Source organism: Polyodon spathula, chromosome 3, assembly GCF_017654505.1.
Source record: "Polyodon spathula isolate WHYD16114869_AA chromosome 3, ASM1765450v1, whole genome shotgun sequence".
In the NCBI taxonomy this organism is placed as follows: Eukaryota; Metazoa; Chordata; class Actinopteri; order Acipenseriformes; family Polyodontidae; genus Polyodon; species Polyodon spathula.
In genome coordinates, this window is record NC_054536.1 from 40815946 (window position 1) to 40947503 (window position 131558).

Genomic DNA, 131558 nt, shown 5'->3' on the forward strand with positions numbered 1-131558 from the left:
AATGCAAAATAATACATTAAATATAAGTCTAAGATGTTAAAATAGTATGTTAAAAAAGCATTGTGGATGCATATAGCATATAGAATCATAAGCTACAGTGAAAGGTCAGAAGCAGCAGAGACACAACCGAATGCGTATGTCATACAGAATCATGAGAATAAGATGCAGTGAAAAATCAGAAGTAACAGAGACACAACAGCTAATAACAGATATCAAGCTTAAAGAACATGGAAAGGAAGCGAGAACAACTGGGTCTTTGGTGTTGATTTAAAGCAACCGACAGTGGGAGCATCACGCAGTAAAGCTGGGAGAGAGTTCCAGAGAGTCGGAGCCATGAAGCTAAATAAGCGTTCTCCGAGTGTGATGCACTTTTGCTTTGGGATAACAATCAGGCCAGAGTTGGAGGTCCTTAGCTTGCGGGCAGGGACATAGTGGGTCAGCGGGTTGAAGAGGTACTTAGGACTTGTGTGATGAAGGGCATTGTAGGAGAGCTGGAGAACATGTAGCCAGTGCAGCTGGGCAAGACCGGGGGTGATGTGTTCATGTATTTTACATCTGGTAAGGATCCTGGCAACGACATTCTGAGCTAGCTGCAGTTGGTTGATGGTGATTGCTGGAAGACCACCATAGAGAGAGTTGCAGTAGTCAAGTGGAGACATGATATTATCTCTGCTTCTGGAAGAGAAATTTAGGGACGGACGAGATGTTTCGAAGGAAGACGTGACCACAGAGGAGATATTTGCATCAAAGGAGCGGTTGCTGCCCAGAAGTACACCAAGGCTTCGTACCATGGGAAAAGTTCTTGAATGCAAGCCGAGAGCCGGACCATGGCAGAGGGACATCCAGGGTCGAGTTTTAAGTAGAGCTGGGTGTCATCAGCATAGGAGTGAAACATGACTATGTTGGAGGATGAGGTGACCCAAGAGAAGCATGTAGATGTTCAAGAGAAGAGGCCCAAGAACAGACCCTTGAGGGTTTGCAACACCACTGCATCCAGCATAGAAAACAGACTGCATGTGTCTAGATAGGTAGGAGGACATCCAGAAGAGACAGGTTCCATGGATCCCAGCATAGCTCTGAAGGCAGTCTAGAAAAATGTTATGCTTTGTGGTGTCAAAAGCAGATGTTAGGTCAAGGAAGACAAGCACAGAAGGAGCATGCAAATAAGCTAATTAATATTAAAATACAGGAGCGTACATTTAAATGTTTCTGTCCGAGTTCAAATTTGGCAACTACTGATCTGCGTTTTTTTCAAACTGGTTTTTCACAATTTTTTTAAGGCTGTGTGGAAGAACCTTATCATTTCACCACCAAAAAAAATGTAATTACAAAAAGCACTGAAAAAACAAACAATCATTGTTTTACACAAATAATTAAAAAAACAACATTCCATAAGAAAGCACTGTGTACTATTCTTGTATTATTTGCTTAACATTTTTTGACTGGATATATATTTATTATAAGCCTATTATACTCGCACACATAATATATACGTTTTCCTACAGAACTGTAGCCTCAGCAGATCTGATCTTTATAGTCTACAAACTGAGCTAAAATACCAGCACTTAAGGTTAATGATATAGAAATGATCCATTCAAATGTTTAGTACAGTACATTTTTTAAATATTGGTAGTACATCTACAATAGGCTACCGTACTCACCCACATTTCCCACTACTATTATTCTTATGGTATTAAATTATTGAGCCAAGGTAAGACTATTGATACTGACGTGGCTATAATGCCCTAAACCGCAGGAAGTAACAATAGTCTTTCCAAGGGGTATTTAATTTTCCATTATGGCTGAGTCTGCATGTGACAGGTTGGCTTGTGTTGTGACGCCAGACCAGGAAGAAGTATTCAGAAACACAAGTAGTGTGGGGCAAAACTGCGCTTGTAGTTATTAAATTAAAATACAAAACAAAAAGGCACTAGGGCCAAAATAAACCATCAAAATAAACACAAACACAATGAGTATCTTTCAAAAAATACACCAATAGCATGTTTGTCTTTTCTTCTCCAGGGTCTCTTGTACCCTCCAACTCTGCACCATCCAGACAAAGCATTTCTCCTGGATTTAATAATATGTGGCTGGAGCCCAATTAATCAATAATTAAAAATGACCTAATTAAGGCTCCAGCCACATTCTCGTATGTATTTCTGGCAGGGAGGAATTTAATCCCCTCTGCCAATCCAAAACAAACAATATCAAAAATAATAACAATATCAAAAATAATAGAAACACACATAAAAACACAAATCATAACAGTAAATATTATATATATATATATATATATATATATATATATATATATATATATATATATATATATATATATATATAAAGGGGGCAGGGTACCCTGTCACACTGCAGTACATATTTAATCTATGAATCAGTCAAGAAAATAAGTGAAGCAAGGTTGGATAGTAAATAGGACTTTATATATTTTGTTTAAATATAGCTGATATAGCATAAGTAAATACATAAATAATAACAGATAATGTTTTTGAAGTTCATACCATATGGTTAACAAAGTTGTTCCCCATCTCCGTCTGGTTTGCAACTGCTGCATAATCCAGTTTATATCCCGTCCGCCATACTTATTTACATCGAGTTGAATTTGAATTTCAGAAAGTCAGAAAACAGTGACAGTGATGTTTTAATCACCATTTTAGTGTTTGGATCATCTTTCATTTGTAGGTAAACGGGATGCTGAAGACACCCACCCAAGGCTTCTAAGAAGTTAAAGAGATAAATACCCTAAAGGTCTGCGAGAGCGGGGGCGGAAGATGAGTCAACGTTAAATAACACGGTTAACAACTTAGGTACGGAAATGGATATAAGAATGGAGAGTACTTCACAAAAGATTAGTTCAAGATCTGCAGTTAGAATAGACATGGAACTCCAGATTTGTGTCTGCGGCTGGTGCAGAGTTACAACAGTCAGGGGTTTAAAGATTCATCAAGGGAGAAAGAAATGCTTGAGGATGAAGGCCGAAGGGCCTCGCATTGATCAGTACTTCTTGTGAAGTCAGTCAAGTCAGTCGAATGAAATCCAGTGACAGGAAGCAAACCACAGTTTGTAGGATATCAGCACCCCTGTCATAGACGTGAGGAGGACTTGCGTGGATACAACTAGTGATGAACCTAATGCTCCTTGCGAACCCGGTCAGAAGAACCGGCGTAAGAGAAAAGAACATCAATGAGCATAAACCAGGAGTTAAAATGAGAAAACTGCGTGTAACACATTAAACACAGATCTCTGTTTTACTTTGGAAAGATTAAGTGGAACAGTTGAAAAGAAGCTGGATAAATTTGGGGACATCATCTACGCAGATGGAAGCAAGAGGTTTGGAGTTGAAAAAAGGAAGGAAAAAGTACAAACTTTTCCTGAAAAGTCTAGATGACAGCAGGAGATTGAATGCTTAGAGAAGGAGACAGCTGAGGAAGCAATGGAGAAGAGCAGAACAAAGTCAGAAGGAGGGACTCAATCTGTTACAAAGGGTCATAAAAGATAAGCTTGCAACATTGCGCAGAGCTGAGCGCCTACTGAAATGCTAAAAAAAGAAAGAGCATGTGAGAACTAACTTTTATAAAGATCCATTCAAATTTATAAAGAAGATATTCACCAGTGAGAAAAATGGCACACTAAAAGCATCTAAGTTTGAGCTGGAGAGATATTTGGAGGAAACATACTGATTAAAAAAAGCAGGAGCCTATGTCAATTTCTTCAGACATCCCACCTATCAATCCACCTCAATACCAAATGGAGCACTGTGCACCTAAGTGGAAAGAGCAAGCTGTGAAAAAAGCAAGGGTGTCGTCATCTCTAGGGCCTAATGGAGTTCCATACATAGTGTACAAGAGTGCTTCTGGAGTTCTACAAATCCCGTGGAAATTGATGAAAGTGGCATGGGAAAAACAGGTTGTACCAAGAGCATGGAGTCTTTATACCAAAAGAAAAAGATTCCACAAGCATCAGTCAGTTTCAGTCTATTTCCCTATTAAACATAGAAGGCATGATTTTCTTCAGCATTGTTGCTCAGAGATTGTCAACCTACCTATTAAAGAACTGTTTCATTAACAATTCAGTACAAAAAGCAGGCATTTCAGGTTTCCCAGGATGCTTAGAACACATCAGTGTAATCTGGCAACAAATTAAATCAGCTGAAAAGGAGAGGAAGGAGCTCAATGTGACATTCTTGGATTTGGTTAATGCATATGGTTCAGTACCACATGAACTTCCTTGGGCAGCATTTGATTTTTTCAGCGTACCGATGACAATAACAAATTTAGTGAAAGCCTACTTTGGAGATTTGCAATTAGTTTTTCAACTTCAGAATTCAGCACTACGTGGCAATTCCTAGAAGTTGGAATAATGGCAGGATGTACCATTTCTCCACTGGCTTTTACCATGGCAATGGAAGTAATTATTAGGACATCAAAATGGGTGGTGGGAGGAGAGAGCTTGGCTTCTGGAATGTGACTACCAACAATTCGAGCATACATGGATAACGTGACAACATTGACAACAATAGTAGCCTGAACTAATCAGTTATTGGGCAAATTAACTAATAACATTGAATGGGCACGATTGCAATTCAAGCCCACTAAATCAAGGATCATCTCTATAATTAAGGATAAAGTAGTAGATAAAATGTTCTACATTAATGGTGATGCAATACCAATAGTATCCGAGAAGCCAGTGAAAAGTCTAGGGAGATGGTACGACGGGGAACTAAAGTTTGTGTGGGAGAAGTTAAACAACAAGCAGTGGAAGGGTTGACGAGCATAGACAGCAGCGCTTTACCTGGCAAATTGAAACTCTGGTGCTTTCAGTTTGGTCTTCTGCCAAGACTACCGGGGCCACTGACTGTGTACGAGGTTTCCTTGACAACAGTTGAGAAGCTGGAAGCTTTAATCAGTTCATACGTCAGGAAATGGTTGGGAGTTCCTCGCTGCCTCAGCAGAGTGGGACTTTATGGTAAAGGAATACTGCAGCTACCAGTCTCTGCTCTAACCGAGGAGTTTAAGTGCACCAAGGTCCGACTAAGGGAGGCAGAACCTGTGTTGAAAACTGGAAGAAAGTGGGAGGCAAAGAAAGCTGTAGAAGATGCTAACTCTGCCCTTCAGTGATATTATGGGGCAAGTTCAGCATGGAAGAGGAGGTCTTGGTCTCAGTTCAGCTCCTCCTACATGGCACAAGGCAACCCCAGCTCAGCGGAGGAAGCGGGTAGTCAACGAGGTGCAAAAACAGGAGGAGAGGATGAGGTGTGTAAAGGCCGTTTCCCAGGCCAAGCAGGGAGAATGGATGAGATGGGAGAGTGTGGAACAACGCAAGATTGGCTGGCAAGACCTATGGACAATGGAACAGAGCAGGATCAGTTTCCACATCAGATCAACATATGATGTTCTCCTATTACCACAGAACCTAAACCACTGGGTGAATGAGGATCCCTCATGTCCTTTGTGTTCATCACCTGCAACATTAAGGCACATTTTGAGAGGATGTAAAGTGGGGCTTAGCCAATGACGATTTACTTGGCACCATGAATAGGTGTTGCGATGTTTGGCCTTAGCATTGGAAGACAAGTGTAACCTGACCAATAAGTTGCCACCAGTTCCATCAAAGCATTACACACAAAAGATAATATTCCTCCATCCAGGAGAGCAACCACCAAGAAAAGGTGTTAAAAACAAGCCTCGTCCAGGACAACTGCAAGCTGCTAGAGACTGGAAAATACTGGCAGAAGTTGGTAAACAGCTTATTTTTCCACCTGAGATTGCCACCACTAACCTTCAACCAGACATTGTCTTGTGGTCTGAATCAGCATGCCTTGTTCATATGGTGGCATTAACAGTGCCATGGGAAGATGCTGTGGATGAGTCATATGAGAGAAAGAAACTTTGGTATGCTCAACTAGCTGCTGAAGCGGAACAGCAAGGATGGAGCGCCTGGGTTTACCCAGTGGATGTGGGTTGTCGAGGCTTTATGGCACACTACAACCCGGTTTCTCAGAGATGTCGAGTTCATTGACCAAGAGTTGCGTCGCACAGTGATGAACTTATCTGAAGCAGCAGAAAGGAGCAGAAACTGGCTGCGGTTGAGATGAAAAAATTCTGGCTGGGGATCTCAAGCACAATAGAAAGAAAGGAAAGCTGATGTAAGGGTAAGTAAGCTGGGCTAAGTTGAGTGGGGAACGGAGGGGGGTGATGCTGGGACGCCAGAATCACTGTTGAGCCCTCTTGAGGTGTTGTGGGCTAGTTGCCGAAACACAGAGGACGGAAGCTCTCCACTTGAAGACCCCACTTACCTCAATCCAGACGGCTGTCATGCTAATGCGCTGGAGAGACTGCACTGTGGTTGATCCCTGGAGCCAGCATTGCAGCCGTTGTGTGTGCTCGTGCATTGGGGAGGCAAAATAAGCTGATCCCTCGAGCCAGCATTACACTTCAGCCATCAACACCAGGCAGAAGGATATCTACATCGTCAGATGGAAAGAAACGCAAATGGATGGAGATGCAGATGGATCACATTAATTTACTGTAAAGCTACGCCTTAGTTGGTGCTTATCTTGGCGAGAGCCAAGTTTAAATCAGCATGAAGTTTTAACATCTACTCTCATGTAATGGAAATCATAATTAATTTTCTGTTACCTCTCAGAATTAAGCCATTTTCTCTTGTGAAGAGTGCAGGGGAGAAAGGTATTCCTTTGAAAAGGGACGGGACTGACAGTGATGTAAACCAATCACATGACAGACAGAGACTATTGACCGCTGGTGTAAGGATGTTAGGGCAATAGTTCTTGTTTATTTATATACACTGAACCAAAATATAAACGCAACATATGTTTGTCCCATGTTTCATGAGCTGAAATAAAAGATCTCAGAAATTTTCCATACGCACAAAAAGCATATTTCTCTCAAATTTTGTGCAGAAATTTGTTTATGTTCCTGTTAGTGAGCATTTCTCTTTTGCCAAGATAACACCGTGTAACACATTTTTTATTTTTTGGTTCCTGGGTAGCAAGTGTTATTTCCTAATTGCTTATGCCTCAGAAGTATAGAAAATGGCTATTATTCTGCACAAACTTTGCTTTTGTGACCAGGTGTGGCAAAGTGGCTAGTGGAGGGGAACAGGTATAGCGGTGATGCGATGCAGGAGTGACAGGCAGACAACAGTTTCCAGTGAAAAGGTGCTTTTATTTATAATCCAGGTCTGGTGACCGTTAAATAATAAATCCCCGGCTATACACAACAATGTGTAAAGCACGGGGATAGCAATAATAGGGCACAGTCCTGAACAAAACGAACACACGGTCACCAGTCCTGGGTAAGTGCAGACGTGCTTGTGGTGGGTGAAGACACTGTATTTTGTGACGGTTCCGTGCAGTGGTGATCCGGATTGTGCTGACCCTGGTCGACAGCTCCGGATAGGCGAGTTAACTGTCTAGTGGTGCAAAACGCAGACAATTACAAACAAACACAACACGTAATTCTCTGTAACAACGAGAGCTTCTCTCTCCGAACATTTACCCAAACGAAGGAGAAGATCAGCGTTACCCTGGCCCCTATATGTAATCTCGCATGATATCGAGATAAACGGTTGCAGCTGCCTTATTACTTGCAGCTGCCTCTCGTTTACCTTTCAAATCAATACGGTCTTACAACAGAGTCGCGCTTCCCTCCAGGCTGACCCACTTCCCTGACCCGGAAACGAACTGTCAGGCCAGCCCTTCCAGATACTTCTCCTCCCGTTCTTTAGCGCCCTCACAGGTTGGGAGGAAGATTCATCACCAGAACTCATCTTTCCGTCACATATCCCACCGCTCAGAGTGGAGCCGAAGGAACACTCGGCTAAATCTACCTTCCCCATTACTCCCCCCTCCCGGGAAAAATAATCCGCATTTTGGTGGTCTTTCCCCGCACGGTGTACCATGTGGTACATGAAGGGCTGCAATGCCAGATACCACCGAGTTATCCGGGCATTGCTGTCCTTCATTGTGCTTAACCACTTGAGTGGGGCGTGGTCTGTGACCAGATCGAATGAGTGTCCCAGCAGGTAGTATCGTAAAGAGTGAGTAGCCCATTTAATGGCCAAACACTCTTTTTCGACTACGGAGTAGTTGCGTTCCCGAGGTAACATTTTTTTACTGAGGTATAATATCGGGTGTTCTACTCCAGCTACTTTTTGGGACAAGACTGCACCCAAACCTACATCCGATGCGTCGGTGTGGAGGATGAATCTCTTGGTGAAATCCGGTGTGATAAGAGTGGGGGCCTGGCAAAGTGTACGCTTAATAGTATCAAACGCTCCCTGACACTCAGCTGACCATTTAATTAAATTTGGAGCACTCTTTTTGGTGAGGTCGACTAACGGGTTAACCACTGTGGCGTACTCGGGGATGAAGCGGCGGTAATAACCGGCTAAGCCCAGTAGTGACCTCACCTGAGTCTTGATTTTGGGGATCGCTGCATCAACTTTTTGGTGACTACAGGTCTCACCCTTCCATTCCCCATTAAAAATCCCAAATATTGAGTCTCTGTTTTGGCAAATGCACATTTCCTCAAGTTAGCTGTCAGCCGGGCTGCCCTTAGAGACTGAAGAACGGCTGCAACCCTAGCCAAATGCTCTCGCCAGGTGGAGCTGTATATCACCACGTCATCAATATACGCTGCTGCATATTCATGATGTGGGCGTAAAACCTGGTCCATCAGTCTCTGAAAGGCAGCGGGCGCACCATGTAGCCCAAACGGCATGGTTTTAAAGTGGAACAGCCCTTCTGGTGTTGCAAATGCGGTTTTCTCTCTGGAGCTGTGGGTTAAAGGGATTTGCCAGTATCCCTTCGTCAGGTCCAGAGTGGAAATAAACCTTGCTTTTCCCAGTCTGTCTAAAAGTTCATCGACCCGAGGCATAGGATATGCATCGAACTTAGCAATAGCGTTCACCTTTCTGAAATCCACACAGAAGCGGTTGGTGCCGTCTTTCTTAGCCACTATGACGATCGGACTGCACCACTCGCTCCTGGAAGGCTCAATCACCCCAAGCTCGAGCATATCCCATACCTCTTTGTGAACGCCACTTCGTCGACTTTCCGGGATCCGGTACGGTCTCTCTCGCACTGTGACACCTGGTGGAGAGATAATGTCATATTCAACTAAGTTTGTCCTGCCGGGCACGTCAGAAAAAACATTGCTGAACTCCTCAATAAGCTTACGCAGCTCTCTTTGCTGATCCGGAACCAATTGTTCCCCCATAGAAATCGCTCTTGTGCTCGGGGTCTCTGGACAGGGACCTAAATCATCCTCCATATTGCCTGGGGCTATAAATAAGACCTCCCTTGCCTGCCAGGGCTTTAACAAATTGACATGATAAATTTCACGTTCATTTCGGCGATCGGGCTGTCTAATTTCATAATTTACTTTCCCTATAGCCCGAATCACCTCATACGGCCCCTGCCATTTAGCACACAGTTTCGATTCAGATGAGGGAAGTAGCAGCATTACCTTGTCCCCTGGTCGAAAGGTTCGAATCCGTGCATTTTTGTTGTAATGCTGCTGTTGTCGGTGCTGAGCCGATCTGAGGTTGTCTTGGGCCAAACGACCGACCAAATCCAGCCGATCTCGTAGTAGGAGCACATACTTCACTACATTTTTAGACAAGCCTTTGTGCTCCTCCCACCCCTCTCTCAGCAGGTCGAGAATGCCGCGAGGCTGCCGGCCGTACAGGAGCTCAAAGGGGGAGAACCCCGTTGAACTCTGCGGCACTTCTCTCACCGCAAAAAGGAGGTAGGGAAGAAGCGATGCCCAATGTTTCTGCTCCTGTGTTACAAATCGCCTCAGCATCGACTTTAAGGTCTGATTAAAACGTTCAACCAAACCGTCCGATTGTGGATGATAAACGGACGTCCTGATGGGACGTATTTTTAATATTTTGTACACCTGCTGTAACGTATTGGACAAAAAATTGGTTCCGTGATCAGTCAAAATCTCCTTGGGGATCCCTACTCTAGCCATAATCTGCGCTAACTCGGTGGCTATTGCAGCTGCACTAGTGGACCTCAATGGAACTGCCTCTGGGTATCGCGTTGCATAATCCACCACTACTAATATATGCGTATACCCAGAGTCAGAAGGTAGCAACGGGCCCATTATGTCCATTGCAATGCGCTCGAACGGAGTGGAAATAATCGGCAGTGGGACCAAAGGAGCGGGGCGCACTCGACCTGGCGCTACTCGCTGGCAGTCTGGGCATGTGGCTACATATTTCGACACATCAGTATGAAGACCGAGCCAATAGAATCGAGCCAATATTCGCTCCCTCGTCTTCTCGGCTCCGAGGTGCCCCGCAAAAGGGATATCATGCGCCAGCCTCATGACCTCGGTCCGACAAGACGGGGGAACCAATAATTGTGTTACAGGCTGTCCTGTGCCCGCGGCTAGGTTTACCCTATATAGTAATTGCCCCTTTATACTGAAATGTGGATATACTAGCGGCCCAGCGCCATCAACATCCTTACCTTCAATGGACCGGACCTGCCCCCAAGCGTGCACCAGTGACGGGTCGTTCTTTTGGCCCCACACTAGGTCCGCGCTTGAGTACCACGGGTCCGGTACATTGAGAGGGGCTGGAATAACCTCTGCCCTAGTCGGCCCAGTAACCTCGCTCTCTCGGTCACACTGCGTTCCCACTCCCTTCGACTGGCGTTTGTTACCATTACAGCACTCTCCCACCAGACCCCAGCCTTGTCTCAAAGACGCTCCCTCCCATTTCGCGGTCCGTCTCTCCTTATTTGTTTTTCTAGGACGGAACAGAGGGGAAAACATTTCAGTATGAAAAGGAAACACATCACCAATCCGTTCCTTTTTCCCTTTTTCTGCCACGTTTACGTGTGTGGCTGAGACTGCCATTATTTGCACCAATTCTTTGAATTTTGGCCAGTCTCGGCCCAGAATAACTGGGTGCGGCAACCTTTCCGCCACCCCGACTACAAGGTGACGTTTTATCGGTCCTACCGATAAATATACTTTTAGGGTGGGGTATGCCGCCGTGTCTCCATGGATACAGGAGATGGCCACCTGACCTTGTGGCCGCCACGACATACCGCCCAAGAGAGCTGTCCTGATCAAGGTTTGCTCACACCCTGTGTCCACTAACGCGTGGGTTTTCACATTCCCTAAAACCACGTCAATCAGACAGGGCCCCTCCCAACCGTTTTCCCCCTGCTTACCCGTTCCAGGTGTCCAGTTGCATGCAGCCACGTCACACTCCATAGCAGCGGGGCATGACCTGGCCCTATGTCCTGGCTGGTTACACCTAAAACAGAGTGGAGGGACAGAGGGGGCATAGGTTAAATATCTGTCCCGCTGCTGGTAGGGCAACGGGGCAGGGGCAACACCTCTACCCCAGCTGGGGGCCATCCTCGGTCTCCATGGGGGGGAGGCAAGGGGGCCCAACGGGGTCGGCGGTCTGGGAGGTCTGGGTGCCGGGACCGAGGGTGATGGTGGTGGTGTTGGAGGAGAGGGAGGGAGAGGTTGGTTCCTGAGCAGGGCAGGGGCTGACAGGATCCCGACCCGGGCTGACGTCAAAGAGTCTTCAAAATCTTCTGCCAATTTGACCGCCTCCTCCAGGGTGTCAGGGTTGTGGCGCCGTACCCACGCCTGAGTTTCGGCGCCAACCACATGGCAGAATTGTTCCACCACAATGGCTTCCCCCATTTGTTGAGCGGTCTTCTTCTCTGGGGTCAGCCAATGGACCATGTGGTCGCACAACCGCTGTGCCACCACCCTGGGGCGTGTCTCCGGGGCTCTCCGGTACTCGCGGAACCGCGTCCGGTGGGTCTCCGCGGTGATGTTGAGACGACGGAGGATAGCCTGCTTGACTAGGTCATAGTCAGTGGCGTACTGGTCGCTCAGGGCTTGGTAAGCTGCCTGCGCTTCCCCGACCAGGCAAGGTCCTAGCTGGCTTGCCCAGAACTCCCGAGGCCATCCCACCGCGGTTGCCAGCTGCTCGAACGCCACCAAAAATGCCTCCGGATCATCCTCCGCCGTCATTTTCATGGCCCGTGCCTTCGGGGCCGACATCAATGATGTTCCGGTAGGGGTCGCTCTTGCAGCAACGATCAGCCCTACCCATTCAATGAGCGCCGTATAGCGCTCCTCCCTCCGTCTCTCCTCTGCATCCCGTCTGGTCTCCAGTGCCTGCAGCAGCTCCGCCAGCGCGTTGCGGTCCATAGTCCCGTGTTCTGACACCACGTGTGGCAAAGTGGCTACTGGAGGGGAACAGGTATAGCGGTGATGCAATGCAGGAGTGACAGGCAGACAACAGTTTCCAGTGAAAAGGTGCTTTTATTTATAATCCAGGTCTGGTGACCGTTAAATAATAAATCCCCGGCTATACATAACAATGTGTAAAGCATGGGGATAGCAATAATAGGGCACAGTCCCGAACAAAACGAACACACGGTCACCAGTCCTGGGTGAGTGCAGACGTGCTTGTGGTGGGTGAAGACACTGTATTTTGTGACGGTTCCGTGCAGTGGTGATCCGGATTGTGCTGACCCTGGTCGACAGCTCCGGATAGGTGAGTTAACTGTCTGGTGGTGCAAAACGCAGACAATTACAAACAAACACAACACGTAATTCTCTGTAACAACGAGAGCTCCTCTCTTGCTCCTAAACGCAGACAATTACAAACAAACACAACACGTAATTCTCTGTAACAACGAGAGCTCTCTCCGAACATTTACCCAAACGAAGGAGAAGATCAGCGTTACCCTGGCCCCTATATGTAATCCCGCATGATATCGAGATAAACGGTTGCAGCTGCCTTATTACTTGCAGCTGCCTCTCGTTTACCTTTCAAATCAATACGGTCTTACAACAGAGTCGCGCTTCCCTCCAGGCTGACCCACTTCCCTGACCCGGAAACGAACTGTCAGGCCAGCCCTTCCAGATACTTCTCCTCCTGTTCTTTAGCGCCCTCACAGGTTGGGAGGAAGATTCATCACCAGAACTCATCTTTCATTCACACCAGGACAGTGATAATTTGAAATTTAACTATTTTCCAGAACATTCCAGATTGATTCAGTGCCGAGTAAACTTGGAGTAACTTCTAGAACTTTCTAGAACTTTCCAGTAATATAAATAGTAGTATAAATACAGGGGCCTTAAGCCCACCAGCTCAGTTTAGTTCCAGCTGCCTAAGTGGATACATATCTGCATTTTTCTGAGATGGCATCAAGAGGCTGCAATGGTGGCATTCCTGATGGGTCTCCAAGGCGGTTTTACCAAGTTTCCCTGCTATCTTAGCCTTTGGGACAGCAGGGACACCAAGGCGCACTACCACAGGCGGGACTGGCCACAGCAGACCAAGTTCTCTGTGGGGAGGAACAACGTCAAGTGGGAGCCACTGATGGACCCCCGGAAGGTGCTGATGCCACCACTGCACATCAAATTGGGCCTTATGAAACAATTTGTCAGAGCTCTAGATAAGGAGTCGGCAGCCTTCAAGTACCTTCAAGACTTCTTCCCTAAGCTGTCTGAGGCAAAGGTCAACGCCGGTGTCTTCGTCGGACCACAGATAAAGAAGATCCTGGAGTGCAATGAATTCCCCAAGAAGCTCACTAGTAAGGAGAAAGCAGCTTGGAACAGCTTTGTCGCAGTGGTTCAGGGCTTCCTGGGCAATCACAAGGCCGAAAACTATGTGGAGCTGGTTGAGACTCTGGTGAAGAACTACGGCACAATGGGCTGTAGGATGTCCCTCAAAGTCCATATCCTTGATGCTCATCTTGATAAATTCAAGGAGAACATGGGAGTGTACTCGGAGGAGCAAGGCAAGCGCTTCCACCAGGATATACTGGACTTTGAACGCCGCTACCAAGGACAGTATAACGAGAACATGATGGGAGACTACATTTGGGGGCTGATTCGTGAAAGTGATTTACAGTATAATTGTAAATGTCGGAAAACTACTCACTTCTAAATCTTTTTTAGTCATTTTTGTATTACTTTAGTATAAATACATGTTAATTTGGATTCATATGTTGTTTTTTTCTGACTTTATGTGAACGAAAAGACACAAATCCGCCCGTTTTCTCATTGGAAATAGGTAAATTTCAAAATATCACTGTCCTGGTCACAAAAGCAAAGTTTGTGGGGAATAATAGCCATTTTCTATACTTTTGAGGCATAAGCAATTAGGAAATAACATTTACTACCCAGGAACAAAAATTGTGTTACATAGTGTAATCAATCTACCTGACGTGTGGCATATCAAGAAGCTGATTAAACAGCATGATCATTACACAGGTGCACCTTGTGCTGGGGACCATAAAAGGCCACTCTAAAATGTGCAGTTTTGTCACACAACACAATGCCACAGATGTCTCAAGTTTCGAGGGAGTGTGCAAGTGGCATGCTGACTGCAGGAATGTCCACCAGAGCTGTTGCCAGAGAATTGAATGTTCATTTCTCTACCATAAGCCGCCTCCAACGTCGTTTTAGAGAATTTCGCAGTACGTCCAACCGGCCTCACAACCGCAGACCACATTTAACCACGCCAGCCCAGGACCTCCACATCCGGCTTCTTCACCTGCGGGATCATCTGAGACCAGCCACCCTCACAGCTGATGAAACTGGGGGTTTGCACAACCGAAGAATTTCTGCACAAACTGTCAGAAACCGTCTCAGGGAAGCTCATCTGCATGCTCGTCGTCCTCACCAGTGTCTTGACCTGACTGCAGTTCGGCGTTGTAACCGACTTCAGTGGGCAAATGCTCACATTCGATGGCCACTGGCACGCTGGAGAAGTGTGCTTTTCACGGATGAATCCCAGTTTTAACTGTACCGGGCAGATGGCAGATAGCGTGTATGGCTTGGTGTGGGCGAGCGGTTTGCTGATGTCAACGTTGTGAACTGTGGGGTTATGGTATGGGCAGGCATAAGCTACGGACAATGAACACAATTGCATTTTATCAATCGCAATTTGAATGCACAGAGATACCGTGACAAGAACCTGAGGCCTATCCACCGCCATCACCTCATGTTTCAGCTTGATAATGCACGGCCCCATGTCGCAAGAATCTGTACACAATTCCTGGAAGCTGAAAATGTCCCAGTTTTTCCATGGCCTGAATACTCACCAGACATGTCACCCACTGAGCATGTTTATGATGCTCTGGATCGACGCGTTCCATTTCACACTAATATCCAGCAACTTCGCACAGTCATTGAATAGGAGTGGGACAACATTCCACAGACAACAATCAACAGCCTGATCAACTCTATGCAAAGGAGATATGTTGCGCGGCATGAGACAAATGGTGGTCACACCAGATACTGGCTGGTTTTCTGATCCACGGCCCTACCTTTTTTTTTGGTAAGGTATCTGACCAACAGATGCATATCTGTATTCCCAGTCATGTGAAATCCATAGACGGCTAAAGAATTTATTTCAATTGACTGATTTCCTTATATGAACTGTAACTCAATAAATTCTTTGAAATTGTTGCATGTTGCGTTTATATTTTTGTACAGTATGTATATACAGTATATATATGCTAATACACTCAGGACTTTCTGAAGTTTTGCAGGAAGCTGATGTTATTTTAAGCCCCGTATTTGTCTTTTTGAACAAATTATTGGAACCAACAATTTTTTTCTTTTTCGTGTTCTTGTTCTTTTAAAACAAATCTTGCTCAATGAATGAGGTTTAACAGATTTTACTTCAACTCTGTAGGTAGCTGCTCAAACCTGATGCTGTCGGTAGCCCACAGCAATAGACAGCTTTGCTAATTTTAATACATTTTGGGTTACAAATGTGACTTTTTTTTCCCTGGTAGCTACCCAGAATAGATGCTACAGCTAGAGGTACAATGAATTGCATCTTATTGCTAAGTGACAGAAAAGGTTGGGCTTAAAGCATTCAGCTAAAAGTGTAAAGGATGGAAAAAATAGCTTTCTGTGCTTTGCAAAGAGCTTTGTTATTTATTTGTTTATTTATTGCGAAGGGTAATTTTTTAAATTTGTAGTAGCAACAGTATTTTTTATCAGCTTGCTTGTAAAACAAATGAACTATGAAGAACTTGCTATGAGTCAAATGTCAACAATTTGAAGTTGAATAAATTGTGCCACAAAAAAAAAAAAAAGAATGACATTTGAATGAATGTCTCTAAACCCCTCATACTGTATGCTTATTTTTTCCTATTTGGTCAGAGACGCTTGCCAGGGCTACTTCCTGCAGATCTCAGATAATAGAGAATTGCTTGGCCTTTAGTTATAGTAGAAGGTTGCGTGAGGTTACATCTTAAGCGGGTATACAAGCATAACACAAGCATAAGCAACGGCTATCGGACATGTTTCTGTGGTCAATTTTACAGCTTTTTAGTGTTAGAAGGCATTTTACCCCCCCTTAAAGTCGTACAGTGTTTTAGATGTGTACTTCCTGTAGCATGAGGAATGTGCATGGTATGTGCGTGCTACGGTGGAGAGAGAGTATGGGCTTTCTAAGATAAGTTGAAACCCGGCCAGTGTTACTTTAGAGAGCTCTGATTTTATTCTTTACTATCAGGGTGTCATTAGACAAATGGATTCAGATTTGAGTTATAGTTTATGTAACATTTATATTTATTTTTTTCTTACCCAAAAGATACTGGTGGGAGTATGCAGTACTGCAGGATTATCAGGGTCAATGATTCTGAAGAACGGCAAGTATTTATTTTTTTAATCTCACATGTAAATCTGCTTTGCAGTATGGAAAATTACTTTTAACATTCAACTTTACTGGGGTGTATATTGTTTCTTAACAATGAGGCATTTTATCTGAACTTGCTGAGGAATAGATTTATTTTATCTTACTCTACAATTTTCATCTTATACATAGACTTAAGAAACTTCTTTTTCAGGATTTATTTTCAAAAGAAAGATCACCTTGCTGAGAAGCTTGAATGGATATACCTGATGATGTGTGGAATAACAAATATGAAGAACAAAGACATAAAGAGCATGGTTAGTCATATTAAAATTGAATTGAACAGAGACAATAATAAGAGCAATAAGCCACTTCTGTCAGCTGACCAGCCTTTTAGTAATAAGAGAAATGTTCACTGCATTTAATCCGTTTTTTAACTTGTACTTTAATGTTTTATCAGGTACCCTTATCTGTTGGCTATTTAAAATTAATATTGAAAGAGACGGAGAAGACTGCAGTTTTTCCCAAGATCTCGCAAAGGTATTGGAAGCATGCATTAAAGTTTCTAAACAGAGGTCAATTGTTTTACTGTAAAAGCTTAGTACCTGTTAGTATTCCACAGTGCATTCCTGCAATCTGCAAATCTGTATAAAAGGGTGCTTTGTTATTTTGTAATGATTTTTGTAGTATTGAAGGCATATTTTTTAAATGGCCACAGATGTATAACAAATTCAAGTGGACCATAAGCTAATGCATTGGAATGTATATGAATTACGACAGTTGTTTTAAAGTGTAACCTAATTAGGCTTTAACAATTTTCATTGTATATTATATTGAATTAAGTCTCTTCAAATTATATTGCCTTTTAGCTCTCATCTTCCAGCAAATGTAAAAAGACACCACAGGTTGCAGTCTCTACAAGCAGATGACTTCACTGCAGATCTTTGGGAAACCTTTATTCACGCTGACTCTGTTGTTCCTCCTGAACCAGGTATAAATGGAAATCACTGTAAATACAACAGTAATAAGATAATGCTGTTAAAGCCAATAAGTACCATAATCTAACTCCCAAAGATTAACAAAAATAAATATTAATTTACTGCACTATTTATGACAATCATTCTGTGAAGTATGAGCCCCCGTTAAAGTGTGGAGCATCAAGAAAATATTATTAACAGGACAATTAAAAAAACATAACTGCTTATGTTTCTGTAGGCTCAGAAAGAACATCTTTTTCAACAAAGTTTGCAGGGTAAGACATGTTCAGACTATTTTATTACTGAGGTTTAAAATTGTTTACCTTTTTATATAGGTTTCATAAAAAAACTTAACTGTTGTACAGTAAAATTGTGATTTTTTTTTTCACATAAACCATAAATAAGTAATTCAAGAAGCCTATGTAAAAAATAAATACAAATTTGCCACAATGTATATCAACTTAAAGTTTACAGTTAACCATACGTTTTATATCCTTATAATGTGCATGTCCTGTTTCTTATAACGGTTTTCCCATAGTTCCCAGTAATTCACCTGGCTTGCCTGAGCTTTAAAATGCATAGACTTTGTATACCGCAGTAAAAATAAAAATAAAATAAAAACATTGAAATGAACATCTAATTTTGACAGGTGTCCTAGTACTACATACTGAACTGATTATTCAACTAAGATAGCCCAGATATTCTCAAGGTTTGCACACCACACAGAGGGTTATGCGCATCGCAAATGGCAATTATGCACGAACGTGCAAAATGTGCCATATTGGAAACTTCTTTTTGCGTACCACTATCCATTTTGCACTGTGCACAAATATAATGTATGCATAGCACAATTTGGCAGGAGTGGCCGACAAAATAATGCTTTTAAAAATCAAGCCTTTACTCCGCACACATCACTCCAGCACTCACTCACCCAATCACTGAAATGAAATGCAGGCGCTTTCCGAGGTACTACAACAATGGAAAACCAGCGATCGCACAAGGTTCCATTCACATCTGTATAATGATTACGTTCAGCAGAACGATTGAGATAACAGCATCACTAGTTTAAGATACATGTTTAAAAAATAAACAGGGAAGCCGCAACTGTGATCGTTTTTTCGGACAGAAAAAAAAAAAAAAAAAAAAAAAAACTGATAAATTCCCCAAGCACACTTTCTTGGTGCTGAAAGAATAACTTCCAAAACAGAAGTAAGAGTACAGCATAGTACATACCGAGCCGGCAGATACTAAACAACTACCTGTATAATGCAGGAAAGCTTTAGTTTAATAGACACACACAGCAGTATATCAACCCTAGATCGATCAAGCAACAGTTTGCACCTCCTTACCTTGCATTCACAGAGATTTCAATATCAAAGACACACACACATATATATATATATAGTGACAACGATAGAGGTGGAGTGATCAACAGGAGATATTTTGTTGGTATTGTGCCCTAATATAAAATGGCCAACCAGTTCACACGGGGGTCGACGGGGAAATCTGCCCAGAGACAGGTGTCTTTGGAAAGGTGTGAATGGGTGTTGATTATCTGCAGTTAAACTCCAGCCACCTGTATAAGTAGGGAAGGAATAGCCACAAAGAGGTGGTGTTTTGGAGGAGAAAGTTGTTTTGCTGTATTTTTGTGTGGGGACGACGAGAGTTATTGTGTTGCCTTGGAAGGTTTGGACTACCCTGCCGGCTGTAAGACCCTGTTGTTAGATGAAAACCTGTATTGTGTACCAAACCATCTAATAGTTGCAAAACATGATACCTTTATTTAAGTCTTTATTGCTTTATTTATTCATGCTTTATTTACACATTTTAATTATGTATTTAAATGTACTTGGAAACAGTACATAATTACAAAAGACATCTGTATTTCTTTCAATACATTTAAAATACTTGCTTTACACCCATACTGTTAACGATTCTCAATTCTTTTTCAAATAGTCTGCAAAATAAATCATTTTATACTATACAACCTGTAAGTATGGAATAGATCAGTATGGGCATGATGTTCTTCATGCATATTGCTTTTTTGTCGTTATTTAATTTATAATTTAAGAAAACACATTTCAATGCAGTTATCAACTTTGCCTGAGGTAGCCTGTTTTTCTGGTGGCATAATAACCTATAACGTGCACATTTTAATGAACTTATTGATACTATAGTGATAATTGAGGGTGGAACAGAGGACAGCATGGGGAGGGAGCCGCACTGGAAAAAAAAAAATAAGTATGTTATTTAAAGTGACCTTGCTTATTGACTGCTGATGTTTTTTAATTCCACCGCGTGTTAAGTATGGAAGGGCATGTTTGAAGTTATTGTTGCTTTCGTTGTTGTTGTCGCTATATATATTTTTTGTAGTGAAAATACACACTAAGGCTGTCAGTTAAGCCTCAAAATAGCAATCGATTAATTGGGCACACAAAATATAATTGTTCAAGTAAATATCGCTGATTGTACCATACATTATACGTTATCATCATCATTGCAGTTTAGCAAAAGCTTGTGCACAACAACTGAATGCGAGGGGTAATTACGCCTGGGTAGCGTCAAGAGAAAAAGAAAAACAAAACACAACATTCGCAACAAGCCTAGCAGGTTTAACAAACTACAGGAGTGTTACTAAAATACGGGTTCTGATTACAGAATTTTGGAATGTAAGCTATATAAACTAGACACAAGTTTACGAAAAACCTTATATCACGCATTGCATTTAGTAAATATTGTATCACCTAACCTTCACTATCTGTGAAACACAATGCGGAAATCCCGGCCTAAAACATCATCATAATAATAATAATAATAATAAAAATAATAATTGACTTACTTAGCACAAATTGCATACTCATATGCATAATAGCTGATCCTTACTTCAAAATTGTGTTTAACATCTATGATCATTTATTTATTTATTTATTTATTTATTTTTAGCATTATTGAATATTGTTAAACATTCATTACATAACAGTTCAATTTTTTTTTTTTTTTTGCTGATATAACATATTTTTTTCAATGTGTACCATTCATTTACAAGCTGTTTGCCAGGAATACAAGTCTGTCGTCCTGCTCTGGATACAAGGTGTCGCGTGTTTTTTTGTTTGTTTGTTTGTTTGTTTGTTTTTGCACATTGAATACACAGAGGGGCGTACATACAAATAATTTTCAAAACTGATTCGCTGGTAGGATGGGACCAGCAAATCAGATGCTAGTTAATACGAGCAGGAAAACAAAAGCATGGCCACTGTTTGTCTGGTAGAAATACTGTAAATAGCAAGATAGGGCGTTCGGTGCAGCCCTAGTACACCGATGATTTTATCCTTATTTGTACTATCAAAAATCATTTAATCCCTACTCTGGACCTGTGTAATCACTATTTCATCTCTTTCTCTGTCTCTCCCCTCTCTGCCTACCCCACCTACCCCCACCGTAACCTCTGCTCTCTCTCCCCTATGTCCTTGCCTCCACTGCTTTTTCTCACCTCCCTACAGTCAACTACTTCTCCCAACTCTCTGTAGACTCTGCTACCTCCACCCTCTTCTCCTCCCTCACCTCCTCTGGCACTGCTCTGGCCTGGTTCTCCTCCCACCTCTCCAACCGCACCTACCAGGTAACCTGGCGTGGCTCAATCTCCACATCTCATACTTTCCCAACGATCAGTCTTGGGTCCCCTCCTGTTCTCTCTCTACATCTGCTCCCAGGGCCCCCTCATCCCATCCTATGGTTTCTTATACCATTTCTATGCTGATGATGCTCAGATCTTCCTCTCCTTCCCCCTATTTGATCCCACCATCCTCTCCCATATCTACCGGTCTGTCTGCTTTCTCCTCTTGGAATGCACTCGTATCACCTCCTCCTAAACCTCTCGAAATCTGACCCCCTCCTCTATCTACATTCCTCTGGAATCCACCATACTCTCTCCCTCCTCCTCAGCTGAGAACCTCGGAGCAACCCTGGACCCCTGCCTTTCTTACTGCTAGCACATGCCCACTCTAGCACGCACCTATCAATTCTTCCTGAGCAACATACGAAGAATCCAACCCTTCCTCACCAACTACTCCACGCAACTCCTCGTCAAGGCCCTGGTCCTCTCCTGCCTAGACTACTGCAATTCCTTTCTGGCCGGCCTCCCTGCGACGCCATCCTTCCGCTCCAGCTCATCCAGAACACTGCTGCTCACCTGGTGATCTCTCTGCCTCGCTTCTCCGATGCTACTCCACTGGCTCCCGATCACCGCTTGCATCCAGTTCAAGACTCTTGTACTCGCCTGCCGATGCCTTTACCAGACTACACCCAGCTACCAACAGACCCTCATCTCTCCCTACACCCCTACTCGACCTCTTCACTGCCTGCACTAGAAGACTGGCTGTACCTCCTCTATACTGCCCTACCTCCAGAGCCCGCTCCTTCTCTACCCTCTCCCCACAGTGGTAGAACAACCTTCGGATGTCAGGACTGCCCAGTCCCTGACCACCTTCCAGTGCCTCCTCAAGACACATCTCTTCAGACAACACCTGTAAAACTCAACTCTCCCCTTCTGGTCTATATAGCACTCTTTGAAGTCCTCAGCTAGTGTCACGGCTTTTTCCAGGGTGTCAGGGCTGACCACATGGCAAAACTGTTCCACCACTACCGCCTCCCCAATTTGAAGATTGGTCTTTTTGGTGGGAGTCAGCCAGTGTACCATGTGGTCAAACAACCTCTGCGCGACCACCCTGGAGTGTGGATCCGGGGATCTTTGGTACTCCCTGAACCGTACCCGGTGCGTCTCTGATGTGAGTATTGCCAGTTTCACCAGGTCGGAATCGGGTTTTCATCCTTTGTCATTGCCGGGTATACTGTTTGAGCGTCCCTGATCAGACAGGGTCCCAACTCCTGTGGCCATGACACGGTGGTAGCCAGCCGCTCAAAAGCGATCAGATATGCATCTGGGTCATCCTCTGTCATCGTCTTCAACGCTTGTGGCTTCAGCGCCGTCGTTACAGGTACTGTTACAGGGTGTGGCATTATTGCAAGACCTACCCTTTCAATGAGTACCGTGTACCTCTCCTCTCTCCATCTCTCCTCAGTTGCAGGTCATCAATAAACAGACAGACAATTATAATCCAGGTGCAATGTTGTTTAATGGTTGTATTTCGTAATTCAAATGCCTGATGGCGAACAACAGTAAATAATAACAATGTCAATGAGAAACAATACAGCGGCATGTATTGCTTATCTGTAATCCACTGAAATAGTGGCCCTGAAATAATAACAGTCCCGTTTTTAGTTCACCCACATGTAACACATACACAAACACCAGTCCACAATGCATGCTCCAGTGCTTGTGGTGAAAATACAGTACTTTATTGTAATCAAATTGAAGTGTTGTCCAGGTTTGTGCTGGCCTTTTGCGACAGCTCCTGGATCATGTTTAGCCATCTAAATAATCACTGACATGACAGTAAACAACGAAACAGTCACGATTTTCTCTACACAAACCACAGATCCTTCTAGGTTGTTCTCTAACCAAAACGAAGGAACAGATTATGTCACTTCGTCCCCTATTTATACCGTCACACACGACCCCTTGGTAAACGATTGCAGCCGCTCCAATCTGCAGCTACCATATCATTTCCCTTCCAGGACGATGAGTTAGTGCACCAAAGCTCTGCCCTCTTGCTAAATGACGACTTCCGTTTAATCCTAGGAATGAAGTATCAGGCCAAACAGTCCATGGTACTCTGTTCCCATTACTTAGCGCCCTCACAGGTCGGGAGGGAGATTTTCCACCAAGAATCATTGTCTTTCTGCCACAGACCTGTCAAAATTATGGAGACAGAAGTAGAGAAATCATAAACTCACTTCCCAGCAAACAGCGCAGCATAGATGCATATGTTTGAATTCCGTAGAATCTGTCATGGCCTGTGGCAGTGTGCCCCACTCCTGTGTGTAGACACGAGGATGGCACAATCACTTTGTGTACATAAATTTACAGTGTAATTGTAAATCTCGAAAAACTACTCACTTCTAAATCTTTTGTAGTCATTTTTGTGTTACTTTAGTATAAATACATGTTAATTTGGATTCATATGTTGTTTTTTTCTGACTTTATGTGAACGAAAAGACACAAATTTGCCCGTTTTCTCATTGGAGATAGTGATATTTTTGTACCTGCCCTGGTCACAAAAGCAAAGTTTGTGGGGAATAATAGCCATTTTCTATACTTTTGAGGAAATAACACTTACTACCAAGGAACAAAAAAAAAAAAAAAATTGTTACACAGTGTAATTAATTAGAAATTGAATCCCGGCACAACAGTATGTATAGATGCAGGTTTTATTCACTCGGGGTTGTGTGTAGAGGGCAAAAGAAGGGGAAAGAGTGAGGAGGGTACAGTAAATTAAAAAATAAATAATCAATTGCTACATCTTGCTGAAGGACCAGCACAGGACTGGATCCAGGACAATACTCGGCTGGAGGCCCAGTCTATACCCATAGCCATCCAGCTGATGGACAGGGAGCGATGGGAGGCCTATGAGTGGGAACACACCCCAAACACCCTGGAGGAAGGTGTGGAGTTAGTCCTCTGCTAGCTGGAGGCAGCAATAAAGCATCGGAAGCCCAGGTAGCAGGGTCTCCAGCACATGAGGGAGAAGCCCCACTGTCTCCAGCACCCGGAAAGGGGGGAGCACGAGTGTCCAGCGCCCGGAAGGGGAGAGCATGATCATCCAGCGCCTGGAAGGGGGAAGCAGAGAGTCCAACACCCGGAAGGGGGGAGTTGGTGCGTCCAGCGCCCAGAAGGGGGGAGCATGAGTGTCTAGAAGGGGGGAACTACCTCTATCTCCACAGCCTCCACCACCAGGAGGAGAGCAGCAGGAGCTGCATCTGCCTGCACCGCCAGAGGGAGAGCAGCAGGAGCAAGACTTTAGGGATTTTAAGGGGGGGGGTGGCCATTGAGGCCATGCGTGCTGCACACAAGGGGGGAGGTATGTGGCAGTGTTCCCCACCCCTGTGTGTATTTTGTGTTATATGTTGCGTGTGGTGTGTTAATGTTGGTGTATAGGTATTGGTGCACAGGATATAAATGGGTCTGTGTAACACGAGTGATTTAAAATCTATATTTGTATTTAGACACAAGGATGGCACAATCACTTTACGTGCAGATTAAAAGGGGTATTATTATATGTGCACGGGATTGCACAAACTAGTTCACTTGTGGGGATTCAAGTGAAGAATTAATTAGTAATTGAATCCCAGCACAACAGTATATATATATATATATATATATATATATATATATAAATATATATATATATATATATATATATATATATATTATTCACGTTGACTCATTTGGGGTTGTTTGTTCAGGGCAAAAGAATGGGAGACAGTGAGGAGAGTAAAGTAAACTAGAGTTGCTAGCAACTATGAAGGCTTCCAAGAAAACATGGTTCAATCATCACAAATAATTGCTAATACAGCTCACTACGTTTCCTATAATTAATTAATGGGCTGCTTAAAGTGTATCGTGTACAGAGAGTGTAATGACTTTTTTTTTTATACAGCATGTATGACTTCCTATATGTGTTCCATATAAACCATGACTCTATCTGTGATCCCTGAGGCGCAAGGAGCCAGTTTTTAGTTTGACCTCCTAGAGAGGTCAAAGGTCGCTGGCAATTACATTTTTTTCATAGAGCACATATGACTTCCTATACGTGTTCCATTATAACTTTGACCATATCGGTACGCTCTAAGAGATAAAATTTAAACGTAAATTCCAATATGGCCACCAAACTATGTGACCAATTTGCTTTCGATTTTAGCGGTTCTTACTTTATTATGGGCCGCACAACTGCAGCCCATAATAAGGACCTTGAAAGGACCTTGTCCCGAGCAAACGTGACAATTTTCGTGCCGATCAACATTGCGGTTTCAGACAAAAAGATCTTTGAATATTTTGCGCAAATTCAACATGCATCGTGAAATTTTTTGTTTGCTGTATCCATGTTTTTTAACAAAAAAGCAGGGATTTTACTAAACTTAGAAAGGACCTTGTCTTGAGCAAACGTGACAATTTTGGTGCCGAACAATGTTGTGGTTTCAGTAGAAAACAGAAAGTACTGATTAGAGGAAAAACCTCAGAATGGAGTGTGGTAACCAGCGGTGTACACAGGGATCAGTATTAGGTCCTCTGCTATTCCTAATCTACATTAATGATTTAGATTCTGGTATAGTAAGCAAACTTGTTAAATTTGCAGACGACACAAAAGTAGAGGAGTGGCAAACACTGTTGCAGCAGCAAAGGTCATTCAAAATGATCTAGACAAGATTGGGCAGATCATGGCAAATGACATTTAATAGCAAAAGTGTAAGGTACTGCATGCAGGAAATAAAAATTATCATATGGGAGACATTGAAATTGGAGAAGGAATCTATGAAAAAGGGAGTTTTACTCAAAATGTCTTCATCTAGAAATGTGGGGAAGCTTCTCACAAGATGCTCGGATACGTGTTGAATTTAAATCAAGGGAAGTAATGTGTACAATGCAAGTAAGACCTCATCTTGAATATTGTGTGCAGTTCTGGTCACCTCGCTATGATATTGCTGCTCTAGAAAGAGTGCAAAGAAGAGCGACCAGAATTATTCCAGTTAAAAGGCATGTCATATGCAGACAGGCTAAAATTTTGAATCTGTTCAGTCTTGAACAAAGATTACCCTCTACTACCATACTCAAGCATTCAAAATTCTAAAAGGTATTGACAGTGTAGGACGCAAGGGACTTTTTCAGCCTGAAAAAAGAAACAAGGACCAGGGGTCACAAATGGAGTTTAGAAAAAGGGGCATTCAGAACAGAAAATAGGAGACACTTTTTTACACAGAGAATTGTGAGGGTCTGGAATCAACTCCCCAGTAATGTTGTTGAAGCTGACACCCTGGGATCCTTCAAGAAGCTGCTTGATGAGATTTTGGGATCAATAAGCTACTAACAACCAAACGAGCAAGATGGGCCGAATGGCCTCCTCTCGTTTGTAAACTTTCTTATGTTCTTATGTTCTTATGTTAATATATGTAAAAATAGCACTCGTGAAATTGTTGTTTTGCTCGCTGCATCCATGTTTTTTAACAAAAAAGCAAAACTTAGAAAGGACCTTCTCACGAGCAAACGTGACAAAGTGTGACCTTTGAGTAGCACTGTTCTGTTATGGATCATAAAAGTCGTTTTTTATTTATCAGTATTGCCGCCAAACCATGTGACAAAACACGGCATTTTGAAATTAGACAGTACTTCACATTACCCTCTACTACCATACTCAGTTTCATGTCTCTAGTCTATTGCAGTATGGATTTATGCTTTAATATATGTAAATATAGCACTTGTGAAATTGTTATTTTGCTCGCTGCATCCATGTTTTTTAATGAAAAAGCAGGGATTTTACAAAACTTAGAAAGGACCTTGTCCTAAGTCATTATTAACGAATAATTTCACAGTTGAACAGGTTAATCAATTAAGTCCCATTGTAAAATGGTTTGACCCAAAACAGAACAGGAAATTCACATTAAATGTGAACATCCATGTTGTAGAGAGGTTCTGGGTCGTTTGCAGCCCTGTTACAGCATCAACACAAAATAAATCACAAAAATAAACACCATTTACAAGTGAGGGTTTTTCACCCCATCACAGTTAACTACCTTGGCAATACTGGTGGTGATAAGAAGAAAAAAGTCATTAGTTAATGGGTATTATTTTTAGATGCTCTGCATAGTGGAATGAAGATGTTATGCATGGCATTGTGTCTGAAGGTGAATGTATAATTTACTAGGCATATCTAACGCACACGACTTTACTGGTGTGTAATTGTGCTATATACAATCTCTTTAGATATAAACCTTTAATGGTTGGACCAAAAAAAAGGGGAGTAAAAGAAATGGACACTGAAGGCACTGATTTTCCTCCTTGGTTGCTGCTTCTGTTGGATGAAAAAAGTAAGCTAATTATTTTTCTAGAGTAGCTGTTTTAAAAGTAAACAGAAATATATTTTCAATATAATACAAAGTCACATACCACAAAAAATATCTGCAAACTATGGGATTGCAAACTATCGGCAAGTCCCACAATTATATTACCATATCAAACACATTATCAGTTTGAATTCTCAGGACAGGACACTGACACTCTCTAACCAACACATGCTTCAGGCCTTAACTGATGGGACTAGTCTCGCCTTTCAAGACTGCCTGCAAAGGTGCCAAGTGTTCTGTAGTGTTGTGGTTTTGTGATCTCATTTAATGTCCACATTTTAAGGTACAAGTATTGTAAATGCAAAAAGGGTAATATAAGAACATAAAACATTTCACGTGTCTTGTTTCAGCTTCCCATGACAAATCTCAGCAAAAGTAAGTACATGCAATCTACATAAAGTAAATACATTTGTATTAATTTGGGAATTTCAATTAAATATATTGAAATTTGATGTAAAGTTTCTCAGCATTAGTAATGCAGTCACATTTTTGCACTTTTTACTTGACAAAGAGCAGTTACTTTATTTTATAGTAATTTTTGTGCACATTCAGAATTACTTGAGACATAATAACATTTGCAATAAGAAAATAACATTAGTTAATTAATCTTTCATGAATGCAGGAACCACTTGTGTATTGAGACAAACCTAAATAAACTATTCACAAGGCAATAGAGAATTAAGGAATACCTTTTAATAGTTACTACTGTGAATAATTATCTAGGACACAATGCAGGCCAGTGAAGCAGCAGTAAACTTAATTACTGGTATTTCTTTCCCATGTATTAAACATTTGCTGGGAGTACCGTGCACTGTAATGTATTCTAATGTCAGGGTTTACTAAAACAGTGTTGAGAAGTCTTGGTCAGCATACTTCTCAACACTGTTTTAGTACCAGGAGTTTATGGTTCACAAAGCAGTAACCTAGAGTTTGGTCAGCTTGTGTAAATGCAAAAACATTTTCACTGCATGTAGTTCTTGCAGTCTGTTTTCAGGATATAAGCTTAGTGCAGTTTATGGGTCCTCTTTATATATTTTTTTACATTAAGTGGTTTTCTCTATTAGATCAAAGAACAAAAACGATGTTTTACAAAGAGTGAAGTCAGATTTCTTGAGTGTACAGAAGACCATGAACAACCACATTGAGGCGAGAATCAGTGAAAAAAAAAAGTGAGTAGATTGCTTACAGTACAGTATATTCTTGAATATTTGGGTATTCTTAGGTTAAAAAACTGGTAAATTTTGTTAGTTCTTGGAAGCAGTGTGATGTTGTTTTTCGTATAGAAGTCATAGTTCTTAAGTAGCAGTAAAAAATATATGTAATGTTTGAGAAAAAGGAAGACTGCTATGTACCAAAATGATCACCTTGGTGTTTAGATTTTCCCAACAGACCACTTCACAACAGCATTGTGAAACTAATTTGTATGTGTATATGTGTATATCAAACACTCACCCCCAACCCCCCTTTTTATGTATGTGACCATTCCCCAATTAGCACTCAATTCCCTAATTAGGGAATAGCCACACCTGTGATTGTTGGCAGGGACAAATTTAACCCAATCCCTGCAAACTTACACCTATTGACACCAGCTTCCGCCCTGCCACAGGGAGATTATACAGTGTGTGCATTTTAAAATTCACTAGTCAGTAGGATATAATCAGTTAGTTGTAACAATATTTATTGCAATAAATACATTTTCAGTCAGCCTTTACTTGTATAACTAGCCTGAACTGTAGTTTTACACATTTATCTTACCTTTGTGTGATTTCGACAGCCATAAAAAGGTTCAGGCTTCCAAGGTTCTGTTGCTGTAATATTTCATTGTAATATTTTTTCTACAGTCACAGATACTGCCTGATGTATACTAGTTGCCGGCTCATTTTGAGTACTTCCTGATTTAAAAAATTTCTACCCAATAGTGGGAAACATGAGGCAGACGAGTTCTTTGAATTCTGGGGAATTAGGAATTACTCAAAATAAGAGGAAACAATAATTAACTTGACATTTGGATTTATGCATATATAAGTCTATAAGTCTCTTTTTACAATTTTAAATTAAAAAAAAAAAAAAAGCTTTTAAATGCCCACTCTTAAAATACTTTTGTAGACACTACAGTATTTCATAATTCATGCTGGCATATGGCATGTCCTCAAGTAAACCCAAACAGGCTATAAAGAGTTTAAGATGAGAATAAACATAAAAAAGCAGTTTCAAAAGGATTGTAAGTACTGTATACTGTTTTTATGGACAGCTAAACATACAGGGGTTACAAGGTTAAAATAAAATAATTAAAAAAAAAAAAAACAGTAGGAGCATTCTTTGGCTGTCTGTATTAACCTAAATTACTTTTCATTATTTAATATTGCTTTTAGAAACCGTGATACAAGGTTAAAAGCCCTGCTCAATGCTATGACGACTCAGAAAAAGCAGGCAAGCTTGCCTTCATTCCTTCTTTATCTTAAGAGTCAAGTGAAAGAACCGCAGTCATGCAACATATTTTGGTAAGTTTATTTCAATATCCTCAGACCACACAATTTCTTATATTAATGTTATTTAGGAAAGGAAGATTTACAAATTATTTACATTTTTTTTTATTTGCCAGTTATATTAAATTGATTAAAAATAAAAACTAGGTTCATGTAACATTAAGTTTGCGAATCAAATAAATCAATAAAATAAAGCCACACAGCAAAATATGATTTTTGCGTTGCTAATCATGAGTATAATAATAATAATAATAATAATAATAATAATAATAATAATAATAATAATAACAACAACATATATTATACATTTTAGTCATAGGGAGTCAATAGCAGCGAACTTGGGAATTCAGTATGGAGCTGCATAGTAAGCTGCAGCCTGGCTAGTACCGTACTATCTCTGGATCATCTACAGCTCTATACTAATTTAGTACTAATTGCAACAAAAAAGGATGCGGAACAGTTGGTGATCATCTAATCCCAAATTTTAGTACGAAGCACTGGATTAAGCTCTTTATTGTAACGTGTTATCAAACAGGAACTGAAGGGGGAGCTCAAAATATGAGTTGGTTTCAGTTTATTATATAATTAAAACTATAAATGCATTATAAATATCATTTAGTGTTATTTTTCCTCGAATAACATTGCATTTTATTAATTTTATTTATTGAGAAACACAACAACATCCTAATTATTTTGTTTTATTGCATATGCAAATTAAGTCCAGACATTAATCGTGATGCACAAAAGTAAATAGTCTAAATTGCATACAAACATATTGCGCTATTCTTAAATCAAATGTAGCCTACTAACTCCTGAAACAAATGTGAAGAATCTCAAAATGTATTGCCAACATTTATGGAACTGAACTATTTCAAATATTAAATAAAATTATTTGAAGTCAAAGTGTTTGCCAAAGTAGTTTCAGTGTATCCTGTAATTGTTGTTTATTTTGTCCTCTTAGAAATTAAATCAAAGGAATATTATTGTGCAGAAGCTCATTAAATATAATTATGTACTCATTAATTAAGTGGTGTTCAATTGTTTTTAACGAGCTATTCCCCTTATAAAGCGGTCTCCTGCCTTTATCTACACTTGCTTTCATGTTATGGAGCTAGGGTGCTATTTGATGATATGGGGGAGGGGGGCTCTGTTTTTTTTTTTTTTTATCCCTGGGACTGCATTTTCAGTTGTCATCCCAGAGGGGGATAAATTAGATCCCTCCTGGTAAAAGATTTTGAATTAACAATGATTGCTTTGGGAAATTTTAAACATATTTAAAATTAGAAATATATGCTGCATCATTTTTACACAAACTGACTAAAAGAAAAATCTCGGTTTTAGCACTTCAGACCGTAAAATCAGTAGCACACTGTATTAACATGATAAAAAAAAAAAAAAAAAAAAAAAAATGGAGTTTGGTATCAGACTCGGATTCCATTAACCCGTCAATGTCACCCAACAGCTGTATGAAAATGAGATTGTAGGCTACCATCCAGCATACTAACCATGGGATCATCCCCAGTTACTATACTCATTTTGGTTCGTTGCAATTGACCCTCAGCGAGTATAGGAGGCAATATTTAATCATGCCCAATTTCCTGCGACAAATCAGTGTTTAATGTGTGGACACATCACACATAAAATGCAGTCTTCTTTTAATTTCACAATCTTGTGTGTCTTTGTAATAGGTATAGCCCTTGTTTTTTAGCAAGCTTTTATTTTCCTGTGCACTTTCCAGTTAATGGGGGAGGGGTGCCACTTAGAAGCAACACATTTAAATACTTTATAGTTTTAGCCCTCTCTTTCCAGCAGGGAGTTACAGTCCAAAGTTAGTGAGGAGTGCCAATCTGATGTTGACATAAACAGCTGATAACAAACAAAAACAAAAAAATAGTACTGGGAATAAAGCTTCTACTTCTTTGACCATACATGAACCAAATGAGGCTAACAGTGTCAAAAAGCAAAAAAAGCACATAGGCCTATATAAAGTACTGGGAACTATGTAGCATAACTACTGTGGTAGCGCACCATACAATGTTAGGGTGCAAGGCTTGGGTCCACATACTGGTTCAAATCTACATACTGGTTCATATATATATATATATATATATATATATATATATATATATATATATATATATATATATATATATATATATATATAGTGAAGGATTTGGTAGGAAAGGAGCAAAATGTGAAAGGAGAACATAAACTAACTGGATGGCAAACAAAGCAATTAAATCTGGTTTAAGATAAATGTCTTATTTAGTAGAGACCATACCTGGAGGGGATTAGGACCCAGTAGAGGTTACTGGAGTCAGTACCCACTCCAGGTTTAGTCAATAGCCTGATTAGGGGATTAACTAGTTGTGTTTTAAAAGGGTGTGAGTGTGTGTGTGTGTGTTTCAGTGTGGGTGATGGTAGGGTGTTGGTTGGAGAGCAAGAGATCTGGTTGTTATTGTGAGTATTCTGAAATGGGCAAACAAACTACTGGAAAAGGTGTTTGGATTACGATTTGCTTTTGGTGACGAGATAACGGGCTTAGTCTGCCTCGATATTGGGTAGGAACATCATTTGTTTAGCTAGGGCCCGAGATTGGGTTCGGTTTTGTTTTGTTTGTTTTCTATTCGTTGTAAGTAATAAACGCATGCTACAGAGTTTTCTCACATCCTGTGGCTAAAGTGTTTGTTTGAAGGAAAAATGTGTGACTTGAGGGCAACGCATCACTATATATGTACTCATTTTACATGTTTAAATTACTATCAATTTATTATGAAGCCTTACCATTCAGTGAACCAACATTTCAGAAGATACTGTGCAGATCTACCATTAGATGGCACTAAAGAGCATGAAGCACTTCATGTGATTCTGAGCAGTGAACCATTGGTTCAAAGGGCTCAGTGATTCATGAGGCTTCATTTTTCACACCATCACTAGAAAAAATTAGTCTGGCCTTGTGTGAAATCCGCTACAGTGCACAGTCCCACTACATTGTACTTTGCTTTATCTATTATATAGCTGGCAAGGAGTTACTAGACTCACAACGGCAATCCTGCTGATCAGGATCTCTCCTTCACAATGAGCCCCAAACACCCAGCCTTTGCTGCTTAAACATGGAACTTGCATCCTTAATGGCAATTAGCCTTTAACAGGAGTTTACTAGGACTTGATACCTGTAATTGATGCTTGACTATCTGAAACATCTGTAACACCTGTGGTAACGTAATTAGCCAGCATGTTTCCAATAATTACACAATCAATCACTTTGCTTTAAAAGTTAGATTCTTAAGAGTCTACTATTTCTCAATGTATACCCATAACTGACTCTGTCACAGTCTTTAAAAACATATTTACTGATTTTGGTCAGTTAAGTCATCTTCATTCACATGTTGCAACCTTAATGTTACTGTTACCATTCATTTTGCAATGAACTTCCATTGTTTTTGTTCCAATAATTCATTCTATGGGTTAAATCAAATTAACCCCTGGAAAGTTGCCATTGGCCCTAAATACAAAGGTCTACTAAAGGAGATAACAACCAAAACAAAACAAAAAAAAATAGTTACCTGTAACTAAAGTTACAACACCTTTTACAGGTATTTCTCTTTCAATCTGGTCTATTGTTGTTATTTGGGATGGGGATATGTATAAACAGTCATGTCCTACTCTTACTTAATTGAATTATAGTTACAGTAACTGATATACGTTCCAGATGGAATATTTATTCTCCAACAAAAACACACTGTCACTTTATATTAAATATAACTAGAGATGCATTTGAGTTTCTATTGTGTAGGTATACTGCTTGCTTTGATTTAATTTGCCTTATCAGCTTCAGCATCAGAATCTGGGTACATATTCTTTAAGTGGAATATGTATGTCACTCTTGACAGTCAAGTCTGATTACTATAAAAAAACTGTCAAATGTCTGGACCTAAAGTCTATACTAGAAGCGAGCTGGGAAATATGGGCTTACACAAATTTGGGCTTACGTTAAAAACAACAATTATTCTTATTTGCTTTATTGACCACAAACAGTATGGCTGTGAAGCAAAAAAACACAATAGTGCAGCATTTGCATGATATGATAATATTGGTAATGTAAATGTAATTCATGTTCTTATCGGTGAGTTTTCATTAGTGTCTCTGTCAGCAACATGTTAGCCTTTATATGTAACACTACAATTGTATATTCTTCACTTGTACTGTATTATCTAAAATGTACAGCCATGTGCATACCAATGTTCTGATTGTTCCAATTGTATGATTGACAGGGACTGTTTTGGTCTAATTTTGATCATAGGGAAAGTAGGTAATATTTCTATAAAACAAAATCAAGCCCGTTAAAGGGGGTACCAGCCCCTAAACATGAACAGTTCGTTTGCTCAGTGAGTACCATATACTATACACCATAAACCACTAGTCACCAGAACCCAGTACAAACTAGCCCTGGTTCACAAATAACCCACGATAGAAGATCTGAACTTAAGTTTTAGAAAACTAACACAAATTAACACATTCACACAGTGACCCCAAACTGCACACAATTCCACCCCCCCCTTCAACAGCCCTGATGGTTAAAAACAAGTCCAACAGAATAGTTTCCAAGATTTTTGATTGCTGGTTTTGGCAGATAATAAAATTAATTTGGACCAATTGCTTTGTTTAGTATTTGCTGTTGAATACTGAAATTTCATTACAGCATGTCAATTAAAAAGCCAGCACTTGTGTACATTAATAAAGTGTGGATTGATTTAAGTTTGATTCATAGTTGATGCTGTAAAGTTGCGGCAGGCATATACAGTCTGATAGAAGCCCACTAGAGCTGGAAGCTGATGGTACAGAAATGTAATTAGGGCACAAACTTGTTTTCTCATATACCAGATTTGATTTGAGTGCTGTTTTGTTTCTAGCATGTCTTTTTAGATGCTAAAATAGATCCTTCATGTGTGAGCAGTTATAAGTAGATTTACTTTTAGATTTTAAACAATTTAGGTAACAATTGTACTTGTGTTACGTTTGCTGTTGCTTTAGGAAGAGCCATGCAAAGTCTAATTTAAATTAAGACATTTGTAAAACTGAATCCATATTTGTTGCTTTCTGATGCGATAAGGATTTTAAACCATTAATTTTCTATTAACCTTGGATCGTCTTGTCAAGTAAAGACATTAAAACTTCCACATTTGTCCCATTCCTTGTTAAAACTTGTACCACGCATGGGGTAAATAGTAGGGCTGCGAACCTGTCCAGTGTATGGTTATTTATTTGATGTCTGAAGCAGAAAAAAATAAACATAACATAATGCAGTACAGTGCACACTAGTGTCGCTTCATTGCAGCTGATAGATTAAGCAACCAAATATCATTTTTTTTGACCAAGTAAACGGTAACAAAAACATGAAGTGGGAGAAAAAGTACTGTAAAAAAAGATGGATCTCCAACCACCTGGGCTGAAAACTATTACAAATAAGAAGGGGAAAAAAAAAAAAAACTATATATAAATGATCACTCATGTCAAACACAATGAAAAGGTGAAGAAAATGTCCAGGTACCCTCATATTAAGGCATTTCAAAGTGTAACACAATTTTCTCTGCAATTTGTAGGCTGGCAATATTGAAGAATGAAGCTGCAGCACTTGTTGGTGAAACAGACAAAAGGTTCAACATAAAGTTAGAAAAACTTTCTAATTTTTACAACTTTTCACATCATTCAGTATCCTACTCAAAGGTGTTTTTATTTTTGTTTGTTACATTTTATTACAAATAGTTTGGTTTTTAAAATACATAATCAAATCCAGATGGATCTCATAAACTATGACTAATCCAGTATAATAAAGCTGAGGAGATAATTGCATCCAGATTTCATAGCTGTTGTTTACTGTTTCTGTTGGTGGTCCCAGACACTGCTCAAGCTTATTTAATAGAATAAGCTTTGAACTATTTGTATATTTCTAGCTTTAACCAAACAAAACAAGAAGAGTTTATAAATAACACATTATCAAGATAGGTAAGTCATACTGTTTTAAATGGGTGTGTCACTTTTAACACAATCGTATAAACATTATTGTAGACTAGCTGTATATGTGCTTGAAAGGCATGGTGTACTGTACCTTTAAAATACAGTAGTGGTTTATCTGAGTGCCTGTTAAGTGTGGTTGCAGGTGTCAAGGGTAAATCATGCAGTGGGGTGCTTAGATTTGCACCTTGCATTTTCCAAGTAACTGGTCTTTGCTGGGGAGCCCATTAGTTGATCCACAGGCCCTGGCACTACTTTTGGTTAGGAAGCCAAACTCATCAGGGACCATTTCCCCTTACAGTGCTACAGCAGTCCCTACTGGCCAGATGTCCTATGAGCTTGAGCAAAACCTCCAGGACTGGCCTTTATCACTGGAGAATACTGACTGATCTTCAATTCCCCTTAGCTGTTGTAGGGAGGAAAAACAACTGTAAAGTAATTGGTAAAAAATAAATAAATACTGTGGTCCATTTTTGGGGAAAATTAATATTTTAGTCTCATTGGACCAGAGAATTTTGTTGAATGCTTCAGATTCCTGTTCATATTTCTTGGCATATTAGAAGGCTTGTTTTATTTTCTTTAAATGTGGTTTGCAGTGAGGTCTACATGCATACAACTGATGTCTCCAGGTACCTTTGTACAGTTTTCATGCACTATTATACCTGATGCTTCTAAATATTAAGTCCTTGGCTGTTAATCATGTTTTTTTTTTAGCTGCTTGTGCAATTCTACCTGTTGTGTCTGTAACATTCTTTGGGCATCCACTTCTTTCTGTGGTACTTTTTGATTTTTTGCTCTGATTTGTGGATTTTGGTATTTCTTTGATACTGTTCTGTCATATTAAATTAGTTTCTAATGGTCACTAAATACTTAACATGTTTTCTTGAATTGTCTTTTATTAAGTGTAGGGCGCTAATACTTTGGTCTGTGACTGTGTGTGTGTTATATATATATATATATATATATATATATATATATATATATATATATATATATATATATATATATATATATATATATATATATATATATTAGTGAATTATACTTTGACATCAAAACCATTCATTATGCTAGCATAGTCTGCATCAGTGTTTATATAAGTGTGCATTTAAACTTTAAAACTTGACCTACTATATTGTAGCATATTTTCTCAATTTTGGACGGGGAATAATTATGTTTTCTTGTCCTTATTTTCAGGAGAAACTGTGTCATCTCACTCTTTCACTTCCTGCAGACAAACTACTTAGATCAGCTTTTCAGGATGCTCTGTTATTTCTTTCAGAAAATATCATGCAGTTGACACCAAAACAACTAAAACTTTGGTACCAGTACAGGAAGTTGCCATTCTGTGCACATAGCTGAGCTTTTAACCTCTTGAATACTGTCTTCTACATGTTCTTAGTTTAAGTGATTAAATTAAACTATGGATAGAACTGAAACGTTGTCTGATATCTTAATGATTGTAACGCTAAATTAAAAAATGCCATGGAGATACATTTTTCTGTATTAAGGTTAAAATACGAATTGAGTTCTTGTACCTTTGCAAACCAAAATCAACTTTGGCTGCATTTCCCTCACTTCAGACCCGTGACGTCTTGAAGCGAACTCCTCCCGCGCTCGTTATTCACTTTGTGAAAACTGTTCACGGTCTTCGTGATTAATATTATTAATAATGTTGTTTTTGTAAAATTTATTTTGTTAGTCATATTATATTCTAAATTATTTATTTTAAATTAGGCCTTTTTGCAATGTCATGATGTTCAAACACAACTAAGGACGATATCAAGCTTCATTTATAGCCGAAAGAAAAGAAGGTAGCAGAGAACTAGACAAAGTTTTTTTCAGCATAGCCGAATTTGGAAAGCGCCTTCTCAATTTTCTTATCTGTGTTCCGCTCATTTTGATCCGTCTTGCTACGTGATAAATGAAGTTGTCGTGACGTGTAGGTATGAGCGACAGCTGAAGAGCAACACCTTCGCCACGGTATTGTCAAAGAGGCCAGCCGTAATGGTGCAGATGGCATCTAGCCCTATACCGGTAACAGCCCAACAGAGATGGTCTGGGAAAGTCAAAATTTTGAGGACTGTGTCCTGTTTTAACGGGATACTGGCACTGACTTAAGTCAAGAACTGCGTTTGAAAAACTGGGTATGTACATTCTTTATTTATTTATTTATTTATTCATTCATTCATTCCTACAACACCTCCCACAGATGTTAATTTTGTGTTAGTTTCATTGGCTAGATTAGAGAGAAGAATTAATGTGTGTTAAAACCTGTCCAGATGTTATGACCAAAGGTAAACTGACGATTTCTTTTTTCAGAGAACTCAGGTGGTGAGTATGACCCACAAGAAGATAAGGCAGACAATGTCAAACATTCCTTTGATCTGCAAGTGTAAAAAAGCATAATCTGAATAGGTAAATATGTGCAGTTCTCTGTGTGCCTGTATGAAATAACCAGGGCATGTATTACTTGTATAAAACACAGGTTGGTAGGTTTTCTTTTGTTTTTCCTTGCTGTGTTTTATCACCAAAATTAATTCAATTTCAATTATCATCTTCATATTATTATCTACATTATTTATTTATTTATTTATTTTTACAGTAATGAAGAGCCAAGTAAGCCCCCACATCAGCAACGTGTTTTCCTGGTATATGAAAGCTCTCTCGTAGAACTGTTCAGTCACTGCCCTGGCTGCCAAAGTGAATGCCATGCTGCTGTTCGGACATCTGGGACTCTGGTTCACACTTCTGTGCTGCCCGAGATGGCTGTGCAGACAGTCCTGGTCAGACTACAAATTGTGCAAATTGAACTTGTTACGGTATGTACATGTTTTTCAATTTTATGCTAGATAAGTTCATTTTTTAAAAGTGCATTTGTGGCATATGTCCAATTCACTTTGTTGTAGATAACAGCGGGGGAAAAGCAATAATGCTGTGGAGCCGGAGGGGCTGAAAAGGGCAGTAGGAGAAGGTGGTTTGACAGTAAAAGAAATTATAACAGACAGGCACACTTCCATCAGAAAATACCTTTGGGAACAGAAGAGAATGATCACTCATTCACTGGATGTTTGGCTTGCAGCAAAAGGTGTGTGTATGTGTGTATGTATGTATATGTGTGTGTGTATATATATATATATATATATATATATATATATATATATATATATATATATATATATATATATATATATATATATATATATACACACACACACACACACAGCTCTGGAAAAAGTTAAGAAACCACTGCAAATTTTTCTTAAATCAGCATCTCTACATGTATGGCAGCCATTCCATTGTCTGTTGAATTCCAGCACAGGCACACCTCATTCTACTGAATGAGGTACTGATTAGGGGATCACCTGAACCAAATCTTATTTAACGAGGAAAAGTATAAAAACCACTCCTGTGGTCATCACTGTCCTCTTGCAATAGGACCAGCTGGATGGCAAAACAGTGCTAGTAGTACCTCAAAAGTAATTGGAATCAAAAAATAACTATTGACCATGCCCAAAGAGTTGAAAAGGAAAGTTTTGAGTGAGGAAAAGAAGGGATCAATTCTGGCTTTACTGGCAGAGGGATACAGTGAGCGTCGGGTTGCTTCCATCCTTAAAATTTCAAAGATGGCGGTTCATAAGAACAAGGTCAAGCAGCACACATTGGGGACAACAAAGCTTCAGACCGGCAGAGGGCGAAAACGACTCTCCACTGACCGGGATGACCGCCAACTCATTCGAATGTCACTCGGCAACCGTAGGATGACATCAAGTGGCCTACAAAAAGAATGGCAAACGGCAGCTTGGGTGAAACAGGCTCCTAGGGGCAAGGCTGAAGTTGTGCAAAGCTAGAAAAAAGCCCTTCATCAATGAGAAGCAAAGAAGAGCCAGCCTGAGGTTTGCAAAAGACTACAAGGATTGGACCGTAGAGGACTGGAATAAGGTCATCTTCTCTGATGAGTCCAATTTTCAGCTTTGCCCAACACCTGGTCGTCTAATGGTTAGACGGAGACCTGGAGAGGCCTACAAGCCACAGTGTTTCGCACCCACTGTGAAATGTGGTGGAGGATCGGTGATGATCTGGGGGTGCTTCAGCAAGGCTGGAATCGGGCAGCTTTGGCATGAATCAAGTCAAGTACAAGGTTGTCTTGGAAGAAAACTTGCTTCCTTCTGCTCTGACAATGTTCCCCAACTCTGAGGATTGGTTTTTCCAGCAGGACAATGCTCCATGCCACACAGTCAGGTCAATCAAGGTGTGGATGGAGGACCACCAGATCAAGACCCTGTCATGGCCAGCCCAATCTCCAGACCTGAACCCCATTGAAAACCTCTAGAATGTGATCAAGAGGAAGATGGATGGTCACAAGCCATCAAACAAAGCCGAGCTGCTTGAATTTTTGCGCCAGGAGTGGCATAGTCACCCAACATCAATGTGAAAGATTGGTGGAGAGCATGCCAAGACGCATGAAAGCTGTGCTTGAAAATCAGGGTTATTCCACCAAATATTGATTTCTGAACTCTTCCTAAGTTAAAACGTTAGTATTGTGTTGTTTAAAAATGAATCTGAACTTATTTTCTTTGCATTATTCTGACAACACTGCATCTTTTTTGTTATTTTGACCAGTTGTCATTTTCTGCAAATAAATGCTCTAAAATGACAATATTTTTATTTGGAATTTGGGAGAAATGTTGTCAGTAGTTTATAGAATAAAACAAAAATGTTCATTTTACCCAAACACATACCTATAAATAGTAAAACCAGAGAAACTGATAATTTTGCAGTGGTCTCAATTTTTTCCAGAGCTATATATAATATATATATACACACACATTCAGTGCCTTGTAAAAGTATTCAAACCCCTGACCAATTCTCTCATATTACCGAATTAGAAATGGTACATTGAAATTTCGTTCTTTTTGAGATTTTATTTTTAAACACTGAAACTCAAAATCAATTATTGTAAGGTGACATTGGTTTTATGTTGGGAAATATTTTTAAGAAAAATAAAAAACTGAAATATCTTGCTTGCATAAGTATTCAACCCCTGGGCTGTGGGAGCTCCCAGTTTGCACCGATGAAAGAAATTGCCTTAACAAGGACACAATTACCTTACCTTTGGCTTCCACCTGTGAACCATTAAAGTTCCCATTTATCACATTTTCTGGATAAAAACCCCACTGTTGAAGGATCATTGGTAAGGCTGTGAATCTGAAGGAAAATGAAGACCAAAGAGCATTCTACAAAAGTTAGAGATAAAGTAATACAAATGCATAGATTAGGGAAAGGGTACAAAATAATATCCAAGTGTTTTGGATATCCCAGTGAGCACAGTTGGATCAATAATCATGAAGTGGAAGCTACATCACACCATCCAGCCACTGCCAAGAAAAGGCCGTCACTCAAAACTCAGCACTCAAACAAGGAGACTTGTGAGAAAAGCCACAGAGAGGCCAACAATCACTTTGAAGGAGCTACAGAGTTCAGTGGCTGGGAGTGGAGTAATGGTGCACCAGTCAACCATATCAAGAGCTCTGCATAACACTGGCCTGTATGGGAGGGTGGCAAGAAAGAAGCCATTACTCAAAAAGTACCATCTGAAAGCACGTCTGGAGTTTGCCAGGAAGCATGAGAGTATCCCAGCTGCGATGTGGGAAAAGGTTTTGTGGTCAGATGAGACCAAGATAGAGCTTTTTGGCCAAAACTCAAAGTGCTATGTGTGGCGCAAATCCAACACTGCCCATGCCTCAAGACACACCATCCCTACAGTGAAATACGTTGGTGGCAGCATCATGCTGTTTGGATGCTTCTCATAGGCAGGGACTGGGCATCTTGTTACAATTGAAGGAAAAAAGGATGGAGCAAAATACAGGAAAATACTGCAAGAGAATCTGCTTCAGTCTGCTAAAAAACTGAAGCTTGGGAGGAAATTCACCTTTCAGCAGGACAATGATCCCAAGCACAAGGCCAAAGCAACATTGTAGTGGCTCAAGAACAAAAAGGTGGCACAGTCAAAGTCCTGATCTCAATCCCATTGAGAATCTGTGGCACTATTTGAAAATTGTGGTCCACAAGCGTCCTCCAACGAACCTGAACAACCTGGAGCAAATCTTGCAAGAATGGGCAAAAATCACTCTGACAATGTGTGCAAAGCTGGTACATTCTTACCCCAAAAGATTTAAAGCTGTTATTGCAGCGAAAGGTGGCTCTAACAAATATTATTGTGAGTGTTGAATACTTATGCTAGCAAGATATTAAAGTTTTTTATTTTTCTTAAATAATTCCCAACATAAAACCAATGTCACCTTACAATAATTGATTTTGAATTTCAGTGTTTTAAAATAAAATATCGAACATAACGAAATTTCAGTGTACCATTTGTAATTTAGTAATATGAGCGAATTGGTGAGGGGTCTGAATACTTTTGCAAGGCACTGTGTGTGTGTGTGTGTGTGTGTGTGTGTATATATATATATATATATATATATATATATATATATATATATATATATATATATATATATATATATATATATATATACTTGATTTTATTTGCTTCTGTTCTTATACAATCCCTATAATAAATTGGCACACACATTTTCCTGTGGAAACAGCCTGTAGATGCCAGATGTAGAAAGGGGCAGGAAAATAAAATAATGCAAATATTACTCCTGTTATATTTTAACCAATCATCAAAAACATCACTCCGTATTAATTGTTAATCAAATGTCTAGTATAGATTTAGTTGACCGATGTATCATACCCGTACATGATTGGTCTAAGCATCTTGTAAACATTGTTTTGTTAGGTGTAGGAAAAAGATAGACAAACTAAGGAAAAGGAAGGGCTTCTCAAAAGTCAGTTCTTGGAAGAAGTCTACAGTCAACTTCTTGGTGTGCAAGTTCAACTCCAGATGGCGACCCAGATGTAATAAAAGCAAAATGGCCTTCCATTGTCAACCATAACGCCCTCAAATTTCCACAATGCCCATTACATGGACTTATTTCATGGGAGAGACTGAAAGAAAAAATGGACTTACAAGTATGTATAAACATGGTCTGCAATTAAAGGTTCAAGTACTGTATATACTGACCTTGGAGACTGTTGCTTTTTTAAAAACAAAACTTCAGGTTACTGATTTCAGTATTTAATTGCAGATACATGTAGTATGTCGAAGCTTGGGTATTCATTTGCTTTTTTGGTAGTTTAAATAGCTTTCTGAGTTATTAAAGGTAACTAATGTATCTGTAACTATATGTCTGAGTTTTAATAATATGACATTGTTAAAATACACTTATATTGCAGATGACCAGGATACAGAAAACATTCAGGATATCTTGATGAAAAGGACCCTTCTAAAGGATGTTTGAATGCAATCTAACAACCAACAGACATCTACCACTTTGCTTCCAAAATGATGCATTTCTCCTACAAAGGTATGAACATCTAAATCATGTCATAGTTTTGAGATGGGGCCCTGCGATGTAGGGTAGAATTCCCCAGATACAAGAAGGGTGCTTACACTGTGAAAAAGGTCTTGACTTCCCACAGATACAGTGAGATATTTAGTATACACATGTACTTTCAACTACAGAGATGTGGTTATATTGACAGAATAAAACCTTCCATTGTCCCATCACTTTTTGTTTTCTGATCTTTTTTATTTACCATCTAAACTAACCTTGCACGGCACTGAGCACAAAAAATCCCATAGCTAATACTAGTGTGGGAGTAAAGCTAGGGTGCCTGAAATGCTTTCTCATTTCCTTGTCAGAATTCAGAACAGGACTGAAGTAAAGAAATGAGTAGTTATTAGAGATTTTATTACTTAATATAGTTATGTTGTATAAATTAATAAAGGGCTACTATTGACTATGAGGTGCTGTACGTTATTTTAATTTACAGAATATGTGGCTGCATTGAAGGAGGTGGTCATCCAAATGGCGGAGAGACAGGAAAAATCTCAAAGAAGGGAACAGCCGCCAACAATGTCTGCCAGGTACAACAAGCTTGACAAGCAAGAAGCTATCGAAAATCATATTAGCAGATTTAATAAGAGACGCTGACATGTCAGTTACTGCACTGTATGAGACACTTCTGTGACTAGTCTTGAGATGATGTAATTGCAACACATCCTATATATCTTCCGTCTGGACTGGGAAAAGTTTATTGTATTTTAGTTATTGTACACGATGGCAGGACTCGTCTTGCATCTTTGCCCAAGTATATCCAGCACCAGTGACAAAGCTACCTCTATGCCACATGGCGATATTTCCTCTCAAAATGAAATGTAAAGCTGATTTATGCCAGGTGGATGTGGCTATGAATTGTCTGACCAACAAGGTTAATTAAAAAACCTATATCAAGGTGATCACTGCCCACTCATTTTACTCCACTCTATCAATTATACTGGTCGCTGGGCTGAGAATGGGACTGGGACATCACCCGCTCACCCCACGATTGCAACATAACTGAGTGAGACCTAGGCCTTCCAGAATGCAGTGCTGTAGGAAGGATGTGGGATTTAGTTTACAATTACACATTAGTTTACAGACAATCAGCAAGCAAAACACTAATTTTAAAATAATAAAATTGGGCTTTCATTTTAGTTATTGCAATTAAATGTGAATTGATCAATTAAAATTAATTAGTTTTTTGCTTGTTGATTGTGAAAACTGCAATTGCATGTTTAATAACTACAACTATCGGATCAGTTTACAAAAATATGTTACACTTCAAGAAATGAGGGGCGTAGACGTAATTCAGGTACAACACATTTAGTTGTTTTATTTAGCGCTTTCTGTAAAAATTAAGTCAAAGTTCAATTGAACTTTGTAAAGCACAACACTGTGACTTTTAGTCTCCTGTTCTCAGAACTTCACCAAGCAAAATAACAAAAATAATAATACAATGCTTCTGTCAACTTGTCCTTTAAAAATGTTTTAATAACTTTAATGATATATTCATAACCTCAGTTTTGTAATAAGATGATAATTATTGAACATAGCTTTAATAATAGACAGCTTACCTGTCTCATGGTACTCATTTTATTGTATTGTTCCCCTTTCATATTTTAATATTAAGTACCAGTAATCCTAGGCGCCATAGAGGGGTGGGGGGGGGTTCAAACCCGCCTTCCCAAAGCCACTATTGTCAAATTAAATCACAAACATAAATACCGTCACTGCTATTTTATTATATTCTATATTAAGTATATTGTTAAACTACTAGTAATTCCTGAATTCACTTAGTTTAATACTATTTGCTCGTTCTTCTCTTTTATTGGAAATGTCCACACTATACTGCTGTCTGTACTGGCAGTAAGCCATGTCCAACAACCCCTGATTGAGACACACGGATGAGAAATCTTCATGCTTGTGGCAGGGTGCACCATTCCTGTGTGTATTTTTGTCTTGTTTTATGTGGATGTATGTATTGGTGCACGGACTGTGGGTTATGTCGCACGGGTGATTTAAAATGCATATTTGTGTTAAGGCACAGGGATTGCACAATCCCTTCACATGCAGAGTAAAATGTGTATTTATATATGAGCATGGGGAAGTGTGTGTGAAATAGTGGGTGACAGGGAGGCAGTTAATCACCCCTGCAAACACACGTGGGAATGTGGCTATAGCCATGAATTGAATAAATGATTTATATTATTAACACTCCAGCCACATGATACTGTATTTACAGTATAATCGTAAATCTCGAAAAACTACTCACTTCTAAATCTTTTGTAGTCAATTTTGCATTACTTTAGTATAAATACATGTTAATTTGGATTCGTATGTTGTTTTTTTCTGACTGTGAACGAAAAGACACACATTTGCCCGTTTTCCCATTGGAAATAGTGAGATTTTTAAATATAACTGTCCTGGTCACAAAAGCAAACTTTGTGGGAAATAGCCATTTTCTATACTTTTGAGACATAAGCAATTAGGAAATAACACTTACTACCCAGGAACAAAAAAAAAAATTGTTACATGATGTAATAACTGTTACGATACGTGTTTGAGGTTTCTGCACTATTTTGTCTGTATTTATTTTGATGAGTGTGCCATTTTGTTTTGTATAAAAGTGTTTCATTTTGTTTAAACTTTTTATTTATTACTCTGGCGCAACAGCGCACTCAATTCACCAGTTCTGTCTGGAGGAGCCAGCTTTGCCACTGTTCACATTGCGACAACTGCCTATACTGGAGGAGATGTTGCAGTCAATCAGGCCAGGTGACTTGTTCACCATGGTAGACCTCAAGGACACCTATTCCCACATCCTCATAAAACAAGTGCACAAGAAATCGTCACCACGGACACGTCCAGGTGCTGTGTGGAATTGCTGGGGTGTGCAAGGTGTGTGGAGACTGCGGATGTGCCGCAACCTGCTCAGTCAGGCACAGAGGACCTCATGGCATCCTGACCCATCGATTTCTGGGTTTGGCCCCTGAACAACTGCATTTGAGCTGTCTGGGTTTGTCCAATAGGGCTATTGGCACCCTACAAAATGCCCGGGCAGCATCCAAGCGTTAAAAGTACAGGTACAAAAGGAGCGTTTTTCAGACGTGGTGTCTGCCTCGACCCCCACGACTTGTCCCATGGCAGTAATACTGCAATTTTTGCAGAACCTGATTGAAGAGGGAAAATCCCCCTCTACATTAGGTTGATCTGGCAGCTATTTTAGCTTGAAATATTGAGGCTGACTCAGTCTCCCCAGTAGCTCAAATCCTGGTGGGGCAATTTTTGAAGGGGGCTCGGTGGCTTTGGCCGCCTAAGAAGGACATTGTTCCTCGCTGGAGGCTAAACATGGTGCTTAATGCACTCATGGAGCCTCCATTTGAACCCCTACATTCAATTGAGCTGAAATTTGTATCATTTAAAGCGGCTTTCTTGCAAAGCAGGCGAGTGAAATGCAGGCACTCTCGCTAACAAAAACCTTAATTTTTAGAGAGGCCAGGGCAAAGGTCACACTTTGTACCAATCCTGCCTTTTTGCTAAAGACTATCTCGGCATTCCATGTCAACCAGTCTGTAGAATTGGGTGCTTTCCATCCACCTACTTTCCAGTCTGGCAGAGAGCAACAGCTCCATACAGGCCCTGGTGTACTATGTTGACAGGACAAAAAGTTAGATGCAGTCTATTATCAGTCAACTATTAGTCAACTATTTTTTTGTCTGCTATGGGGCGAGGTCCCATGTTCAAGGCCTGTCTAAGCAGTGGTTTCCCAAGTGGATAGTAGACATGTTCAGTACTGCCTATTAGCTGGCCAACTTACCCCCTCCAGAAAAGCTCACTGCCCATTCCACCAGGGGAATGGCAACTTTGTGGGCTTTATTCCAGTGGTCTACTCTCTTTACTAGGTTCTACACACTTAATGTTGTCGATCCTCAAAACCCTGGTTAAATGTTAAGGGTGGCTTCACAGTCAACTCTTAACACAGGCATAAAGGTGAAACTCTCCCTTAATTTTTTCACCCTAGCTACTTGTCACTGGTGTTCCGAATGGTAACGCATAGGGCAACCTTCAGCTTAGCCTTGTAGCGTTCCAGTCATTTGCATTCTTGCCCTTTGCGACAGCTTTGGTACACTCACCCTTTCGACAGTGGTTACATTTAGTACTTGAAAGGGAACATTGTTATTCCCTGAAATACAAATGTAACCATTAACTTTCAAGTTACATTTGAATTTTCACTTGCATGTACATCTGTCACTTGCAGGTAATAAAAAGGCCACAGTTGGGTTGTTCTGAGATGGTGATTGGAGAGAGAGATCAGTGGTACGGAGAGTGAGTCAAGAAATAGTCAAAAGTTAGAGTTGACAAATGTTTAGTTAGAGAGAGCGAGACTCAACCTGATTTCTTCATTTCAAACAACTTATTTTTAGCAGTTTGTAAACACTACAGAAAATCACAAAAAGACATTTATGAACATTATCCACCCTCTCCGACAGACCTTTAAAAATGTATGAAGTCAAAACTCTGTCAACCGAAACCGGTTGGTGAGGAAGGTCTAGGTAGACGTACAGTAGGGAATCCTGCACTGAAAAGAAAAACAAAACAATCCAGTGCCGTTTTAACAGTGCTGCCTGGTGGATCTTTTCAGCATTTCTTTCAACAATGTACATTCAATGGCAACTTACAAGTCAGCACAAACAATAAATTTGACTGTGTAAATTCATTATTTACTTTTACATGTTTCAATTAAATTAATGGACTTGGCTTTACTTAATTTGCAGTTAAATGTTCTAAGTGAGACCACTTTTTTAGTTCCTTTATTGGTGTAAGTATATTTAATAAAATTTTTTTGCCTTAAATTATTTCTACTTATTTTTTTTTAAATTCACTGTTTGACCTGGATTACAAATGCAATTAGGCTCTTCAGGGTGTCCAAATATGTCCAATATGTGGATGCCTAAGTGTTTTATTGATTAACAGAAGTGCAGAATGTGGCCAGGTGGGAATTGAATTAATTGTCAATTACCCTGGCCCCACCCTATATAAGCAGGGCAAAAATGTGTGTCTATTGTCTTTCTCTGTGCAAGGCAGTTTCTCTGTAATCAACATTTAAAATTAAGTCAATTAAGTTGTGTATGTGCTATATATTACCCATACGTATGGGGGGGGGAAAGGGGAAATTTATATATATAACACATACATACACACACTACCAGTCAAAAGTTTTAGAACTCCATTTTTCTAGTTTTTATAGAAATTTACGCAGTTTAATGTCTCAATGTACTCTGAAATTAAAGCATAAAACAAATAAACAATTGGAGATAAAAAATAAATCATGGAATCGTTTTGTTTAACAAAATGTAATCTAAATTTTTGACTCAAAGTAGCCACCTTTTGCAGATATAACAGCCAAACACACTCGTGGCATTCTTTTTACAATGGAAATCAAATATTGTTCGGAAAGTTCTTCCCAACGCTGTTGCAGAAGTTCCCACAAATGTGTTGCACTTGTAGGTTGCTTTGCTTTCACCCTTCTGTCCAGTTCATCCCAAACCAGCTCGATGGGGTTTAATGTGTTTAATGGGTTCCATGATTTGAAGCCTACCATCTTGTTCTTTTCTTCTAAGGTAGTTCTGACAAAATGCTGTGGTAGCCGTTTTGGTTCAGGGTGCAAGTCGCCGACTCTGGAACCAGCAAAAAAGCCCCAGACCATCACGCATCCTCCTCCATGTTTGACAGTTGGTGTCACACACTGAGGAACCATCCTTTCGCCTACTCGATGGCGTACAAAAACCCTGCGTGATGAACTGAAGATTTCAAATTTTGATTCATAGGTCCATAAGACCTCCTTCCAGTCTTCAGTAGTCCACTAGCGGTGCTTCATGGTCAAGGCAAGCCTCTTTTTTTTCTTATTTTGCCATCTTAGCAATGGCTTTCTTACTGCCACTCGACTTGTCAAACCTGCAGTTCGTATTCTTCTCTTCACAGTTAAAACTGAGACTTGCTTACTTCGACCAGTGTTAAGCTGTGCTTGAAGCTGTTGTCCTGTGAGCCGCCTATCACGCAAGCTGTTGACTCTCAGAAACTTGTCTTCTGATTCTGTTGTGGCTTTGGGTCTGCCAGACCTCTTCCTGTCAGAGTTTCCTCCAGTTTCCAAGTGCCTTTTGATGGTGTAAGAAACTGTACTTCCTGACACCTTGGTTTTCTTCGCAATTTCTCTATAGGAAAGACCTACACTTTTAAGGGTTATAATGATCTGTCTGTCTTCCTTTGTTAAGTGCCTTTTTCTCGCCATTATGATAGCAATATACTACTTCCTGCAGAACAATACTGTCCAAATAATGCTTAAGAGGGTGTAGTAACACAGTCTGTTCCAACACTGCTTTTATACAGACAGAGGGTTTGTAAGTAATCAACAAAAGTTGGGACACCTGTAGGAATTGTTAGCATCAAGGCTTAATTTACTTCCATTGCTGCAGAACAGCTGTAAGTTGTTAACCCATTACTTGTTCCCTGAAAAAGGCCTTTTTGTATAACTCTAATGTACATTTTTTTGTTTTTGGTAACCTAAACTTTTTTTTTTTAACCTCTGGCAGTTTACCGCTTACCTTTGTACCATTTCAGGTTATTCACTGGACTTGAACTGCTTAAATTTCAATAAAAACTGAAAAAATGGGGGTGTTCTAAAACTTTTGACCGGTAGTGTATGTGTGTAATTATATATATATATATATATATATATATATATATATATATATATATATATATATATATATATATATTATATATATTATATATAATGTAAATATTATATAGAGTATAACATTAGTCAATTATTTGTAGAAAGTGTGCCTGAAAATTCACTTTTAGTATTACTAGCAGTAATTTTACTATTACAGTTAAACAGCATTGATTGAGAAATATTTATTTTGTTCTGTTTGAGTCACTGGGTTGAAGCACATTTTAATCTGTGATGGTAGAAATGTTAAATGAAGACTGATTTCATTTTTAAGTTTTAATCTTTACTCAAGGATAAATATGGCTTTATTTGAAATAAAGAATCAAGAGTATGACCTAAAAGCGAGGTTCTTGTGGGGCTGCACACAAGGGGGGAGGTATGTGGCAGTGTTCCCCGCCCCTGTGCGTATTTTGTGTTTTATGTTGTATGGGGTGTGTTAGTATTGGTGCCAGGATATAAATGGGTCTGTGATTTAAAATATATAGTTGTATTTAGGCATGAGCATTGCAATCACTTCACGTGCAGATAAAATCTTTGTTAATATGTGAGCACGGGGAGGTCGTCTTCATTATTATCCTTGTCTTTCTCCATGTTTTGAGCCATACAGGAGTAGTGATTTGACATTTTAAATGAATATACAAATCTTGGTGTGTGTTGTAATTAACTTTTAAAGTGTGGTTTTTAAAGCTTTTTTTTTTTTTTCTCAGGCCAGCTTGCCACAGATCTATATTAAAGTAAAAAGTGGTGACATTTCACCCACCCTTAGGTCACTACATTCCAAAGTACTGTAATCTCTTTGCAATAATTTAACAGTCATGTAGTATGTTAAACTTGCTTTAGGCTTTTTGCGAATGTTGTGGTTTTTTTTTTCCTCCTGACATAACTAAGGTGTAATTACCTCTCCCATTCAATTGTTGTGCACAAGGTTTTACTTAACTGCAGTGACATTAAAATCACGTTGGGGTGAGAGGAATGGATCGAAAATGTATGTGTGCGGTAGAATCATCGATATTTATTCAAACGATTATATTTTGTGTGCCCAATTAATCAACTGCTATTTTGAGGCTTAAGTGACAGCCCTATTACTTATGTATTACATTTGTTTCCCCAAAAGCTGCTTTCCAGTGTTCTAGTTGGCAGACTTAAAACATATGCAATACAGGCTGGAGCAAAATAAGGTAAAAAGAGCCAGCAGTATCTAGTGCACAGATACCATGTACTTCCTGCAATACAAAAAGAAACAGCAGCAGTTCAATGTAAATTTTTTGTGTTGAATATGGCAGCTTCTGAACACTAGCCTCAGCACAAAAGACTCCTAGCTTTGGTCTCATTTTGGCCTAGAGGTTTCTGATCACATCATCTTACTTGCAGGTTCTGGGCTTCAATCCAACACTGGATGGAAGGAGAATCATGCGGATCTGACCTAAATACATCTGCATCACTGGAAAAGAGGTTGGGTCTGTGGTCACTATGGGCTGAAAAGAAACTCCTGTGTGTGGTGTAGATGTGCTTTTACCGTAACAATACTGAATCCCTAATTCTGTGTTTGACACAGAGGAGGAGGCTTGAAGGATGACACTAACCAAGAAACCTCTTGGACTGAGATTAGTTTTTATAGCACAGAAAATTTAGGCTGGGAGTAGAAGTGTCTTTTTTGTTGTTTACCCTTCCTTGAGATTTCAGCTGAATGGAATAAAATAGCGTCATTTTCAGGTCTGTGCGTTTCTATTACTTTGCAACAAAATGCACACGTTAGGTGTTTTTGCAGAGCTGAATATTCTTTCAAGCATATTGTACCTGCTGTCATCTCTTGAATAAATTTGACCAGAATCTTGACCTAGTTTAAAACAGGTCTGATGCCAGGCAAACTGGCCCATCTGGCCCAATTCCATCGTGGAAGCACTGCAGCATTGCACTGCATTCTAGCCAGAGTTCCAATTTTTCAGGGATTGTAGAACAATTTAGGTTATTTTCATAACCCTGTTTCCCTGAAATATAAATGTAACCCTTACAAAAAGACTTGAACCCTGAATATTGTCTAACCAAAGCTGCTCTTTGAGCCTATAACACAGTAATTGGCACTGCCCCAGATGGATCAAAAGGGCTGTGCTCACAGATCTCAGCGCCATTTTTTCTTCAAGTCTGCTGCAATCACGGATGCAGCAACTATAAAAGTTAATGGCTACATTTCTATTTCAGGGACCCAGGGTTATGATGATAATCTAACTTTCCCTTTCAAGAATGAAATGTAACTATTACTGAATGCAGGACCAGTGCTAGGATCCACTGAGCCCTGGTGCAAGAGTGTGAATCCTCAGTGTATTTAGCTGCACAGGTTTATGTTTCATGATTTCAACTCTTAGTTCTTTTGCACAAAACAGGCCAAGTAGCTGGATCATAAAAATCACATAAAGGTGCCTGACTGGGTACCTTGTGTTTGCTGTTGTGTACATTTCCAATCCGATGTATCTGATTCACGTCTTTCCTCTGGATCAACTGCTGTTTATTTTTCGTGCGAGGAGGAGGGTGGCAGTTCAGCTGCTGCACAATATTTCTATCTGCTGTTGTTGGCCCACTTAAACCATTTACTTACCATTTTTTTTAGCATTTTCTGCTTCTTTTTGGGAAATCTCTAGCTGTCTTTTCTGCTGTTTTCACTTTGAACAACCCGATTTGTGTTTTGATGGCATAGTTGATGTACCGTACATTATGTACTTATTATTAAGTTAGGTTACTGAGCGCATTTATTTATTTATTTTTACCAGGCAAATCTATTATGGGAAATTGGGGTGTGATGTAGGAGTTCGCACAGAGAATTAAAGTTGGCTGATAAGCCTATGTGTTTATTTTTTTTCAGAAGTATTTGTGATTATATACCTTGTTAGTAAACTGTTTGTTATAATCTTTATAAACAGCAGCTCTGAAAGAAATGCAACCCCCCCTGGTAAATGGAAGAGTCTGTTTTTTTTTTAATCAACACTGACCTATTATAAAGTTTCCTGCTGAGTCCCGCCTATGAAGTTCTCATTTGATAATATGTGTTTTCAAGAGCATTACTTTTCCACGGTTTATTTTTGAACCACTGGGAGGAGTTTTTTTTTCCTATAATGGACTTCTAATAAAAAAAAAAATAATTAAAAATGGTACGGGCAAAGATATTCTAGAATATCTTTGGTATGGGCCCCAGCAGAGGCTGGGCCTGGGTGCAGTCGCATCCGTCGCGCTCCACCTGACGCCGGCCTTGCCTCAATGGGTGATTATACCAAAGCCGTCGCAAGGGCAAGATTGCAGAACAACTGGAATGCTATAAACCAAAGATTGCCTTTTGCGTTACTATTCGGAACCCCATTAACAAGTAGCTAGGGTGAAAAAATTGAGGGAAAGTTTCACCTATGGTGTGTAAGGGTTACTGAGAAGCTGTCCTTAACACTAATTCCAAAACCAGGGTTTTGAGGATCCATGACATTCAGCCTGTAGAACTTATAAGGTATGGCAAGTAGCCCAAACCGCCACTCTGCATATGTCCTCGACAGATGTGCCCTGTGACAAAGCCTATGGAGTTGAAAGGCCCCTGGTTGAATGGCTTTTCGGGAGAGGACAAGTTGGCCAGCTCATAGGCAATCTTGACCATGTCTGATATCCACCTGGACAGCCGCTGCTTAGACAGGGCTTGACCATGGGACTTTGTCCAACAGCAAACAAAGACTGTTCAGAATGCCTCCAACTTTTTTGCCCTGTCAGCATAATATACCAGGGCCTGAACTGCGCAGAGCATATGGAGCTGTTTCTCCCTGTTCACCAGGCGCAGCTCATCCAGCTGTTGTAGTGAGGGCCTGTGCTTTGTGGAGAGGGACCGCAGCAAATGGGCCTGTTAGGCTACCAGGATGCTGTTATAGTTTTCCAGACGTGCAGCAAATGCCCTGGCTGAATAATCCCTTATGAGGACACTTCAGAAACCTGGCACTGATTAGGACAGGCAGCGGCCTTGGATAACAGCGCCAAATTAGGACCTTGGCTCAAGGCAGCAATGAAGGCCCACTCCACAGGAACTGTTGCTGGATGCATGGACGCCTAACAATCTTTCATTCTTTTTCAAGTTACTGTTTTTGTAATAGTAAATCCACAAAATTGGGCAAATGTTTCAATCGATTAATAAACCTACCCCTTAGTGTTTCAAATTGTTGCGCCTACCGCAACAGTCACAAACGAGTTGGAAGTCTTGGGTGAAATGTACCAGACAGATACAATGCTATTTGTGACTTTTTCAGGGAATGCTTTGTGGCTGCAGTTTCTATTTGCGGTTCAAGCATAAATGAATATGTAATTATGAGCATTCCTGTATAAATTCACAACTAGGGGGTAGAGTTCTCAAATATTATAATGAAATGTATGAAAGCTGCAGACAATTGCATCCATTTTACAAGCCTTGAAAACAAATTTCTATGACATATCTGGTTTCCCCAACATGTTGGAAGCAATAGACTTCACACGTGTGCCACTAACCCCTCCAGTTCATTCTGAGAATCTTTTAGCACTGCACCACTGGCTAATTTAAATAAAATTGGAAAGTAACATAGGCTAACCATGATAATATGAATTAGTGGTATTATGCAAAATCTGTTGCTGGTCCCTTGAAATTTGTATTAATGAGAATTGACTCTCCTGTAAGTGGCACTGTGCTCTATTTTGTGTTAATTGTCTAGGCTACCAAGTTAATAACAATAATAATAATAATAATAATAATAATAATACCCCCCCCCCAATAAATTGTTTTAATTTTAGGCTCATCATCGAAAAAAATTTATTAAATTAAAAAGCAGCAGCATGATTTATTTTGTGTTACCGGGGAGACAGTCTATAAAGTAGGGAGATGTGCCCCTTCTGTCCCAGGAAGTCTTGATTTCTCATAGAGAATCCAGGTGAACTGGGGGGATATGGGAGAGGCGGTAGGCTCATCATAAAAAAAAAAAATAAATAATATATAAATATATATATATATATATATATATATATATATATATATATAGATAGATAGATAGATAGATAGATAGATAGATAGATTGCCTTGTTTCCCGTGCTGTAAGCCAGGGCACTTGCAATGTTTCAGTGGCCCTTTTGATTACCGTTATAAGCTCTGCCAACAGGGAGAGCTTTACTGCTGGGGACGTGGCTTTAGCTCTTGTTAGGCACCAGTTTGGAACCAGACTGGTACCGAGTCGGTTTGGTACCAGTTTGGTGGCTTTAGCACCGGGTCAGTAGTGGCTCGGAACAGTGTTGGCACCGAAACTGTACTGTATGGCAGTTTGGTGGCTTTAGCACCGGTCGGGATTGGAAGCAGTCGCCTGATCGCATTTACCATGGGTGGAAATGTACATTAAAGCCACTGGCAAAACCACTCAGTCAGTACCAACATGAGACTGAGGGAAGCCTGCTTGTTAGAATGGACTAACAGCCTTCGCAATGGTGAGGCTATTTAAATAGCTGGTCACCAAAACAGCATCAAGATAAAATTCTTAACAAAAAACAGTAATATAATAATAATATAAAATCTCTCGTATGGTGTTAAATAGCAATAAGTTCCAGCGGGAGCTATGCAGCCTGGGAGGAGATAGTCACTTCTGTTGCTGGATCCCTGGGAAGGAGTGACTCGAGACGCTGGCTTCACGCAGTGCACAAGGCTATAGCAAGACATAACTAGCAAGACTGTAGTGCACACAAATATGCATAAATAGAAAAACTGTTACAGCGATTCAATTATAATATAGAAAATGTGTAAAAATGCAAAATATATACAGATAAGCAACAATTGTACTTATCTGAACAAGGCTCTCCGATCAGGTCAGTCTTGAAAGGAAAAATGGCACAGTCCTTTTGTTCCTTCGTGGGCGGGGCCACAACTGCATCACAGGCTCAAAGAGTAGCTTTGGTATAGAAAATTAAGGTTTCGAATCTTTAGGAGGTATACACCCATTTGGTAATGGGTACATTTCGCATGTTTGTCAAGATGCACAGCAAGTTGTCATCCTGATGGTCAAGAAACAGAGGAGTCAGTTGGTGTAAAGCATTCTCATATTGTTTGCTAAAGAATTTTTTATTATTTCATAAAAGCACTGAATAAGAAATGCTACAGTTGCAAGCCACAATGCTTCGATCAAACCAAACTCATTCCCCAAGCAATACAAAGCAGGGATGCAGATTACAGCAATAAAACTAGTAGGACACGGAGTAGGTAGAGTACAGTAACGGTAAAGGTAGTTAGGTTGTAGACTCAGTCATACATCATGCTTTTTTGTCTAACGTCAAACACAAATGTTGTCCTGTTATAATTTAAAACACTTTGACTATCTCCATTATATAAAATATAGACTTTATATTCCTACAGTACATTCTCTAGCTTGATAAATATTTTTGTTTTGTTTCAAATATATACATATGTCCATGCATCCACAATATACATAAAATACAATAAATACATATATATTTAACAATACAGAAATAAAATGAATACATTTCTTCAACAACAGTACAGGAGCCGTTAGGGACAGCATTCATATACACAATGAATGGCAGACTGCATTCACAAGGCCACATATACTGTAGGTGGTATTTCTATAATGCTTCTATCAGCAAAGCATCTAATAGTTGAGGATAATTGTGGGACTAATTAACAGTATCACTGTTTAAATAAACTGCCAATTATCCAGAATTTAAACATTAAAAGGATATCCTCTACAAAGAAAAAATCCCAGAACACTTGAGTTCCTGTACCAGAAGTGCACCAAATACGGTACTCCTTTAGCATAAACGCAACCTGTTGCTAGTTTATCTAGCCAATCCTTCATTCTATGGTAAGTCTGTTTATAAATTTAAACACAAGTCTATACCATCTCACTAAACTACACATTACTAAGTACATTTACATTTCAGTCTGAATACAGGCATTTAGATTTTTAATGCAACAGTAATGTTAAAAGAACACAAAATGGTAAGGAGCCAGCTTTGTTTAACATAAATCAGGCAACAAACGGTTAAAGCTGGATTCAGGAAAAATTAGTGGTACTTCACTTATTCACTGAATCTTTTGTGAAAGGATGTGGGATATTAAGCATTGTTTATGTCCCATACTATTTTTTACCCCACACCTAGACTGCCATATATTGAACACTTAGCAGTTTTGGCACACCCAGTTTTGTCACAGTGCTTTTGGAGCATATTGAACATTGTGCTCCATAGCTAGATGCCTCTCAACACATTGACACAGTATACAGTACAGCACCTTACTGTAGAAGTATTCTTTAGGGTGAAGGGGTGCAATATACATGAGGAATTTAGTTCTGGGTGTCAAATATTTCTTGCATAATCTCATATCTTTGAAAATGTCTGATGTGTGATCTAGACATTGGCTTTTCAGTTTGACTGATTTAGCAAGTTATTTTAATGAAATTTACACTCTTCCAAGGATCTGAAATTATGCAAGAATTATTTATTGAAAAGACCAGAGCCGTCTGAGCTGTTCCATGTTACATATTTTTTTTCTATATTCCACTTCATTTGTGGAAGAAGCCACTGTTGTGTTGCAATAGATAGCCCACATTATATATATATATATATATATATATATATATATATATATATATATATATATATATATATATATATATATATAATTACTGCCATAAGCCTTTCAATTGTTATAATAAAAAAGCTTCAAATAAAAGTCAAAAGCATTTGCAGCTCAATAAATAAAAAAATAAAAAACCATCAACAATTTCACATCTACATAAAAAAGCCTTTAGATTATAAAAATATTTTTTTTCAAGTATTCTGTAACATCACAGAATTAAGTTTGAACTTGGCATTAGTTGCATCAGTACACTGCCACAAAACAAAAAGACTGGATGAAACATTAACTTTTCCTATCTCCATGAAACTCCAGTAGACACATACTTTATTACCGCAGTCCACTGGGTCTTTAATTATTCATGCCTTACTAAAATTAATAAGGTACTTTACCATACACTAGATGCTAAAATTACGCTTAGATAAGATTATAATGTAAAAAAGAGATCTATAGGTTTACATTTCCTATTTTTTTTTAATAAATGATGTTTCTGATTTCTTTGACATGCAACAAGCAATATCTGTGTAGTGCTTAGCGGTACAGCATTGTTTGTGCATCACATTATAAACAGCAAAATGAGGGTGAACTTGCAACACTTTATTAAAAGGTGTGTGTTCTAAGGGAGTTTTTAACAGCATTAGGAGGTTTTAGATTGTGTCTATGTAATCACTGAGTTACTGCAGAAAGTTTAACACAGTTACCAATTTGAAGAGATCTGGTAAGCACGGTCTAATTTTAAATTGTGAAATTACACCGTGTAACAATTTTTTTTTTTTTTTTTTTTTTGGTTCCTGGGTAGTAACTGTTATTTCCTAATTGCTTATGCCTCAAAAGTATAGAAAATGGCTATTATTCCCCACAGACTTTGCTTTTGTGACCAGGACAGTGATATTTTGAAATTTACCTATTTTCCAGAACATTCCAGATAGATTCAGTGCTGAGTCAACTTGGAGTAACTTCTAGAACTTTCCAGTAATATAAATAGAAGTATAAAAATACAGGGGCCTTAAGCCCACCAGTTCAGTTTAGTTTAGTTTAGTTCCAGCTGCCTAAGTGGATACATATCTGCATTTTTCTGAGATGGCATCAAGAGCCTGCAATGGTGGCATTCCTGATGGGTCTCCAAGGTGGTTTTACCAAATTTCCCTGCTATCTTTGCCTTTGGGACAGCAGGGACACCAAGGCGCACTACCACAGGTGGGACTGGCCACAGCGGACCGAGTTCTCTGTGGGGAGGAACAACGTCAAGTGGGAGCCACTGGTGGACCCTCGGAAGGTGCTGATGCCACCACTGCACATCAAATTGGGCCTTATGAAACAATTTGTCAGAGCTCTAGCTAAGGAGTCGGCAGCCTTCAAGTACCTTCAAGACTTCTTCCCTAAGCTGTCTGAGGCAAAGGTCAACGCTGGTGTCTTCGTCGGACCACAGATAAAGAAGATCCTGGAGTGCAATGAATTCCCCAAGAAGCTCACTAGTAAGGAGAAAGCGGCTTGGAACAGCTTTGTCGCAGTGGTTCGGGGCTTCCTGGGCAATCACAAGGCTGAAAACTATGTGGAGCTGGTTGAGACTCTGGTGAAGAACTACGGCACAATGGGCTGTAGGATGTCCCTCAAAGTCCATATCCTTAGCCATTTTCTATACTTTTGAGGCATAAGCAATTACGAAATAACACTTACTACCCAGGAACAAAAATTGTGTTACGCAGTGTTATAAAGGATGCCAAACTGTTTGCAATTGGAGACGAGCAGCCCTACTCATAAACTATACTTTTTGTAGGTACTCACTTAAGGGTGCTAATAGCTACTGATAGCACACACATATGCACATTTAAAAGGTATTTTAGCAGTTCCAATTACTTGCCATGGCACGCATAACAAAGATTAGGCATCCTGTTAATTTAAGTGCTACATGCCCCTCTCCCCTGCCTCAATTAAGTGCCTGAAATAAGTTTATTGATACAGTTAAATGTAGTTCTCAATTTGGTATTTCTCTGCAGTACATATATTATTGCTATCTGTTCATGCTTCCCTAAGCAACTGTTAAACCTTGACACATTCACGACTGTTTACCCTTCAAGAGGCCATCTCTAATCTCTTTTGTAAAGCAGGAAAACAGCACAACTGTTGCTGTCCCTTATGCAGTGGCAACAGGGAAAGCCATGAATCAGAAAGATTATTTCAAGAGGTTTTTATTTTTATTTTTATGTGTAGCCCTTTAAGTATTCATGCTCATTTCCAATGAGGCCCCAGTCCCCTGAGTGGGGAATAGAAATATATTGCAGGAATAGATTTGTATTTAGCAATTTTGCATAGAGTACCAGGGACAGTTACTCTTATTTTCAGTACTGTGTAGGGGCTTTGCTTTTTCTTTGCAATCTGAGGACTACATGGGAAGCCTGCAGCCCAAATGTATCCTAACTAAGCCCCTTTCACACCTGGGTTAGCACCTACCCGGGTCAGCTACGCGATTTCACACTGCCTTTGATAAAAGCAGGGTTGACCTGGGCAAAAGACGCAAGTGCACAATCCGCGTATCAATGCCCCGGGAGCAGAATAAACAGAAATGTTCCTTGAAGAAATAAAATCTTCACACGGGCCGTGGCAGTTTGTTATTGCGTCGGCTCATGAACGGCCATCAAGCATTTTGTCTCGCTCAACCCAGGTCAAAGCTTGTCAACCCACATCCTGAGGTGGGTCACTGGGAACTGGGTTAACCCGGGTACGACCCAGGTACGCGGTTTCACACAACGTGGGATTGTGAACCGGGTAGCCAGGAACCAGGCTGGAATCCAAGTAGGAGTGCTAGTGTTAAAGGGGCTTTGTATTATTACCTCATTTGATAACAGAAGCTAAACACAGCTGGGCCTGGTCAGCACTTTCATAGGGACTCTTGCAAGAAGTACTGTGCTGCAACAAGCAGTATCGGTAACTCAAAAAGACAGTACTCTTCACTCTAGGCCAGAACTTGAGCTCCAGTGCTGACTGCTCCATCTTAGTGCTAGGGGTCTCTGTGAGGGGTAATCCTTGAGACTGAAGGACAGGATACTAAAGTTAAAACAGGAGATACAATCATTTACAAAGTTGATTTACAAAAACACTATTGGTCTGATTATGCATTTTTGTTGTCACAGCACCTTTAAAAGTTCCACCTACTCTACAAGTAGCATTTTGCATCTCATCATGATGCATCCTGCATAAATATGTGAATACAATAGGGAAATATATTTATGTTTTATAGATAAAATCAGGATTTAGACATGTCACGCTCTGCTTCAGATGTAGCAGCACTGTACTGCCCCTGGAGGTTGCAGGAGTAGTAATGCTTTCTCATACCCTGGTGGTCGCATATTTTGCTTTACAACTCTGGTTTATCAGGGAGTACACTACATGCTTATGTGCTGCCCATGGATGGCAATACAGTAGTTCACTGCTTCAAGCTGTAACGTTTCCCTTACCTTCAAGTTTTAAAAGAGTTCCATTAATATCGTGTCGATATATCCACCATACTGATATAGACGAAAGAGTTTAAATTATGTTTGATTGGAAGCATGCAAGGCCTGACCCTACTGGAAGGACTTCACGGTCAAGCAAAATCATACACCTAAATTCTGGCCTTTCAGAACACAGATGAAAGTCTTTTTAAGCAAAGGCAGATTTTTTTTTCATGCACTCCAGTATCAATTGGATAAAGACTGCACCCAATAAGTTCTCCATATGCTACATTTGTAGTAGTTAAGGTTCTTACTTGAAGAACTCATGGTTTTGCCTATCTGGTGTAAAGAAACCTTTAAAAAACATACACATATAAGCAACTGAAAAACCCTATGCTCTTCCAGTGAAAAGCTCTTTGACATTTTGAATTGTACACCTATTCAATCTAACAACTGAATTTAAAATAGAATCCAAGTTCATTGGAAGCACTGACTGAAAAAATGTATGTTTGTATGACTGAAGCTAGTATTAAAACCTTAGCTTCTTAGCCATGTCTTTTGATTTTAGATTTTAATGAAACCCATGAACTAAGTAGTCAGAATTCAGAACTGAATTGAATCATGCTTGACTGATGTAAAACTATTAGTGCATAAATCAACAGCACATCAGGGATGGGGGGCACAACTAACACAATGTTTGCAATCTCTTGAGGCAAAGGGATTTGTACCCTGAAACTGACATTAAGCCCTCCTGGTAATACTTGACATTATTCGGCCACCAGCCATTTGGCAACCTGAAATTTTGATGATACATCCATATTTGCATTCCTAGTCTCCAATAGTGGTTCTACTCCTACCATGTTTAACACCTGGGAGGGTTTAAAGGCAATTCAAGGGGAAGTCGCATCCCTGGGCAAGACCATACAGAAGGTAGCAAATTCACTGTGCCTAGAAAATCGCATCAAAAAATTAAACTCAATATAATCTTTACCCAAAATGGGTAAATTATAATGCTGCAATGCATATGCTACAATGTATCAGTCCACTAGGTATGACTTCACAGGGGTCTACAAAACAACTGTCAATAAAAGCACAGGAGAGATCAAAGAACCCTACCTAATTTGGCAAGTCCTTTTTTTTAGGATTACCATGTTCATTAGCAGAAAAAAGTTGGTGAGGCACGAAGTGTAACAGTATCCTAGTGGTTGGAGCAATGGGCTGATTAGGGATCATGCTAATGAATGTCAGCCATTCATCGACTGAATAATGAATTTTATCTTAAAACTTCTGTTGAAACCCTTCAAATAGGCTAAAAACCTAAAAAAGTCAATTTCATTTTTGTACAGAAGAAGATTGTAATTTACATTAAAATAAATATAAAAAGGTAAAAATAATTGGTTTTCAAAGGAAATTTATTTTACTTGATTTATATGACATTAAGAACTATGCCATAGAGAATTGTTCATTAAATGTCTAAAATGACTTGAACAACCTCAGAGACATCTATTGTATTAAGACAATAAGCCAGGTTTCACGTATGCTTTGTTTCCTCTGTATTACTGAATATGGCAATGGGTTTGCCGTTAAACTCAAGAGCAGATAACCTTCACTGTTGAGAGAAGTGAAAGTGCTGTATCACTGGACCCTTTGTTATCCCTGGCTTGCTTTGCATTTAAAACTACCCAGATGATGTGTTTTTGATGGTTTGGTGCAAGCTCACAGATGAAGGGGATGAGGTTGATTCTGAAACACAAAAATGGTATTGCTCTTTTAAATTTGCTAAAGTTGAGCCACAACCCACACATATCAATATTAGTAAATCCTTTGGGGGGTATGCAAGCAGCCCTAAACAATCCTACTTCAATTGTGGAGCATTCCTTCCAGAAACTTTTCTAATGTGTCAGATTTACCGAGATGCTTCAGGTTAAGAGCTTCTTTCACTCAGTTTGATTATCAAACCTGAGCCTCTTGCATACCAAGTTATCCACTGGCTGAGGCCAGCCTGTATCTGAACTCCTTCAAATTCCTTCCATCATCTTAACGTGACTTTCACCAACACAAATACTGCATATATTTTCTGGATACAGTATATATATATATATATATATCCCTTAATTCTCCCCTCCCAAAAGTTAGCAGTATAGGGACACCCTGCTACTCCGCATGGCTTCACTGATCAAGTATGCAGGACTGATCTCCGGTTCCTCGGTCATGATGACAATGTTCTGCCACTCCCCAGTCTGGTTGGACTTCTTGATGGTATCCACCACGCATAGGGCATAAAGGCAGTCCTCGAACGTGGCGGCCATGGTCAAGGGCCTCCCGTCCCAAGTGCGCCGATCATCCTGATCCTCAAAGGCCCGTCGAACAGCCTGCACCATCTGGATGGTGCCAATGATGTAGGGCGATGGGATGTCGCTGAAGGCCTTCTCAGGCAGCAAGGCGTTTCCCAGCGGAGTGGAGTCCTTTAAAAGAAGCTCCCTTTGGAAGGCATCATTCTTTTGGCCATAGAGATCAGTCCCGTTGACAATGAGTCTGCCCACTGAGCCTACTAAGATAACCTCCTGTCTGAACTCCCCAGGCACGTTGAAGTTGAGAGTGACTGTGCAGCAGGCACCCCCTTCTAGGACCATCTGAAAGGTGCAGAAGTCGTCACTGGTTATCTGCCGGATGCCCTTGATGTGGTCCGTCTGCTTGACGAAAGTCTTCAAGAAGCCGTGCACCTTGGATGCCTTCTGCCCTGTTAGGAAGGTAAGCAGGTCGATGATGTAGGTGCCCACTGAGTGCAGCCCGCCACCTCCCATCAAGTCGTCGCAACTCCAGTTGTACTTCTTCCCCAGCAGACTCCCACTGTGAACCTGCGCCTCACATACCAGCAGCTCCCCAACGTAGCCTTCCTTGACCAGCTGCTTCATTTTGACGAATGCCGGCAGGAAGCGCAGCACATTGCCCATGATGCTCATCAGCTTCGGGTAATAGTGAGCTGCTGACATCATGCGGAAGGCATCAAGTGGGGTGGCCGTTCGGTCACAAATCACATTCTTGCCGATGCCTGAAGAAACAGAGAGAGGAAAAAGTCTTTATGAGAATAATAATACTATACATTTTGCTCTTGAGTGAACATCTTTGGACAATGTTTTTGTTTAGTTTGCTGCAGTAGAAAGTTAGCCAGTCTAGCTCCAATGGTAGTAAAACAAGCTAGAAATAAATCAACAATTTTCATTAAGTTGTCCTACCTGCACCTACATTTTGTTGATGTAAAATGAATGAAACCTGGGACACCTGTTACAAGAGAGAAGAGGTCTACAGTGAGACAAATACAGCTCTGTATCAATCTATAGCAGCACTGCCTTTGTTGTGGGAAAACAGACAAATTCCCACCCAGATTCTGCAGTCTAACAGATAAGTACATTTTTAGACCAAGCAGAATAAATCAGCATAAAATATAGAATTCAGTATCTAGTGCCTAATCCTACCATACACTGGAGATTTACTGTATAAAGTCATTAGGCAACTTTGACCTGTTCCTAAGCAAGTTTACGGACACCATGAGTCAATAAGTGTTGTTTTTCCCTGTAAAAATGCTGCTGTGGTTTTTACTTTTATCTCAATAATATAATTCTCCCTTAGGATGCAAGGTGGCCATGTTAAGCAGTTACAAAAACACTAGTAGGCCTAATGGGCTTTAAAGTGGCCACTGTGACCAGTGTTAGCCTAAGCAAATTAATAATCATCCTTGACAGTACATTGGAAAGATGATACTGTGGGCTTTCGTAATTCACTGGTCTGTCATTACCACTGAAAGATTACAGTTAATGGATAGTGTGTGTGGTTGTTTTAGCTATACAGTATGATGACATTTCTCTTCGTAAATCACACCTTACTGCATTCGATACACTACAGATATGATGTCTTCTAAAGGGTTGCTTTTGATAAAATAATAAATATAAAAAAGTAACATATATACCGTACATTATCAGAATATATTAAATGCATCTAAAACAGCAGCAGATTTGTCATTACCACTATCAATTACAATTACCTTAATAAATAAACAGCCAAGACGCTAATATGTACTGCTGAAATTGAGGTTTTCATAACCTGGGCTCCTTATTATTTTAACAGTGGCAACACTGGTTGTAGGGGTTTGAACACCCCTATAAAATTAATTATTCAAAAGATATGTGAGTAAAATAATGTCAGCCACCTGCAACACTGTAAATCCCCCATACCAATGTAAGCTCGGACCTATGAGCTGCTTGCTTCACTGCCCGCCTAGCACACAAAATAAATAAATAAATAAAAATCAGTCAAACACATATTTAGTTGTTATTGGAAAGAGTCCTGTCATTCTTACACCAGATTCAGCCTTCCAAGTCAAAGATTAATACAGAGATTATGGCCTCGAGGGACGGGCGAAAATACAAAACATAATTGGCGACTTAAAAAACTAATGCTTTTAAACAGTGCATTTGAAGATATGTCTGGAAATACATGTCACTCAAAGGATGACATGGTTATTGTAGCCTTTGAAAAAGAAGGTACAATGATATTAGTCATTTAAACCCAGTTCACTGTTTACAAATCATGCATAAAAGAACCTTCTCTGGCCACAACACCGCATTTCATTTTGAATTTACGGACTTTCACTGATAAAAACAAATCCACGTCTGGGCGGTTACTACGTCCTCTGCAGTTAACCAACCTGAGGACATCTGGTTTTTAGTCCCCTGCGAATCACGCTTTAAACAGCTGTTGTAAAACTGAGACCTATAAGTATTCGACATGTTTGCAATGAAAAAGAGGAGGATGGATTTGGGGATCTAAACATCAGGTAAAGTAGGTTATTATTTCTGTTATTTTTTTTATGTTTGATAACTGCATCGTAGTGGATCTAAATGTGATTGTGAGGTGAAACACCACGGTTCTTAATAGGGTGATTTTGAGTACATTGTAAATTTGGAGATAGTTAATTTGTACTTACAAAACATTTTTATAAATTATTACTAGGCTGTCAAGCGATTAAAAAAAATTCTCAGTTAATCTTGGTTTTAATCACATATTTAACTGATACAGTTCATCTCATTTAAGTTTGATTTATTACTGATGCTATTGTAATATTGGAATGCATTTTCTATTGTTATGGTCATGTTACAGTATTTGCACTGTTCAGATTATTTTATTGTCTGCGTTGTAAAATGCAGACTGTTTTCTCTCGGTTTCTTTATTCTTCTTATTGTCTGCGTTGTATATTTACTATTGAACATGTATAGGAAACCAACTAAGAGCGCTCAAAAAATGTCTTGGACTTTGACCTTTGACCTCTCAATCAAGGTCAAACTGGACAATAGACTGTTTTAACAGCTTCTATCGCCATAGATACTGCAGATTGGCTTATATGTACTATTAGACACTTACATGAAACCAACTAAGAGCTTACTAAAATGTCTTGGACTTTGACCTTTGATTCAAGGTCAAATGGACAAGTGACTGTTTTGACAGCTTATAATTCCTTTAAAAAAAAAAAAACTTGATTATGGCCTTTGAAATCGCCTGTACTACACTTTTAAAGCGACCAGCTGAATAAGCAAACAACGTCAATGCTCGCATTTTACAACGCAGATGAAGTTTCCCCAGAAATTCTAGTTAATGTTACTAGTGTAGAATTAATACAGCAAAAATGATTAGTTGGAACTCTGTTTTGTACTGTGCAGTAGTCTAATGCTGTAATTAAAAGCAACAAACCTGTGCCAAGGAAATAAAGAATATTGAACACAGAAATCTCGTTTGGACATTGTTTATACACTTCACAAATCTCTTTTGCTAAGAACTTTAAATTGCTTAAACATTCCCTGCCTAATTGAAATAAAACTGAGCTACAATGTTAATGGGTCTGGTCTGCAGTTGGTAGTTGGTCGAAACTGATGGGTTTCATTTGTTGTTGTCTGTAGCAGAAAAACTACTAGAGTATTTTGAGAAGTGAAAGCATGTTTAGCACACAGGTGGTACAGCAGACTAGATCCACTTCTGTGATACTGGAACTCACTTTGACAGTAAATACAAGCAACCCTCTTTCTATCCAATGAACCGTCATAAAGTTAAAAAAAAAATAAACGTCCCATTCACAAGTTCTTCAGTTTAAGTGCTTTGCTACATAATGTGGTTCTGTGACAAATGTTATATTCAAGTGATGACTACACTCATTCCTGGCATGTACTGGAAATTAATTGCTAAGAGGGACAAGAGTCGAGTCTCCCAAAAATATATGTGTTAAAATCACAGAAGTTAACTGCGATTACATTGACAGCCCTAATTACTAACCATATGCAACCCCCCGACTACGCCACTGCCACTGTTTCCTCACAAGTACCAAGTGCAACTTTTTTTTGCTTTACTGTGTAGCTGCTCTATTTTCTTTGGTAACAGCTAAAAAGTCTGGTATTTGGTATTTTACTCATTTTAGTTCAAGTGTGGCAATTTTAAATCCATCACCACGGTATGTGAATGTGTTTTTATGGTACTTTATAAAAAAAACAAAAAAAACAAAAAAACAAAAAACTAAAAACGTCAATGACAAAACTTTGGCATTTGTTCTCTAAGTCTAGCATGGCAGCTACTATGGCATCTTTTCATATCCGTTTTGCCTCTAGAGGGCAGCCTATTACCAAATCCAGCTTACAGGCGACAGAAGGATGAACTTGGTGGATTAACAAAAGATTATGAAGCATTTTCAGGTAGGAGGTTTAATTCCATTCCCTGTCATAGTGTCGATGCTGTACATCAGAGGTTCTTAAACTGGGGGCCTGCAAGATGGTTTAAGGTTGACTGCACAACACAGAGAAATATTCTTTTAAAAGGCTCCCGACACCTAACAATGCAATGGTCCCAAAACCGACATGAATTCATTTACATGAATGCTACTTTCATGTTTCTGGCAACTGTATTTTACCTTTTATACCAATGTCAACTCCAGTGTACATTTATAATATCCATTGTCAATGCCCACGCTAGTATTATCAATTATAAATTAAGGGGGTGATTGTTAGAGAAACGGAATATCACGTCTATAGATTCACTTGGTGGAGCAACTCAGTCAAGGTGCCTATTCTCATGGGGGGCTGCAAGCCACAAACATTTGGGAACACCTGCAGTACATGCTGTTGGGAAGGCCAACAGTAAGAGAAGTGAATTCATACAGCCCAGTTTCTGGTGGGCAAAACTAGGTTTGTAAAGTATTATGCAAATGGAACTAAACTAGTACTGATCTGCAACAATACAGTACTGCACGCTTCAGACTAGTATTGTATATGTGATGCCTTTTAATCCCAGTTTTTTTGACAAAGTACATAAACCTAAATCCTCAGAAACAAAACTAGCCTTTAGGCTGCCATTTAACTCCAAATGGCAGATTTAGACAAAGAAAATCCAGCTGACCCAGTTTTCTATGCAACTTGAAAACTTGCAGTATAAGCACAACACTAGCCTGCTCCAGGATTTATCACAGTCAGAGATTTAGTATAACTTTTCTCTTCAGTAGATTCTCTCCCCTGGGTTCCATCTCCATTGCCAGCTGGGACAGGATCAGCCTTGGCAATCCCATCTCTCCAGTGCAGTCTCTCAACCTCCATTAGGTCAATGTGCCTCACTGAAATATTCATCCAGCCCTCGCTGGCTGTCAGGCTTACACAAAGCTACATTCTTTTTTAACCATATGACTCATTCAAAAGGTCATCAACCCAATTAAGAAATGAAATGCTGGGAACGAGAAGGTGCTTTCACACATTGGTCCATTGCTCTTTTTTAATGCAGTAAAGTATTGCATGCATTTATTACTCCTACCTTCTGGTATAAACTTATTTTTACTAAGACACAGTTTGAGTACCCTGTCCTGCACACATGATCTGAACACTGGCTGATCTAAATATAATTATATTTAGTGATGATAGTAAGAGGGACAATAAATCATTTGTGGGAGAAAACATCAACGGTATTTAGTTAAAGGGATACATCGGTGTTCAAGAAAACAGGCTATTATCACCACGTGGGACTTGACTTGCACAGTTCTTCTTCAGCATGCACACAACACTCACCCTGAAATCATTTTTTCCACCACAATTGGCTTATTTATCATCAACCACAAATTGATGTAATACCTCTGAGAATTTAGTTCACTAGAAATGGAGTTTCCCAAACACAGAACTTCCTCATGTTTCATATGTTGAATGAAATTTGATTAAAAAATTGTAAATCATAAACAAAAAAAAATACTTCTTTCAGTTGATTTACATGCTGGAAGTTATTATTGCTTGTCAATATAAGTAACATTGTAACAGGAAGTGGGTACAGAATTACAGATCATGGTTCTTTTAAATACTAGGAAAGTACAGTAACACAACTGTAAGTTTAATTTACTAAATGTCCCAAGAATCTCAGTAAGGCTCCAATTAAATCCAATTTAGGCAACCAGAAACATGTCTGCAGTAAATGTGTAACCTAAATATGAATTCTTGTTTAATCACAGAGAAATTGGGCTCTGTGATTGGCTTAACAGGGTATAAGCAAATGGTAATCACATATAACAAATTGTGCATACCGCCGGATCTACTGTTAGCGACCAGCTCGCATGCTGCAGTAGAACCACATCACTCCACAAACCTAACAAACACTGAGGTTGCATGGTTATACGCCAAAGAGAGCTCTGACTGCTTTCTGAATATAGTCTATACTAGTCAATGCCTTATTGTCACTATCCCTCAAGTGCTCACTTCATGAAGTGTCCCCCCAGTAACAGTGAATACAAGTGTGCTTAGTGAACACCAGTAAGAAAATTAATATATTTAATGGTACACTTCTGAATTCCCTAACACACTTTTTTTCTTTTACCTATATGCAACCGAATCCATTCTGTCCTGAAAAAGCTGAATTTACTGTTTTAGACCCATAATAAACTGTGCATCTATCTGTATCATTCCGTTCCCTTTCAAGTATGAAATGTAACCATTACCTAATGGGTGTTTACCTCCTAAAGACTCAGAAACCTGACTATATTATCAAAGATGCTCATCACAGCCTGTGACATAGTCATGCGCGCTCCCAAGGGTATAAAGGACTGCGCACAAAGACCTCAGCAACACTTCCTTTCAAGAACTGACCTGACAGGAGAGCCTATTCAGATAAGTACTTGCTACTTTTTCTGCTATAGATTTTTCACATTTATTGTGTTTACAAAAATTACATGTAACATAAAAAATAATCGCTGTATTAGTTTTACTAATTATTCATATTTGTGCACTACAGTCGGTTGTTAGTTATGCCCCTCTGGATCTGTATAAAAGGAGGCGGGGACCCTCTAGAAATAAATGTCTTGGCACATCAGTGACCGAGGCAACTGTTATAAGCCTTCGTACCGCTCTCCATGCTCCCGCTGTGTCTGGACAAAATCAGGCAGGACCGGGCCAAGGTGCTCTTAGCAGCCCTTCATTGGCCCAGGAGGCTCTGGCTGATGCAGCTCCTGATGGGCCAGCCATGGAGACTGCGCAAGCAGCAGCTCTGGGTGTGGCCTCTGAATGGCTGCATTTCAGACGTCTGGGTCTGTCCAAGTGACAGCCTACAAAATGCCAGAGCAGCGTCCACGCGTTTCCAGTACGGTTACACGTGGGGCGTCTTTAATATGTGGTGCCTGCCTTGGGGGTTCGATCAAACAACCTATCTCATGGTCGTGGCCTCTACATTAAAGACATTAAAGGTCAATCTGGCAGCTGTTTCAGCTTGCCCTGTCAAAATTGACTCTGTCTCCTCAGGAGCTCACTTCCTGGAGGGCAATTTTTGAAAGGCGCTCGTCAGCTTTGGCCGCCTACGAAGGACATTGTTCCTCACTGGAGGCTTAACATGGTGCTTGATGCACTCATGAGGCCTCCAACTGAGACCCTGCATTCAGCTGAGCTGAAAGTTTTATCGCTCAAAGCAGCTTCCTTGCTCGCAATTACCTCCGCAAAGTGGGTGAGTGAGATGCAGGCATTCTCAGCTGCGAAAGCCTGCTTCATTTTTGGAAAAGCCAGGACATGCTTCGTACCAATCCTGCTTTTTTGCCGAAAATTATCTCGGCATTCCACATCAAACAGCCTGTGGAATTGGAGGCTTTCCATCTGTCTGACAGCGGCAGCTCCATATGCTCTGTCCAGTACAGGCCCTAGCATATTATGAGCAACACAAATTGTCATGTTGCTGTCATTTCTGTAAATCGCCGACCACGTGGGTGAGACGGCAGTGGGTCAGCTGATTCGAGTTACGTTACCAATGATATCAGAAAAAGGGTTTTGGTTCTGACCTGCAAGTTCTGTAGTGACAAGTGACATCACATCTTTATCCGTGAAGAGAATTAGCACAATAATTTAAAAAGCAGCAATCAATGTTTACTAATGCTTGTAGCATAAGTGATGCTGCGGTTAAGAGAAGCTATGTGATTGCTCACAAAACAGCGGTTTCTTCAAAACCATTTGCTTGAAGAAAACCATTTGAAGAAATGCTGCTGAAACAGTGTAAACTGAGAAGTGACAAGCTTTTTCCGTCATGAATATCAACCAAAATGTCATTCTCAACTAACTGACACACACCTTAACTCGGTACCCAAGATATCCTCAGCCCCGTTATTTGATCCAGATGTTGATGCGCTGGTTCAAGCAAAGGTCCCAGGGATCAGGAAGCCTCAGCAGTCACTAATATTCTTTGTCTTCATCTTTTGGTTAGTGCTAAATAAAAAAATAAATAACCTGTATCTATTTATATATATATATATTTTTTTTTTTACCTGTACCCTACTGAACAAAAAAAATAATATTCCACATGTTTGAAACCCCTGTTTTATTTTACAGCTTTATTACCTAATTTTAAGAGATCCTTGTTAACTATTGGCACAATCCTACTTAATTTGAGAACAAGTCATTTCTTTCATAGTTAAAATAACATAAGTTACATTTAATGGTTAAAATATGCAGTTGTATTTATTTACATATTTTCTATTCTTTGGTAAATTATCATTTGGTAATACGGAGCTCGTGGACTTGAATTTAACAGCTAGGCTCTCTTTGTAGACTTTCACAGCAAAAAGATGAGATGTTTGTGTGTTTTATAGGTATCTGTGTGTAGTTCTGGTTCAATTAACTGAACAACAACAAATAACACTGGGATGTACATTACATGCGATTTTAGTGTAATTGCAAGTAAAGTATTACCCAGTATTCTTTATTGCTTAAATATGTTGTCCACGCCATACTAAAATGTAAACTGTACTACTAGTCAAAAAGGCTACTGTATGGACATATACAAGTACAGTATAGTAAGAGAGATACATAGAGATCAGGGTTTATATTTATGACACAGAATATTGAAAGCTCTGTCACCTCCGCCCTGCAGGGGTGACTGACCATTTCAACATCATACTGGTTTTTGATCTGTTTTTCATTTGTACTGCAGCTCACAGAAGATCAAAGGTCAACTAATGCCAACAATAGCAATATTGAATTAATAATGATTTGATATAAAATATCTATTTTCATTCCCACTTTCACTTTGTCTTTTTACATTTTCTCGAGGGGCACAGTACATGATTGTTCCAAAATGCTTGAATGATGCCTCTAGCCAGAATACAATAAATACATAAAAAAAATATTACATCCCACAATTTAACACACAGCTACTTCACCTTTATTATCCCCCTTAATTTTTAAGTACAAAAATGTCTTCAATTCTTACATATTATCACATACTTAAGAACAGTAGTAGCACAAGCTAAACCGGGCAGAGTATGCAAGGTGCTGCTGCCTGTGATACGAGTCCAAGGTCAGTAAAAGAGCCCCACCTTTAAGCAGACAAACCAGCCTTTCCAGACTGTCACCTTAAATTTCAATTTAATTATGAATTTAGAAGCGCTGCCTGAATAGCAGTTATAAGGAAGATCGTAATAAAGATAATCTCCATTTTTTTGTATGATTTTCTAGCATATGATCTTCAGTAACCTTTATCACAGCGTTTGTTATATGGCACCTACATCTGCTAATAAAGCAGCACAAAGCCTGCATGACGTAATTCTTGAAGTCTCCCAGTCCAGAGACTCAGGCCTTCTTCTCCCTCTTTGTTTCTGAGGGTAACAGATTAGATGATTTACTGTGAATAACTTCTATTCAACTGTTTACTGTACCAATGAGCATGCTCAAAATAGGGAAGCTTTAAAAGGGAAACTAATACAAATGAATATATAACCACTTCAATGGAAAATATGCTAACTAAAGCTTTTGACGCATTTTCAGCCTCTCCGTGAGCAGTATATCGTATAAAAAACATTAAAACAAATTAACATTGAGTGTATTGGAGCTCTCTTCCGTCGCGCTTTGTGTGACGTCCTGTCGTTAACTCGCTCTATACACATAGTCTTCTATTGAGCGTATGTTCCATTCCTATATTATGTTGACATTGTTTTGTTATGGATGCCCTTTGTTGGTTGAAAGGCTCAGGCACACACACACTTAGGCATACTTTTGTATCTGTTTAGAAATGTACATAGATTTTCACAAAGTATAACATTAAAATATAAAGTTTAAACCTTTACCATAGTTTCAATTACGATTTTAGGAGCATGTTAGCCATTTGAGAAGTTTACTTAATGCACACTCAAAAGGACTGGAGACTGTGTCCACACAGCTTCCCGTAGTACTGTGTGTTCTGATCCACCACTGCTGGCTCTGCTATGAGGTAATGCCTACCCCTGAGACAAACAAAAAGGTTTCCTGAGACCTTCAGTTAAAATCGAATTTATAAAACGTTACAATGAAGAAAATATGCCGGGCACTTTTATTAACCCACCTGTCTGGAAATACCGAACACAGTTCTAAAATACTGTACTGGTATTACACAAGTTGACACCGTTGTTGAGGAACTGGCCATGCTACTTGTAATTATAGGTAGTTAGAAGTCAGAAAAACTATTCAACTCTCTATATAGACAATAAACTTGCCTATGCCCATTGTTTAGGTCACACACACACTGAACAGCAACAACAGTTTGTGGGGTCTGAATTTTGAGTAATCCACCAGAATCCTTAATGAATCTCTTTTACAAAGTCCTCACAAACCCTATTTTATTTGTTACCATCACTAGATGGTAACAAATCCATTCAGTCCAATTGCCTTCATTCCTCTTTTTACGTTCCGTCAATTTGTCTAGGTTTGAATCTGGCAAGCTTTCAAATGAATGATGGTCTCTGCATAAATATCATCATTGAACCATTTAAAGTGTTACTGACCAGGCTGTAAGGTGTTCCAGCAATATCTTTTTCAACATAATTGCGATTGTTTTGATATTTTTAGTAACACACCCCTGGTCACATATCAGTTCTGACCAGTTAAAACATTTAAACACTACAACCTGTTCAGTAACACTAAGGGGTAGGTGTATTAAGATGGGTCAGTCGCAGAGCAAACATACCGCAATTAGCACTTAACAAAACATGTTAATGAAGATAGCCGCAATATACTTATTTTAATATTTGTAGCGTTTTTTTAGGGAAACCTCTAGCACTATACATTGCGAGAGTCGGGTGACATCATTCAGATAACCTAGAGGGATCGAAGTTGTGGTTTTCTGCACCTGAGAGTGCCGGAAGGATAATGTCTATGCATGCAAGACTGCAAGAATCAAAATAACATCGTTTTTGTTAAATGTAAATGTACAATGCATTCTGTTCTGTCTTTTTTAATACTGTTTAGAATCTAATCTAATTGACACCCTTGATAAAGATGAGCAAAAAAGGCTGTATAAAATAAACAGGTAATGAGCTATATTGTAATTTTCCAACATGTGGAATATATTGTATTTTATTAATGATTCAAGGGAATTAACCAAAATTACACATTTGTCAAACTATAAAATTTATTTATAGTTTGACATTTTTATTTAAAAAATTAAGTGTCACGATTATGTCACCCTTGTTTTCAGTACTTTGAGCACCCTCCCCTTGCAAGGATAACGGCACTGAGCCTTTTTCTATAATTTTTTGAGACTAGAGAACACATTGGAAGGAATCTTAGACCATTCCTCCATACAGAATCTTTACAGATCCTTGATATCCTTCGGTCTGCACTTATGGACTGCCCTCTTCAATTCAAACCACAGTCTTTCAATAGGATTCAAGTCCGGAGACTGAGATGGCCATTGCAAAATGTTGATTTTGTAGTCAATTAACCATTTCTTTGTGGATTTTGATGTGTGCTTAGGGTCATTGTCTTGCTGGAAGATCCACTTACAGCCAAGTTTCAGCCTCCTGCCAGAGCCAACCAGGTTTTTGGGTAAAATGTCCTGGTATTTGATAAAGTTCATGATGCCATTGACCTTAACAAGGGCCCCAGGACCAGTAGAAGCAAAACAGCCCCATAACATCAAAGATCCACCACCATATTTTACAGTAGGTATGAGGTTCTTTTCTGCATACGTATCCTTCTTTTGACGCCAAATCCACCACTGGTGGGCGTGGCTAAAGAGCTCCGTTTTTGTCTCATCTGACCATAGCACCCGGTTCCAATCTAAGTGCCAATGCTGTTTAGCAAACTCCCAAGAACTTACATTTCTGGCAACCCTTCCAAATAGGCTATTGGCATGGAGGTGGCGTCTAATTGCAGATTTGGAGACATTGTGACACCAAGATGCATCCAAGTTCTGTGATTCTCCAACTGTGGCCCTTGGATTCTTCTTTGCCTCCCGAACTATCTTCCTCACTGTGCGTGGGGGTGAGTGGGGGTGAGATGCACTTGCGTCCTCTACCAGGCAGATTTACCACTGTTCCACTGGTTTTGATCTTCGTAATTATTGCCCTAATAGTGGTAAGTGGTATATTTAGGTTTTTAGCTATTTTTTTGTACCCATTGTCTGATATATGAAGGTCAACAACCATTTGTCTCTTTTCATTTGTGCGTTATTGCCTTTCCAAAGGTGATAAACGGCAAATGGATTTTACATGAGTGTTACCTCATTTTTATACCCCAGTGAAACAGGAAGCCATGGAAGGCCACAATACAGTTCCTTAAGACTGACATGTACTTAAAAAAGTAGAATGTTAATGCAGATTTAATTTTGTTTGATTTTATTTATAAGAATCTTTAGGAGTGCCAATAATTTTGACACCTACCTTTTTGAGAAAAAAGATTATTACTTTAAAAAAAAAAACATTTTCTGAGCAATTGTATTAGTATAAAAGAATATAGTTTTCCCATATTTGAGCATAAAATACAGCTCATTACCTGTGTTGTTTATTTTATACAGTCTTTTTTGTTTATCCTTATCAATCGTGCCAATAATTTTGGAGGTATATATATATATATATATATATATATATATATATATATATATATATATATATATATATATATATATATATATATATATATATATATATACACACACACACACACACACACACACACACACACACACACACACACACGTGTACAAAACATTAGGAACACCTACTCTTTCCATGAAATAGACTGACGAGGTGAATCCAGGTGAAAGCTATGATCCCTTACTGATGTAACCTGTTAAATCCACTTCAATCAGTGTTGATGAAGGGGAGACAGGTTAAAGAAGGATTTTTAAGCCTTGACACAATTGAGACTTGGATTGTGTATGTGTGCCATTCAGAGGGTAAATGGGCAAGACAAAAGATTTAAGTGCCTTTGAACGGGGTATGGTAGTAGGTGCCAGGCGCGTCTGTTTGAGTGTGTCAAGAACTGCATGGATGGTCCAACACCCAAAGGACATCCAGCCAATGGCAGGCCAGTGGTCAAAAATGGCTCATTGATGAAAGAGGCCAAAAGAGGCTGACACAAATTAAGTAGAGCAACAGATGGGCTACAGTTAGTCAAGTGAGGGCCACAATATAGTGAGAGACCCAAATAAAAACAAATAGGCTAATAACAAATACTGTACAACCACTCCCTTGTTTTATCAGGTGCGTCATGGTCCAGTGTAAATCCTCTACGCAACCTGCATTTTCTAATTTTTTGTATAAAAAGCAGCACACCGTTTTAATTCATACTGCAGACGGTAATTGCTTCTCATCAACGTCAGTCTCCAGTGAATCTTCATCTCCTTTCTCAAATGCCCAAAATGCTACACTGAAAGAATCCATTCCCAGCATAGTTGCAATGGAACTGACGTCACTGCCCTGTGACTTTTGCTAGTGCATTGCTGCCACACGTGAACACCTCGTGGCTTAAGTAAAATCCACTTCAAGCAAGTAGATATGTAATTTACTTTGTGTTATTGTGCAATACGTGTATATGTGATAACAGTATGATTTGAATACTTTGTTTTTAATTGTTCTGTATATTTTAATCAATTAAATCAACCAAATTTATTTTGTGTAGCGCCTTTCACGCCAAGGCATCCCAAAGAGCTTCACATGACAAATAAATATACTATAAATAATATAATATACAATAAAATATCAAAAAAACATCCAAAAACAATAAAACTAGAACTGCCAGGCAGTTTTACAGCTCCCAAGCCCTTGTATCAATACCCGTCTAAGCGTGTTTAGTTCTCAATATGTCAAGTTTAAAATCAGCAACTTCAACTATTCCACAGAAGAAGATTTTGAAAGTTTTTTTTTTTTTAAAAATGCGTCAGGCAGCCATCTTGTTTAATGGAAGTTTCTTAAAAGTCAGTTGTATTACTACAGTGTCAAAGATGATGCTTGTGAAGTTTCGAGTTAGTCAAGTAAACCGTTTGTCAACTGAGGCAGTTTTAAATTTCAGACGTAAACGTATACCTGGTGGCCATCTTGTTTTATAAAACATAACCATTTTGATATTTGTATTCCATTGTTACTGGGACAATAACTACCAAGTTTGGAGTTTGTTGGACAAACGGTTTTCAAACAGCAGCAGTTTGTTGTTAGGGGTGTGTTTCGATAAGATTTATGGCAGCCATTTTGACATTAAAATTTATCACAGCAACTTCCCACCAGTTCCCAAGAAGAAGATTTCGAAAGGTTTTATCGAAAAATGTGTCATGGCGCCAATTGCAATGACGCAGCAGCAAAAATTTTTCAGCATCTGACAGCCAATATATCCAGCTTGTTACCTGCCAAGTCAGAACCTGATCAGTCACACAGCTTTGAAGCAGCAGCAGTTTAAAGTTTTGGGAAGAAAAAAATTAAATAATAATAATAAAAAAAAAACTAACAATAACAATAGGCTTCCCAGCCTTTGGCTTGGAAGCCTAATAAATAAATAAATAAAATACATATTAACAAAATTCTAAAATAGGCCATCCCAACCTACAAAAAGGCCTCTGCAAAGAAGTGTTTTAAGCCTTGATTTAAATGCATTTTAGTTTGTGATGTGCAGTACAAAATAACAGTAATTTTAAGTGAAATTGCCTATGTATATTGCAGCTAAGGCAGTTAGACTGTAAAAATGGGGAGCCAACTCCAGGACCGCGATATATCCGAATCTGCAGTATAGCGAGGAGTGGGTGTACACAGTGACTCTCAAAAGCATTCACCCCCCTTGGACTTTTATTTATTTATTTATTTATTTTTTATTGTGTTTCAACATAGAGAGTTTTTGCCACTGATCAACTCAAAAAAAGTCTAGAATGTCAAAGTGAAAAATAAAATCTACATATTGTTCTAAATTAATTACAAATATAAAACAGAAAATATTAGTATTCACCCCCTTTGTTATGATGCACCTAAATAAGCTCTGGTGCAACCAATTGTCTTTAGAAGTCACATAATTAGTTGAATGGAGTCCACCTGTGTGCAATTAAGGTGTTTCACATGATTTCAGGTCAAATACACCTGTCTCTGGGAGGTCCCACAGTTGGTTAGTACATTTCCTAACAAAAACTACAACAGACGAAGGAACATTCAAAGCAAATCCGGAATAAGGTTCTTCAAAAGCACCAATCAGAGGTAGGATATAAGAACATTTCCAAGGCATTGAATATCCCTCAGAGCACAGTAAAGTCCATTATTAAGAAATGGAGAGAATATGGCACAACTGTGAATCTGTCTAGAACTGAGTATCTAGGTGAGAAGGACACTAGTCAGGGAGGCCACCAAGAGGCCTATGGCAACTCTAAAGGAGTTACAGTCTTCCACGGCTGAGCTGGGAGACACTGTGCATACGGCAACAATAGCCTTGGTACTTCACAAAAATGGCCTTTATGGGAGATTGGCAAAAAGAAAGTCATTGTTAAAAAAACTCACATTAAATCTCGGTTAGAGTTTGCCAGAAGACATGTGGGAGACACTGCGACCAAGTGGAAGAAGATTCTATGGTCTGATGAGACCAAAATAGAGCCTTTTGGCCTCAACACTAAGCCCTATGTTTGGCACAAGCCTAACACCGCACATCATCCTGAGAACACCATCCCTACCGTGAAGCATGGTGGTGGCAGCATCATGCTATGGGGATGCTTCTCTGCATCATGGCCTGGAAAGCTCGTGACGATAGAGGGCAAAATGGATGCAGCAAAGTACAGAGAAATCCTGGAGGAAAACCTGTTGAAGTCTGCAAGAGACCTGGGACTTGAGAGAAGGTTCATCTTCCAGCAGGGCAATGACCCCAAACATACAGCCAAAGCCACACTGGAGTGGCTTAAAAACAAAAAGGTCAATGTCCTGGAGTGACCCAGTCAAAGCCTGGACCTTAATCCAATTGAGAATATGTGGAAAGAGTTGAAAATTGCTGTTCACCAAAGGTCCCCATCCAACTTGACCGAGCTTGAGCAATTTAGAAAAAAAAGATTGGGCAAAAATTGCAGTGTCCAGATGTGCAAAGCTGATAGAGACTTATCCAAATAGACTCATGGCTGTAATTGCTGCCAAAGGTGGTTCTAGCAAATATTGACTCAAGGGGAAAAATACTTATGCAATCAATTATTTTCTGTTTTGTATTTGCAATTAATTTAGAACAATTTGTAGATTTTATTTTTCACTTTGACATCATGGTCTTAGCTGGGAGACACTGTGCATACGGCAACAACAGACTCCAAACCTTCCGGAAATTCCAAACCTTCTGGAATCAAATAATTATAAAATCAACAAAAAGACAAAACCTATTAGGTAGGGCTTCTAGTTTTTGGTTTTTATTTTCCATCTCTCACCCTACTAGAAACTAACACAGAGGAAACCAAAGCTGAATTCGGCAATTAGAGCCAGAACGAAATGCAGGTTCAATTAGAATCAGGTGAAATCAATGCATGTCGTTTGTTAACTCAATCAAGATATGAGTGGAAAATGAAACAACTTCCTTTGGCAATTAGTGTTTGATTAAGAAAGCAAAATCGGCTCAAAATATGTTTAAAGGGACATCACGTGATCAAAAATAAAAATCCCAAACCACTACCTCCCCTGCATTTCATTAGTCCAATACAGTATGACTAGGTTTTAATATTAATGGGGCACAGCATTTTGAGATTATGTCCAGCACTTTACAGATTAATACATCAAACTGGAGTCCCTCCCTACTTTTAAGGTCATCTGAGCTCACTTCAATTCCCAGCCCAGTGCCTGTCAGTGCTGGAGAAAAAAAGCATTTGACTGACTTACAGTACAACCACTGCAGGATTCAACTTGTGGCTAAACAAGTCTAACTAATAGCAATCAAAATCGACTTATAATTCAATAACTACTCTGAAAGGGACTGAGCTGGTAAAATAAAAATAGCAGTATGCTGTTTCACTTGAAAATATCTAAGCAAAGACTAATGCCATAGTTATCTAGTGTATAAATGCACATTATCTCCACTTTGCCAGTTCGTTGCTTATGTTTTACTAGTTTCCCTTCACAGATTTGTACACATTTTAATTAATAATAATAATAATAATAATAATAATAATAATAATAATAATAATAATAATAATAAATAATATAACTAGAACTGCCAGGAAGTTTTATGGCGTCCATGCTCAGTACCATGGCAAGCTGTAGCATTGCAGCACACGTGTCAGCAGCAGACCAGTTTTATGGAGCAGTTTCAATTCAAAATACTTTAAACACCATAGTAACCATGACACTATCTACACACTGTAAGCTAATTTGACATTTAACCTTAATGAGGTCAAAAGGTCACGATCAAGAGCATATATGGGTTAATAAATGTGTTGTATAGTAACCATAACCCTATGTGCACTGTAAGGACTTATTAGCTAGTTTTACATTTAACCTTAGAGAGGTCAAAGGTCACAGAGAAGGTGTTTTGGATTGCGCATATATGGGTTCCTATCTGTGTTCTGTAGTAACCATTAACCTGTATACACTCTGTACTTATAAGCTAGTTTAACATTTTAACTTAAGGAGAGGTCAAAGGTCACAGGCAAGGTCATTTCTGGATAGAGCACATACGGTTTCCTAGATGTGTTCCACAGTAACCATTAACCTATCTGCACTTTGTAAGGAATTATAAGCTAGTTGTACATTTGACCGAAGATTCTGAAAGGTTTTTAAAGAAATGTGTCAGGTGGCCATATTGGTTTATGCACAAACACCATTTCTGAAAAAGTCAATTGTATTGACGTAGGAATGATGCTTGTCATCTTTGGAGTTAATCAAACAAACCATTTTTCAACAGAAGCGGTTTTAAATTTAAAAAGAAAATGTAGGTCTGGTGGCCATCTTGTTTTACAAAAGAATACCATTTTTCCCTATTTGAATTCCACTCTCCCAAGGATGATGCTATCAAGTTCAGAGTTAGTTGGTTAAACATTTTTCAAACAGAAGCAGTTTGATGTTTGGGGTGCGTTTTAGCGAATGGTGGCAGCCATTTTGATAAAACTTTATCTCAGCAACTTCTACTTTGCAAACCTGAAGCGGATTTGCTGGGGTTGCTGATCACGTATGCAAACTTTCAGATCAATCCATTCACTGCTTCCCAAGAAGAAGATTTTGAAAGGTTTTTAAAGATATGCGTCAGGTGGCCATCTTGGTTGATGCAGGAGTACAATCTTTTTTGCATCTGAACTGTAACCTATACGGGATGATATCTGCCAAGTTTCATGTTGATTGGTTACACTGTGTGCAAACGGAAGCTGTTAAGTTTTGGGAGAAAAATCAACAATAATAACTCAAAATAAATAAATACACAAATAAATCTTTACAATAACAATAGGTTTCGCAAGCCAGTTTGGAAGCCTAATAAAATATTCAGACAGAGTTACAGTAGTGCACACTGATAGCGCCTTAAAACAAGCAGGAATAAAATAGTCAAATCAAAATACAATTTCTTCTTTTAAATTTGGGTTTTACAATGGAGTAAACCGACACTTGCCAAACAGCAGATTTTGCAATATCCACCTGGCTGCCTTTAATTAGCTACCTAGAGCATGTAGCTAAGCAAGCAAAAATGAAGAACCAGCTGTCTGCTTCCCAACTACATCACGTCACCCTGCTTAAGAACTGCTGACTGTACGTAATGCAATCATGTGTTGTTGGCTGTAAGTAAACATTCCTGTTTTTTTGTCAGTCAAAAAAGACTCCTAAAAGGACTCCTTAGAAATGATTTAGGACTACTAAAACATCAGTAAGCTTTACTGTTAGTCTGATCAATGTATGAGACTACTGAAAGACTGACACTACTTTTCCACTCCCACGCACTGTCTGCAAAGCTTCTAGTAAAACATATCTCCACAGACTTGCCTTTTCTGATCTTGCCAATTGTAAATTAGCTAAACCTAGCCAAATACAGTCACAGTCTAAAGGGGTATTAATGAAACAAACAACAAAACTGCAAAGCCATGACTGTTACCGGAATAGTTAAATACAGTACGCCCTCTATTTATGGTCAGCTGGACTAAACCTACATCTTACCTGTCTGTTTTATCTTACAGCAGTACAAGTCAGGCAGGAAAAAGATCATTATCTACCCATACATTTGGTAAGGTTTAGCATTTGGAATTCTGATTCTGTGCACTGGGGCAAAATAAAATCATAGACGAGGGTTGAAATTTATTTTTTTCCATTCTTTCTTTCTTTCATTTGTATAAATTATAGACATGCAGCAATTGAAGCTGAGGGTGCTGAGTGCAGGAAGTTCACTAATCAATCGGAGGTAGTCAACACAGCTTCTTAACCCAGGTGGTAATTAGTCAATTAGTGCAGCTTCAAGAAATTAACTAGTAATTGGGTCATTTTGAAAGGAAACACTGAAAAGTTAATTAGCATGAAACAAACCTTGATCAGCACCAAATAAGTAATTACAATTCAATTCCATTTTTTCACTAATGGCCTGACTCATCCCAGCTTTCAAAACAGCACCTGCCAACCCCCTGGAGCTAACTCGGGCTAGAAACATGACTTCATGTAGGATCCTGGCAAAGATGATGGACATATGAACCAGTCAAAATACTGAACTCTGTGAGAGGAGCCGGGAACCAGTGAAATGTTTACAGTTGACAGGAAGACCCGTTGCATAACTGATGTAAAAAAACAGGGATATGTTGAGAAAAAATAACAAAACAAATCACAATTACATTAAAAAAAGATACTGCAACACCTGCCTGTAACTGTCAATAAAACCTGGACGCCTGAGCAGCGTTTCAACATCAACCTCTGTGTATTACTTGTCTATCAGCGGATACTCCCCCAGTAACAGAACACCCCTGTTACAAGCATATAGAAAAAGTTAACATGGCTTCAATGGGCACCTGGCACACCTGTTGAGAACATCTGTACTTCAGTGGGGCTATTCAAGAGCTTCTTTAGAAATTACCAAACTATCAGCATGTTTATATAATACCATGGTTGACACCATAATTCAATTTGGATTTGTTCCAATCCCTGGAGCTAAACAGGTATTGCGCAAGAATAACCCCAACCAAACTGCCATCGAACAATAATGTCTATTCTTTTCTGTTCATCTCCCATTTGTCATGCCATTTTTTTTTTTTTTTTTTTTTTTTATTGTGCTTATACAGTACAGTAGCTGTGTGTGTTTATTACACATACTAATTCAACAAGTAGCCAGCTGTCAGGCCCTTCTTCTAACAGCAGAACATCATTGTTTAGCTTCACCACAAAGCAATAACCCTCTGCTACAGCGCTTAGCAGGGCCTCCTGTTGCTCGCTGTAAATTAAGCAAACTGGAATGACAGGCAGGTTGAGACCAGTAAAAGTCTTTAAAAACACACAAATGGTTTTCAATGCAGTCTGAAACTCTAAATTGGATAGTGATTGCAACCTTTCAAACGGTACCCCATCACACCTTGCACAAGTATTAACCTGGTAGATGCACACCTTTTTTATTGTTATAACTCCTCTCAATTTAAAGGTTTATTTTACTTCAATAGATCTACCATGTGTCCTGTAGTAGTGTCAGTTTCATGTTCAATTCTATCTTTACCTCATCATCAGGGAATACTTATTTTATCCTGATTATTGGCTACATTCAGTACTAGTACTGGTTACACTACAGCCAGTGTCTCTTTATTAATGTGTGATATCAAGCAAACAAGTTTATTATCTATATAACAAATGATTTCAAATATTATCTGTTCTTTGTATAAACTAGCAGCTTTAATACAATATTTCTGTTAAAATATTATATAATAAAAAAAAAAAAAAAAAAAAAAAAAAAACATATCCATCTCCATCACTACACAGTATTCAAGTATCACATGTTTATTTTATGGTATCCTAACCCCGTTTTGATAAAAGCAATTAATTAGTCGCAAACAAGAGTACTGGCACCCTACACTTAATATCTGTTCATGACAAAAGTATTGGCACATTTACATTAAAAGTCAGTAAAAATGTAACAGAACTAATTAAAAATATTCATTGATTGAAACAATTACACCGTAATTAAGCTGCATTATAAAGTCAATAGCCAGAAAAATAGGAAATTTCTGTTGAAGAAAAACGATTTGGCAACAAAGTAGATGATGGTCAAGACAAAGGAGTTGGATTCACGTTTGAGGAAAGCACTCTTAGCAGACTACAAAGGAAATGCTACAGAACAGTATAAAAGAAATATGGAATAGCAAAATCCCCAGTCAAAGTAATAATCAAGAAGTATCACAAAACAAATTCAACTGAAAAGCTTGAAAGAAGTGGAAGTCCAAAGACAATTACAGGTACAGTCTGAGCAGCTAAAGAAAAAAATCCAAGATTAAAAGCCAAGGCAGATTTAGAAGCATAAGGCATAATAGTGCATGAAAGAACTGTACAAAGGACACAGAAGAGTTGTATAGACCTTACTGCAAACAACTTTTAAAGAAAATTCATCAAAGAAACCTTAAATAAGCCAAGAAATATGACCAGGAATCTAAAGCAGTTTTCAACAAAATTCTCTGGCACGATGAGTCTAAAATATAACTTGCTTGGAAAAAAATGGAAAGAGCCTCTAAAGTCTTTAAAACAGTGCTAGAAATGGCAAAAAAGGCTGCATTTACCATTAAAATTGTAACTGTAGCAAAAACACAGATTTAAACATCAAAGGAAAACTTGGGTTAACGTACTACTTGTTTTTAAGCAAAATGCAATTGTGCAAAAAAAAAAAAAAAATACGTGCTTTGTTTAAAACTAAAATGCTCCTAGTAAAATTGCCTCTGCTTGCTTTGAAATCTGCCTCACCTTTCTGGATACATTTGTTGGTTCAGTAATTTTGCCTTCATGACCAGCACGCCACTTATAGGAGCACCTATCTGGTTGCACTGAGTGATTGCATACTTCCTGTTGAAAGTGGGGTGTCGGGCAGACAAGTCAGTTCATAAGTTTGGTGTTGATAACTCTGGGACTCTACAGTTAACATGGAGATAGTTTGATTATGATATGGAGGAGTATTAGCATTTTAACGACCGGAGACATTCGTGTGATTGAAGATTGAATGAATGCAGCCATGCATGAAAACATTCTACAAAGTACAATGATACCATCAACTTGTAGGCTGATTGGCAGATCTTTATCTTCCAACATGACAATGACCCAAACCATTCTGTCTGAGCTGAAGGAAATATGCAAGACAAGATGGCCACCGATTTCACCCACAGGATGTAACATACCAGTTAAGAAGGATCATAAACCTTTACTAGCCATAATAAAAAGACAAAGGAGGCCACATGAAATATTAAAGCAGGGCACCCAATACGTTTGTCACAAACAAATATTTGAAAATTACTTAGTGTTTTTTTTTTTTTTTTTTTTTTTTTTTTAATAAAGGTGTGTTTCGTGGCTAATGTTCACTAAATGGTTGTATTTAGCATGCTTTCTTGAATTAACTAACATTAAATGTAGGGTGCTGATAGCTTTGCCTGCGACTATATAAGTGTATTCATAAGCACTTATACAGACTTTTTCCTCCAAATGTGTTTATTGCAGGCTTGAGTCAAAACCCATTTTCACCTATATTTATATTTCACTGCCAGCGCACAAACAACCTTGGGAGGTAAGATGCAAGGGGACCTGTTTTGCAGCTTTCTACTGCATCTTCTTCCACAGCGCTTCACCTTCCAGGATTATTGGATTTTAATTTGGTTCCACTCCTGTCAGCCCTCACTGAGTGCTCATTAAAGGCTTACAATAGCAACAGAGAGCTGGTAGAAATGTAGGGGTTATTACAACACAAAGGAAAAGGGAGTACAGTTCACAAGCCGTATGAGAAAATGTGTTCCATCTGAGATCAGTTAACCCTGTCCACGCTATCGATAAATATACAATCAGCATCTGCTGAAACCACGTTTTACTGCATTCAGAATCACAAATTTAAAATGTGATGACCGTGGGTTATTTACTGTAGTAATCCTAACAATACTATATTGTTTAAATTAGAAATATTCAAAAGATCAGTAATATTATTTAAAAATGATCCAGGGCGACCAAGATATTTAGTAAGTAAGGTCAGAGTGAGGAAAAATAGGCAATAAAATCCCCACCCGTCTTTGTGTAAATCATTTGTTGTTTCCTTAATTTGTGTTGGTATATTTTATGTATTTACTACTTCAATTAATTTACAAAAAAAAAAGGTGTCTGAACACTACAATTGAAATACAGATATTCTACATCACTATGCCAACTAGTAAAAACAAAATTTACTGGCTTGAGTGTTTAGGAAATATACACAGAGGATGTAACTACTATTTGCGGTTTGAATCATTATAGATTATACCGAATTCTGCCGAATCAACGCCCAGGGGGTGTACAGTTGTCGTTAAGGCAAAAGTGTGACTCGGACAGGGGCAAAATGACAGGCATTATTGGAGGGGGAGTATTTTTAACATTAGGCAGGTAGATTACATTTACAATTAGGCATGATTAAAATTCAAAGGTAAAGCACAGCACACAGTCACGCTAAAGAATCAAGATGTGCAGTTAACATGCACCCACCCCTCGTTATATCACCCCTCGCTATGCTGCAGATTCAGATATAGAGCAGTCCTGGAGTTGGCTCCCAGTTTTTACTGTCTAACTGCATATGTCTTCGCTGCAATATACATAGGCACTTAGAATTATTGTTAGTTTTATTTCGTACTGCACATCACAAACAACAATATACAAAACAGATAAAAACAAAGCATTAATATCGCACTGTTATCATATACACATGTATTGCACAATAACACAAAACAAATGAAATTAAATATCTACTTGCTGAAGCGGTTTATTTTAGCCAACGAGGTGCTCACGTGTGGCAGCAATGCACTAGCAAAAGCCACAAGGCAGTGACGTCAGCTCCCTAGCAACAAGCCTCCTATGTTGTTGTTGGCAATGGATTATTTCAATGCAGTGAGTTTGTGCATTCAAGAAATAAGAGGAAGACTCATGAAATTAATTGGAGACTGAAGTTGATGAGAAGCAATTACCCTCTGCAGTACAAATTAAATCTGCTTTTTATACGAAAAATGAAAAAAAGCAGGTTGCGTAGAGGATTTATACTGGACCCTAACGCACCCGATAAAACAAGGAAGTGGTTGTGCAGTTATCTCTTCACGAAACAAACATTAAAACTTTAAAGCTGCCATGTCCAGTACAAAACTATATCATGAAAAACTAAAATAAAAGAAGTCGCTACATTTAAAAAATACACACAATGACATTTTTGGTCCAATAAAATGAAGGGCTTTACATAATCTCTGCAAGTAAGAAATTGCAGTATCCGACGTGAAAACACAACATGAAACAATACATTAACATCCAAAGCAGCACGATAGCATTAAAATGTTCAATACAAAAAATGGCGCCTAAATTACAAGGTCTTGTTTAAAAAAAAAAAAATCCAAAATATGGATTGTAACGTAACAGGAAAGCATCATCTGATCCAAAACAGACAAACTCCATGTCTTCCTTATCTGAACAGAAGATAACCCTAACGCTGAATCATTCACTGCACAGAGCAACTATTTCTAGGCAGTTTTTTTTCTATTTACATGAGTCGCAATATTTCCTCTCAGGCATTTTTGTGCATGGTTGTTAAAAACCAGAAATGAATGGTGGAGTGACAGGTAGGACCCTTCATACACTATTCCCAGATTGTGATATTCCTAACAACATAAAGTGAAGAATGTCAAATGTTTCATCACAACTGAAAAAGTGCTTCACTATGTAACAAAAAGTATGAAGCATCAAAAATCATAACGTAACTGTGCAAGAGATTCACCTGCGTGTTCCACTGAATAATATTATTGCTACCTACATTGAAAAAGATTTTAAAAAACAGGCTTCAATACAAAAATGGAAATTGGAACTCAACCCTTTTGATAAATTGACAGTAGTAAATAGCCTGTTAGATTATATCTTGGGTTATCAGTCTTCATGCATAAATATGCAACCTCAAGGCCAGAAGTAGGTTAAGGTTAATAAACCATGACAGGGTGTGTGGTAAGACCATTCTTACTGCATTTGGGAATTGAAAGCAAACCGATTTCCCATATCTGAGAGAGGATTCATGGTACAGCCAAACACTGCACTGGCACTCAAGGGAGGGGCTTCCAAGTGTTTTTTTTTTTTTTTTTTTTTGTAGGAAATGATCCTACTCAGGCTTTGCGGTCTTCCACAGAAGCTGACCAATAATTTCTGAAGCTGTTTTCACACCGATGCAGGTAACCGGCATAATGTCCCTAGATTGTAAACCAGCATTAGATGATATGTGGACTAAACGACTTCCGTGTCAGTTTGCACAGTGCTGCAGTCCTTCCTGTCTGCTGTGAGCACAATAGAATTCTATTCCGAACCCGACCTTGTTTAAAAGCCCAACGGTTGTGCCAGCAGAGAGCAATAAAGATTTTTATTTTGTTTTAAATATGTTTCTGAAATCGAAGGGTAGTGGCTAGATGTATCTGTCCAAACATTGCATACTCACTAGTCAGTTTTATAAAGTGATATTTAGCTATATATATATATATATATATATATATATATATATATATATATATATATATATATATATATATATATATATATACACACACACACACACACACACACACACACACACACAGTGCCTTGCAAAAGTATTCAGACCCCTGACCAATTCTCTCATATTACTGAATTACAAATGGTACATTGAAATTTCGTTCTGTTCGATATTTTATTTTAAAACACTTAAACTCAAAATCAATTATTGTAAGGTGACATTGGTTTTATGTTGGGAAATATTTTAAGAAAAATAAAAAACTGAAACATCTTGCTTGCATAAGTATTCAACCCCTGTGCTGAGGAAGCTCCCAGTTTGCACCGATGAAAGAAATTGCCCTAACAAGGACACAATTACCTTACCATTGGCCTCCACCTGTGAACCATTAAAGTTGCTGTCACATTTTCTGGATAAAAACCCCACTGTTGAAGGATCAATGGTAAGGCTGTGAATCTGAAGGAAAATGAAGACCAAAGAGCATTCTACAAAAGTTAGAGATAAAGTAATACAAATGCATAGATCAGGGAAAGGGTACAAACTAATATCCAAGTGTTTGGATATCCCAGTGAGCACAGTTGGATCAATAATCAGGAAGTGGAAGCTGCATCACACCACCCAGGCACTGCCAAGAAAAGGCCATCCCTCAAAACTCAGCACTCAAACAAGAAGGAGACTTGTGAGAGAAGCCACAGAGAGGCCAACAATCACTTTGAAGGAGCTACAGAGTTCAGTGGCTGGGAGTGGAGTAATGGTGCACCAGTCAACCATATCAAGAGCTCTGCATAACACTGACCTGTATGGGAGGGTGACAAGAAAGAAGCCGTTACTCAAAAAGTATCATCTGAAAGCACGTCTGGAGTTTGCCAGAAAGCATGAGAGTGACCAGGCTGCGATATGGGAGAAGGTTTTGTGGTCAGATGAGACCAGGATAGAACTTTCTGGCCAAAACTCAAAGCGCTATGTGTGGCGCAAATCTAACACTACCCATGCCTCAAGACACACCATCCCTACAGTGAAGTATGGTGGTGGCAGCATCATGCTGTGGGGATGCTTCTCATCAGCAGGGACTGGGCATCTTGTAACAATTGAAGGAAGAATGGATGGAGCAAAATACAGAAAAATACTGCAAGAGAATCTGCTTCAGTCCGCTAAAAAACTGATGCTTGGGAGGAAATTCACCTTTCAGCAGGTCAATGATCCCAAGCACAAGGCCAAAGCAACACTGGAGCGGCTCAAGAACAAAAAGGTGAATGTCCTACAGTGGCCCAGTCAAAGTCCTGATCTCAATCCCATTGAGAATCTGTGGCACTATTTGAAAATTGTGGTACACAAGCGTTGTCCAACTGACATGAACAACCTGGAGCAAATCTGCCAAGAAGAATGGGCCAAAATCACTCCGACACTGTGTGCAAAGCTGGTACATACTTACCCCAAAAGACTTAAAGCTGTTATTGCAGCGAAAGGTGGCTCTACCAAATATTAATGTGTGGGGGTTTAATACTTATGCAAGCAAAATATTTCAGTTTTTTATACTTAAAACCAATGTCACCTTACAATAATTGATTTTGAGTTTGTGTTTTAAAATAAAATATCGAACAGAACGAAATTTCAATGTACCATTTGTAATTCAGTAATATGAGAGAATTGGTCAGGGGTCTGAATACTTTTACAAGGCACTGTATGTATATATATATATATATATATATATATATATATATATATATATATATATATATATATATATATATATATATATACACACACACACACATACATACATACAGTACTGTGCAAAAGTTTTAGGCAGTTGTGAAAAAATGCTGTAAAGTAAGAATGCTTTCAAAAATAGACATGCTAATAGTTTATATTTATCAATTAACAAAATGCAAAGTGAGTGAACAGAAGAAAAATCTCCATCAAATCAATATTTGGTGTAACCACCCTTTGCCTGGAACAGCAGGCTCATGTCAATCTTCCTATATTACTGTATGTGGTTGGGTCAACAGGCTCATGTCAATCATCCTATTTTATAACACCACAAACAGTAAGTGTTTTTTCCCTGCTAAAACCTTTCAAACACCCGCTTTAGCTGACTTCCAGGAACTTTTCCACTTTCTAAGAGTCTGGGCTCTGACCTTTTAATGTTTCCAGTCCTATCAAAGAAGTGTAAATGATAACTAAATGCCAACATTTACTGCACATCCACACTGGCATGCCCTGCCAAGTCACACAATGGAAAAAGTACAAGTTATCCGTTAGGATTCAACTGCAGGCCCCGTTGCTCAGCCATCTAATTGTATTTTTCACAGCTCAGAGTTTATCTGGGCTCCAGAACACAACAAACAATGTATGGTGTTAACAGTCTGTACCTTAATGAAAGAATCCTCCACCTTCAGTAATACGATACCACCCCATTTACGATAACATATACTTGGACCGATTACGAGATATTTATTTTTCTTTGGCTTTAGTTTTAAAAAATGAACAGGTGTTAAAAAAGTAAGTTTTAGTTATAGACTGGAGTAGAGGCTTTTATTAAAAAAAGCCCTTTTACTTACAAAAATCATTAGAAATCTAATTCAAACAGCGTGGCAGACCTGGGGCAATTAAATGGAATTGTAATTATAGATCAGGGGTTCCCACAGTTTTGGTGACGGAGGGCCAGTTTCTGGAGGTTGCATGGGATGGGGGGCAGCAGAAGAAAATGTACCACTCATGAAACCAAAATATGTACTAAAAATCATACTTTTATTTCCTACACATTTTTGTATTTAAATTAGGAATGTTATTACTACCACTGAAACACCAGCAGCTCTGAAATGTATTTGTATTTTATCCTGTGTCTATCCAGTGCCACAACAGGCCTAGGATTGAGCACAACAATTAAAGAAGATAACACCGAAATAGGTACTCTTCAAACTATACCAATTAAACTCTTTTGTGGGTTATTCTTCAGTAGAGAGGCAGAATGCATCTGGACTTGTACAACTAACCTTTTCACTAAGCTGAATATATATACAATGAACTCTGCTTAATTCGAATCTAATACAAAGTTTGACATTTGCAAAGTTCAAATTAAACAAATTATGTAAATTGCACCATGGTGTGGACATTTAGCGCTATTTCATAGTAAATGTGCAGAAATAAAACACAGACGTTACTGTATTTTACCTTGATGTTTTTAATTATTTTTTCTTTCTGAAATCAACGAAATCACACATTTCTATATAAAGTGCAGCACTAATTATTCATAAATGATCTGCCATTACATTGACTCTTTTCATGCAATTGCATACGACTGCTACCTAACATCCTACTAGCTACTGTACTGTAGCCTAACTGTAGTCTTATTCAGAAACACTGCGCAAAAAAGAAATGTAACAGTAACAATTTTAAACTGTAGCTGGGTACTGTAACTACAGTTGCACTTTCCCCAACAAAAGATCCAAGTTGAACACCAAAACTACAATACTGTACAAAGAGCATTTTCCTGATGTAGCTGAATACAGTTTTGTTCTTAAAATAATAAAATCAAATCTACAACAGAAAAAGTGCCTGTATCCTGAACCGTAACGTTTCTTGCAGTCGCTCTATTAACATTACAGAAGCTAGCTGGCTACTTCAGCTGCATAAAGTAATCTAACGTTGTTTGGATGGTACCTTCACGTCTTGATATCACAGCCTTTGAGTATCCCATGTGGAAAGTGACAGGAGACGACAAAATAATAATTTAAGTAGAAGCGCAAACAGCATGGCAAATCTACTGTGCATTACAGGCGCCGTTATTTTTTTTAAAGGGACAGTGCACATATAATGACCTTAACAACTTAATTAATAAAATTGGCTTGAGAGGGTCCAGATTTGATCCAAAACATGTAAAAAAATGTATGTTAGGGAATTTTTATGAACTTTGATTGCTGTGTATTATTAATTTCCCCCATATTACATGTGCAATGTTTTACGAACATTTTCAGAAAATGTAAAAATAAAGTAAATGGTCAGAAAGGGGGGGGGGGGGGGGGGGGTGGGCAGCCTGCGGGGACAAACCACGCGGCATTTGGCACGCGGCCCGCACTTTGGGAACCCCATGTTCTACATGAAGCTTGGAACATCTGCGTAATTGTAATTCTACTATATAATCTGCACGTTTCTCATTCGATAATAATTATTGTTTTATCAACCACTTTTGGTGACCCCATTTGTAGAGTATGTTTCTGTATTTCTACCTGTGGTAATTGCTTGGTTATTTAGAACAAAGTTATTTAGAGTAAACACGTTCATGTGTGTAGTTGTTTATGTTACTTTTTAGTGTTATTATAACTATAAAATTACTGCAAAATAATTGTAAGTGTAATTGTAACTGAACAAAACAGCAGTGTAATTGTAATAATTATAATTTCAGCAAACAATTCTGCCGTCACTGTAACTGTAATTATAATTAGACTTGACCCGAGGTCAGCTACATGGTTTTTGGATATTTTTTACAGAAGTAAATTCTCCTTTCCATTACAGTCATTTCCTGCTACTTATCAGCTTTGCTGCACAGCCCAACATCATAATCTTTGGCTTTTTAAACATCATGAGATTCCAGGTCACTTTACAGTATGTTAGGATCCTGAGATAAAAAAAAATGAAAGGAGTCAGGCACATAAGGCCTTCACAAAGATTTTTACAATTTCTGTACATTTGAAAGTGAGTTTACACCAATACACTTACCGTTGCTTACTGCTGTGTTGAATGTATTCAAGGATTATATTTTTTTAAAACATTATTCTGATTGTTTTGATATTCACATATCCTTGGCCAAATTATTTTGAACATTTGTTTGACATTGGGCAAGTATCGGGCCTTTACATAAAAACTTTTCCAAGTCAGGGCATCCGAGGTTTGAATCTGAATAAAAGCCATACTACCCAGGCCCAGCCTGGTTAGATCATCAGGGATAGATACAAGTACCTAGTAATGTCTGACAATAAAAAGTCCTTACGATTTTAGGTAGTGATATCTGTTAACTGGCTAAACAACCCTTCTGTGTGGCTTGCCGAGTAGAGTTCTCTATAAGGTATTGGAAGTCCAAATCTAACTTGTGAACAATGTTTTGAACCACATCAATAATAATTATTAGTCACTTACACAGTATGTACTGTTTACAGAAAAGGAGGGACAACAACCACAAATTGAGAAACCTGCTCATTTTACACTATTGTGGATTAATAGAAAAATACGTTTCTTTAGGCACCTTTCACCTTTCCAGTTCACTGAAGTTCAGTTCAGGGTCCTCAACTCAATCCACAGGGATAATTTTCCTTCCTCTGTCCAGGTAATTTCTATCTTTTCAAAATGAAAGCCAGTAACAGAAGCTGAACCCAGGCTTGGCATACACCGCCGGCACTCTACCACAAACATGAAAACGTCTCCAATTTAAAATACTAAAACCCTTTGAAAAGACAACTGCCTTTCATATCTGCATTTTGGCAAATAAGATGGAGGCCGATTTGCATATTCATCTCCTGCAATCCTCTCTTTATTTTAATTATTTATACTTAACAAGATTATTGAGAACTGAATACACTCATTATATGCTTGCAGCTTTTAATATTTATTCTGCAAAATATCCTTTTTAACTTTTTGTTTGGCACGTAAAGCTATCATCATCTGAACCTAAAAGAGTCAACAGAAAAAAGTGAAATAATGGTGGTCAAAACAGGAAGCTGTTTGTACTAGCCACCCAAAGAATGCAATACAGTATTTACACATGGTTGATCCTTCCTATAATGTCTGGCAAATCCCCCTGTGAAAAGCTTCAATCTAACAAAGGGTTAATCTCACTGTGAAACTGTTCTACCACATACACAGAGTATATAACCCTATCAGAATGCATTGAAATCATCTAGTGACCAATATTTTTGCTTCTCTCTACTGCTTCGCTAGGTTCTGGGTGGGCAAGGTTTTACTACATCACAGATCTTTATTTAACACCTAAAAACGACCCAACTGTGACTGCCAACCATAGACTAAGCGTGCAGTACAATTGTAATTGAAAAAGTAGCTCTATAGAAGCCTGGTGAAGCTACAGGGGATGCTGAATTTGGTGTTTGCGTCATGTAATGGATGTAAAGCACATTAAAGAACATACGGCCTCTCTTTGTATGGTAGACAAAACAACAAAACATTCATATGTACAGTACCAGTCAAACGTTTGAGTACACTTGCTGGAAACTAGATTTTTTTCATAATTGACAATGTTACGTCATATACGTTTCTGTAAATACTTGAAAATGAAAACACATATTACAATATACAAAACAAAACATAAGGAGTATCAAAGCAATGTTCAAGAAAATTGAACATTGTCTCTAAATCTTGGATTACTCAAAATAGCCACCCTTTGCCTCACAGCGTCACAAACACGAGGCATTCTGTTAACAAGTTTCAGCAGGAAATCACCCGACATGTCTTTCCAGCTCTTCTGCAGCAATTCCCAGAGATGTAGGGCACTTGTGGGTAGCTTTGCTTTGACTTTTCTGTCCAGTTCGTCCCATACAAGTTCTATGGGATTGAGGTCTGGAGACTGGGCAGGCCAGGTCATTAGATTCAGTTGTCCTTCACTTTCCTTCTTCGCCAGATAGTTCTTGCACAACTATGAGGTGTGTTTCGGGTCATTATCTTGCTGAAGCATGAAGGACTGCCCAACTAGCCGTAATCCTGATGGAATGGCCTGCCCCTGAAGTATGCTATGATAGCCATGCTGGTTGAGATTGCCATGGACTTGGTAAAGATCACCAACTCTGTCACCAGCAAAGCAACCCCAGACCATGACACTGCCTCCTCCATGCTTGACAGTGGGAACCACACATGCAGAACTCATGTGCTCACCCTCTCTGCGTCTTGCAAATACTCGGCGGTTGGACCTAAATATTTCAGATTTTGACTCATCAGTCCATAAGTCCGACTTTCACTCCTCAAACGTCCAGTTTCTGTATTTTTTGGCCCAGGCAAGTCTCTTCCTCTTATTCTGCACTCTTAATGGTTTATTTGCAGCAATTCTTCCAGTTAGGCCAGCTTCACGCAATATCTTCTGAACAGTTGATGTTGAAACATCTGTACTTTAGTAGCATTTAGCTGAGCTTGTATTTCAGGGGCAGTTAATTGCCGGTTTCGCAGACTTGTGACTCGAAAGAACTTGTTCTCTGATTCTGAGGTCACCCTTGGCCTGCCTGACCTTGTTCAGTCCTCATGAGTGCCAAATCATTTGATGGTCTTGGCCACAGTGGTTACAGACACTTGCAAAGTTCTTGTGATTTGTCTTAAAGATTGATTATCATTTCTTAAAGTAATTATAGACTGTCTTTTTTCTTTGCTTATTTATAGTAATCATGGACCCTCACCTGTTAACAATAATTGGTGACAAAAGGTTAATTAGGTAACATGCTAGTTAACTCAGAGAACATCTAACAAAGACACTTTTATACTTAGGCCAGTGTTCTAACACCATGTTATACACATTTCAGACTTTTAACTGACTTGGGCTTCAGACTGAAATCCCCTTGCTTTGGGTGACCATTTCATTGAAATTCACAAGATTTACATTTTCATTTAAAAATTAAAATTTTTGAATGCAATTCACTTATGATTATCAGCTTATATAAGTACACGTATCATATAATGAAATATTAAAGTGTTTATAGACAAGTTTATACAGTTAAAAGCATAATCATGAAAAACCTGGTTTCAAGCAGGTGTACTCAAACCTTTGACTGATACTGTAGTTTAAAAATACATTGTATATAAATTCCATAGCACAGTAATCATGCTTTTATAATGTCAATAAAAATACAGATACACATGTATTTACATGTAACTGATACAGTAAGCTTGCATTGCAGCAGCACCAACCGCAGCACTTAAGCAAAACAAAGCTTTATTTATCAATCACCATTCCAAGAAGGTTTTCAGTCACATTTTACTACTAATAAAAAAAATAATAATAATATGAACTTATTTTGAATTACAGTTTGCGTTCAACTTTTTTTTTTTTTGGTCTTCTGGGCATTTAACAAAAAAAATCCCAACCAGCAAAGTTGTTTCTAGACATTTCTTTTAATACATCCCGCGTATACAGCGCTTTGCTGTCGAGATGGCGAATGAAGAAATTAAAGGTTTGCCTCTGGATAACAAGCTGGCGGGGAGAGTGGCGGACGGTGCTCAGTTTTCAAAATTAAAATGATTAATGTTAGCGTATATTTAGTATGTTTCAAACATATTCTGCCACAGCACTTTTCTTACACTGTCTTGTACACTAGGTATTTAGAACATATTTACTGAAGCACTACAATCGCTATAGGTACCCCCCGAGTGCTTTGGATACCAGCCCTGCTCCATACATGACAGTGGCGACCATACAGAGTGCATTTTAATACAACTTTTGTTTACGTAACAAAATAAAAACATCCAATTTTTGCATGTGAGTTGACAATGTGTGATTTATAGTATTCACATATTGTCAAATGGTTTCTGTTAACAAAAAGAAAATAATTTAAATAAATAAATAAATAAATACCCACAGTGTGTGACTGCCACCTGACGAGTCTTTGAAGGTTTAAAACTACCTTGAATCCCTGGCTAGCGAAGGAACCTTCCAACACAGTCCTAGCCCTAGAAACGTCTGCCTGCTTTACGAAGGGCTTTATCTGATCCAACACCCTGCCGGGATAATCCACATCTGGATTTTATAAGAGCATTTACTGCACCCCTGTGTAGCAGTTACCTATCTCTGGGTATCCCAGGATTACCCCTAAAAATATGTGGATAATGCAATCCAAGATTTTGTAGAAAAAGAAATTCAGAAATTACTTTACTTACAACTTGTCATTTTACCAGACAGACCAACCTGATAAATCAATCACACAAGAGGCTAGTTAAACATAGTTTTTGAAATGTTACTCGCCAGACCTTTTACATGTATGCCCAATTCACATAATATTAAATTGTACAAATTACAGAATGAACCATTTATAACATGATCCTGTCCTGATACAAATGAAAATGCTTGGAAGTTTAGACTTTAGTTTAGAACAGTGTTGTCAATAAAAGGCAAAATATGTTTATTTCACTGGTGTCATGCTTTGTAGTTTTCCTGTCAGATCATTGTAATTTGTAATCCATGGTAACTCTCTTTTTTCAAAGACACACCTTGCCATCATAATGTACTGCAACCAAAAAAATAAAGGATATTCAGCGAATATTGCAAAAACCAAGAAACCACAAAAATCTATGTGAATGAATTCAATTTGCTCAGTTAGAAGGACATTACAGGTAGCTGTCTGATAATCAGTGCATGTCTATTTTCATGCCATGATTGACATTCTAGTTCTATTCATGTGTGATTCTGAAATTATGTTTTGAAATCAGATACCCCCTACTTTTTGTGACCAGTATATTAATTATTCTTCTTATGATTTATTAATTTTTCATTTTCATTTTGAAAAAAAGTACGTTTTCGATTTGCTGGCAGCCACCTTCTTTTTTTCTAACAGGATCCAGAAGAAAACATGGCCACTCTTCAGTGCTTAGCAACAGCAGGTTAAGGCTACTTGCGTAAGACCTTTAAGGTTTTGCTTTCTGCAACAGTACTAACACTAGATCTTACCTAAGACCAATTTAACTGGAATCTGAGACTTAAATCAAGACCTATTTCGTGCAACAAGCCCTAAAATAATCTTTTTTTGTCACTTTCATTTTATTTTCGTCACTAACTAAAGATTTTTTCGTTATCACAATGTTTCTATCTTAAGCATTTGGCTCCTAATCCCTGAGTAAATAGGAACAGTCCCTAATAGAACACAGTGGTTGTGTAGATTGAGTCTGAGAACGTACTTTCAGCTCTGCAACTCTGTCTGTAGTAAACGGCTTCCCCATATGACTTAAGCCTCTGGTATGGTGGTACTCTGCTGCCGGACTGACATTTTGTAATGTGTTTTCAGTCGTAGTTGGCATGTTTTACTATGACTTTCTTTCTGCGCCCTCCATACAAGATAGTCTTGTTGCAAATGATGCAGCTTCATCAATCTTTCTACACCAACTACGTAACTGTCTGCCTGCTGAATCTTTTTTGTCGAGCCAAGCCCACCTCCACTTGTTCTTGACACTTTTCCCCCTTCTTTTAAAAGGCGATCCCCAAGTTATATACCACATTTTGAAGTACAGTACTATGACCAATAAGCTACTACCAAGCAAGGTGTGCCAAATGGCCTCCTCTCGTTTGTAAACTTTCTAATGTTCTTCTTATGGCAACAGAAACAAGAAACACACTTGTTATAAAGTGGTGAGATGCAAAGCATCTTCGCAAGGCCTGTAAAGCGAAAGCACAGCCCTCGTGACCTACCACCCCACATTCCATTAAACCAGTTTAACTCAAGAGATTGTTCTCATATACAATCTCTGCTTAACTCAATCAGATGTCGGAAATAGCAACGTTCCTGTGTCGGCTCTTTGCAGTGAGTCAGACACCAGGCTCCCCACCCCGTCTCTGTTTTTTTGTGGCATTCCTATACGAATCATAAGAATGGACCTGGGAGCCTTTTGACGAAAACTTTCACCCATGTACCCTTACCTTAAAACAATACTGGTCCACATTGTATGTGTTTCTTCAAAGTGATCATCATATGTATAAATATGCAATGTCACCATAAACTCCTGCCTCTCCTAAAAAAAAAAAACACAGTCTCAGGCAGACAGGTTGATAACTCAGTGTCAGCATACAGACTGACTGAGATTTATATTAATAGATTTTAACACTGGTCTTGGTTGTATCATATTGGAAAACATTAGCCTTCCATCTGCCTGATAAATTAAAATGTTTGTCAATGATCATGATATAAAACAACAAAAACTAAATCAGAATCAAAACCTTTGTTATTAGCACTTTACAGTTAGCCACTATGCACACTGTTTAACTAATGGATGCTGCATGAATTGAAGAGAAAAAATTATATTTGTATAGCACCTTTTACTCATACAGGATTTCGCAGTCCATTACAAACACAGTTGAATTACTGAAAAAGCAGTGAAGTGCAGCCGCCTCTGAATTGGAACACGACAACTCATTTGAACATATAAAAAAAATGTAGACACTAAACAGAGAAGAATCTTTGAGATAAAATGATTTAGGAATAAACATACAGTTTGAATTCTTAAGTTGTGTGCGTGCGTGTGTGCGCGTGTGTGTGTGTGTGTGTGTGTGTGTGTGTGTGTACATCATTTTGAGTCTATGAAATAGGAGTTATGTTTGTATGAGAACTGCTGCTGCCACTTTGCTGTCTCCCAGAGGGACTTTGTAAATTACATGGCAACACTACAAAAGAATTATCCTGGTAAAACATTTAAAAAAAAAGTAAAATAATATTTTTTTCTGTACACATTTGTTTACATGCTGTACAAACTCAGTAGGGCGCCAATCAATTAAGAGCTAACATTTCTGCACTGTGTTGTTATGAAAACACAGCAACATAAAAATCTATCAATTACTCTCCATTCCCAAACTCTATATCTATTATTTTTGTAGATTTGCACAGTTGTTTACAAGAGGCGAGTGTGTTAACAGGTTGTGTCCGTGATGGGATTTCAGTCTTATTTGTGTGCTTGGCTCCATTGAAATCAACACAGATAGCCAGAGACCAACAATATGACACCACGGGATGCAAAATACTACTGTACATTCATATTTTATTAAATGCTCACCATTACTAAAAAGTGACATCAATAAAAACTGCTTGCAAGGAGATTATAATGGTCATGGCTTCCAATTTGACCATAATGCAATTACATTAGCAATTTCTCCTAGAAGAAATCCTGTGTGAGCATTGTTGTGGGTTGTAAAGAGGATATCTCAGACACAGCACTGTTTTAAAACAAACATTCATTTCTTTATTGATTGGAAACATTTCAAAACATGCCCTTTCATTTTGAGTGATGTTTTTTTTTTGTTTTGTTTTGTTTGCGTCCTTAAAATATATTTACAAATTTAGGGAAAAGTGAACAATACATATTTTTTAAATTTTAAATTAGCATTAGTACCAAAATAATGATGTGTAGTATAATGAGTGTGCTGGGAGGGAGTTACTGTAACTCAAACGTGCAATCACACTTTCGTTTAACTGCAACTTTATTTCACAGAAAAAAAAAAAAAAAAACATAAATAAAATCAATTTTACTGTTAACATGTTACATAAAAGCAAGGCGCTGATTATATCATACTATCCCAATGTCTAATGATACTGCTGAGTGTAGCTTTTCATGCCTTCGATGGCTGAAAACATATCTGCGATCATCCATTATTTTGTTCTCACTGGCAGGCATAACAATTTGGCCAGAGATGAAAGTCTCAAACAAAATAGTGCAAACAAATCAATGTCTTACCCTGACTGACATCTATAGTAAAAGAAATATAGACCGATTCACCTAATATTTACAGTAGGCCCTTGTTTATCTTCAGGCTTATTAGTTCTCAGTAATTCCGCCTGTGTTGCATTTCATTAACAACATTTTTTCTAATTTGCTCCTATTAGAAGAAAATTCGACTGTTACAGTTCCGCAGATTAACCTTTCGTATGCCAGGAACTCCCAGCTTCCCAATGCTTACTATAATGGCTTGTGTTTTCACTGTTGCACACTAGCACAGCAACAAGCTAGTCATGTTATTCGTTATTTGCTACTCAAACACGGCTTTAAAGCACATCATAACACTAGGAACTTAACTGGCATAACACAAAAAATGTTAAAGAAACAAATTATCCTCGAGGACAAAGTGGAAGTATGTTTGACAGAAAGGTGTTCAGAAAGGGCTTCAGTATCCAGCGCTGTCAATTCCACACTGCCACAAATCACCAGACTTAAAGAAATTCCCATGCACATAATTCCAATTTCATCGTAAAGCTTTTGTCCTCTGGAGGCAAGCAATCTGCATTAATGAGAATGAACATTATCAGAAAGTGAATACAGCAGGCTTTATTGCGGATAAGAACTTAGAAATCCAGCATTATATCTGAACCAGACCTCTTACAAAGAACATTAAAATCAGATTATATTATTATTTGATTTGCACAGCTGTAAACCACCTCGCTATTAAAATGATTAGAAACATTTTCCACCGCGTGCACATCAATTCACTGTAAGGTACCCAGATGTGTAGTTTTGAAAGAATCTATATTTTAGCAAACGCGACATGTGGAACTACACTCAGTTAAAGGAATTACCGGCCTTGCTTTATGATATTCCACTTTGGTGTTTCCTGTTAGTAACCAAGCAGCTGCTTCCTATGGACTGCTTTGACATGCTTTGCAACCAGTAAAATCCTTGATCATTCTCAGGACAAATGACAGTGTATCAGACTTCCTGGAAGGGAAGGCAAGCAGGAACTTTTTCATAGTTGTAGCAGATATGATGTTTTAAAATAGGTGTTTGTGTTTTCAAAACTGCACACGAGACCTATAGAGTCAATGCAATTGCATGACAGGTAATAGTTCGGTACCTAAGTATCTTAAGTAATGTATTATTTACAACCACTTTAACCAAGCCACACTAGCAATAGTTTCCCATGCAAACAGATGGTCTGAAGGTTAAACATCCAGTATTTCCTAGACAGGCATTTATAGCTTTGCTGGTCTACATTGCTATGGAATGATCCAAATGTAAAAATAAATCGAGGCATGCATTATAGGATGAGGGTAGGGGCTATATTTACATCTAACAGACCTCTAACCTAAATAAACTAAAATAAGTCCACAACAAAGAAAAAAATAAAAGCCAGTGTGCCAAGGAAGCCGATGCTCTTCCATGCAGTCATAGTAGTGCAGGAAAAAGCTTTTACAATGAATACAGTAATTCAATAAATTATTGTTACTTTTATTATTATTGAGGAAAGATACAGTGTGGCTACAAGCCCAAAAGGGAATGAACAGTAACATTTACTTAAAGGTACGTCCATAGAATAAAACAGTAGTGTTTGCTAAAACGGTGTTTAGTAAAATGGCAATTAAAACAGTGCCAATTATGTATTAAATTAAGGTAAAGCGAGTTTGTTTTTAGATAGTGGGATGAATTATATTTGTTTGGTGTACCTTTACACCATTAGCTCATACAAAATCAAAATGTTTTAAATAAACTGTATGTACTAATATCAAAAGCAAAAATGACTGTATTGCAACATGTCAGGGGGGAGGGTACCACATGATAATGGCAGTTATCTGCATATTGTCCCTCATATTGTACAGTGCACGCTGTTTATAAGAATCACTGATATAAGAATCAACCGCATACAGTGATAAAAACCACTGGACAAAATCATTCCTATACCAACCATGTTAAAATACTCCACTTGTAAGAATCATGCAATCTGCTTATAAGAATCATATCGAGGCAAACTGACTACATGTAATATAGTCCTGTATCAAGTGCAATGATGTGTACAGCCAATAAAGTCGTTTTGAATTTGACCTTGCGTGATTAGGCATGTACACAGCTTGGATCATGCAATGATGCAGAGAACACTGGAGAAGTCTGTAATCAAACAGTGAACCCCTCGTACTATATGCTATTTAGTTAAAGAAGCTTGCCAGGACTACTTACAACAGACCTCAGTTGTTAATAATAAATTGTTTGCTACGGCTTATCGTTACAGTAGAAAGTTGTGCAAGCTTACATTACAAATGGGATCTTCACTGCTGAAGTCTATGAAGTCTGCATCTAGCCACCCCAAAGGGCTATTCCCTCTTTGACAAAACTCGCCTTACTGGCAGAGGCAGGGACATGGCTGTTATTGCTAATTCTGTGCTTTCTTCAGTTCTTTCTTTGCCTGCCTTTTCTTCATTTGAACATCTCGCCATCAAGCTCCCCTCTCCCATGTTCTTCACCCTTGCTGTTATCTACAGTCCACCTAAGAACAACTCTGCTTTTATTGCAGAGTTCTCAGAATTCCTCTCCATCTGCACTTCTACTGACAAACTCCTACTCCTAGGTGACTTCAACATTCACGTTGACTTGCCTTCCTCCCCCCTAGTGACTGACTTCAACACGCTTCTGGACTGTCTTGGACTTTATCAATCTGTCAACATCCCCACTCACACCCGAGGACATATCCTGGATCTGCTCATCACCAGGGACCTTGATGTCTCCAATCTCTCTGTCTCAGATGTCTCTCTCTCTCTGACCTTTCTTAATCACTGCTAATATTAATCTCCCTGCTCCTTCCTCCGCTACTGATAATGTTGTCTCCTTCCGTCCCAAGAATCTGCTGAATCCTCTTAAACTCTCAGAATGTGTCTCTGCATCCCCTCTAACTGGTACTCTCCCGTCCGCAGCTGAAGATGCTGCAACTCTCTACAACGCCACCCTTACTAGTATCATTGACACTGTTGCCCCGCTTTCAACCAGAACCATCCAGAAAGATCGAAACTGCCCATGGTACACCCTCGATCTCTGACTGCATAAATCTGCCTGCAGCAAGCTCGAGCGCAAGTGGAGGTCATCTGGACTAACAGTTCAGAGAGATCTGTACCGACCACCTCGCGAGCTACAGGCGTGTGCTTGCTGTGGCCAGGGTGAAATACTTCTCTGAAATCATAACTATGGGACACGGTAAACCCCATGTTCTCTTCAAGACCACTGACCAAAATCCTATGTCCAACTCCCTTCCATCCTCCTCTCTTACCTGTCATTATTTTTCCTCTTTCTTTCCGAACAAAATCGACAAAACATCTATTCTACGCTCTCCCACCACAAACGCAGTCTACTACTTGACCACCTTGACACTCCTCCAGTTGCTCCTCCTCCCCTCTCCTCTCTCCATTGCTGATGTTTCCAGCTTAATATTGAAATCAACTACTGCAACGTGCCCCCTGGACCCCTGGCCAGCTAACCTCGTCCGTCTCTGTGCTTATGATATTGCTCCCTCCATTATGCACACTCTCAACCTGTCCCTGGACTCTGGCTCGGTTCCTGCTGCCCTCAAGCTTGCCAGAGTCACGCTGGTGCTCAAAAAACCCTCCCTTGACTCAGCTGACTTATCTAATTTCCGTGCCATCTCCAATCTCCCCTTTCTTTCAAAAACTCTCGAAAGGGCTGTAGCCAGTCAGCTGATGAAACATCTCACGGACAACAATCTGCTTGAATCTCTACAGTCTGGTTTCCGGCCACATCACAGTACTGAAACTGCTCTGCTCTGGATTGTGAATGATCTCCTGCTCAATGCTGATGCTAGTGCTCCCTCTGCGCTTGTCCTTCTTGACCTAACAGCTGCTTTTGACACCACAGATCACAGCATTCTTCTTGACTGCCTTCAGAAGTATGCTGGGATCTGTGGAACCTGTCTCTCCTGGATGTCCTCTTACCTATCCGGACTTGTGCAGTCTATTTTTTATGCTGGATGCAGTGGTGTTGCAAACCCAGTCACTTGTGGTGTCCCCCAAGGATCTGTTCTTGGGCCCCTTCTCTTCAATATATACATGCTTCCCTTGGGCCACCTCATCCGCCAACACAGCCTCATGTTTCACTCCAATGCTGTTGACACCCAGCTCTACTTAAAACTCGACCCTGGTAGCCCCTCTGCCATGGCCCGTCTCTCTGCCTGCATTCAAGACATTGAGGCCTGGATGTCTGCCAATTTTCTTCAACTGAACACTAACAAATCTGAACTCCTTCTAGTAGAATCTAAAACTCAACTTAATTAGGAACCCAAACACCTCTACCTAACTTTATGCCAAATTACTCATTTATACATCTAACAGAATTGATAAGTAGTTTTCAAATTTAGGATTAAGAAATGGTTCATTTTGAGGTTAAAAGTACATTTTATACACTCTGGTATTCCTGTGACCAATCGGCTCCATGACATCATAGAGTGAACATATTTTCATACTTCTGACTGTTACCATTGGTTTCGCAGTGTAGAGCGTGTGAGAGACAACTAATTAAATTGATCATCATGCCCTGTCGATGTGTTATATGTGGTTGTAGCAACACAAAGGCAGATTTAAACTGCACAAGTGACCAAAAGTTGCCGGGGTTTGGACAGCATTTGTCCAGAAAACGAGAGTCTTCTGGAGGAAGCCGACAAAATGGTCACACTTGTGCTCGGCCCATTTTGAGTAGCAGTGCTACGAAACAGCGATTGCTTGGTCCTGTGGTATCCAGCCTCGACCGAGAGCCGATGCGTATCCCACAATTAGACTAAAGAAGGCATCAACCGTAGCGAAATCAATACCATCTCATCATAAATGTGTGAGCCTCTCAACAAAACACGGCCGGCTGAGCGGGTCTGATTGATACCAGTGAGGGCTTGTCTGCTGGTATGCCTGCTTATGTCACCATTAGATTTACTGGCATCAGCTGCCGTTTCTTTGACCCACGAAGAGGAAGACAGTATGAATCTGGACCCCAGTTTTTCCACAGTATTCACTTCGACCCCCAAATTAAATAAACGTTACCAGATGGAAGATCAGCATTTTGAAAGAGAGAGAATAAAAAGGTGCGTAACCATATCATATTTTTTTTTGTTTTGTTTTGTTTTTGTTTGTTTTTTAATAACATTTAATCACATTTAATAAAAAATGATTACTTCAGATCAATTGGTATGCAGTTAGTTTATACACGTTAGTATTAATACAAATTAAATAAAAAAAAAAAAACAACTTACCAGTCTGTTATGTAGGCGATCGCCTTCATCGATGTCCAACTCACTTTCGTCAGATTCATTGCTTTCGGTTTCATACGGCTCAAATTGATATGGCTGTATGCCACACACACCAACAATGAGCCCACTGCCATCAAGAAAACTGCCCTCCCCATTACACTCATCATTTTCAGAAGTATAGGCAGTGACATCACAGCTTCTCGCCAACGTATTTTCAATAATATTCACCATCTTTTCCCCCACCGAGTTCACTCTGTCACAAGTCAGATTTCACCATCTGTTCCTTGTAGGAAAGAGACCTACTGTAACGCTGTTTGTAACCCAGAAAGGAGTCATACAAAATCCAATATTTATATTTTTATATCAAATCAAAATAGGAAGAACATATTGTAGTGTTTTTTTATAGAACAAAAAAATGTGTTTGGGTTCCCCTTCAAGAATCTCAGCGTAGCTGCCCTGAAACTGTCTGCTGCTGTCTTCCCCCACAGTACGAAGCCTTGGTTTTTTAATTGACAGAAACCTCTCTTTTGATGCCCACATCTCCTCCGTGGGCAAATCTTCCTTCTACCATCTTAACAGACATCCCCAAAGTCCGTCCCTACCTTTCCCTCCCAGATGCGGAGATATTTTGTCATGCGTTTGTCTCCTCTCGACTCGACTACTGCAACTCTCTACATGGTGGTCTCCCGGCACGCACCATAAATTGACTGCAGCTAGTTCAGAATGCTGCTACCAGGATCTTTACCAGATGTACAAAAAGTTATCATATCACCACTGGCTACCTGTAAAGTTCAGGATTATGTTCAAAAGTCTCCTGCTCACCTACAATGCCCGTCATCACACAGGTTCCCAGTACCTCCTCAACCTGCTGGCTCGCTATGTCCCTGCCTGCAAGCTGAGGTCCTCTGACTCTGGCTTATTTGTTATCTCCAAGCAAAAGCACACCACACTGGGACAATGCCCATTTAGGTTCTTGGCTCCGACTCTCTGGAACTCTCTCCCAGCTTTGGTTTGTGATGCTCTGACCATAGCTTGCTTTAAAACCCACTTGTTCTCTCTTGCTTTTCATGCTCCTTAAGCCTGATTATCTGTTATTAGCGCTGCTACTATTTCACGTATTGTTACTATCATGTATCCTGCACTTTCCACTGTGTTTATTGTGCTATTTCATATATTCTGCACTTTCTAATTTTAAACAACTGACAAAACTAAAAATGGAACCTAAGTTTCAGGCTTTACTTGTTTGAGAATTGTACATACCAGAAGGAACTCTTCAGATTAAACTCCTTTGCATTACCAGTGTTGTTATAGATGGACTATGTGGCCTTTGTTACACAGTTGTTTAAACATTATTAGGTCCTCCAAAACACACGCACACAGTACACTATTAAAAACAACTTAAACACATAATTTTTGTTGAATTTAAACACAGTAGAGTCTCTTCTCATAAACTGAAACATGTATTCTGTGTTTCCTCCAAAGCATTTATCAAAGTACAGTACAGTTCACAGTAGTTAAAAAAAAAAGACTATTACATTTACTAGAGTTGTGAATAAGACAATAAAATATTTATGTTGTTTTTATGCGGCAGCATTATAATAAAGCCATAATAAGTTTTAGATCTTTAAAGTCGAAAATATGAAGAAAAAATGTTTTACTGAATAGCTTTAATACAAGTTACGCTGTTAAACCTGCTTATCTCTACCTTTCTTCTGCTCTTTGCAGAGCGTTATCTATTTTTATCTGCAGCCTGCAGATTAATACAGCAAAACTACTTTGCAGCCTGCAGAGGCAAAAATACAGTGTAAATGGTATTATTACAAGTATTGTGCCAAGCGACATGAAAGTTACGTCAAGTAATGTTGTAAAACACACATACCTAGTTTTTCAGTGCAAGTTTCTTTATATATTTGTATGAAGTTTCTATAACAAGAAACTTCACCTAAATGTTATTTTATTATTCAATCCTAGCCTTCTATATATGCTTAGGGTTGCATTGACTATAATCTTTCACAGTGTGTTTAGTACATTACTATGAGTACCCTCTGTACGTGCCTGCACTGGTTTTCATATACGGTAAGGGCTGGAGATTCCAGAATACATGATTCTAGTTTCTTGATGGGTCTGGCAAGATGCATTACATTTATGTTTTAGCTGTTTATGTTCTATGGTACCGTGTGATGTAACATATTACACCCCCACCCCCACTCCCACTCCCCTTTCGTAGTTTCCCAGATGTGGTGTTAAATACAACAATTTTCAAAAGAAAGCAAACCTATGAATTGTGGTGAATAACACATCTAACAATTTACAACAATTCTGAAAAAGCACTTTTTAAAATCGGTAAAAGACAATAACAGTTGTGTAATAATCCTGTGTCTGGTTTAAGGACAGGCTTTGTTTCAAGGTAAACTATATACAGTAATTTACGGTTGACCTGAAACAACACAACGACTGCCCTGTCAAAGCGTAGCCCACGACCTAAATGAATATAAAGACATTACCATTATATAAAGGCTGATGGGTATGGAAACCAGCACCTCATCTAGTACAGTTTGTTAAAGACACTTTACAGTACCGTACCTCACTTCAGGTCCAAATGCTAGATACACAATAAGAAACCCACCTCACCAACACGATTTGCTCTGTAACTATCCTTAGATTGTTCATACGTGCATTAAATATTTTAGAAATAATGTTTCATACAACTTTTATTATCGTATTACTCTTTTTAGGCATGTTTAAGATTCCAATCAGAAACTCTCCCACGAATCTGCATACATAAATTGCCATTCCCAACATAAATGGCACAAAATATCCAGGGCCTACCATTTTTATAAATTTGTGAACTAACACATTTTATAAATACCACTGTCTTATGGTTGTATATGATTTCATCTTTTTAAAAGATTTTTATATATATATATATATATATATATATATATATATATATATATATATATTATATATATATATATATATATATTGAATGTCATTTTTTTATTTATTTTTTAAACTCTCTTGAATGTCATATTTTCTCAATCTAAAGCTTATTTTGTGGAAGATAGCAAGACTTGCTTCACAAGCTTAGAAGAAAAATATATATTATAAATAAACAGGCCTAAATACTGTACTATTTGCCAACTCAAAATATTAAACAAATGCTCCCTTGTTATGAATTACCAGCTGTTCATCCTTTTTCAATGGCAGACTAGCCAACCAGATGAACAATAACTATGCCAGTGTGAAAGTCCAGATTAAGGCCAATCTTCTTGGCAAAACTAAAACACATTATTTTCTGTGCACACTTAACTATTAACTGCTTTCATTTCTTACAGTATCAATGGGCTGTCCCTCATATAACTGATTGATTAGATATGCAAATTGAATCCTGTACATGTATTCAAATAAAAAAGAAGCTGCTTTTCCAGGTTATAAAAGGGATAGCAGGTGTCCATTTCAAAAATAAATTAAATTACTATGAGGACCACAAAACTACAAAAAAAAGGATGCCATATATACTTTTCACTGGTAAAAACTGGAACTTAAAAGAGTAAGCAGCGGGGTTCCGAAAAATATAGCGTGACATGTCCCCACGTGTTACTACTGCTGTTTAAATAGCGTACCTATAAATTTTTCTTTTCATTGTTAACATCATGACAACTTTTTACACTTACAACTTTAAAGCCGGTTCAAAGCTCTTCTCAAAATGGCCGCTGTAGTGCACTGGGGTTTGAGATCTGTCCTCTAAACCACTACAGGAAGAGCAATTAAAAAAACCCAAAACATAACAAGTGCTCTGGCCTTGCTGTTCCGTACCACATCATGGATCGATATTGCTTTATCTGTTTGAAAATGTGGGCAACAATTCGTACATTATCAGTGCACTAGAGAGGCCATTTTGAAAAGAGCTTTGAACAGACTAATTCACTCAGTCAGGACGTAAACCTGCACTGTATGACTTATCCTGCGCACAGAGGCAGATTCACAATGCAAGGCTGAAGTGAAAAGGTTGTTTATAAAAAGCATATACAAGATAAATAATTGTCCAACAATACTGGAATTCTGTACATATCCACTCCATTCACCCCTACCTATGCAGTAAGTACCTCTTCACTAGTAAAATGAAATGTAAAATGAATGATGCTAGATTTTAAATTAAACAGGAAGCCTCAAGTCACATCATTAAAAATAAAAAAAAATTAAGAATAAAAAGAATCCCCTAACCTTAATCGATTCATTCTTGGTGCAAAAATTGCCAACAAACCAAAAAAAAATCACTATTTGCTAAATTCACATTTAAAATGCGGAGCTGGAAGGCATTATATAAACTGCCTTTAGTATATCTGGTCAACAATATTAACAAGCAATATGGGGGAAAAAAAAAAAAAAAACATCTTTCCTTCAGGATGAGAATACAGTGGTAACCATGGCCAGCTATAAAAACGGCATGGTCTTCTCCACGATAGCATGATAAGTTTCGTCAGCAGGTGTCACACACTGAAGTTCATGAATCCCAAAAGCACAAAGCTTACACTGAGTTAAAGTTATTTTATACTGTACTGTATGACTGTAGTAGCAGCTCGAATATCCCAAAGCCTACAGTATTGCAAGAAGTTAAGCTATGCTTTTGCTGAAGAGATGGAGGTGCACCTTAATTGCTTGCATTGCTTGTATTGTCAGCCTCTCATCTTTAAAGTAAAAAGAACACAATCCTTGTAGACAGTTTAAGTTTGCAGCCACTGCACAAGTTACTTTCTTTTATCTTAACTGCAATATCTTGTATACTGTACTCGACAGATAAACAATTCAGCTAACCATTGCAGATGGTTTGGAACAGACAGCCTGTGCTGCAGATTTTCTTTGCCCCCTAATTACAAAGAAAAAACCTGCATGTGTGTTTACCAGGCATGGGCTACAGATCAGTATTGTAACAGATTTGCATTTTAGTAAATGAAGCTGAAAGATGTTTCCAGGCGGCTGTCATGCAAAATGACCCTTTCGTCAAAAAACAGTTGTAGATATTTCATTAGAATGTTTGTTTTAACACGCGCTCCAAACAAATGCTCGTTCTATTTTTATTCTGAACCCACATTTTTAAGATGGCCTTACATTTTGATACACCACATCCCAACACCTAAATACCACCTCCATTTAAAGAATGCAAATAAATCCCCCCCAAGGAATTCTACACTAGAAACACTTGCGTGAACCAGTAAAATTGTTTTGCAGTACTTTGATTTTCAAAGGGTGATTTTGTAATTTTTAAATCATTGGTGGTATACAGACAAAACACTTTTAAAGATCTACTGAACTGTATTCGTGTGTGTCCTTCTGTGTGTGTGGGATAACTCCATCCTGCAACTAAGAATTACAACATGCTTTTTCCTTTTTTTTTGTATGTTTACAGTAACTGTCTAATTCCAAGACGGACTGTAAGCCAGTATACCTCTTAAGATGAAATACTTGAATACATACATAAATATAGGATTTTAGTGGAACATACATACAGGCATGGCATCGGTGAGAGGATAGGTTAGGAGACACATTATATACTAGAATGAACTATACTTACTAGGTGCTGGGCCTTTAGGGTTAAAAAGCTAGCCAAAAATATCTCAAACGGACTTTTCTTTTTGTGAAAAGTAGTGTAGAGGGTGGTTGGGTTGACTGAGAATTGCTTTGTCATTACCACACTCTACTCATGCAGAATCAGAACTTAGAGACTCTTAAGTTCAGCCTTGTGCAGAATGCATTATGTAGTTGTTGAGAGGGTGATTTTACATTGTTACGACTTCAAGTACTTTTAGAAAGGAGGGGAGGAGAATGCAGGTGCACACAATTCTTTGGGGGAGGGGGGGTGTACTGTATGAGATTTTTATGAAGAATTTTGAATTGAGAAAAACAACGAACACACTTTCAGCCGACAACACTGTTTCTGTGGCTGACGGACACCCCTGCAAACTGCACAGTACAAGAGTGAAGGCTTTTTATACATACAGTACATGGGAAGGAAAACGCTTAAGGCCTTCACACACCGGATGCGATGCGACAAGCGAATGTGTGGTGCGACATACGGCACCACGACAAAAACAATTAAACATGTACTTTTTATACAAGCTGTTCACACTACCTGCAATATGACGGGCAACACTGAAGCGACGCAAAAAAAGGATCGCTGTCTATTTTTGCGATTTTGTCTCGCGGCAGCTAAGGAACTGACCAATGAGGAACAGCTTCCCTTGTACGCCTTCAGTAATCAAAATACTCAGAGCTGTACAACAAAGGTCACACAAATTATAAAAGACAGCAATGAGGGAGAACATCTGGCAGTCCATTTACTGGATACAGTTGCTGTGCATGATTTGTTTAGCTTTCCTGAAATAAATATTCTGAAAAGCTAATGTACTCTACATTTGTATTATTGCTGTTTAACAGGACTATATTACATGTTATTTTCTTTTTCCTAGCTGATAATACAATCAGAGGACAGTCACCTATCACAGTGCACGCTGGTGTGAATGGTACTTTCTCTGAGACAGTACCTATCTCAAATCCCAACAGCAGCGTAATATATTTGTATGGTCATTATAACAGGCTGTACAAACTGTAGTAGTAGCCTGATCTGTAATAAATGCTGAATAGTGAGCTACTGTATTCGACAACCCGATCGTAATACTGTATTTATGTGGTTTTCTCATAAAAGATACACAGAAGACAGACAATCCATTGTGTCGCAACCATTCTCCCAAAATATAATCTTTAGAAAAAAGTTTATAAAAAACAGTTACTTAACTTGCTATCATAACCTTGCTGCACTGACTAACTCAATTGACTGCAGTATCGTGTGTCATTTTAATAACTCCACAGTGCTTTACTAGACATTCGCTAATGATTTAAAGTAACTGGCAGCCAGTCGCCTCGGCTATTATTATTACTACTATTGGAAATTGACACACTATTTATCCCACGCTTATCAGACTAGAATGCTGAAAGAGCAATGTGCAAAGATCAATTCAAATATACAAATAAACACAGCAGAACTTCAAAGAGAACTATGCGACTTTGACAGCAGGATCTCATTTACAAACCACCAGACTTAATTTCAGATCTTAAAAGGTTCCCATGCTTAAGTCACTATTCATCCATCTCTTGAAGAGTAAACATTGCCCTTTGGTGTGTGCAAGACGCAGTGAGAGATAGAGGGAGCGCTTAGAAAAGAGATTTATGTAAGCCAGTGGTAAAAATGTGAGAGCTCAGCTGTGTGGTGTGCGTGGCTTATGCATCCCTAGTAATTATGTGGTCAAAAAAAAGATATATCCAGATTAACATTCTATCTTCAGACGTGTTGAAAACGGACTATTGGGCATGTTTATGAAGCTTACAAGCTCCGTTTGCTTTACTTGTGAATAGTTGTTCCTGTCAAGAAATTCTGCTGGGGTAAAACTTTCTAAAGTCATGTAAAGAAATTCTTTGGATAGGACCTTAGCAGTATAATGACTGTTTTTGGAGGAATTGCTATATCAGTTAGGAAGGGGCTGGCCAGTTCTAAAAACCCTTCCTAGTTGACATAATAATTCCACCAAAAATGAATTACATTGCTAAAGGCCCTATCCAAGGCACTTCTTTACATTCTTTAAATTTGTTTTATGTAACTACTGAATATGTTCGGTTAAGTTTCTGAGAGACAAAAATATCCCTGTAATTAGTCTTCTGGAATTTCTAGTTCAAAAGCACATTAAATAACGAAATAATGGACCAAAAGCACATTAAATAATGAACTCATACATAAACAGACTCCGTAGGCGCACGATTTATCTTTGGTGTGTTTTACTTTGTAGACATATAGAATCTACCTACCCTACACTTGAAACTCTCTCCCATTTTTGGTATTTTTTTTTAAACTTGTAATAATAATATCGTTAGGTCAATGAACGTAAACTTTGCTGATACTACTTTCACCAAGTACCTTGTGTTGGAAACAAAAACTTTCCTAGTACAGAATTGACAAGTGTCTTAAACGTTATTGGCTGCCTAATTGTAAAAACGGGTACAGTGACTGAGGTGACTCGTTTACGACACGGGTTTGTTTGTCCACATGGGTGGTGCTTCCTCGATAAAACATAAACGTTGCAGTTTAGGGTCTGGTGAGTCGGCTTACGAACCAAACCCTTTACACTAGTTACTTCTCTGGGGCGCCACCGAAGGTTGGTCCTACACTTGGCATTCTGGTTTTCATTGTGGGAAAGGTGATCTAAGTTTTTCTGGGTGGTCTTGTGAAGCTGTCACATATCAAGAAATCTAAACAATACCTTTATTATGTGTCTGACAAACACACAAAAGTACTTTTTTTTTTCTTTTTTGTAAGATCCAGGCAGTGCAAACATGAACTAGCTACTTTGTCATTGACGTTGGTAAATGTCAGCATGTCTTTATTCTTACTGTATTTCAATACAAGCCTGTGACAGAGAAAGAACGAATCTTGGTTATAAATCTCCCTCCCAACCTGTGAGGGCGCTGTACAAAGGGAACAGTGTGCCCCAAACTGGATGATCTGACAAGTCATTCCAGGGAATGGTGGAAGACGGCCATCTAGAAAGGGGGTGGAGCCACAGTACACCAAGTCATCGCCCCAGACGGGGGGCTCTGTGGCAATCGCGGACTGGAGGAAAAGCGATTGTACTCGCTAACCAAGGGGGCGTAGCTGAAGGTACAAAAGCAGATGTGGCCGAGCGAACTACTCCTTTGTTACGGTTACGAGAGAACCACTGAAGGACTTTGATATAACCGTGAGTGTTTAGTGTTTGTTTGTTTTGTCATTCTAATTGTAAATGTTTGTTCTTATTAGACGGTTAACACGTACCGGGAGCTGTCACTAAAGGCCAGCACCAACCCAGACAACACTGCACTACTGTTCACTAATAAACTGTATTTCACTGCTTGCACGTTAGCACTCACTCTGGACTTGTGATCATGTTTGTATTCTGTGTGTGTTTATACTGTGTTTATTATTTCTGGACTGAACCCTGAGTTTTCACTGTGCAGTACACATTGCTGTGTATTGCCAGGGATTATTATTTCATGGTCGCCAAACAACCCGAATTATATAACAAATAAAGGATTGTTTGGACCGTGAACTTTGTTGTCTGTCATCTGTTTAAGCATTGCACCACCTCTACAGCCTCGCTTTGCAAACCACTTTACCACAAAGCCCTAGCATGGTTCTTGTCAATGAGCACTACCCTCCAGCATTGAGACAAGTACTGCTTTTTCTACTTGACTCATTTTTTTACATTTGTTGAAATTATTTTTAATTTCTGAGGTTCTTGAAAGTATTTTCTTAAAGAAAAGTTAGAAGGCTGTTCATATTTACAATGTAATTCAGGTTCCATAGACACAACCTTCTCAGAAGAATAAGAATACAAAACACTATCGGCTTCAAAAAGGAAAACTAATAGTTTAAAATTAAATAACTTTGATTGGAACGCTATTGTTCCTTTACGCCCACCAAATTTTCACACATCCATAACATTTCCACCAGTCACAAATGTATAAATTACCAGGTATGAAGCTTAGTTCAACATTCCATTTGGGTCACTGGCAAGTTCAAAATTACCTAATATAAAAATGTCATGTGCACTGATAGGCAAAGCAAACAAATTCTTCAGAATACTTCCTTTTCCCTTTTCAGTTCCACATAAGAGTAAGTTCAAGCTACAGTCACAGGACTTTATTTGGTGAATCCGTTATCCACTGAACAAAATGAACACAGTGAGTCTGGTGCAGTAGCTCTATGGATTATTAAGCATTTCACCCCGTGCCCAGCGGTGATAAAATGGAATTTAAACCTGCTTTGAATGGCCTTCGACCAGTTCCAACCCGATAGATGTTTATATGACAAAACCAGTAGGACAGCTTGAGGTGTGCCCAATCCACCCACCTGTATCTGTTGTTTGGAGTGCAAAGTCTTCCTCTTTACACACAATTTAATACCTAGCAGACTATCAGTTCAAAATACCCGAGCAAAGACTTTGAGAAGATTTTAACTTGGCTTACATATTGCGCACATATCAAGGCACCTGAAAAAGGTTTTTAATTTATTCATGCATTTAACCACCAATAGTTCAGATTACTTTGTATTTCTAATCACAGCTGGCATTATTAGCACATTACCCTGTTTATCTTGAGAAGTGCCAGGTTTGAATGGACATGAATAAGCTACTTATTTATTAATATACTGTATTTTATTTATAATGTTTTAACTACTAAAATCTGTAGGAAAGCTAGTATGTGTTACTGTACAGGTCAACACATCAGAGGCAATCTTTTTATATCATGATATTATATATAGAGACAGCAATCAAGGCCAGTCTGGATTTGTCCCTGTATGATAAGGTGACCATATGGCTCCGCGTTCAGCGGGATAGTCTGGGACAGTTCAGGCTTTTCAACTCACAACCCAATACATTCTGGTAAACGCAGTCCTGCTTCTCAAAGGCAAGAATGGTACCTGAGACAGGTAAAATGTCACGCTGAACACTGAACACAGTTAAATTTGTATTATTTCCTACAAAATAATTTCATTGTTACTGGACATTAAACGGAAAAAAATTGTAAATGTTACTCAAAACAAACCTAGTTGATGCAAATGAAAGTAGCTAAAATAAACAATGTTCACAGGTTGCTGTATGTCTACTTCCTTAAAAGACACAGTATGATGGTTTTCTGCAAAATGTCTGTTCCACCATTATACAGCCTTACACCATTTTCTAAACTGTGTTAATTATTTCTTGCCTGAACAATTTTGCAAAACATTATTAAACCAGAAGCCATGGAGTTCTAATTTTCAGTTGATTATCATGTCAGTTATTACTTTGGGTGTTCAATGTACCCTTCCCTAAAGCAAAAACATAAATTAATATGTACCGATTTTCAAAATCTGTATGATGGTACGTGTTTGAATCCTGTAACCAATACACCTAAATCCTTAAATATAAATATAATGGGTGGGTGCAAATAAGGCCTGCATTTTGCCCCACAAAATAATGGTAAATAACTAAGTCAGGATAATCCCATGACATGAACAAAAAAAAACAAGTGCAGTTTGAGGTTGCGTTTTCATTCTTTGTTATTAAACACCTTGGACCAAACATAAACTGCTGACGTACATATAGTTGTATAGCTCTGCATAAAGGGGAGCCCTAAGAGAAACACTGAATCATAAGTTATACACTAGACTCATGTCAAGGGAATATTCAGACTTGTTCATCAATATTTCAAGGGCAAAATCCACACCTCGGTGACTCCTATGGTTTCCTGGTTCTAATTAAAACTGCTACATAAAACAAAAATAAACCATGTGATTGCCAGCCCATTTCAATGTTGAGAAACCATTCAATATTCATAATGGTACAGCAGCAGCGAAGAAGATTCAATTCAATCTCCCACTATCCAGAGAAGTATACTACTTTTTCCTGAGTGGCAATTGCCTTTCAATGAATCGCTTATGTTGTATAATCCAAGCTGTCTACTGTGGTTATCTGTGTGACTGTTGGCTGCATGCTAAACTGTAGCTGAATGAAGCATGCAAAGAAATAACTGCCTCCTACTAAATATACAAACATGAAGCAACATCTACAGGGCATGAATACATGGTTGGCTCCTCCATGCTGCATTGCCTTTCATATGAAGAGGGTTGCTGTAAACTTATTTTGAGATGCAGCATCTTGAGTTGTAAGTGTGGCTTGCTGCTTCAAATTCTATATATTTGAACTACAGCACTGAAACACACAAAGTACACAACATGATATACAGTGGGTCTTGGTCTTTTACTCTTACCGCAGTGTACTGTGTAATGAGAAAACTCTCTGCCCTTTATACAGTACACTGCCAACATTATTAATGAATACTGTAGGCTGGATACAGAATGTAGTCGATCCAACAAGATCTGGACAGATCCATTAACATTGATTTGAAAAGAGCCATGAGATAATTTTGGGGGGGGGGGCTCCTGTAACTAACAATTTATTTTCAGCTATTGGTCCAATCAATGCACTTAATATTTTTTTATTACAGAAGAACCATGCAAATCAGTTCAAACTCACTTTGCACACAAAAAGCCAGCAACTAAATAAAGAAAAAAGTGTGTGTGTGTGAAAGAGGTAGAATTAACTACAGTGTAGTTGAATTTAAATGGCAATGCAAACATAATTTCAGCTAATCATGATTTTTGTGATAACTGTGAACTGATAATGGATAACTAATACAACCAGCATCAAAGCCTAGCAGGCTGTTTAAAAACAGGGGGTCAAATAGAGGCTTGGAGGCCGCTGTGTCCTGTTGGGAACGTTAGCAATGCTGAGAGATGGTAGTGCAGGTTGTGGTGCTGATCTATCACTGGTCATTCTGGATTGAGACTAAAGCTTGTTGAAGAAATGGCAATGTCTCTTTGCAGAAATGAATTTAATTGCTGTAACTGTATTTTATAAATCTGTCACAGTAGGTATCTAGTAAAATAAACTGTAAACCTGTTCCAATTCCTAACTCTTGATTGTAATCCACATACCAGCAAGTGCTTGTATTTTTAGCAGGAAATGTAAGTATTCTTTAAGTAGGCTATACCTAAAGATGTATTGTCCTTTCATGGACTTTACTAATACTACTTTACAATATTCATTAGTTAGCTGGCTGTTTAGTCAACATAGCAAAAACTTGTTTATTTGTTCACATTTTAGTTTTCCTGAGCTTCATGTAAAAAGATTCGAGACTTCATTCTTCTGCAGGTTGCAGCAAAATCATGTCTGTATAGCTCAGGAAGGGTCATGCGCAGGCTGCACAACCTACCCCTGGGGAGAATCTAAAGAAACTGGACAGTCATTACTGCTGTATGAAGTAAGAAGTAAGCTACAAAACAATGTAGTACATGCTTACCCAGTAATCATACAGGATTATTTATGAATGTGAACAAGATTATGCAGCTTTAAGTTATTAATATATATTTTAGGGTGCACAGTATGGTATGTGCAGCAGTGCATGCTTGAAATGAGACCAAACCATGTTCAGTATTGTTCGAGCACAGGTAACTTAAAATCTTATCTTGGACAGGTACTACTTTAAAACAACAGGTGAATGAAACCGGATCTAAAAACAAATACATAGATTTGCATATGATAATCTCTTACCCAGCGTTTTGACTGCAATTTGCCTTGTCAGGGGAGGCGGGAGGTTTATGCAGACCAAATCCACATCCTGGTGCAGTAAGACATCGTCTATTCTGTTAGTGTAAAAGGGCACATTCATTTCCTTGGCCAATTCCTCTGCTTCTTCCTGGGTCCGTCCCCAAAGCGCCTTCACCGAGAAACCTTCGTTCTTCAAAAGGGGGATTATCACCCTGGCAGTCAAGCTGGTGCCAAACACCCCAACCCCGGGTAGCATGGCTACACACTCCCTCTATCACTGATTTTTACTCCCAAGTCTTCACAGTTATCATATTAATAAAAATAAGTGGTATAGTACAGCGGCGGCAGAGTGAAGCATCAACGGATACCTTGTAACATCAGGTCAACCATCCACCTGCACAAATTGACCCGAGACCCCGCATTTTCGAATCCTATCAATGACACTTCCACGTACAATCGTCGCCGTCGTCTGCTTTTAAAACATCCTCTTAGCCTTATTAAGTTGTAGCTGCAGCAAGTTTAATCGTCCATGTCTCGCTAACGTGTACTCATCTCGCTGATGAAGGAGATGTCACCTAATATTATTCCTGCAACGCCCTGTTTAATAAAACAATTTAAAAAATAAACTCCATTCCGTTCTGTAAGGTAATTAACACATGATATATACCATGTGTTATATCATTTTCTCCCACTGGCCTAAGCAGTACGTGGTTATTGATTGTTTGATGTTTCAACCCAGTCCTGCACTGTTTGTTGAATACGTCAGGCTTTGTGAATCTGTGCCCGCCCCTATTTTAACACTTTCGACTCCGGTAATTATTTTAAATTGTGTCAAAGTTTAGATCAAGAAACGCCGAAAGCCTATAACTAAAAAAAAAAAAAAAAAAAGTAAATACAGTTTGAATAAATGGCAAATATGCGGTCACAAAAAATGCTACAGTATTTTCAACACAGTAGATTTGATGTAATACTGCAAATGAACCATTTAACCTGTTTATACAGTTTGGTTGCACTTTATTACATTACACACAGTGACGGTAAGCATTGCCCCCGTTTGGTTTCAAATAGTCAATTGAACATTTTAGCTACCAGATTGTATTGCTAGGAATTAATTAAATTAAATCCCCAATGGAATACCTTTCCTTGACAACACAGATATATTCTGAACCGTAAGCTTACACGGTTAATTTGATTTACTTCTATCAAATTGTATAAACAATACATGAGGCTCTGAGAATGTACCCACACATTACTGTAAATATTTATATAGGCTACACCTACACAACAAAACCCACAAAACCAAATATGTCAAAACATTGCTGTGTTATTCTCAGAAAATCAGTTTGTGTTTTATCCAACATATATTTCTGTTTTATTTTATGCTACTATCACTTTGTTGTTTAAAATTGACAAGAGAGTCATGGCTACTGACATTTGCCCTACAGCCAACAAACAATATCTATAATATTATAACAAGCTTGCAAAAGAAGACATGTAGAGGTAGGTAGTAGGCCTATTTTGAAAACAGCAGGTTCTTTTATTTTGCATAAAAAGGTTAAACAGCAGGAAGTGCCATCCCCGCTCCCCGAGGTGCTGCTTCTGGTGGATGTCCGTGGCCTGGAGCTGGCTGCAAGCAAAGCAGTGTGTGTCAAGCCGGTCTTGCAGGTGCCTGGTGTATTCCGGACCGGGGGCATCAAGCCAACAGGATTAATGAACAGCTGTGGCAATGGCGAGCTGGACAGAGAGGATCCCGGCTCGATATGAATGCCCTCACCACCCACTCTGTCTTCCAGGAAAGGGACTTCACTGCATGAAACGGCACTTGTTCGGATGGTTCAAGCCAGCCATCTCCAGCCATTGCATCACCTCGTGCAGGGAGTGGAACACACCTTTGAAGGTCAGGCATACACCGCCCTGCTTTTGCGGTGGAATCCTGTTCTGTACTTTCTCTATCAGATGTTCAAATGTGGCAGGAGATTTGCAGAGACCAAAGGGCAAAACTTTAAACTGCCACAGCCCTTGAGCAGTAGATTAGGCAGTCTTTAGCCAGGCTATAGTGGTGCTCTACCTGCCAGTAGCCATATTTCAGGTCCAGCAAGCGATACCAAGACAAACCAGCAACCTAGTCGAGGGACTTATCAATGTGGGGCAGGTGGTATGAGTCCTCCGGGTAATATCGTTCAGCTGCTGGTAGTTGACACAGAACCACCACTTTCCATCCTTCTTGGGAACCAGGTCAACAGGCACAGTCAATGGGCTGTCAAGCGGCTCGATGAGGCCTGCCTCTCACACCTCATTCTGGTCCTTTTCAGCTGCTTCTTGTCGTGCCAGTGGTAGTCAAAGACTCCAGAGCTTAACTAGCACTTCATCCCCGGTGTCAATGTCATGTTGCACCGGTGAGTCCGCCCAGCCTCTTTTGGTCTACTTGCAAAGCTGTGTTAGAACAGCTTTGCAACCAGACTGTGTTCACTGCCGACCAAGACACCACTTCAGCAGCAGTGAATGCAGTCTGTTGATGGAGTTCCAGTACAGTGTAATATGCTTGCAAAAGAAGAAGCATAGAAGCAGGTAGTACTTTGAAAACAGCAGGTTATTTTATTTTGCATGAAAGGTTGAACAGCACACACACAAGCTGGCACACAGGTCGTTTATACGCCCCAGACCCTTCAATTTTGCAACATTTATGCAGATTAGGCAATAGTCCCGTTCAGATCTGGTCCAATAGAAAGGCTGAAGTGATCCCTGGGGCACTTTTCCCATGCACAGACAGTTCAGCACAGCTCTGTTGGTGTATTTATTGATGTTTCTTATATTGGGTTTGCTTTAAATTGTTCCTATGGCTGCTTATATCCACACTTAAATGATGCTAGCTGTCTGGTCATTAAGTAGTTTGTTCTATTGCCGTGTTAAATACAATGTTGTTCAACCTGTCTGAAACAGAGATTGGATCAGTGAGCATACACAGAGAAAACTAATATTTTTTTATTTTTATTTTTCATGGATCTGATTTTGGATACTACATTTTGTTTTGTATTTCACAGAAAGTAAAACATATTTAAGTTTCTTCATTGGTTGTTACAAATTCTAATACTGTCAATATTGTATGCTAAATAATGTTCATACCAATCACAACTGAATAAGTTGTGTTCCAGATTTATGGACAAATTTAAAATGTGACTAAATCGCAGGGGAGCTATAAAAAAAATGACAGTTCGTTTAGAACTCTGGTCCAAATCAACACATGAAATCACACAGGAGTTCCAAACAGGGAGATTTCAGGACCGTACTATTAACATGTATTTCCTTTTAGCTATGGTATTACACTTGCTCAATGTGGTGACAATATGAAACATGACATTAACAGAGTGATGTTAAGCAGGTTAGATTGTATACGTCTGGAAGTAAAGACTTGAAAAGTATTATGAGACACTATCTACGTACGGTCTGAAATTCATACCATATTTGTCCAGTTGCTAAAAACATGCATTCCTCATGCAGTTTAAACCAATCCAAAACCGTTTACATTTCAGAAATATGTTTGAGTCATCTATTGTTCAGTAAGGGTGTTGAAATCCATTACAGGACGGAAGCATGTTTTAAAAAGTCTGTTTCTTAAATTAGGGAATGCTCAGAGTCAGGCTTATCACAGCCCCTTCCTTTGATGACTAACTTGGCTTCCATTTTAAACTTCTCAGATGAACCGCTTTCTCTTAAAACAATACCTACCACAGAATGCTTCATGGGATTAGTTTTGGAAGAAAGAGACGGTCATATTCACAAAGCATTAACGTGCCATTAAATACATAGGCCTGCAATGCACTTAGTGGCTAACTAATGCTTTAAAAACAAGGTAATTGAAGGTTACAGATTTGTTGCCTCCCTGTCTTTAAAAATATAAAATTATTATTATTATTATGACCAACCTCACCAAGATTAGGTTTAAGATGAGGGTAACTAGGGGCCTGAGGTGAGACTAATATGTGGTCGATCTTACATCACTATACAACGTAAAATTCACCAGTGTTTATAATAAGTGATCTGTTTTGACAGAGTCGATAACCAAACAGTGGCCACTTTGAGAAGAGAAACACTTGTTAACAATATTATATTACTCATACTGTACAACACCTACTGAATATGGGGCTTTGAAAATAGAATTTATTTGACCAGATATCAAGTAGAGTTTGACTGCTATCACTTACCTAGATTATACCATGCTAAGGCATGGCAAAAACCAGACAATTCATGTTCAAGAAATGAATAAATCATAATAAATACATGGCACAGTATTACACATTATAAACTGTAAACTTGCTGTGTAAATTTAAGCTGTATACCATGCTTCACTGCTGTATTTGACTCAAATAATGGGCACTTTTCAGACTATTCTATGGAAAGGTTTGTTAAGGGTTGTTTTTTTTTAAGACAATTCTGATTATTTAAAACTAGTCCGAAGTTTATGAAACTGTTTTAGAGAGGGTTTATTCAAATTTTTACAAGTATTGTTTAACTTAAGAGCATCCTTAAAAAAAGGCATTCCTTACAGTTTTATGAATAGGTCCCAATGGATTCAAAACATGCCCTCCTACATTATTTTTTAAAATCTTTCAATACTGTTTTGTTTATTCCAAGTACAATAAAAAAATGTCACACTAATACTGTATATTAACATTGGCTCTTGATATTATAAAGCAGACTATCAAAACACAGTTTCAATTGTTTTGTAATTCTTTCTGGTAGCAAATTCTCCCTCTAGCTTTTATCTGGCTGTCAACTCAGTGAACAGGTCAATCCGTTTTTTAAGAATAGACCTAAAACTATATGGCAACTATAGAAGTAGATATGCTCAACAAAGGCAATGTTTTTAATTTTTAATTTTATATACTTGACTCACGTGTTTCAAGTGCCTAGTGATATCAAAAAGTGGCATTTCCTTTTTACTCAGCAATGGCTAAAAGCTAAGTGTTCAATTTTGAAAGATATGGTTATATGAAAGCATCAGGGTATATATCACATAAAACTAAGAAATGTTTCAAACACCATCACAAGCACTTATCCTATAAATGTTGGATGGCATCTGTTGGAGTACAAGGAACTGTTGCTTCACATCAAATATTGTTACATGTTCTGTGTAGTAAATGGATCAGGCATTTATATTGCCTGCTTTCAGATTCTACTTGACCTTTTAAAGAAAAGGTGGCACTCAGCTTCAGTAGCTGTACTTTTAGCTGTTCAGTTTTTTATGTCGAATCAGAAAGCTAATTATCCAAAATGCCACTGTGCTCCATATAAAGTGTGAGTATGTTGTGTGAGTAGCATACTACTTCCTACAGTACCGATGGCTTATACAAATTGCGTTGGGGATTTGTTTTATTCTTTCATTCCTCTCCCAAAGTAGTTTGATTGTTCATAATACAAGTTCATTATGTGGTAAAGCACTATTTGAATTGGACACCACCAGCAAATGGTGTAGTATTCAGACAATGTTGTCTTGACATTTGTTTTCAATCAATAAAAAGCACTTGAATTGAAAATGCAACTACATTTCTATGACAAGTAGTCATACACCTTTGACAACAGTATTATGAATATGTATGAGAGTTATATCAGTGATTATGGGGATTATACAGTAGCAGTTACAATGTGTTATCACCTCTATGAATGTGTTATGAATGCTATATGGTGTCCAATTAAAAAAGAGTAATGTCCCAAAAATAATAAAAAAATAAAGTCAGGTTTCTAGGCACAGGACATATCATGTGAACCCAAAAAATCTGCCTTTTCTAATGATGCATAATTTTCTAATGATGCATAATAAAAATATTGGTAAATATAGAGTTTATTTGTAACTTTGCAACATGAACATGCATTCTATTCCTTTTGAACAATACAGTGCATTGTTTTTCAAGTACACCATTGGGTATTGCTTTCATTCTCTTGGTGCCCTCTGCTGGTTTAAAAAAGCAATTCCAAGAGGAAGTACACAGGACTCTTACTTTTCGGTTTTCATTTTTGGTCATGTGATGTCCCTTTACAGTTATATTGAGCCGACTCCTTTTACCAATTAAACTCTTGGGAAAGCGTTGATTGTGAAACAAGCAGTGGCGCTGAACAATTTTTTTAGTCCAAGTGCTGAAAGCCATTGAACAAAACTGTAACCCCTGTGGCGCCCTCATCCTTCTGGCTTTGCCTGCCTTCTATCATATACAGGGGTTACAGTTTTGTTCCATGGCTTTTAGCACTTCCGCGGTGTCTGCCGTGCTTGGTATGGAGGTGGAACGCATTGAGCCTCTCTCGTAGCGGGCGCATGCAAAGTAGACCCAGCTGAATGGCTGATATGGCTGCGGCCAACAGACCCAGTAGTTTCTGGCACAATATGAGAGTGACCTGAGATCCTTGTTGAAACAAGGAGAAGCTCTCTTGGATAGCTGCTACTCTGTCGTTGGACAAATATGCACACATCATACTGGAGTCCATCCGGATCCTCAAGCAGGTTGTGCACTACATTGGTGTAAGCCGACTCTTTGCATCGTTGATGGTGAGGCTCAGCCTCGCCAGATGCTCTGTCATGACCGCCGTGTGGGCCACTGCTCCCTCTCGTGACTGAGAACAGATCAACCAGTCGTCGAGTTTGCAGTCGCAAGGGGGCCACTTGAAAATGTATGAGGAGCTAGGGAGAGGCTGAATGGCAGCACAGTGAACAAGTAAATGCTTCCCTGAAAGGCAAAGTGGAGATACTTCCTGTGCTCTGGACGAATAGGAACGTGAAAATACAAGTCCCGTAAGTCCACGCTGGAAACCAGTCACCCTGCTGGACTGACTGGAGAATGTAACGGTGAGCCAGCATCTGCAACCTCCTTTCTCTTAAGAACCTGTTGAGAAGCCTCAAATCTAGGATGGGGCAAATGCCAGCGTCTTTTTTGGGTACCAGAAAATACCTTGAGTAGTACCCCTCCCCTTGGTTGGTGGGGTCAACGCGGTGAACGGCTCGCTTGCATAGCAAGACGCCACTTCGTTCAGAAGTACCGAGGCCTGGAGATGGTCTATCCTGAAAGTATTCATGATTCCTCGAAAGGGAGGAGGTCCCAAGCGGAACTGGAGCGCATAACCGTGATAATAATGCAGCTGGTGTACTGAGAAGGGGGTCTAAGGCCGCAAGCCTTCAGGGGCCCTGCTGGGGCTGCTGGGGTTGTGACCCTGGAATTGCCTCCTGGCAGGCTGGTGTGTGGACTGGCCATGACCTGCGTCTCCCCTGCTTGTTGGGAGGGACCGGTTGTTCACTGCTGGTGTGCCCTGTAAGCGATGCCTTAGGTCACCCAGCAGAGCCGTGGGAACTGGAGCTGTCCTGGTGATTTTATTTATATTTATATTTATATATATATATATATATATATATATATATATATATATATATATATATATATAATGTAAACGGGCCATCGCTCACAGAATTTTAGAAGGCTGACACCTTATTTTTAATATTTACACAAAAACAAACAGAACAAAACAAACACCTAGCTCCCATTCGGAGCGCTAACTAAACACAGGACTACACACAGGACTGACTAACACGGGACAGCTAAGCTGTTTCCCTGTCCAGAAACCACAATTTTTACAATATTTACAAAATTTACACAATACCTTTTCACAGTTGCACACTCACAATCGGGCTCTTCACACTGCAGCAGCCTTGAGAAGACTGAATGTTTTCTTTTTAAACCCTGCACCTAGTTCTAATTTACAATCATGCCCACGTGCAGGTGATAATTCCACAATTAAGTTCAACAAACGTGCGCTTGCACATGTTTTTAGGAGGGAAGAATCTGACCCTCTCCTTGCTATCTTACACATCCTCCCCCTTGTCTTTCCAAGAGACTGGCCATTTAACGGTCACTTCCCTCCACCATTAAAGGACCACCCGCCCTCAAGTCCCAAGTGTTTGGTTTTCGCCCTCTTCCATGGGCGGGCTTGAGGATGGGTTGGTCCTTCCTCCGGCGCAATCAGGAAGGGACAACGCACCAGCAAGAAGGGACTCAGACAGCTTGTCCTGGGCGACCAAAACGTAGGCCTTTGACTGGGAGCGAGCAGTGACGAGCAGAAGTGGGTCGCTCAGGACCAGCGCAGCGACATCTGGGACCTCGAGGGGAACAAAGTGGAAGAAAGGGGGAGTGCACGCGATGTCTGACGCCCACGGCGTGACGTCTCAGGTTCTGGGAGGAGCGGGACTGGGGATCATGTGCACAGTTGTGCATGGCAATGCTGTGACCTGGGCATAAGGTCCAGTGTAGGGTGGTCTGGACATTCTGTACTTGTGTCCTCACAGCTGGGGTATGGGACCGCACTTAATAGCACCGGAGTGCCTCCCTCAGGCTGTTGCTGAGGCAGTGTTGGAGATGGGTTGCTCACCTCCTCCCCCTTGACTTCAGCCGGTGGCTCTGGTAACTGGAACGGCTCCTTCTCCTCTGGTTCAGGAGACAGCGGGGCTTCTCTTGCTTGCTCCCACTTTTGGAGCGGCAGCTCCAACTGTTTTGGCTCCCTCTCAGGCAGCCCTAGCTCCAGTCTCCACCTCTTCTTCTGCTCCAACTGAGCAGCAGTATTCTGTTTGATCCTGATGATCAACTCTCAATGCTTTCCATTTTCTGAGTCGTAAGGGTGCCCAGGTGTGGGTAATAATTCCACAATTAAGTTTAACAAACATGCATTTGCACATGTTTTTAGAAGGGAAGAATCTGACCCTCTCTCTGCTATCTTACAATACACACACATTTATTTTACAAATTAAAACAAGAAAATGTAACTAAATATAAACATCTGATCAGACATCGCAGTTTACAACATACCTATTTATAAAACTGAAACGATAGCAATAGATTTTTAACTTTTCAACGGCAATTGGTTAAATATCAGATGAGCAAAAACAACTGAACAACATAGATAAATATACATTTTACAGAAGCGCGCAGCAGAAGTTATAAAAAAGTCTAATTGATTTTTCTTTTTTTAACAAAAGGGTATTCCTTTAACTTGAGTCTAAGGCTGTTCACACTCAACATACGTTTCTCCATGCCGCCTTTCTGCACAGGGCACAGCTGACCGAAGTTTTATTTTTATTGCTCTTGCCAACCTGGTATTGGTGTCTCTTGCTGCTCTCAGCAGGGTTGCCAGCTTCAGCTGTGGGTACATGCTTCACAGTCTACCTCTGTTCCAAATGCTTCTTGCGAAGTTCCTGTGCTGACAGTAAAATATATTCTCTCCTTGGTAGATTCTTCTCTGTGCATTCTTTGTAAAGTACCCAGGAGTTGATGGCTGCTAGGTTCAATGCATTGTAAAACACCTGAACAGGTTGGGAGACAACTTTCACAGAATACTTCCATGCCATCTGATCCAGAACATCAATTCCATATCTTGTTGCATTGTAAAACTCTATGGTCTCTGGTATTTATTTTCACTAGTCCCGATGCTAATTCACTGACCAAAGCAACGCAGCTGGTAAGCGGGCATTAACCTTTCAAAAGGCTGATTGAAAAACAATAGACAATCAGTCATTCACTTGGGCAGAGAGTAGAAACTAATCTAATTACAGCTAAACACATTGTGGACTGGTAAATAAAAATAATAAAGTAGAATACCGTTCTGTATAATCAAAATACATTTGTTTTCTGTGGGGCCGTCAATGTGACTGCTCCCGGGGCTTTTAGGTATAATGTAATATATCTCCTTTATACTACATGCAATTCCCCTAATGGCGTGGGTGGTCTCACCATATATAAGAATGACAAATGACCAGACACACAACTGTTTACAGTCCCTTCATACAGCAGTCTAACAGTTCCAAGATCGCTACATTGAACCCTGAAGACCACCACCCCCAGGCCCTCCACACTGGGCAGGTGCCCACCAATTTGCCCTTCAGGTTGGGGCAGCGTCCTTTTATTCGTTTCGGATTGAAGACCCAAACCAGGTCCCAGCTTTGGAAATGGGGGCCTCGATATGTGCAGGTCATACTTCGCTTTGTGTTGCACCCCAGCCACCTCCAGCTGTTGCCTGGCGAATTGATGAGCTGTCTTCAACTGGTCCTGGAGCTTCGAGCATATTCCGGACCAGTGCTGGCTGAACATCTGGGGATCGTCCAAAGGCCAGTTCTACAGGTGTCCTCAGCTCCCGTCCAAGCACGAAAAGTGCAGGAGTGCAGGTAGTTGACTCTTGTACCACCTGTGCGGCAGGCTAGCAATACCAGGGGCAGCTGGAGGTCCCAGTCTCACTGATCGGTGGCCACAACTAGGGCCAGATGAGCCCCAAGGGTTCGGTTGAACCGCTCGACTAGCCCATCACTTTGGGGTGCAGGGGGGTGGTGTGGATTTTGTGTACGCCCAGCTGAGCTCACACTTCAGTGAAGACTAGGGATTCAAATGTTCCTCCCTTGATCTGAGTGTAACTCGGCCAGGACCCTGAAACGACTCACGAGGCCCTCTCGACCAATGCCTCTGCCAAAGTCTCTGCTTCTTGGTCAGGCAGGGCAGAGGCCTCCAGCCACTTTGTAAAGTAGTCCAGGGCCACCAACATGAAATGGTTACCCCTGGAAGAGTATGGGAAGGGCCCCAGTATGTCCACGGTGACCCTGTCCATGGGTGCCCCCACCCGGTACTGCTGAAGGGGGGTGCGGGACTGATCCTGGGGACCCTTGCAGGCCATACATGCATCCCCTCTGCGGCAATGGTCCTCCACATTGCACCTGCACTGTCCCCAGTAGGACACTTGGCGAAGGGTTTTAATGACCCCGAAATGCCCCACCCCAGCAGCACCATGGTGTGCTTTCAGCGCCTCTTCCAGGAATGCCCTGGGGATGATGATCTGCCACCACTCCTCCCCGATAG

The 131558-nt window shown here is 39.2% G+C and overlaps 1 protein-coding gene across 1 annotated transcript; it reads right to left on the reverse strand.

The window, feature by feature from the left end:
- Nucleotides 1–59614: 59614 nt before the first annotated feature.
- On the reverse strand, nucleotides 59615–121437 carry LOC121313093 (glucose-fructose oxidoreductase domain-containing protein 1). Its single transcript, XM_041245255.1, has 2 exons — nucleotides 120688–121437; nucleotides 59615–64469 (listed from the first exon to the last, which is right to left on the reverse strand). Exons 1-2 carry the CDS (start codon nucleotides 120938–120940, stop codon nucleotides 63550–63552), a joined length of 1173 nt encoding a protein of 390 aa, XP_041101189.1. The 5' UTR covers nucleotides 120941–121437; the 3' UTR covers nucleotides 59615–63549.
- Nucleotides 121438–131558: the final 10121 nt, after the last annotated feature.

What these genes read in the sequence shown, in the direction of transcription:
- LOC121313093 (XM_041245255.1), bottom strand. Translation starts at nt 120,940, where the DNA reads ATGCTACCCGGGGTTGGGGTGTTTGGCACCAGCTTGACTGCCAGGGTG. An exon ending in AATTGCAGTCAAAACGCTGG is followed by an intron (nt 64,470 to 120,687) that starts GTAAGAGATTAT and finishes CTGTTTCTTCAG; the next exon opens with GCATCGGCAAGAATGTGATT.